Below are 144,179 nucleotides of genomic sequence, written 5' to 3'. Positions count from 1 at the left end.
ATCTTGGTAATTTGCTGTTTTGCAGTACGCCTAGGAATGGGATGAGGGGCTTAGCCACTCCTGTCTGGAATATGTACATAAATAAGCACAGAGCAGTCTGCAGTAGGAGAACAAAACAAAGCTGGAACCCTTGGCCGGGCAGTGGTGGCACACACCCTTTAATCCCAGCACTTGGGAGGCAGAGGCAGGTGGATCTTTGTGAGTTTGAGGCCAGCCTGGAAAAAAAAAAAAAAGGTGTAACCCCAGGAGAAGTCAGAGGAGACATTAGGCAGTGGGTGGAATTCCCTGTGAGGTAACTAAGCTTAGAATTCATTTTCTCTAGCTTGAGAGGATCTATTTTAAAGGTTGTAGGCCTAGCAATGTGTTCACATGATCATTTGGTTTTGTAAAATTATTAAAAGATTTTAATTATAATAGTTTGAACATTGTCTCATTCCACTGATTTCTTCTCTAACACACTTCTTACTTTCAGGGTGTGTTGAAGTGGCCATGGGTATTTTGGGCAACTAAGGACCAATAAAGTGGAGAATACATTTTATTGGTGTCTGGTGGACTATTTGCAGAGTCCACATAATAAGCTCTTTTCAGCCCTCCTAATGTAGGAATCCCATTAGGGCTATCCTTATGCCAACTGCCAACCTTGTCATGTATTCCAAAGATGTGGGTCTGGAGATCCTTCCACAATGCCTTGCAGTACTCACTGGAGGAAACTTGAAACAAGTTGGTTGGTTAAGCCAGAAGCTGTTGTGTGGCAAACTCTTCAAATCATCAATATGTAGAAACTACAAATCAGAGATTTGGCACTCTAGTCTAGAGTGGAAGAAATAAAGTTGTCCTTCTTATATTTTAAAACACAGCTCATGAGTCATAAGGATGACCTCAACTTCCAGAATGGCAGGGCAGGGCCTCTGCAAAATCCTCCCTCCATAATACCAACAAGAACATTGGAAAATTGCCAAATTACTCCCTCGAATGCTAGAAATTAACTAAGGCTTATATCCATCAGGGAGTATTTATTCAAGAAAAATGGTTTAAATCTCTGTAAGAACAATGAAATGTGATATTTAAACTTTGCCTGTTCCCAGATTGGAGGGAGCCTTAAAAACTAATGACCCAACAGATATGGTAGCAGTGCCACCACCAGTTGAGAAGCCGGGGCAGGTTAAGAGCCCTGCTCCCCAGGCTCCACCAAAGCTAGATTCTGAAGAACATTCAGGAGTAGACTTGCCTATTAGCTTGCCTAAAAATCTTCATTTTAGGGTTTGTCTTTAGTTGACCTGATTTAGAGCTTGTTTTATGCAAATAACCCTGTCATCAAGACATTTCATAAAAATAAGTGGCATTCTCTTTTGAACTGTTGGTCAGGTCTGTCTAGGAGACTCCCAGAACATACAGCCTATCGCTGTTCTCCTTGGCTAACCCCTTGTCCCAGAGGTGAAAGGTGAGTGGCTATTGCTGAAGACACCAGGCACTGCAGAAACAGGGCCCAGAGGCCCTTGAGCTGGGACTAACCTGAATGCCCCATCCCTGAGGACTAGCATTCATTTAACCAGAAGGCACTAGGCAAACTTCTAAAGGAGGCAGGAGAGCAACAGTCCTACCCAGCTATGACACCTCTGAAGCACATCAATGACCCACATGGCACAACAGTCCTATGGGTTCAGTAATGGCACACATACCTGGGTAGTAACCAACTGCTTTCTAATTGAACTTAGGACCTGCTCACAAGAAGGATGCCATGCCTAGTAATGGAAACCTAGCTAACTACTCCTCAGCACTAGTGAAACCATGGTTATTGGAGGAGAGTCTACAGCCACTACTTACTAAATCAGCATGATACCTAACAATCTATAAACATTTGTCCTTATCCATAGATAAGTGTAGTCTTAACTCTCATCATTGAAACTTCTCTTTGCAACAAATGGAGACCACTACAGAAAACCACAACCATTCAATATGCAGAGTTGGGGAGCCCAATCCCAACAGATACATCTACAAAACACTCCTGTACATAAGGCTCAGGGAACATTGTGGAAGAGGAGGTTGAAATATTGTAAAAGCTAGAGAATCAGGGACTTTTCTGTGAGATTGTGTCTCCTAGTAACATTAGAAGCTCTACCCATAAGATCTCAAAAACATGACTTCCCACATGTGAACTAAACAAGGATGACATTAGTGAACATGCCAAAGTGTGCCTCAGCCTACACAAAGAACTACAGGCCACCTAGAAAGCTGGGGGTGGGAGAGGTGGTCCTCCCCAAGGAAGGGCACACCGATTGTTTGTCCAGTGTCCAATGGTCAGCCCTGAAAACGTATATACAAGTAATATTATATGGACTCAACAGGTTATATTTAGAAATATATATGTATATACAAATACATATTTGTTTGCCATCAGAGAAAGAAAAAATAAAGCCATAGTAAGTCTTAGTTAGGGTTTCTATTGCTAAGATGAAACACCAAAAAGCAAGTTGGGGAGGAAAGAGTGTATTTGGCTTATACTTTAGCATTGCTGTTCATCACTGAAGGAAGTCAAGGACAGGAACTCAAACAGGGCAGGACCCCAGAGGCAGGAACTGATGCAGAGGTCACGAAGGGGAGCCACTTACTGGCATGACTGGCATGACTTGCTCAGTCTGCTTTCTTATAGAACCCAGGACCAGCAGCCCAGGGATGGCACCACCCACCATGGCCTGGGCCCTTGCCCATTGATCACTAAATGAGAAAATGCCTTACAGCTGGATCTCAAGGAGGCATTTCCTCAGCTAAGGCTCCTTTGTCTGATGACTCTAGCCTATGTCAAATTGGCACACAAAACCACCCAGTGGGGTAAGCCTCCATCAAACCTCTCAAATATTCCTGTGTTTGAAAGACTGACCACACCAGGTGTTGGTGACATTGTGGAAGAGCTCAGCTTGTATACTAGAGTGGGAATGTGAAACAAGTGCCTACCTTGGAAAACAGCTTGGCCGTTGCTTAACGTTGACTGTCGGCTTGCTATATGAACTGTCCATTCTTCTTCTAGATTTACCCTAGGGAAATGAAGACATAGTCCTAACAAAGACTGGTATGAAGATCATCAAACTTTTATTTAAAATAGCCCAAAGGGGCTGGAGAGATGGCTCACTTCTTAAGAGTGCTGACTGTTCTTCCAGAGGACATGGGTTCAACTCCCAGTCCCCATATGGCAGCTCACAACTGTCTATAACTCTAGTGTCAGGAGACCTGAAGCTTCCCATGGCAAAAAAAAAAATACACGTTAGGAAAAAAAAAGAAAAAAGAAAAAAAAATAGCCTAAAATTGAAAGCAATTCAATGTCCCCCAGGTAAAGGGGTTAAGAAAAATCATACATCCATACAATGGAAGGCAGGTTGAGCATCTTAACCTGGAAATCTAAAACTCAAGCTGCTGTAATATCCAGAACTCTTTGAACACTAACATGACACCAGAAGGTTTACATTAGGAGTGTCAAACTTTTTGGCTTCTTTGGACCACATTGGATAAAAAGAATTGTCTTGAGCTACACATAAAACACCTTGAAACCTTGTTTTTTTGGTTTTTTTTTTTTTTTTGTGTGTGTGTGTGTGTGTGTAAAGTTTTAAAATACTAAAATACTAAAATATTTAAAAGATGGTATAAAATTGTCTTCAAAGCTATGTGTACAAGGTATACAAAATGTAAGTTAACTTTGTTTTTTAAACTTGGGTCCTATATCTAACACACACACACACACACACACACACACACACACACACACACACGTTTATACACAGGTATTCAGAATCTGAACTGCTTCAAGTCCTAAGCATTTCAGACAAGGGATACTCAACTTATACCAGGAAGCAATAGGAAAGAACTAACTACTGGCACTTACGGCAAGTGAAAGAAGAAGATGGAAATCATGACAGGAACACAGACAAAAATGGCACCCATTCCACTTAAATAAGGTTCTAGACAGTGCAAACTCGCCTTCAGCATTGACAGAAAACAAATCAGTACAGTCTTGGGACACAGGTTGTAGACAAGGACCGGCAGGGAGGAAGGCTTACAACAGGAACACAAGGAAGGGTTTTGAGTGATGAGTACTGATAGTTTTGCCAATTTATAGTAAAACTAATCAAATAATAATTTCAAGTATATGTAGTTTATTGTCTACCCATTGTACATCAACTAAGTTGTTAAAAATGAGGCCACGGTGACTTTTGCATATAGGAGACTTTAACACTTCGTTACTTGGCCAACTTAGTGCTTGTTTAAAAACATCTGAAGATTTAACTAACACAGTAAGCTGTTGACGAGCTTGGGGACATTGTAGTTAACATTAAATTTGTTGGGTTTTTTCTTTCTTTTTTTGCTTGTTTTACTTATGTATTTATTTTACAACAGGGTTTATTATGTAGCCCAGGCTCCCCTCACATTTGAAATTCTCCTTCTTAACTTCTTAATTGATGGGCTCATATGTGATGCAATTAACATTTTAATAAAATTTTATTTTGTGTGTATGTGTGTTTTGCCTGCATGCATGTCTGTGTGCTACTTGTGTGCCCAGTGCCTACAAATGCCAGAAGAGGGTGTTGTATACCCTGGAACTAGAATTATAGAGGTTTGTGAGAGATACGTGTGAGTTCTGGGAATCAAACTCTGGTCCTCAAAAAAAGAGGCCAGTGCTCTTAACTACTGAGCCATCTCTCTGGCCCATGGTTAATTTTTCAAAAGGGTTTTATTGCTGTTTGTTTTTTAAATCTGTATTACCAGTGGAACAGTGGGCACAGGGAGACTATTAATACAAATAAGCAGAGAACGAGTTTTTGGAGTATTACTTTAAAATCATTAATGAAGTTGAACGTCTTTCCGTACTTTTTATTGGGTCCTTTATGTGGTGTCTGTTTGTCTTTGTCCATTTTCTTTTGGAACATCTTCTTTCTTGGTTTGTACATATTCTTTGTTGAGGTAGCTTTTAGCCAAATTGAGCGCAAGGTCATATGTATGTAAAACGTTCAGTAAATCACTGGAAATGCATGATTGGGTCTCCAATGACAAGAAACCAGATGAACAAAACCAAATTAGTGAATCCGTGTTAAAGAAATGAGCAGGATTGGTGGAGGCAAAGGAGGATTGAGTGACCTGGAAAAACATGTCCTCGTGTGACCCCAACCAGCTACACTTGCTTTTACTACCCAATTCAGTGTGTCAGACATGCCTGCAGGAAGTTAGGGCTCTTCCAGTAAACACAAGAATTCTCCGGTTACTGAAGCTTGTCCAAGGGTCTGTCCTACTCTAGTAGTTTTTTGCTCTTGGCAAACTCTGACTCAGTGTGCCCTCTTAAGGCTACAGGATTCCACAGAGCTGCCTCCACACTGGAAATCTGGAATGTGCTGCTGATGCAGTGGACCAAGATTCCTGGTACGCTGCCTTCTGAAACCCAAGCTGAAGACTGCCGAGATCAGTCTTGTCTAATGACTATCCATACAGTCACCACTACTGCTGAAGCTGAGCCTCAGGGCTGCTGTCAGCTAGAGCAAGACAAATCACTATGGCCTAAGTGGGGACGCCTGCCCTATTTCCTGTAACCGTAGATATTAAAGGATGCTAAACAAGGCTCTAGTTGTTCCTCATTGTCCTCATGCTGTGTTCACATTCTCATATTTTTAAAATGTGATCTGCAAAATAGGGTATTTTTAAACTTTTCTCTTACACAAGTTTGCCCCCCTCCCCCAATTCTATTAACTTAGCCTCCACAAAATCTGAACCCATCCCTGATTCTAGGTAAAATTTTATGAGAAGCATTTTGTTGGTGCTCTTGTTTTTCACTGTTATTTTAACTGTTACATGGCAGTGTGGCATCACAGAATCAAACTGGTCTGATTTCATGCCTGCTTCTACCTCTTAGTATCTGTGCAGTGTAAGACACGTGTGCTTGCTAGGTTTATGCCAACTTGACTCAATCTAGAGTCATTTGGAAAGAAGGACTCTCAATTGAGAAAATACATCCATAAGAATGGCCTATAGGCAAGTCTGGAATATTTTTTCTTAATTAGTGATTGATGTTGATGATCAAAATGCTGTGCCTTGTGGGTCTTATTGTCTTGTTAATTGTGAAGATATGTACCTTAGAGGCATTCCCCATTTCTCATGTTTCCTACATGCCTATTAACTCTCTCCTCCAACCTAGATCTAACCAAACAGAGCCTTGAACTTGAAGGAAGAGGAAGCCAGAGTGGGCTTGGCTCAGAACTTAATTGATTCATTCAACTATGCATGTTTTTTTTTGTTTTTTTCTTGTATATCTCAAATTTAAGGTTTTCTGAGGAAGAAGATTATTTTGCTTTTCCTATTTCTAAGGCTTCAGTGTAGACAAAACAAAACAAACAAACAAACAAAAAAAACTAGAACATGAACCTTCAGTCATACATTTCTCCCATGACATTGAAAGTGCAAGGGGTGAACATTCTTTCAAACAAGATAGTGAACCATTATATCGTTGTTCCTATAATCCCAGAACATAGAACATGGAGACAGGAAGACAGAAATTCAAGGTCATCCTTGGCTCCATAGTGAGTTTGAGGTCAATCGAGGCCACATGAGACCCTGTCTCAAAAACAAAACCCAAAAGTCAAAGCAGCAGTGTTTATACTATTCAGATACATCAGCTTATGTGGTCACATCCAGGAATGTAATAGTGTTTTCCCTCTAGCACACAAAAACATATTTACTCTTCTACCTTCATCTGATTCTTAAACTGAAAAAAAGAGTAATTTAGTTACAACCTCATCTTCATCTTAAAAGATATGAGTTTTGTGTATGTGTGTGTGTGTGTGTGTGTGTGTGTGTGAGAGAGAGAGAGAGAGAGAGAGAGAGAGAGAGAGAGAGAGAGAGAGAGAGAGAGAGAGAGAGAGAGAGAGAGAGAGAACGAGTTCTAGTGGAAAACAAAAAGACTCAGGAGTGAAAAGCAGTATCTCAAATATCCTCAAGAAATTGAAATCCAATGAAGTCGATACATTTCTTATAATTGCATATTTGGCCGATTGCCTGTGGGTTATTCGTCAATTCACTTCAATCATAACTTGTGAAATTGAAATGCTGTTTTAGTTTAAAAGGACAGCATGACAATGAATCATGCTACGAACTGATTTTAGTCCAAGGCATTTTGTTCTGCTTCACATTTGCTAAATGAAAGTAAATGTTGACTTTCTTCTCCTGAGTCCTTCAGATAGATAGACTATCTCATGGCCACCTTGATTTAAGCGTTTAAATATTTATGCAAAAACCTAGGTGGGACAGAATGAGAAACTGAAAATGTAATCTCTTCTCCTTATATAAATTATCAAATGATTCTGATTATTTTGCTTCATCATTCTATTAGCAACTTAGAGAAAAGAGCGAGTGTCTACTGCCATACACTACCTGGCACAGGGGCCCCTTGGAAGTGGATTACACAGATTAGCTCAGTTCCCCGGGAATCTGAGTGTACAAGATCTACTAGCTCTTGGATCCTTTCTGAAGTTGATACCAGAAGTCCAGCAGGGAGAGTGCTCCGAGATTCAACTGAAGGACATAGATTATTTCTGAGGAAGACTGGATAGGAAATATGACTAGTTTCATTTTTCAGGTAAAGAACAGGTTTTGAGAGGTTAAGCTCTTTGCCTTAGGACACAGAGAGTGGCAGACAAGGTTGGGGTCATATCTCCATTGGATCCAAGCCCCAGCACCATATAGACTGGATTTGAGAGTGCAAGAGAAACTCCATTTTACAGAAAGACCTCATTTCAAACAGCACTTGGTCAGAAGCTAAACCTAGTTCCAGTAAAAACCTCAAAACAGCTCCAAGAGAAATCATAAACAGTCAGGGCCCTGGTTGAGGCAACCCCACCAGGGTGGGCTGGCCAAGGAGTAATTTTGATAAACAACATCTGCTGTCCTTTGACAACATCTGCTGGTCCCAAAAGTCCTTCTGATAACTGTTGTTGTTGAAAATTCCTCTGAACCCCAACTGGTGAATTCAAAGATTACATACCCTCACCCAATCCTATGAAGCAAAAGCACGTACCACCTTGCTTGCAGTTTTTCTCCTTAAAAACCCTCCACTCTGAGAGATCAGGGCTGTCCTCCACCCACTGTGTCAGAGTGTTGGACAGGGACCAAGCCCAGGCTTGTTATCAATAAACCCCTGTGTATTTGCATTGGATGTTGGCTGGGGGGTGGGGGAGCTTGCGACGTGGGCACAACAGGTATAGTGGTGCATGCCTGTAATTCCAGAATTTGGGAGGTTAGTTATATACAGAGTCCGAGGTCAGCCTAGGTCAGAGACAGTCTCAGAGAGGCTTCGGTGGTGGTGGGGCATATTCATGTTCATTGTTGTTCTAATCATAATAGCTAGTAAATGGCTTCAGCCTAGATGTCCATCAGCTGATAAGTGGATAGTGAAAATGTGGTGCATATGCACAATGGGATTTTATTCAACTGTATAGGAAAACAAAATCATGAATGATGTAACTCAGTCCTCAAATATAAACACCACATATTCTCTGTCAGTTTTAGATTTGTTTGTTTAATTTGGAGTGTCTGTGGAGGTCAGCAAACTAGGAAGGGCCCATGAGAGGGGAAAGGAGCCTTAAGTGGGGAGAAGGGATAGTAGAACTCAGGTAACAGAAAAGCAGAAGGGGGATATTGGGAGTGGAAAGATTTAAATGATGATGTGGGAGAGGGAGGGTAAATCAAAATTAGGGATGTATGAGAAAGTCATATGGAAACAAACTTCTTTGTAAGCTAATTAAAAATTTTAAATAAGAAAGGAATTTGAATGGAAGTGTTCTGCATGGGTAGAGAGTACTGTTCCCAGAGGCCATAAATTATTAAATGAAAATCCCAGTGCCAGGCATAGGATGTTTCCCTATGAGACACCCAAACAGTACAGGCTAATGGCATTGCTCTTAGTTGTCCAAACACTGGATGCCCTATTGATGAAGACATTATACATTTGGCTGCAAGACCTAGTGAAATCAAGCCTGCACTGACCTAGAAATGTCCCTTCCGTTGACTAGCTTTCATGGTTCTGGGAGATGTTATTTAGGCCACCTGGGGAGGAAGGTTCAATGGTCTTACTCAGTGAGGAATCATGCATGCAACAACATGGACCTGCTAGACAAGATCTGCCCACTGATGCCATAGCAGCGCGACTGTTACCGGGCAGTGAAGGTAAGTAACAACTTTCTGGTTGGATTTGAAGTCTGCTATAAAGGAGGGAATTTGTGCCTGGTACTATACTATAAGCATGGTTGTAAGCCTGTATTTGGAGAGGCCATAGGTCCCACTGCTACTGTTGTATTGCTAAATGGACATGCTGTCAAAATGCTGTATATATATATGTTTATATCTATAGATTAGTGCTACTCAATGTTGATCAGAGAACCTTCTTTTTGCAACAGGAAGCACTCAATGGAGCAGTTCCCAATTTGTCAAAGTGCTAAGACTGTTGAGTACTCAGTACTAAAGGAGACATTTCTATTAACTCCTCCCCACAAAGGCTCAGGGACCATCACGGAAGAGGTAGAAACTAGAGGGTGTGGAGGAGGTGCTGTGAAACCTGCCTTCTGAGTGTGCTGTGATGGTGGCACTCGGAACTCAGAGCAGCCATAGTTGCCTGCACAAGACCTGGACAAGATTGGGCCTGTCAGTGTTGTAGCATGGATCAGAGAGGAACAGATGAAGCCCCACCCCACTGAGAAGCTATTGGAAGTTAATGGCTGCTGGGGGAGGGGTAATCATCTTTCTTCAGTGGTGTAGACACTGGTACGTGGTCTGCGCTTTAGCGTATAACTCCATCCCCTGCTCATGCCAGCAACCTGCATCAACATTAGATGAGAGAGCTACGTTAAAAGTGGGTGGGGGGTGGGGACTTGGGAAGAAGAAATCCAGAGAGAGTGGCAGGGGGCTGAGGGGGCAAAGATGGTCAAAATACATTAAATACATGGATATGTGGAATTGTCAAAGAGTAAATTAGAATTATTTTTTCCAAAAGAACTTGGAGTGGAAGCTAGGCAGAGGGAGCACGTCTCTAATCTTAGCACTCAGGAAGCTGAGACAAGGTTGTGAATTCAAGGCTGGCTGGGGTACATAATGAGATCCTAGCTTTAAAAAAAAAAAGTTGTTTTTACAGTCACAGGGGGGAAATATACAACATGCAATGTTTCAGTGGGGGGGGGGGGGTGAGCAGGCAAATTGAGCCCAGAAGCCCACATCCCTACCCTATTATACTGACCCTGAATACAGAAGTATGCTTTTCCTAGTAGTATCAAGTACCCATCTATGGTGTGAACCTGAGCAGGGCAGCTCAGAGCCAGCCACCCTTGCCTACCTTCTCAAGTATTGAAAGCTCAAGGCTTGCAGCTGCCCAGGCACTTCTTAGCTGCTGCAATGATGATTCCCCCACCCCAGTCCCCATATCAGAACTCGGAGGTCACTGAGTGCCAGAAAACCTGAAATTCCTTGATTTCTCCTCTCCATCCATGCCCACGTCCACTTACCCCTGCTTTTACAACTCTGACTATGGTTAAAATCTTTGAAGAACTTCACCAAATGCTTTCTTCACCAGGCTCATGCTAGGAAACTGATGAATCTGAGAAGCACTCAAAGAGGCCAATCTTCCTTGAGGAAAGCAAGACCCTGAGACAGTGATTCTGGAACAGCTCAGTGACATGGGAACTACATCTGAGTGACTTCACCGAGCCCTGTTACCTCTTACCTATTACCTGAATGATCATGTGAAATCCCTCAAGAATTGAGAACCATGTAGCAAACATGTCCCTGATCAGCCATGACAAAATATAAATCAGACAAGACACTCTGGGAGATGCCAATAAGGAGAGCTGAGTTACCATCTTCCCCACAGTCACAGAGTGGCTTCTCTGGACACAAAAGCAGTACACAGATGTAGGGTCACTCGTACCTTTTCTATAAACTGTAGTAATACATCTACTAAAGTTCTGTGACTCAGGCCAGTAGCCCCTCTCAATGGAAAGGCATGACAGTGTGTGTTGTTAGCCATATCCCCAGGTCAGTGTTTCCACTTTCCTGGCCTACAAGGCAGGGAAGAATGTGCAGATGGTTCTCCTACCTCTGCTGTGGCGGAGCTCTGACTTGACCCGTGCGATGGAGGGACTCAGCAAGTGTGTTGGACTTACAGCTTCTGTCCATAAGAGGTATCTGTTAGAGTGACTGTTGGTTCCCAGAGCACCCCTCTAACAGCCTGTGTTATTTTGTCATTGCTCTCACAAAACACTTGGCAAAGGCAACCTAAAGAAGGCTTTCTTTCGGGTCTCAGGTTGAGACTACAGTTTGTCATGGAGGGAAAGCATGCGGCAGAAGCGAGACTCAGCTGGTGAAAACTGCCCAGCTGTCAAGAAGCTGAGGGAGATGAATACTGGTACTCAGTCTGATTTCTTTTTTGTCTTCAGTCTATGACCCAAACCATGGGATAATGTCACCCATGTTTGGGGTGGGTCTTCCATCTTCAAAGCCTTTCTAAAATCACACCTAGTGATCTGTTTCCATGGTGATTTTAGATCCAGTCAACTTGGCAACCACACAGACTTTGTTCTTCTCACTTTTATTCACCTCGCCTTTCTACCTCCTCTTCTCTGCCCTGAGGAACTGCTGACTTTAAAAGGCTGAGAATCAAGTACCAGAAGACAGCTTCCGCCTCTCCATGCCCTGGCATCTTTTGCGACTGGCAACGAGAGTTGTCTGCCATACCAGCTCTTTCCCCCACATTCTAAGAGAATAAGATTAAGCTTCTCAGTTTGCTTCTCAGGCCATGGTTGGGGGGAGCTGTAAATCCAGCTTGCGGTCATCTGTCCTTCTGCTCGTCAATCAGCTTGAAATAGTAAATGAAGAAACTACATTCTTCTGCCATTTTATTAATCAACTTTCTGGTCTCTGGCTCTTGCCCTCCACAGTCCAGACAACTAAACCATCACCACCAGTCCCTGTAAACCATGAGTTGTGTTCAGCTTCTAGCAACTGTTCTACATGGCAATAAAACTGTAGCCTCTTGGGGGCGAATTTCTCCACAGACTGTTCAGCATCACCTTATCAAATGCTTGAGGGTGACCTCTAGCTTTATAGCTACAGCACCATTTTGGCCTTTATCAGTTGTGGACTGGTAGTCAAATATACTTTGGAAACCTAGCTGGGTAAAATCATGACTTTCAGGTTTCACCATGCCCCCCCCCCCCAACTCTCTTTCCAGAACTAATTTCTCCAAATTTCTCTTTGGAAAGAAGCTAGTATCTCACATACCCCAACTGCTAAAACTGTACACGAAGTTGGAGCAGGTGGGCCCGAGTCTGAGTTTTAGGACCTGGGATATGTAAAATCTGTTTTGAGTGCTCCACCATACTTTTGGCTTGCCAGCTAACTCTGCATGTTGTTTTGTTCAGGCAGAATGACCGTCCCCTCTTTAGAAGTCTGCGACCAGTCTGAGTCAGAACGGGGTTTGTTGATCCAGGATAAACAGCCGTCTTGGTGGCATGGTCCAGGGGACTCTGTGTGTGGTCCTACCTCAGCATCTGGTCCACAGTAGGTTTTCAGTTCATGAAATAAGCATCTGAACTTCGATAAATCATGAAATTCTGTCACTGCTGGAGCTTTTCTAGCCCTGTAATGTGGACTGTGGATACAAAATACAGTTCTCACTTTTAAAAGAAAACAAGATAGTTTATTCTGAGCCAAACATAACTGATCATGACCCAAGAAAATGAATTTAGGCTACTCTGTATAACATAATCCACTACAGATGTGGTTATATGACCTTTTTTTTTTTTTTGTCACAGAACAAAAGAGGTCATAACTCAAGGCATTTGCTCAATGCATTGTTGGGGAGTGCTAGGCAGGTTAAAGCCAAGCGTAGAAAATCCAGCTAGAGGTTTTAGATGTTGTTTGACGACATTTTAAACTTTTGGATTGGTGGAAGCTATTGGTTTGGTTTGTAGAGAACATATTTCTAAGATTTCACCTGAGAGTCAAAAGGATGTCAAGCCGGGCAGTGGTGGCGCATGCCTTTAATCCCAGCACTCTGTGAGTTCAAGGCCAGCCTGGTCTACCGAGCCAGATCCAGGAAAGGTACAAAACTACAAAGAGAAACCCTGTCTCGAAAAACAAAAACAAAAAAACAAACACACAAACAAAGGATGTCAAGTCAGACACTGGGTTGGGCAATGAATGGCCACCAAGGAAACTAAAACAATCTTAGGTAATTTGGATCTGGACTGTCAACATTCTCACACTTCACAGTCTACTCAGTGTTTTGAAGGAACACATTCTTTCTCTAAATTTTTCTTGTAAGGTGCCTCAAAAGAGATGGAGATTTAAATACATTCCTAAGGCTAGCCCATTTGTAGTTTTTGAAGGAACAATCATTCTCTTCAGAGATAGTATTAACTGACCAGAGCACATCACCGCTCTGTACTCACTTGACATTGATTGCTACACTTCAGACAGGTGCACAGGAAGTCATTATCAAGGCTGAAACAGAAAGTCCTTAGTGACGGGCACTTGAGTATTCCTGTAGCCAGTGGTGTCTGCCTGGACCGAGTGTTCCCAGGTGCTTTGTGTGTGTTCAAAGAATTGAAGACGCACACATAAATTGAGCAGCAAGGGATTTTATTCAAGACAAAGTGGAAGTTCAGAGCACATGGGTTGTAAAGCCTTCAGCTACCTGAGCTAGAGTGTTCAAGAACAACTGTTTGTTGCTAGGGGTTTCCCTTTGTGAATCCCGAGAAGTTGGAAGGGGAGCAAGGGTAGTTTTCTGTTTGATTGATAGGCTTGGGTATATAATCCTTTGTTCACTGGGGATATCCTTTGCCATGATGCATCTGATTTTAATCATATGCATACCCAAAATGCATAGGCATAAGATGGCAAATAGATGAATTTCTCTTGACATTCATCCAGAGGACACAGTTTACCTTACTGTGTATGCACCCCAAACTAGTCCAAGCTGGATTAGCACACTGTCCCTAGTTCCTAGATATGTTCCAGGATGCATTTAGCTACAAATGAAGGGTTACTAAAGGGTTTCTAGGGAGCTCTGGGTTGGAATGACCAGATTGCTTTGTTTGGAGAGGGATGTGCATGCGGCTCCAAGTAAGTGCAGCTCCCAGGTTGCTAAGTGCTTTGTTAGGAGGTGTGTATGTGTGTGTTATACCTATCTCATTCTCATAAAGTACACAAAGGTATTAAGTATATTTTTATTGATAATCTGTGACATTGTCTGATTATAAAATAATGATTATAACGTAACTATCCCCTCTCTCTCTCTGCTTCTCTGTCTCTGTCTCTCTCTGTCTCTCCGTGTGTGTGTGTGTGTGTGTGTGTGTGTGTGTGTGTGTGTGTGTGTGTTGATATCTTGAGTATTTGTGTCTGGTTGAGAAACAATCTAGATATTTTAGAGATTGTGTGACTTGGGTGCTCAGGCTAGTAACCACCCATGAGACGAAGCCCTCTTGAGCGCCCTCTGGCGGCCTTACAGGGAGGGGTACTGGGAGAATTCCTGAGCCCTCTAACTCACATGTCCCTGTGTTAACGCTAATCAGAACATGCAGATCCAAAGATCTGGCATTAGTCATTGTTTTGTTCCCTGGGGAGGGAAGGATGTAATTTTGTATCTACAAAAACTTCAGCTAAGGAGAGGAAGAAGGGAACTTTGGGTATCTGATTTCCACGGCGGGAAAAGCCCACAGTGGGGAAAACTGTCTCTGGCTGTAAAGAAAGCCCTGGGGACTGGAATGATGAGCCCATTGTCCTTCGAGGGCCATGGAAGTCTCTGTCACTGACAAATGACAGTTAAAAATTAATGTTTTACGTCTCACGTCAAACCAAAACTCTAGTGCAAAGCTGGAAGACTGAAGATTATTGGAGATGGAACTCGATTTTGCTTGCTTATGGCGCACACCTCGTTCCTATGCTATGTCTGAAGTGATTTTCCCTTGGACCCATCTGTTTTCTGACCTTCCTCTTTCTGCTTATACAAACACACACACAGGGTTAGAGCAAGAAAATGAATTAGAATTCAAACCCGAGTTGTGTTTAGATTCCCCCACAAAGAAGCTTTCTCTCTGAATCTGGGTCACCCCCTCCTCTGTTCACTAGGTTCAGTATCTTTTGTCTGGACAATAAACAAAAAGTCTTAGAGGTGAGTGAACCCCCATGATATGAAAGGTAGGGCGCAGCAATTCAATATGCTTGGGGAAACCAGCATGAATTCAAGCCTTTTAAGAGACATTCTCCAGCTCCATGATTTCTCAAGTGGCCCTGCAGCAAACTCATGCCCAGATCCATGCTGTGAAGCTTTTCTCCACTAGAAGGAGCTTATGCCTTAGATAACAGCGATTTTCAAGACTCAAGACAGGAAAAAAAATTTTTTTAACAGGTTAGGAAATAGCCTCTGACTTCTACTGCCATTAGTTCAATAATATTAGGACCTCCTGAAATGAGGAACCCATACCTTAACAACAGAAAATTATGCCTCAGGTATCTGTCCTCACCTTGCACTTTGTTTGAGAAGCATGTCATGTTGTTTGGTGCTCTGTGCGCCAGCCTCGCTGGTCCACAGGCTTCTGGGAATGCTCCTTTTCCACCTCCCATCTCACAGGAGAAGCCATTGGATTGCAGGTACACACTACTTTCAGTAGGTTCTGGCAATCAAACTCGGGCGCTCATGCTGCGTGAGGCAAACTCAACCCCAGAAAATGCGGAAGGATTCTTTGAATGTGTGTTAGGGTGAGTGAGTACTGAAAGGGCAATGGGACCGAATTAAAGGAGTTCCCACCAGCAGCATCTGGAAAGAGTGAAGTGACTGTGTTGTTTTTTAAGAGAAGGTTCCTGAAGAGTGAAGAATTAAGCATAAAATGTAAGACAAGAGAATGTAAAGGGCAATGGAGTTGTTGATCTTTTTTCACTTATGAATGTGAGCAGTTAGTAAATAAGACAGAAATTTCTTTCTAATTATATGTTTGGTTCAAGAATAAATTTAAGCTGGGCCTGATGCTACATGCCTATAATCCCAGCACTCAGGAGGCAGTGAGTTCAAGGCCAGTCTGGTTGAAGCAAGTTGCAGAACAGCCAGAGCTACACAGAGAAACCCTGCTTTGAAAAGACAAACAAACAAATGAATAATTTTTGAAAATATAACCATATGACCTTTTATGTAGGTATAGAGTCAAAGTGAAAGGTTTTATTTAACTAATTCCTTTGTAATATTATTAGCTCATTACAATTTAACCAAGTTGTAAAATATTTCATATAAAACCTAGAAAGGTGTTCCAGACAAGACTGCCAATAATCCTAAGAATTTTAATTTTTTTTCTATTTTCTTCTTCCTTCCTTCCTTCCTCTCTTTCTTGTGTGTGTGTGTGTGTGTGTGTGTGTGTGTGTGTGTGTGTGTGTGAGATGGCATGGCTCACATGAAGTCAGAGGACAGCTTTCAGGAGTAAATTCTCTTCTTCTACCATGTGGGTTCTGGGGATCAAACTCAGGTTGCCCGGCATGGTGGCAGGTGCCCTTATCTGCTGAGCTAACTTACTGGCCCAAGCTTTTCTTAAATTCATAATCCCTCTTTTAGTTAAAATCTGTTGGCAGAGCGGCACTGATGATGGATCAATTTTTCACCTGCATGTCTCTAGAGTTACCTAGTTGTTCTGGGTACATCCAAGCTTGTATTAGAATCCTGGAGTCCAGGCAGTGTTCAGCTAATGTGAGAAATCCACGGAGTCTACTTAAAGGGCAAAGGAATTTATAGGGGAGAAGACTCACTGTACAGAACAGGATTGTCACAGGTTCTGAGAGGCTGGGGCACAATCTCATGTGGTTCTGGCCATCTCAGTCAATCCCACATCCAAACCCACGAGGGAGAGAAGAGAGCTAAGTATGCGCATCTCAGGTCTTAAGGGTAGCTGAGAGGCCATGCCCAGGGACATGTACTTCAAGGTCATAGGCAGATAGAGCACCTGCTAGTCTCTAGGGTCATAGAACAGAAATCCACAACATTCAGTTGAGCAACAAGAGCTGGCCGCTAATGAGGGAAACCCAGATGCCTATTAGATTGAATCTTAGTCCCTGGGGTTAAATTGCTTCCAGGTCCTGGCTGTGTTACCAATGCTGGCTGTGGTTTCTTTGCTCTGCTGGGTGCAGGTAGCTCTTCAGTGCTGGCTGACCTGGGTCTTTGAGTGGCAAAGACTTGTGGGTTGGGATCCCAGACTGAGGCTTATAGCTCTCCCTCTCTCTCTCTCTCTCTCTCTCCCCCTCTCCCCCTCTCCCTGGACGTCACTATGGTATTGTGGAACCAAGTGCTTTAGTGCCTCGCTCCCCCCCTGACCCGCTGCTCTTCCCAGTCTCTTCCTCTCCCATGACTCGCGTGTCCTTTTGTCTACCCGCATCTTCCTCGTCATCTATTTATACCACTTCCCAGTCTCTTCCACACTTACACACATTTATATATAAGTGTGTGTGTGTGTGTGTGTGTGTGTGTGTGTGTGTGTGTGTGTGTATTTACAGTTTAGGATCTATGTATGAGATAGAGTATGTGTTTTTCGTCTTTCTAAATTTGGGTCATCTTGCTTAATATTTCCAGATCCAGCAAATTTCATTTTTCTTTGGAGCCAAATAAAATTTTCATTTTGTTTATGAATCACATTTTCATTGTCCATTCCTTGTTGATGGACATCTAGGCTGGTTCCATTTCCTCACTATTGTAAATAGAGCAGCAATGAACATGGACGAGCAAGTATCTCTACAGCAGACTATGGAAGCCTTTGTTATATGCTGAGGAGTGATATAGCTGAATCATACGGCAGTTCTATTTTGAACTTTCCTTTATATCTCCACATTGATTACCATAATGGCTGTACTAGTTAGCACTCCCACCAGCAGTGAATAAGGGTTCCAATAATCTTTTTTTCTGTGTTTTTCACATTTTCCCTTGACACTTTAATTATAAAATGTAGAAATAGCTTTATTTCTTTGTCTGTCTATAAGAAGAAAACACACATGGGGAAGAAACATCAGAAGTCACTACTGTTCCAGGAAAGTGAGAAATTGATTGTCACACAGGAACCATGAAGGAAAGAACAGAATTGGCCACCCAGAGAAAATATCCTTTCAGCTCTGCCATGCAGTTTGTGGTTCAACAGCCATATGGTCAACAGCATCTGCTTGTTAGACATGCAGATTCTTAGGCCCTGTTCCAGCTCAGCTAAACCAGCATCTAGATCTTGCTAAGATTCTCAGGTAATGTACCTTAACTTTCTTCAAAACCTTAATCTAGATGCTCTAGTCACTGTAAAGGGATTCCTTAGGAACTGGAAGTCTCTCATCAGACTAAAATATTCTGTCAAAGATGTCTGGTACTGCCAGATATGGAAAGCATGAAAGTATGATTCCTTTTGTTCAGAAAAAAACATGTATCAAAAATTCAAGACTAGGAGCCAGTGAGATTGCATAGTCATAAAAAGTCCCTTGCCACCAAGCCTGAGTTCAATTCCCAAGACCCACATTGTAGAAAAGCCATTTCTGAAAGTTGTCCTCTGACGTCTATATATGTGCTCACAAACATATACATAAAATTAAAAAGTAAATAAATGTTAAAGGTCAGGTCTATTTGAAAGGCATTTCATTAAAAGCAAAAGTAAGTTTTAATTACAATAGGGTTTCAATTTAATAACTAGTGGTTTAAAGTTAAATAATTTTGGTCAGTGTAATCAGATTTCAAGTTCAATTGAGATTCAATCCTCTAACAGCCTAAGTCTTGCAGAACTGATAATCAATATAGTATTGGTGTATGCATTATCTCTATTTAATCTAAAATATTTACAAGAATGTGATTTATTAAAGTTGTGATTTTTAAGTAGTTAAAGAATATAATTGTATCAGTTACTTTTTAAAAAATTAAACTTGCTTTTTATTTATTCTTTGTGTCTTTCATATCATGCATCTTGATCCCATTCATTTCCAGTCCCTTCGTATCACCCTCTGCCCTTGCCACCCCTCCCGAAAAATAAAATACAATAGAATTTAAGAGAAAAAAATCTTATCATGGGGCTGGGTGGTGGTGGTGGTGGAGGAGGTGGTGGTGGTGGAGGAGGAGGAGGAGGAGGAGGAGGAGGAGGAGGAGGAGGAGGAGGAGGAGGAGGAGGAGGCGGCACATGCCCTTAATCCCAGCACTCGGGAGGCAGAGGCAGGCGGATCTCTGTGAGTTCGAGGCCAGTCTGGTCTACAGGGCAAGATCCAGGACAGGCTCCAAAAGTACACAGAGAAACCCTGTCTCGAAAAACAAAAAATAAAACAAAACAAACAAAATCTTGTCATGGAAGCTGTAGTGTAACATAGTGAGTCACTAAGTAATCCCCTTTATCCATAAATCTTTACATGCAAGTGTTCGAGGCCTCTGATTTCTGCTACACTATAGATGCTGGGCCCTCAATGGGACTCCTCTGGATATCCTGTTGTTGCCCTGTGTTGTGGAGATCCTGCAGCTTTGGGTGTGCAGGACCAGCCCCTTCACGTGTTCCAGCAGATCACAGATGGGGTGGATATTGGAGTGAGCCAACTCATAACCCTGGTTCTGGGCCTGGGTAGTTGCAGGGTTGGTCAGTTTACCAGCTCTCCCTCATCTTCACCACCAGGGGGAGCTCTCCAGAATTTTGCCTTGGCTAGTTCACCCCTTGCAGTGATGAGCAAGGGGTGAGGCCAGTTCTCCCTCTTTCATGCCCTCAGGGTGGGCTCTCCCACACCTACGCCTTCAGGGCCAGCTCTGCGGTGTTGCCCAGGAGAGGTGCAGGGGCCACTCTCCCTAGTGCTGCAGCTAGTGAGGAGCAGGGACAGCTCTCCCACCTGCCACAGGTGCCAAGGGAAGGGCGGGGTGGGGGTGGGGGGAGAGCATCTTTCCATCTGCACCATATGGCAGATAGGGTGGGGGCCAGATCTCCCATGCTTACATTCTCGGGTGGTTCGCCTGCACCCCTGTCGATAGGATAGGCTCTACTGTGCTGTTCAGGCCTAGTGCAGGGCCCACTTTCCCGAGTGCTGCAGCTGGTAATGGGGAGGGTCAGCTCCCTCGCCCACTACAAGTGGCCGGGGCAGGGGGAAGGGCATCTTTTCCTCCCCCTCACCACCACATGGCAGACAAGGGGGTGTGGCCAGCTCTCCCATGCTCACCCCAGCTCACCCACGCCTCTGCCAACAGAGTCAGCTCTACTGTGCTGCACAGGTGAGGCTGGCAGGGTCTGCTCTCGCAAGCGCTGCAGCTGGTAAGGGACAGGGGCAGCTCTCCAACTCTGGTGACCTCAGAGCCGGCTCTCCCACTTGCCTCTGGCATAGAGGGGTGGAGCAGGAGGGCATCTCTTTCCCCATATGGCAGAAGAGGGTCAGGGCCAGATAGATCTGCCACACTCATGTTCTCAGGGCTGGGTTGACTGTATCGTATCAGTTACCCCATTGTATCAGTTACCTTTTGCTATGGCTGAAGGTGTGACAGAAACAAGGAAGGGAGGGAAGACTTACTTGGCTCATGGTTCCAGAGTTCACTTCACGGTTGCTTGGCTAGTGTGCTTAGCAGGACATGATGGGAGGTGGGAATGTGTAGCACAGGAGAAGAGACTTCATAATGGAGGAGAGTAGGGTTACCATGCTAACCTTAAAAGGCGCACCTCCTGAGATTTGCTTTTGCCAGCACCATCCTGGCCTCTTAAGTTTCCACAACGTCCTAGAACAGGGCCACCAGCTGGAGTCCAAATAGTCACTATGTGACTTTGAGGGGGCATTGCAAGTTCAAACTGCAACATTCCACTCCTAATCTGCAGACTCAAGGCCATCTCATATTACAAACGTATTTAAGTCAACCCCTAAGAACACCCAAATTCTTTTTAATTTTTTTTAGTGTCTTTTAACAATATTTATTTATTTAATTTATGTATGTGTGGATGAGTGTATATATGTGTACTGTGTGTATGCAGGAGCCCTTAGAGGTCAGAAGAGGTATCAGATACCTTAAAACTAGAGATGGTAGCCATCATGTGAGTGCCAGGTGTTCAGTTGGAACTTCCAGCTCACTCTTGCAGTTCTGCACAGTCTGAGAATTCCTGTCTCTCCAAACTGCATCCACTCAGAGAATCTCCAAACAAAGGGAAGGCACCAAAAAGCCCAGTTCCACATTCTTGGGGCTACAACAGCTCCTCCCCTGAACTTACCAGCAGCCCAAGTCCCTGCCTAAAGTGTTCATCTTTTGACCGTACTTGGTTGGGCACAAACCCAGCTTGTGGCAGACACGTTCATCACCCCTTGTCTACAAGATACATAATCTCCCTACTTTAGTTTAGGTGCTCAGCTTCTCTGGCCTTGATCTCTGGAACTGGAGAACCTGCCCGGGAGTTGCTTTACTCAAATAAACCTGTCATTATACTTTTTCAATTCGACTTGATCTGGCTTACTGCGTCATGCAAGAAATCTATTATCCAGGTACAGAAAACCTATTACTAGGAACTGAACCTGTGTCATCTGCAAGAGCACTATGTGCTCTTAACCATTGAACCATCTCTCTCCAGCTGCAAGAGTCTCCAGATTCTTATCGGTTCTAACATTATTCAAAAGTCAGTCCAGCCAGGGTAGTGGTAGCGCACGCCTTTAATCCCTGGAGGCAGAGGCACATGGATCTCTGAGTTTGAGACCAACCTGGTCTACAGAGAAAGTTCCAGTACTGTCAAGGTTACACAGAGAACCCTTGTCTCAAAAAACCAAAAACAAACAAACTAACAAAAAAAGTCAGTCCAAAGACTCTAGGCAATAGCTTAACTATAAGCCTCTGTAAAAATCAAAATGAAAGTTACATATTTCCAACATACCATGGCACAGAATAAATAATTCCATTCTAAGGGGAAAGAATTAGAGGATAGAAAGGAATGACTGGACTAAAATCAGACCAAAACCTGACAGGGAAAACATTAACTCCTCTAATTCCATGTGTAGCATCTGGAGTGTGTGGTGGTATGATATAAGTTCCAACAGCCTTGGACAGCCCTGCCTGCCCCTGCAGCCTTCCTGGCTACAGCCCACAGGCCTGTCTCTTGGACTGGTTTTGCTTGTCACCTGTGACTTTCCTTAGCAGATGCTCCATGTTACTGGCATGTCTGAGTGCCTAGCCCCAACATTGGAACTTAATTTTCACGCTCATGTCTTCACATGTTGGCCCTTCAGGGATTCCTTACAGAGGAGCTGACTGTCACACATGGCTTGCCCTCCCAGGCTTTCCCTTGATACGTAGTTCTGTAAAAGTTCTCATGACTATAACTCTTATATTCTGCATGATTACAAAACCAAGATGCCAAGGGCAGCTCAAGCAGTGGCCAGGCCTTTGCACCAAGGCTTCATTGACCTCTGAGTCCCTGGGGAGCTAGGCACAGACAAACTGATCATGAGGAGACAACTTATAGGAGGCTCTGGGTGAGCAGAGTGCTCTGGGGGGGCACTCAAGGGGAGGTTTCAAGTGAGTTTACATGCTCATTCCTTCAAGCCTATAATGGCTGGAGTCTGACTAATTCCTGAGGCATCCTCAAGACATCTTTCTCATGATCCCGGTGCAATTAATCTTTTCAGAAACTGTAACTTTGTTAGGCTCAACTTTACAAGTACTTCAAATTTTTCCCTGCTTTTTGCTCCTATTCTCACTATCAACCTGGCTAAAACCATGCAGCAATAATCAATGCCACAGCATTATGCTGGACTGCTTTAATATTTCCTCCATGATAAGGTCTCAGAACAGGAACATAGCATAGGCAAATTCTTTCCCACAATGCAGCATGCATAGTGTGTATTACAATTCCCATCTGAAGCCACTGAGCAGTGTTCAGGATCTGCATTTCTGTTGGTCTTCTCCTCTGAGCTTGTGCTGGAATGTCCCATTAAGTAAAGCTTGTAGACAGCATGCTAGAGTCTCTAGCCTGCACCCCATCTCTAGCCTGCACCCCTGAACTCTTCCAAATTCCTCCCCACAAAAATAATTCCACCCCCCCCAAAAAAAATCATAGCCAAGATCATGTTTCTAGAGTACCGATTTTCATTTTTTTTTGTTTTGTTTTTGAGACAGGGTTTCTCTATGTGACAGCCCTGGAACTCACTCTGTAGACCAGGCTGGCCTCAAACCCACAGAGATACGCTTGCCTCTGTCTCCCAAGTGCTGGGATTAAAGGTGTGCACCACCACCAGCCCAATTTTCTATCTGAATTGTTTTGTCATCACTGTGACCAAATACCTGACAGAAACAATTTGAAAGAGGGAAGTGTTTATTTTGGTTCATGGTTTTTAGAGGATTTATTTCATGGTTTCTTGGTTCCCTGAACTTGGGCTGAACATCATGGTGATGGGAGTATGGGATGAGAGGACAGCTGTTCACTTCTGGTGTGCAGGAAGCAGGAGAGGGAGACTTGAAACCTGTTTTAACCTTCAAAACATGGGCTTGGGACAGATTTCCTTCAGGCAGGTCCTATTTCCCACCACTTCAATAATCTCTACAAATAGTGCCAGGAGCTGGGCAGCCAAGTGTTCAAATGAGCCTGGGAGGCATGTTTCATATCAGAACCCTGATAATGACCAACTTTTCTCACTCAGGAGACCGAGACAGGAAGACCTCTGCCTTGAACACAGAGCTTTTTGTCCTGACTGCCTAGTTCCAAATAAATACACAGAGGCTTATATTTTAATTACAAAAATGCTCAGCCAATTGCTCAGGCTTATTACTAACTAGTTCTTACATTTAAATTAACCCATTTCTATTAATCTATGTATTACTACGTGGCTGTGGCTTTACTGGTTCTCTGGCATCTTATTTTTTGGGCAGCTGGCTCCCGACTCTAACCTCCTTCATCCTAGTCCTTAGTTTGATTATCCCGCCTAACTTCCTGCCTGGCTGCTGGCCAATCATCATTTTATTAGCAAATGAGAGTAATATATCTTCAGAGTGTACAGAAGGATCATCCCACAGCACTGACTGAAATTTGCTGGGATTAAAGGTCTGTTCTACCACCACACAGCCCCACTACTCCTAATCTGTTGTTTTTCCTAAACTCTAGTCACACCTTCATTATCACCTGAGTTAATATAGTCACTAAACTTTTCTGCATTCTGATTTCTAAACTTGCATATTACATAGTAGATAAGTTGTTATTATTGTAGTATCACAACCTATTTTTGTTGTTTGCTTTTCTTATGGAGAAAAATATTTTTACTTGGCAAAAAATCTTGCTAAATAAACAAAGTATATTAACTAGCTATTATTACATGCATAAAAAATCACCACAAACTTAGCAGCTGAAAGTAACATCCATGCATCATTATCTTACACTTCCTGGGGTCAGGAGTCAGGCACAGCTTAGCTGGGTCCTTTCCTCAGAGTCTCTCTTGATTGCAGAAGAACAGGGTAGCTTAATCTGAAGGTTTGACTGGGGAAGACATTTCCAAACTCTGAAGATTGTTGGCAGGATGCATTTCCTTGAAGTGATAAGACCCAGGTTTTCTGCTGCATGTAAACAACAAGCTACCTACCCTCAATTCCTGGTGATGAACCAGTTCCCAGCAGACACAACACATGCAGTTTCTTGGCATGTGGGACTCCCAGTGTGGCTGATTACTTCATCAGGCCAGCAAGGAGCATCTCTTGAGTGGGTCTGCTAGCAAGACAGAGTCATGTGTAATCCAATACAACTGTAGAAGGTCCTTTGCTGTGGTTTATTCATTAGAAGCAAGCCTCAGATTTTGTTCACATGCACAAGAAAAGGCACAAATACTGAGATGGAGCCTGTTAAAGAGTCATCTTATGGACTGTCACACATGGGAGAGGAATACAAGCTCTGTTGAGAGCTTGAGTGTTGGGTATGACCAAAGTCTGGGGCTGGAGTAGGGATAATGTGACATGCTTGAAAAAGGCAAAGAAATGAAAGAGAGAGAGAGAAAGAAAAGGAGAAGGGAACAAAGAAGATAAAACAAGGCCGGAGCAATTGAGATAGCTCAGTAGGTAAAGGCCCTTGCCAAACGTGTCTACCTGAGTTCAATCCCTGGGACCCACAAGATAGAAGAAACAGGTTCCTAAAAGCTGTCATGTGACCTCAACATGTGTGTGCGTGCGTGTGTATGCACGCGCACACACACACACATGTTATAAAATTTAAAATAAATGCAAAGCCAAACAGACAGAAGTTAAAACAAGACAGTAATTAAGCAAAGTTGGTGAAAAAGCCATGGCTCAGTCAGCAGGTCTTCTGTGAATGACAATGCCTGCCTACAAAGCATAAGTCTTCCTGTCCTGCCTGAGGTCTGAAGGAACATCTACTACAATCAGGAATGGTGGATGTGCAAGATCTTGCTTTTGATGCTGTGGGAACTCACTCGAAGGTCCTAAGATTGACATGAAAGAAAAGGTGTGGGGCAGAAGTAACTTCTGAGGACACAATTGCTGAGGGGACCTGGGGACCACCATTCACCAAAATCTTAAGCTCTTGACTTTCACTCACCCACAGAACTAGCCAGAGATTTGAGGGGCTGGGAACACCTCCAGTTGTGCTGGGGTGCATGTAAAGTAGGAGATTTAATCAAGATTATTTTTAAATTGGGGAGGAAAGAAGAGGGAGAGGGAGAGAGAGAGGGAGGAGGAAGAACAGAAGGAGGAGGAAGAGGAGGAGGAGGAGAAGGCAATAGGAAGGGGGTTTCATTTATCAAGCCCAAGGTAACCTTTGTTACCTGGGTCAATCTCAGTTATGTAATACAAGTAATATAGTCAGTTAACTAACATTTCCTGTGTGCCCTGGGTTTGCATAGCTGAAGAGAAATCAGGGAAGAGGATGTATTTTATGTGCATACTTGATCCCTGCCACAAACACTAATAAGTAATATTGCTTATCCCATTTGAAAAGTAGAAAATTGAGGCCCAGAGATCAAATCATTGGGATAAGGTCACATTGCTAGTTAAGAAGCAGATCCTGGAGTTGAGTTCAAATTTGCCTCAGCTTGAAGTTAATTTTCTTTTTGTTGCTGGCTCTGCAGCTGGGGTCTCGATGTCTCTTGGTGGGGGGGGGGCAGAGGGTGGGTAAATGAAGAGTCAATGACACAGACTCTGGGAGGTTTGCAATCAATCTCATTTACTAAACAAAAGGCTGAGGTATTTAAATGTGGGCTGTTTGGCAGGCTTTTGCTTCCAGCTGCTGTGGCATTTCTTGGTTGGCTCTGGGCTGCACATCATCATCTTTTGGCTTGGAGCTTATGGGTCAGGTTTCCTCTGGCCAGAGTGCTCTCTGTACATGTCACAGCTCATTGTTTGCTTAAGGCGTGGCCCAGTGCTTTGGCCTTACCTGCCTCATCTTTTTATTTAATGATGCTGGTATTGAACGTGGGGCCTCACACAGGCTAGACATATGCTCTGCCACAAGCTGCTTTCCTGTCCCCTTATGCCTTTTCTCCCTTGTGTATAAGTAAAGCTTGGCTATGTGATCACACCATGTAAATACAGCCAACTATGATTCATTCCTAGAGGCAGACTCTTCCTTCCCTGTGCAAATTGCTGCCTGCTCATTGCACAAATTTGGCATTGTAATGATACTGGGAAATGGTGATGGAACTGAGGCCACAGTGTCTACAGCAGGAGCCTGAGCCAAGGAGGCCTGCTGTGGGCCTGTGTGGGCCAGTCATGGTGCTGAGTCACTGTGCTTGAAGAGAAATTGCCTTAATAACCAATGTCCCTGTCATCCTGCCCTAAGGCTTCATGCACAGGATTAGGCTCAAAATAATTTTGTGATTTCACTTGTGAAAAATATGTGCCATTCTTTGGTTCATGGTATTTTAACACAAAATGTGCTATTGTTCCAAATTCCTACTATTCAGTTTCAAAAAATTTTAAAGGCAGAATAATAGAAATCTTCTTTCACAGGACTGAAATTGTATCTCCCTTTGAAAAAAGCATACAAATATGTCTTAGTTAGGGTTTCATTGCTGTGAAGAGATACCAGGACCAGTGCAACTCTTTTTCTGTTTTTGTTTTTCAAGACAGGATTTCTCTGTGCAACAGCCTGGCTGTCCTCGAACTCACTTTGTAGATCAGGCAGGCCTCAAACTCAAAGAGATACACCTGCCTCTGCCTCCCAAGTGCTAGCGTTAAAGGTGTGCACCACCACTGCCCAAGAACCACAGCAACTCTTATAAGGGAAAATATTTAATTGGAGCTAGCTTACAATTCAAAGGTTTAGTTCATTATCATCATGGAGGGAAACATGGTGTTACACAGGCAGACATGGTGCTGGAGAGGTAGCTGAGAGTTTACATCTGGATCAGCAGGCAGCAGGAAGAGAAAGAGAGAGACTGGGCCTGGCATAAGCATCTGAGACTTTAAAGCCCACCCCCAATGACACACTTCCTCCTGTAAGGCCACACCTCCTAATAGTACCACTACCTATGAGCCTGTGGGGACCATTTTTATCCAGACAACCACAAAATATAACCCCAATAGCAAGCACTCTTTTCATCATGACCCCATGTTTCTGGTGTGTCACAGTAATATAATAACAGCAATAATGGTAACAATAGTTACTAATATAGTGAATGCTGCTAGCTACTGGGCTAAGAACATTTACCATTTACAAACACTTATGGCTTTAAATCTTACAGTATGATGTGAATATTCCCATTTCACAGAGGAGGGAGCTGCAAGTTAGTGATGTCATAGGCCTGGCCAGATTCTATCCAGGTGGACGCTGGACTTTGCATCCTGTTCCTGATTCATCAAGGCTTGAATGACTGACTGGTGCTGTACTTATAAGACTCATGACCTCACTTGCTTCCGATTCTGAATGGGGGGTAGACAGGGAATAGAAATGGACAGATTTTCTAATTTTCTAATGAAACTGATTTCTATGGAAGAATAATTCCAAATTCACAACCATCTATAATGCAGTCTGGTACCCTCTTCTGGCATGCAGGCAGAACACTGTATACATAAAAATCAATTAATTAATTTAAAAAAATTCCAAATTCATTTCTAAAAAGGTAAATTCCAAGTTATATTTAAGAATTAAAATATTTTATGATTTTTATGTGTATGGGTTTTGCCTGTATGCATATCTGTACTCCACATGAGTGTCTGGTTCTAGGGGAGGCCAGAAGAAGGTAAGGGATCTACAGATGGTTGTAAGCTTCTATGTGGATGCTGAGAATTGAACTCTGGTCCTCTGGAATAATAGCTAGTGTTCTTAACTGCTTCTTGAGTTATAGTTTTAAATGTCTGGTTGGTTTTGTTTTGTTTGCCAAGCTTTCTTTTTAATAAAATAAAGTTAAATTTGTCATTTCACATCTGAAGTTCACATCTGTGTTCTCATGTCTCCCCAGGGCTTGTTCTTTATGGTATAAGAGCAATCAGATTTCTGAGTTGTGATTAAGATGTATGTGGTGGTTTGATTGAGAATGGCCCCATATGCTCATGTGCTTGAAGGTTTGGTTTCCAGTTGGTAGACTGTTTAGGAAGGATTAGGAGGTGTGGCCATGTTGGAGGAAGTGTGTCACTGGGAGTGGCCTTTGACATTTCAAAAGCTAAGGCCAGGCCCAGTTTCTCTCTCTCTCTCTCTCTCTCTCTTTCTCTCTCTCTCTCTCTCTCTCTGCTTCCTGCCTGCTATTTGGGATGTAAACTCTCAGCTACTGCTCCAGCACTGTATCTGCCTGCCTGTCACCATGTTTTCCTCCATAATAATCATGGACTAATCCTCTGAAATTGTAACCACTCCCCAGTTAAATCCCTTCTCTGTAAGGTGCCCTCGTCATGGTGTCTCTTCACAGCAATAGACATGTAAGGCAACATGTACTCTAGCCTGTTGTCCAAGGCTTATTCTCTTGTCTTCTCCCTCACCCACTTCTTAATAGACTTAAGATGCTCTCAGGTGGGTGAATTATTTAGTTCAAATAATTCTAAATGACACCAAGTAACCTCATCCTGTTAGCACACATTCTTACTGCCACATTATGATTTCTATTTCTTTTATAGAATGTATCATATTTTTATTAATTCTTTGAAAATTCATACATGCATACAATGTTTTTATTTCCCATGACTTCTCCTAATATTCCCAGATCCACCCTCCACTCCCCTACTCCCTTCCAATTTCAGCTTCATGACCTTTTAAAAAAATGACCCACCCAGTCCACCTTGTGCTGCCCACATACTCATGGATGTGGCGTGTGGTGGGTTTGAATTAAAATGGCCCCCATAGGCCCATAGGATGTGGCACTATTAGGATGTATGGCCTTGTTGAGTAGATATGACCTATTGGAGAAAGTGTGTCACTAGGAGTGGCCTCTGAGGGTTCAGATGCTCAAGCCACACCCAGCAGAGCATTCTTTTCCTGCTGCCTGCTGATCCAGATGTAGAACTCCAAGCTACCTTTCCAGCACCATGTCTGCCTATACATGGCCATGCTTTTTACCATGATGATAGTGGACTGAACCTCTAAAACTTTAAGCAAGCCCCAATTAAATATTTTCTTTATATGAGTTGCCATGGTCACGGTCTCTTTACAACAATAGAAACCCTAAGACATGGGGCTTATCCACTGGGCCATGGTCAACCTTACAAGGTCATACCTTCAAAGAAGACTGATTCTCCTTTCCACAGAAGCTGTCAGCTGCCAACAGCTCCTCAGCTAAGTGTGAAGGGTTGTGAGCTTTGTCTCCTTGCATTCTGGAATGTTGACTAATTTCTTCCTGTGCAGGCAGTCACAGCTACTGTGAGTTCATGAGTGCAGAGATCCTGTCATATCCTGTTTGTGTCTAGCCCTCCCAACCTATAGCTTTTGCAATCTTTTCTCTCCCTCTCCCATTGTGGCGCCTAAGCCCTCAGGATAGGGATATGACAGATGTCCCATTTGTGGATACGTGCTCACAGACAAGTATTCTCTGAAATATGACCATTTGTGAGTTTCTGAATTAACTGCCATCTACTGCACAAAGAAACTCTTCTGCTGAGGTTTGAGAACTGTACGAATCTATACATGTAAAGGTATGAAGTTAGAGGGCAGTTTGACCCTGTGTCCATTTAGAAAACAGAAGTGGATTCTTACCTAGGGCCTGTGGCATCCCCAGCCACTGGTTCTAGGGCACATTTACAGTTCCAGGTAGGTTTTATCTCTTGTGTGCTGGGCCTTCAATGCTAATAGAAAGTAGTTGGTTATTCTACAACACTTGTGACACCATTGCACCCATCAGCGTATCTTGCCCCGGGAGCCATTATTGTAACTCATGGGGTTCACATTGGTAAGACTGTTGATGACATTCCCCTTCAGCTGTCTGCACAGCATCTTCTGCTGCTGTGAAAACTAGCCAGACGGGAGGTCGCTTCCCAGTCAGGAGCAACTTGGTCTTTCCATGTCCTGTGACTAAAACGTGTGGTGTCTTTAGGGACTTACCATCAAGTTCTGATGGGTAACCAAGAGCAATGGCCATAGTCTATATTGTTTTGAGGGTCTCTGGAACACCCCTGACCAACAACTCAAGGGCAGAGATTCGACACTGACTTTTAATTTGGCAACCTATGGATTCCGGGTTAATTGGATATTTAAAGTATTTTCTTTTTTATTTGGTGTGTGTGTGTGTGTGTGTGTGTGTGTGTGTGTGTGTGTGTGTGTGTGTGTGCCTGCCTGTGTGGAAGTCAGAGACCAACTTGTGGAGTCAGTATTCTTCTGCTACCACAAGGTTCCCGACAGCAAATCCTTCTGTGGGCTAAACTGTCGTGCAAGCCCCCTGTGTGTTTGTTTTTGAGACGGGAACTCTGTGTTGCCCCAGCTAACCTTCTACTTCTGGGCTGAAATGATCCTCACATCTTAGACTCTCCTGTAGCTGGGAATATAAACATATGCTGCTGGGTTCCCTAGGGACCTCTTCCTAACCAGATGTCACAGAAGAGGAAATTGACAATGGATTCACTCCAAATTGCTAGTGATCTCTATAATTGCTATTCATAGCAAATATCTAAAAATATTTGAAACATTCAAAATAAGGTGAAGAAATGCATTTATTACAAGAATTTAGGCTTGTAGAGATTTTAGGCTGGGAGAGTCTCCTAAGGCCTTTCACAGCTCGTCCTTTTTGCTCTTTGGGTAGAGAGTTATCAGGAGCTCTGGTGGGAAGAAACTCAGCAAGGGCAGGGTAGGACTGCGGTGAGGCCACACCAAGATTCACTTCCTTTGGTTTTAGGTCTTCATCCAGGGCAGTCTTTTCCTTAGCCATATACTAAGCACTCTCACTGCATTAGAGCAAAATGAACATTTCACAGCCCCAAACATCCCTGTGTTTCACCTAAAAATATAAAAAATTGTGTTTATAATCTTATCTTACAATGATTTTTTTTTCTTGATAGCTAAGGTTAGACTTTCTCAGGAGTGCTCAGGAGTGAATGCACAAAGTTTCTATTTTGTGAAATTTTTATTAATGACAATAGCTCAGGCAGAATGATGGATTGCTACCCTGAGATGGCATAAGCCAGCACCCAAATGTCTACTTCCCTTTGAGCTTATTGTGGGCTAACAACATTTCAGCATTGGTAGGTACAGTGGTTTGGATAGGAATGGCCCACATAGGCTCATATATTTGAATGCTTATTTACCAGGGAGTGGAACTGTTTGAAAGGCTTACAAAGATTAGGAGGTGTGGTTTTGTTGGAGTAGGTGTGGCCTTGTTGGAGGAACTATGCCACTGAGGATGGGCTTTGAGGTTTCAAAAGCACATGCCAGGGCCTGTCTTTTTCAGTCTGCAGACCAGGATGAAGCTCTCAGCTATTGCTTCAGCGCCGCGCATGCTCCCATGCTCCTGGCCATGATGATAATGGGCTAACTCCCTGAAACTGTACTCAAGCCCCCAATTAAATGTTTCCTTTCATAAGAGTAACCTTGGTCATGGTGTCTCTTCACAATGATAGAGCAGTGACTGAGAGTGTTGGCACCAGGGGTTCCCATGAAGACTTCAGGGACCACGACTTGCCGAGCTGCCACTCAGTTCTATAGAATGAAATGGCAATCAATTTCAAGCCTGAAACTTTTTACAGCTGAAACAGTTTTTGGTTTTTCACCAGCATCTGGGGAGCAGAACTGCCCAGCACACCATTAAGCATTTCTTGGCAGAGGCTTGCTGGCCGCCCCCGACGGGTCTTGGCAGGAGCTGTAAGGGAATAGTCCTCCCTCCTCTATCACCCTAGCAGTCCACAGTTGATTTATAGCACTTCATGATAATGGCAGGTCCCAGTCCTCAGGGACACCGCAATAAAAAGCTATTGAAAACCAAATGAAGTGTTTAATTGTATCAACCTGAGAATTAAGTACAAAGTTTTTCCTCCTTGAGGCTCCTTCAGGCAAGTGGCCTCTATTCAAGGCTTGATTACACGCACTACCCAGATAAATTCCTGTGACAGATGCTGTGCCATTTGAATTGTTCCCGGGGAACATTTGACTATAAACCTGTTGAGTTGCTGGCAGGAGATTTTCAAGAAATGTAACAAATAGACTCTAAGATATATCCAATACAAACAAGTTAATTTCTTTTATTTTTAAGGTAGTAGACTAATTTAGAGCAGATTTTAGATACAGAAACTTTGAGAAGAAAGGGTGGCTTGCATAAATCCTCATTTCTCCCTCCTCCCCAGCTTTCCCCACTGCTAACATCTTCTGTTAGTGCAGTGCATCTGTTCCAGCTGATGAGCCGATATGGATATGTTATTAATAGTGCCACTTTTGGGCTCAGACTGTGTCACAGGTATTCTGAGTCTTGGGAAATGTGTGAAGACGTGCACCCACATTAGGGTATCACCCAGCTCCCCTTTGCTGCCTTATAAATCCCTTGTGCTCACCTAGCTATGCCCCTCTCCTCCAGCTCCTGGCAACTACTGACTTTCTTTTGTCTTCGTATGTTTTCTCTTTCAGAATGTGTGATCCTCATAATCACACACTGTGCACCTTTCCAGACCAGCTCTTCCACCTAGCAACATGCAGTTGAGGTTCATCCAACACTTCGTTTCTTTTCATTCTTTAGCAACATATTAGATGTGTATCCCACAGTTTTTGTTTTCATTTGCCCACTTGGAAGCATATTGATTGTTTCAAATATTGGTGATCATGAATAAAGCAGATATAAATATTTCTGTATATTTTTGTGTGAACAAATGCGTTCAGTAATAAATGCATTAGGGTAATGCCATGAGCACAATGGTCTGATCATTTGGTAAGATGTGCTTGATTTTGTGAGAAGTTAGCAGACTGTCTTCCCAAGTACCTGCACCGTCTTCCTTTCCAGGAGTTCGGTGTAAACGTTCTGGCTTCTCAGCTCCTGCCCCAGCATTTGGTACTGTTGGTGTTCTGGACGTTAGCATCCTGAAGTGCCTTCACTGGGTTCTTAGCTGTATTATTATTTAAGAGTGTCTTTAAAATATACTTCCTTCTCCTGGCTCTGCAGTTTCTAACTTTGTATTTGAGAGATGAGATTTAGAACCTCCATAAAATTGTAAGATTGCATGATGTTTTCTGGGAGATGGGAATTATTCTTATTATTAGAGCCTTGTTTTGACTTTTTTGAGACAGAACTTCATATAGCTCAGTGTTTTAGTTTGCTTTCTGTTGCTGTGATTAAACTAGTCTGACCAAAGCAACTTAGGGGAGGAAGGGATTTATTTGGCTTGCACTTCTATTTCACAATCCATCACTGAGGAAGTCAGGGCAGGATCTCAGAGCAGAACTTGGAGGCAGGAAACTTGGAGGGATGCTGTTTTAGCTTGCTTTCTGGCTTGCTCATGCTTAGCTAGCTTTCTTATACTGCTAATCTGCAGTATAAGGTGGTGCCCACTGTGGGCTGGACCCTCCTATATCAATTATAATCAAGATGACCTCCCACAGGCCAATCTGTTCTAGAAAATTCCTCAGTCAAGGACTTCCTTCTCAGAGGACCCTAGGATGTGTCATGTTGACAGTCAAGCTGGCTTCAAACTTGCTATGTAGCTGAGGCTAGCCTTGAACTTGTGATCTTCCTGCTTCCCCCTCCCAAGTGCCAGGATTACAGACCTACACCACTGCATCCAGCTTGTTATTGGAATTTAAAAGATGTTTGTCAGCTACAAAGACATCTATGTGTTAGAAGGTTTTAATAATATTTTTAAACATTCAGTAACTCTTAACCAAAGTCTTCTGATTTAGAGTCCATGCTTCTAAAGATATTAAATGAAAGATAATTCCATTTATAACCATCCAACAAGGTTTTGGAGCATCTGTAGTAGGACACGCAAAATATGAGGCCTTGTAGATGCACAGCTTAACAACACGTGGTCTCTGTTCTCAAGAAATTCAGCCCCCCAGCTTCCTGTAGCCAGTCTGCAGGTAAAAGGGTGGACTCCAATGCTGCTCTGTCATTTTGCAGGTTACCTCTGCATACTCAGTGCTGGTTATTCTGTTAATATTCTGATCTGCCTCTTGAAATTCCACCCCTTGGCTCCACCCTGCATCCTGACATAAAAGCCTCCTTCTAAGGAAGACTCCTCCCTTCCTCTCTCTGCTGCTTTTCCTCCCACAAGGTGTGCATCCTTGACCCACCCCCTCTTTCTCTTTCTCTCTTCTTCTCTCTTTCTCTCTGTCTCTTTCCTTTCTTTCTCTTCATCTCTCTATTATAATAAACTCTCCACATGAATGCAGCATGTGGACTGTGAATTACTGGCTGCTGCCATTGCTGCCATGCCTGCATGGCATGCATCTGCCCAGCATGTTTCCTTACACATTCAGGATACCCTTGGGGGTCCCCCCCCACACGCGCAATAATTCATAACATTGGCACCCAATGTCACCAGGCAGTCCCACTGCTTTCTCCTGCCCACCGGCAGTCTTATCAACTCTGGGATCCTGTACCACCCTCCATTTCTCAGGCTGGAGCACCACCAGGGACTCTTCACCCTACCAGATTGGTAACATTCCTCCCTTCCCTTCTGCCATTTTCCCACAAGTGAGGATTAACCTTATTTCACTTGCTAGTATCACGTCCCTATGCGACAGCATATGGGGACAGCCTGTGCCCACTCGATTCCACGGCCCATAGCCTTTGTTACAATGGTCCATTGTCTATCATGCACCATTCGTTAGTCCTCACTGATTCTCTGGGATGCTGGAGGTCAGATTCCAGATTTGTCTCATTTTGCTTGCTGGTACCATGTGTCTTTTGGGCTCATAGCCCTTTGGCCCTCATCCCAATGCGACAACATATGGAGACGGCCTGTGCCCTCTCAATTCCACAGCCCATAGCCTTTGTGATGACAGGTCATTGGCTGTCTTGCACTGTTATCATTGGCCCTCGCTGATCCTCTAGGATGCCAGAGGTCAGTCCCCTGGGCCTTATATGTCATTGTGGAAAAATTTGCCTAAACCCCCCCACCCCCACTGCTGCCAACACATGGCTTTGTTCGTTCCTGATATGGCTATCTATATTTCTTTCTGACAGACATTTAAATGCTTCAATTTAACTGTTCCTTAGGTGTTCAGTTTATTTAAAAAACAAACAACTACAACAAAAATACCACATGAACATGTGGTCAGGTGCCATATTTGAGGGGCAATCACGTGATCAGGCTGTGCCATCTTAAGTAAGGGTAACTGAAAGACCCCAGACCCCTGGGATACTTATGTCTGCGGGAGGGCACCCCAGAAACCAAGATTCCAAACCAGCAGATGCAACACGCAAGAGGAATGTATTCAGCACTGGCGCAAGTGGGCTTTCTGTCCTGGTCAGTCAGAGAGCCCTGAGCAGTGGTTACAAGCATTTTTAAAGGCAGAAACTACAAAATTAGCGTAAGAAAACAGGTGCCCCGGGTTTGGCCCATTTTAAAAATCATCATATATTTCAGCAATCATTTTGTTACGCGGGAAATTTTGTAACATTCATTGTAAACTGGTTGGCTCAGGGGAGGTCTAGGGGGAGCAGTTACTCTGGAGGGGAGTTGGCATAGTTACATGCTTGTGATTGGCTGACATTTGACCTAGTTTGCTGGACTCACCAGATGGTCCTTATCTTGGGTCCCATTTGGGAAATTTTTAAACAGAGACTTATTATTATTTTAATCTACAATTACAGACCTTGTCCCAAGGCCGATGGCTGGACTCTGAAACTTTTTACTTATTTCCAGGGAGGGGATGGGTCAGTGTCTAACGCAAGCAAGTTTACAGAAGCAAAGTCAGCAATTTGCAATTGTAAAATGTATCTCTAAATTTTTCTTTTCTCAGTAACCACCTGGTCAAGCTACCATCCGAAATAAAGGCAACCATGTGGTCTAGCCGCCATCTTGGCTAAGGTCAAAACAAGATGACTGCCATCTTTACTAAGGGCAGCATGGGTGGGGCACCCAGCACTTGGGCTGTTGTAGTCAGTATGGAGGGAGGTTAGGGAATTGCCTCTCCCTGCATATTGTTTAACCATTGTTTTTTAGGCTGAGGAAAAGTTCTCTGGCCTTGGCCTGGCGTACCCCAGCTGCCTTTCTCAGGCTCAAGCTGTCTGGGCAGGGTGGAGGTCCAGTCACAGCCTGCTGTTTGTTTCTCCTAGGCTGCTCATGTGGGTGGGGCCCAGAGAGGTATGCGCTTTCTTCAGGGCACCAGTGGAGCCACATGCAGGTGGTATCATTATATTAAGATTTTAAAATTTCAGATCTTAACATTAATACAATTCTGATACACTTTGGGTCGCAAGCTCAGGATTTTAAGTTTTCCTTGGTTACTCATTACCTGCTTTTTCACGATTTGGATTCCAGTACTGATTGATAATACTAATTTATCTAAAACTTCTATTTTTTCCCTCACTTGTCTATTCTTAAGGATGGTATTTCTTCTCTCTCCTGGTCTCAGGACTACTGCTCTTCCCAATTATTAAGACCATGGGCCAAACGGCACCAAATAAATTCACAAATTTTAACTCCCGTCTCTAATCTATATCTCAGCAGGCTGGCAGAAACATCGGAGCCGCAGTGTGGACACAGCCTGCAGCGCTTTCCCTGCTACGGATGTCAGCAGAGACTCTGGTCTATGTGGTGTGGTGTAGACCGGCCCAGCCAATCGTATTGTTCCCTGCCTCTACAGCCAGGTCAGATGACCACATGCCTGGGTTCCCCTCATCTTTAACTAGCCAGAGTCCTCCTGACCACCTGCACCCTGTTTCAGCTTGAAGCAGCTGTGGAGAATAAATATGTTGTCCTGTGCTCCCTGTCCCCAGGACAGGCTGGAGGACTAGGTTAGGGATGTAAACCCTGGCATAGAGTCCACCAAGAGGGTCCTTTTCCTTTTCTCAGAGTTGGGCTACACCCTGACTCACAAGGCCCTTTGCTCCTGTTCTCATCAGCCTTGGGATCTTCCCCTGTCAATCTTCTTTGCCTTCTCAGGAGACAGCTTAAGAAAGAATTATTTCTATATAAGTCATTCAGGGTTATAATCTGGCTGTACTCAAGGATCAGAACTACAGCTACAGGGCCTTAAAAATGGCAATAGATTCAGATCCCACTGTCAATGACTTAAAAAATGGCTCTCCTTACTCAAGGTCTATTCAGGCTTAATAATGTGAGCCTCCCTGTCCCTGCTAACTTCATTAAGCTGTAACTAACTGGGAAACATCCAACAGATTTTGTTCCCCCAGTCCTCAAACACCTGTAGAGATCTGAGAATGTGGTATTTAATATAAAAGCCTTTTTTATGATAAAGAGACATGTTAGCTCCTGGCAGCATCCTGTATCTCTTCCAAGAAGACAGATGGCTGCAGAAGAACCTCTACCCAGAAGCTCATGGCAAGGCTGGCCATGCAGCGGAAAGCTGATCCTGTCCAGACTGTGAATAAGTGGAACAATGGAGGACAGATTGCCCCATACTACAAAGTCAGGGTAGGTCAGTCTCCCCAAATTTCTACTCCACAGAAAAAAAAATCTGTCAGATCTTCTGGGCCTATCAGCTGAACAAATGCTGCCTTTGGGGCCTCTGTCCCCCAACGGCCATGGAGAGACTTGGGACTGCTGCCTAGGTAGCTGGAAAGCTGCCTCACTTCTTAAATTTATCCTTCTCAGATCTGACGATGTTTGATGACTAGGGTATCAGTTTAACAGCCCCAATCCTAAGATTGTATATACATGCTCTCCAATTACAGACAGGTAGGCCTCATTCACAGACTTCATGGTGCAGACTCCATAGACCAGTTTCAGATATAACTCCAGAGGTTCAAAGTTTTAATACTGATAAATGGAGCTTTGATAAACTGATAGAACACTGACTACAAATAGCTCTTAACAATCTTTAAATGGATTTTTAAACCTTTTACCATGGTGTAAATACACTCCAGCTGTCTTACAGATACCTACAGGCTCCTGGGAAACGTTCTGCTCCTGCATCAGGAAATCTGGTCGGATGAAAACTAGCAATCTCCAGAGCCCATTTCTGATCCCACCTATTTTTTGAGCATATTTTGCAGATTCATTGTTCCTGCCTGACCTTCAGGGAAACAGCAGATGCCATGTCTTCTATACCCATGATTTGGTGTGTCATCACACACACACACCCCCCAGCTCCTGGAACCCCACTGCTGCAACCTGTTTCCTCAGCTTCCTCAAGGAATGTTCCTGAGATATTCTGCTGTGCATGAATCCTGGTTCCCCCTTTCCACTTCACCCCTTGTCAGATTGAAGTAGTCTTGAGAATCCAGTGCCCTTGTTCCCCCACTTGCTCACATAACTCACCTCTTTTTATAATGATCAAAATGGAGGAATGTTACTATTCCGATCTGCCCCTTGAAATCCCACCCCTTGGTGCCACCCTGTGTCCTGACATAAAAACCTCATTCTAAGGAAGACTCCCCCCTTCCTCTCTCTCTGCTGCTTTTCCTCTCACTAGGTGCATGCCCTCAACCTCTCTCTCTCCCTCTTCTTTCTCTTTCTCTCTCTTTCCTATCTATCTCCTCATCTCTCTATTATAATAAACTCTCCATGTGGATGCAGCGTCGGGATTGTGAATTACTGACTGCCTCAGTTGCCATGCCTATATGGCATGCATCTGCCCAGCCTGCCACTGCATCTGCCCAGCATGTTTCCCTGCTGCACAGGATACCCTCGGGGTTCCACGACAAGTCATAACATAAGCCAGTAGACGTCATTGTGGTGGAAGACAGCTAACTGGCTGGGGTCACATGCTTGGTGGAATTTAGAACGTTCCCTTTGCCTTTCCTTCCTGGTGCTGCATGGTTTACTTATTAAAATGGGTTCCTGTGGAACTTTTTTCTTACTGACAGATTCACTACTGCTATGGACATAAAATTGTTCTTTTTTGAGAAGTTTAAGAAGCTTTTTGAAGACTAACTAAAATATGTCTGCAAAAGGAATAGGAATACCTCTCAATGTTTAATCTAATGCATGGTATAGCTGGCAGTGAGATGCTTCTATAGCATCTTAGATGTTGAGGTTTGCTGAGATTTCTAAAGCAGACATTGCTTATGTTTGATAGTATCCTACCCCTCCACCCCCCATTTTAAGACCTAACAATAAAGTGAAAACTTTTACTAACAGTGGAAAATTTAATTTTAACCTTTGTAACGCAGAGTATTTTAGAGAACATTTTATTCTGTCATAAGAAGAATTTTGGTGCAAGGAAAAATTGAACCAAAATTAAGAGCTTTGCTTTCACTTTAAAGGGCCCATGTATTCATTAAATAAAAATGGCTAATGCTCCAAAATTTCCATGATTTGTGCTAATATCCTATTCATTATGAGATCATATTTCAGTAGTAGTGAATTTTCTGAAACAAAACCGAGTAATGATTACACAGAAAGAATCAGACTCACTTGGATTTAATACATTTGTTTGATTTTTTTCTCTGTTCCAAAGACACCAATAAGCTTCTGAGCTACCCTTAGCTCTACCACACTGAGGCTGAGAAGGTTTTCCTTGGTCCTAAGGAACTATTGCTCGGAACCTAGCTCTGGATGTCTAGTTTACTGCTTGGCACCCACAGCTCACCTAGTCTTTACCAGTGCAGACCCCTTTTTATTCAGTCACTCTGGAGAGGTATTTGTTTGTAAATGTTCATCAAGTAACTGGGTAGAATTGGAAAGCTATGGTTTGCCCCGGGAAGGATGATGTGGGAAACTCACAGTATGTGTCAACTTTGTTTTGCTTTGTTTTGATGTGCAGAGGGAGATATTTTGGGGAGCTACCTAACACACCAGTTGTTTTTGTTTTGATTGAGGGTTTCAATGTGTAGCCCTGGCTGGACTAGAACTCACTATGTAGACCAAGCTAACCTTGAACTCATAGAACTCTGCTTGCTTCTGCCTCCCCAGTGCTTGGATTAAAAATGTGTGCCACCGCATCTGACCAGGAATTTAGAAAAAAATCTGGAGGCCCATATAAACATTTTTTAATGCCTAACACCTCAAATCTGTGAGGTCTTGGTGTATAGCTTGTGAATATCAGGAATCATCAGAGAAAACCAGCCCTTTAGTGTGGTAAGGACAAGGAGGCATGGGTAGAAAAGGGAAAACCATAAAGCATTTGCACTGGAGTCTTTCTTGCAGACAGGAGGGAGCTGTTGTGAGGGTATTTCATTTAGAGTAGATGTGATTAGACTCGCCTGCATTTCTAGCATGTTGGTTAAAGGAGGAGACTAATATAGAGGAAAACAGTCCTAGTCTTGCTATTGGAAATTGACGTGGTATGTTGAGGGCCTGCTGAAGGCAATCTTTATGAGAATATAGATTAAAAGGCACTTTCAAGAGATACCTGAGATGTGAAGCTGCTAGGTGGTGATCAGCTGAAAATGGATGGGCAGAACTGCACAGGGAATTCTGGTTTAGGATATTTGGATGGTGATGCCTTTGACCTATTCAGTTATGGAGAAAGAAAAGATTCAAACACAGCTCTCTAATAAGAATTCACTTTTCACACAAAAGACTGAAACCAGAACAAATGAAAACTAGAGAAACAGGTCAACAAAATCCCAAGTCTCTGCCTCCCATTGTCTCTCCCTTCCAAGGATGGGCTTCTTTCCTGTGTTTCATTCAAATCCTGAAACGAGGCGAGATCTGAGATATTGCAGACCATGGCTAATTCTTGTTAGAATGTCTCCCTAGTGCTACACTGGCTTCTTAGGAATGAGATAAATACAGAGCAGTTCCCTTTCATGTGCATAATTGTCTTGTTGCCTAGGCAGAATAATTCTAACCACAGGCTCTCTGTGAAAGGGTGCCACCTCCTCTTTTTCTAAGTTTATTTTTCTCCATTTTGAGATTTTCATTGCAATCTTAAACCAAGGTGTCCCAAAGTTATTTTAAAAGCCCACATCTGGGGCTGGCAAGTGGCTGAGAGGTTGAGAGCACTAATTGTTCCTCTGGAGCACCAGAGTTTGGTTCCCAGCACCCACATGGTGGCTTACAACAGACTCTAACTCCAGTTCCAGGGATCTGATGCCCTCTTCTGGCCTCCTTGGGCAGTGTATACACAGGTGACCACTCATATATGTGCAAGCAAAACACCCATACACATAAAATAAATGTAAATAAATCCAAAACAAAGTCTACATCTTCAATAACTTCTACAATTGTGACGGCAGTTACTGAGTGTCTGTGCTAGACTTGAAAATCATGAGGAGAAAGACCAAATCCATGATCATCTAATTAAAGCAAGCTTTATTTTAGAGTTGTTCCTGGGACTGGCCAGCTGGCTGTCTCACCTTGTCTGGATTTTAGAGAGGAGCCCTGGATATGAGGAAGACAAGGTCTTCACATAGCTCATGGGTAGGGGGTTTTCAAATAAGGGATTTGGCAGCCAAAATAGGTGGGGTTACAGAAACAGAACATAAGAATAACAAGTTAATCACAATGACCTCCTGAAACAAAGACACGATTGCCAATCTGGTACAGGCAATGCAGAACCAGTTATAGTTAAGGTTACAGGCGGGACATTGTCCAATCCTCGAGAAACAGAGTTTTAATCATAAATAGAGGAATAAACCTAGTTTGTCTTTATTATGAGATGGCTTTTAAGCCTAAGTTGGAGACAGGCTGGTTCTTCATCTGCTCTGCAGGAGGTGGTGTACCAAGGCTGAAGAGATGCAATTTCTTCTATTTCCATGATACCTATGGGGGATAAGTTAATATCATCACTTTAAATAATTTATATTTATTTTATGTGCATTGGTATTTTGCTTGCATCTATGTCTGTGTGAGGGTGGCCAGTGCCCTGGAACTGGAATTACAGACACAACATCATTTGGGTGTTGGGAATTGAACCTAGGTCCTCTGGAAGAGCAGTCAATGCTTTTAATCTCTGAGCCACCTCTCCAGCCCCCAGTTCATCACTTAAATGATGAAGCAGGAACTCTGTAAACTTCCGAATCTTTCCTCAGGTGAGATTTTATTAACTGATTAGTGAAAAGAATAAGTTTTTATAGTTGTTTTACCTGGCTCCAAACCCTTTGAAATTTCCATTCACCACACTGGTTAAAGACATACAAAGAAAAATAAGCCAAAAAAAAAAAATTAGTGGAAATTTTAAACATAAACAAAAGGGGAAGGAACATAACATAATGAAGCCCATCTCTCTCTCTCTTTTCTTCAGTTGCCAATTTATTCACCTTATTCCATCTTCACTGGCTGGCGATCTCTCCAGTCTCCACTCCTTCTAGTCACCTGTTTGCAGTAGGTCATACATATTATGTCATTTCACTTGAAAAAAAATTAACCTTGGCTGTGATAGCACACACCTTTAATTCCAGCACTCGGGAGGCAGAGGCAGGTGGATCTCTGAGTTCCAGGACAGCCAGGGAGACCTTGTCTTGAAAAATAAAAAATAAAAAATTATATGTAGTTTCAAATGATAACTATTCCAGACAAACCAAAAAAATATTTGCTATAGTTGGCATCCCAGTTTCATTCCTTTAGTTGTTATAAAATACCATGTTATTAAAAAAAAAAAAAAAACAAAAAAAAAAAACTAAAGATGAGCTTTTCTGTTTAGAGTACTTGTTTTTTCTAAAGGACTTGAGTTCAACTCCCAGGGCCCTCATGGTGGCTCACCACCATCCATAACTTCAGTTCCAGAGGTCCTAGCACCCTCTTCTGGCTTCCTAGGGCAGTAGGCATGCACATGGTGCATATGCATACACATAAGCAAAATACTCATAATATAAAATAAAATAGATCAATCTAAAAGATGAATTAAAAAAGGGAGAAAATATTGTTAGCTCATAATTCCAGGTTATACACTCTCATCATAGGGAAGCCAAGGAAGTTAGTCACATCATGTTCCTAGTCAAGAGCAAAGAGAAATCAGTGTGTACATGCTCATTTATGCACACCTCAGTTTCTTCACTCTGAAACGGTTTAGGATCCCTTGCCTAGGCTGGATTTTTCCATATCAATTACCTTAGTTCAGACAATCCCCACAGACACACCCACAGGCCAACCCAATGTAGACAACCCTCATTAAGACACTCTTTCCAAATGATTTCTAGGAATGTCAAATTGAAAATTAAAGCTAGCCATTACAGTTGGGTATAAAAGTGTTTCTCCAATGACTTGCATGTTGAAACCTTGGTTCCCATGATGCAGTATTCAGAAGTGTGCTTTGGGAAATGATTGGCTCAAGGAGGGTCTAACTTCATCAATGGACTCATGGACAGAGTCATAATTTGATGAGAAGTAATGGAAATTAGGTAGAACTTGGTTGGAGAAAGCAGGTCATTTAAAGATAAGACTTTGAAATGCATTTTCCCTGGTCCCTTTGAGTCTGTGTCCTTTCTGCTTTCTGGCCATCCTGGGGAGTTCATGTTCCTTTTGTCATGAGGTCTTGCCTCACCTCAGATCTAGAAACAGTGATGCCATGTGATTACAGACTGAAACCTCTAAAACTCTTACTAAAGTACATCTTTTCTCCCTTAAGTTATCAGGTTATCTTGTCACAGCATTTAAAAATTCTAACACACTAACTATAATACTATTACCACAACAAAGAACCAGGCAATATATTTCTTAACATTGAATATTCCATCAGTATTCGTATTTTATTTTCTCTATGTGTTTGAGTGTCATATATATACATATATATGTGTGTGTGTGTGTGTGTGTGTGTGTGTGTATGTGTGTGTGTGTGTTTGTGGGTGTGCCAGTGTGTTTGCATAGATATCAGAAGACATCAGGTGTCATTTCTCAGGTGCCATGCACATTGTCTTTCAGACAGGGTCTCTCATTGGTTTGAAACTCTGCAAGAAGGTCAGGCTGGCTGAACAGGGACCACTTGTCTCTGCCTCCCCAGCTCTGGGATTTCAAGCATATACCTCCATACTTGGCTTTGTTTTTTAATGTGGGTTCTGGGGTTTAAAGTGAGTTCCTTGTACTTGCAAGACAGATACTTTATGGATGGAGCTATCTCCTGGGTCCCTTGTCTAGTACATTATTTTCCTCAGTTAGGTGTTGGATAAGGATGATTGGAACTGATTTTCTTGATGTTTTACTTTTGTTTGTTGTTTAAATTACTTAAAAGTCTCACTTCATTTTGGTTTATCTGGGACTAAATAATCGGGGAATTAAACTTGAGGGATCCAAGAAAACTGCAGGTGTCTGTTGGTAACTGTGTCTCTGTATCCCCAGAATGCCCTTTGGCAGTTAAACTGTTACTTTTTTTTTTTTTTTTTTTTGAGAAAGGTTTCACTGTGTATGTAGTCCTGGCTGTCCTGGAACTCATTCTGTAGACCAGGCTGGCCTGGAATTTAGAGGTCCCCTCCTCTCTCTCCACAGTGCTGGGGTTAAAGACGTACACCACCATTACCTGGCACATTCTCTTTCCATTGTATTAGAAACTCAGGAATTGGCACACACATGCACTAGCAAAAGATCCAGGATTAATTATAACATAGTTTACATAATTACATTGAAGTTTTGACCTCCTCTCTTGTGGGCTTTCTAAGAAAATCATGGGAAGAAATACCCTAATAAGAGAGATCTGGTCCATTATAATGTGGGGAAGGAAAAGGGTCACCTTACCTCATAAATATTCTGTCCATCTCATGAATATTCACAACAACATCTTAAAATCCATCACACACAACTAGTAGGCCTCTGACTGCCCACTTTGGGGTACTCGCTCCAGTTTCTCTTTCCAGAGTGTCTTTGCATTGCTAAGTAAACTCCACTTAAAATGTCTGTGTTTCTTAGCAGAATTCTCTCCCTTGAGAAGACAAGAACAAGGGGAAATTTTCATTGGTAACGTCTATAATTACACTCACATCCGCAGGAGCTAGGAACACTTCTGTGACAAATTGTAAAGAAACTAAGGAACCAGTGTGTGACCTTGCATTTCTGTTTCTGAGACAGACCAGGACACCGTGGCAAGAGTCAATCTCAATGGCACAACCTTAAACAATAGCAGAGGTCACAGAACACCCACGGCAAATCAGATTTTCTGTTTCCTTTGCTCGCTGCTTAAAAAACAAGCTGAAGAATCAAATGACTACAGAATTTGAATATCGATCTGCATAATTAAAATGTCACAGATTAAGAAATTCAAGTGTTGTACATATTTAGTTTTCCTGTACCGCCAGGTCCATGCCTGAACATCAGATTCAAACATGATGGTGTTCAAAGCCGTGAGACCGGTGATGCTGCTGTCTCAGGCCCTTCCTTCCTAGCTCATTGGTGGATGGTGCCCTTGTTTCTGTGTGTCTTTCTAGAGACCCTTACTATTTATTTAGGCATGGTCTGATTCCCAACTTCATCTGTCCAAAACTGTTCGTGTTTTGTTCCATTCTCTGAACAAAAATCTTTTCCCATGAGTCAAGCTAATGTAGTAGAAGCTAATGGCTTCTGGAGTCAGAAGTCCTTATGGAGAATAATGGGTCAAGTATCAAGCCTATGCTGGGTGACCCTGGTCAAGTTGCTTAACTTCTCTGAGCATTAATATACCAACTTACAAATATTAAGTATGGAGCTGCTGTAAGTCATGAGTGCATTTCTGCACTCTACATTTCTAGCTAGCCCCTTCCTCCAACCTCGATTTTATATGATGAGCTACAGTGGGATTCCTTTTCTAGGTCCTTTAGGATGCTTTTGGAGACCTGATTTGGAGGCAGCAGGACAATACCTGAGAGAAAACGAAGCATGCCAGGCAGCTTGCTTCATTCTTTGACCCAACAGAAAAGCCTGTGCTTGCCAATAAGGCCAAATGTGTTGGCACACACCTGTAACCACAACACTTGGGAAGGCTGTGATAGGAAGATCTCATGTTCAGTGTCAATGTGGGATACATAGCAAGACCCTGTTTCAAAATGGAACAAAGCCGTCTAGGCCTGTGACTGATCTTAGTGGAAGGCACTTTCCCAGCACGAGCAAGACCCTGAGTTCAATTCCTAGCATCACAAAGAAAACAGAGCAATAAACAAAACAAATCAAACCCTACCCACACAACGACAGAGAGCCCTGTCAATACAGAAGCTAAACACATTTTTCTGGATTTCCAGTCATGGGTGGCTCCCTGGCTTCCTGGGTGGGGCTGATTATTAGCTGACCTCAGCAGACAGCTCTGGGCTTTCCTGCCGCAGATGGAATAAGCCTTCTTTTAGTAGCAGGGGAGGAATTGAAGCTCTTTAGTGTCTGAGAGTTGGATTTTTTTTTAAAGTGCTTTGGGAAGCCCTGGGTTCTGATGATGATGGAAAAGGAACAGGTTCTAGGCCAGGCTTGAGCCTCTACCTCACAGATTCAGCCATGATATCTCTTCTTTGCTCTGTGCCCTTAGGTTATGAAATTAGTTTTATGTAGAAAAAGAACAGAGCATTGCTACATACACACACATACACACATATGCATGCACAGGGCAAACATTGTTCAAGGGAAAGGTAAGGAAGGATCATGGACAGCCAGCAAGGCCCTTGAACTTGTCTGTAACTTGATACTCTGTTACTAGAAGTATTCCTGTCTTCCCAGTGAGGTTAAAAATATAGTATTCACTTGTGGTTGGTAATATCTGTGCACTGTAGTCATCTGGGGAATCTTGAAAAAACAGAACAAAATAAGCCACTGGTGTCCTTGGCCTTCAGCCAACAGAGTCTCAAGGTCCTGGGTATTAAGCTGGCTTTGGTTCTAGTAATCAGAAACATATTTATGCAATAGTATAAGAATAATAATATATTATAACTATATATGACAGCTCAATTACAAACTTGAATGATTAAAAATGACCACAAATAATGACATTCTGGGATGTTTTTCTTAATTTTATAATTTCCTTTGCTTGTGAAGAGCAATATAAATTGCCATGGGCATTCATGACATTGTGTTAGGGAGGGGATAAACCTCTCTGATGTTATTTTGTGTTTTCTCTATGAACCAGAGATATAATGATATACATTCAGTGTCACGATTGGTACAGCATCTCAATTACAATACAGAACATTGTATAGAGTTGTTCTCTAGATGGATATCAAATATTTGCTTCAAAAACTGACTGTAATGGCTACTGGTCATGGCCTTGTAAAACACAAAACCATAAACATCCACTGTGCTCCAATATAGTTTAAAAATGGAAGCATCAAATAACTTCAGAAACTATTTACTATAAACTTTCCCTAAGGTATCTGTTATTCTTCAAGATGATAACATTAAACAGTCTGCCACCAACTGTAACATTAAAACTCAAAGCAAACCAAGGATGTCTTCCTTTCCAAGGGTTTGAAGTGATGTTTCCTAATCCTATTATTTCTCACCATTAAAGGTGAAATGATGATAGAATCCGGAAAAAAAAAAAAAAAAAAAAAAGGCCTAAACAGTTCTTCAAAAGCCTGGAAGTGAGTCATGATGAGTACAGTTCACACCCTTCTGAGCTCAGAGGATAGAAGTCTTCCTCCTTGGGACAGCAGCTCAGAGGGAGCCGCGTCTGTGGAAACCGCAGCCTTTGTCATCGAGAGCCAAATACTCTTCTGGAGACTGGGTGCTGTTGCCACTCCATTGCATAGTGAACAGGGTGTGTGTGTGTGTGAGAGAGAGAGAGAGACAGAGACAGAGAGACAGAGAGACAGAGAGACAGAGAGACAGAGAGAGACAGAGAGAGAGTGTGTGTGTGTGTGTGTGTGTGTGAGAGAGAGAGAGAGAGAGAGAGCATGTGTGTGTGTGTGTGTGTGTGTGTGTGTGAGAGAGAGAGAGAGAGAGAGAGAGAGAGAGAGAGAGAGAGAGAGAGAAATAGCAGACCTTTCATCCCATCGAGACTGTGTTTTGTTCAGATCAACACCAAAGAGATACTTCAGAAGTTTGAAAATGGCATTCCAGATTTAAATGTGGACCTTTAAGCCCCTATATGAAGACTAAGGGGTGAAACAGTTTAGAGGAGTAGACACGGGGAGAAGGATGGAAGTTTCTGGTCCAGTGTTGTTCTTGTCTGGATAAGGTCTTCTGTCTGGGTGATCAGGTCTAGAAAAATGTCTACAGGTCACAAGCAACTTCTTTTTCTTCCTTTTCTATTCCTGATAGTACTTTACAAGGTCACTTACAAATGGAAATATTCATTTGGGGAAATAAATAAATGTTCCAAAATATTTTCCCTTCATCCAGCAGATAATATTCTCCATAGGACAGTAAACAGGGAGAAAATGAATAGTAACTGAGTATCAGTTAGAGTCAAGGCATTGTGGGAAACACTTTTATATTTATCATTTCCTTTAATCTTTTACATATTTTAACTCTTACAAATACCACGCAAGATGTTATGTCACAGATTAAAATTCAAATTTGCAGAGGAGCTAGTAAACTTGTCCAAAATCATACACCAGTGATTAATTCAAGATTCAAATTATAACCCAAATTCAAAGTCTGCATTCTTTGCATTATGACATACTGCCTCATGCCAAAAAGCATAGTAAGCTAAAACTATACGCACTGTAGAATTGTGAAGAGTCAGTTTGATAGGAGCTGAGGGACAGTGGGGCACAAAGCCCGGTGTCTGAGTGAAGGGATCTGTGGCACCTGAATCTCAGATCATTCACTGAGCTTGGGTGAGTTAAGTACTTCCTAGAGGCTAATCCAAGTATTGAATGGTATTGTGGGAAGTAAAATCTTGCTGACGCATGTGTACAATAAGTGCATGATGAATGCTGTCTACGTCTGTTTGTTTTTTAGAATTTAAGAACAAATTCTGTATAGGAGTAAACAATGAGAGTCCAGGTCAGCTCCCTAAATAAAAGATGGTAAGAAACAGACAGAATACTTCTGGAGTTGCCACTGGAACTGTGCTGAGTTAGAAGGTAAAGTTCTCAGGTCTCTCTGGCTCTAGCAAGCTCCAACTAGTCTCTTTGGTGTTTTCTTTTGCTTGGGAAAAAAATGCTCAGTGAATTTCACTACTTTTGAGCTACTTGAAAGTCAATTTCTAATTTTAAGAATAAGTTCCACAGGCTGGAAATGTGGTTGGGTTGGCAGAGTGCTTGCCAGGAACGAACTAGGAAATGGGTTTTCACTTAAAGATTTCCTTCTCTATGACCAGTGCCTTCTAAGTATTCTGAGAAGGGCACATTAACATCTACAGGGCAGAGCATAATTCAGTGGCTGCTCTCCACTGCTCAAAATAAAACAGCAAGCAGGCCAGGAACATGGCTCATTTGGTAGACTGCCTGCTTAGCATGTACAAAGCTCTAGGTTTGATCGCTAACAGGGCATAGATTACATTTTAAAAGATATCTCACTCTGGATATATGTAGTCCAGGGTTGGCTGGGAACTTACCATCAGGATGTCTATTTCTTGACAGGAGGGTCTGCTCTGTCCTGCTGTGGTTGAGTACTGCACAATGGAGTTCTAAAGTAGTGATTCTCAACCTGTGGGTCACGACCCCTTTGGGCCCACATATCAGATATTTACATCACGATTCATAATTCTAGTTATGAAGTAGCAACGAAACAATTGTATGGCTGGGGGTCCCCACAACATGAGGAACTGTATTAAAGGGTCCCAGCATTAGGAAGGTTATGAAACACTGTTCTAGAGTTTGCCGGTGGCCATCTTATGGTGTAAGGAAAGAGCCAACCTCCTCAAGAGACTGCTGCTATTGATGATAGAGCAGAGAAATGGATGGAGCCCACATCTTCCATGACAGCAGTAGCCCCTGATGAAGGCTTGATTATCTTGCTCAGCTCCCCATACACCAAACAGTGCAAGGATCCTTGCTATCTGACTTGTTTAAACAAGAATGTCAGTGATTTGGGCCAAATGTCACTACTTAAAGTAGATAGATTCCTAAGACTCAACTGAAGAAAGATATATGTATTCAAAACAAGTATTATTTTAATATAACACAGCCTTTCTCTCAAAATAACTGGCAGCTTCATCTTTCCCTAATGAGCTAATGCATATACGAGCCCACATCTATTTCTGGGCTGTAAATTACAAAAAGTGCTCAATAGGGGCATGGCCTATTCTTAATGCTTCCTTGATATGCTGTGGGCAGGAAAAACAATTCTCTTTCAAAAGATTCAGTGTGATTAGTTAGATGTCACTGAGAAACCTAGCCCAGTACATTACTAAATTAGGAAACACTTGAAATTCTCAGACAAGATCCATCCCTTCCAAGGAAGTCGATTTACACTGTGCTAACTATTGCCAGTTTATTAGCAAGACTCTTCTGTTTTGTAAGTCCTAGTAAGATCAGAAGTGAAAGAAAGAAACTTTTCATGTTTCTATACCATTAACTGTAAATACCTACATCTATGGCAAGGGTATTAAGAAGAACCAGGGCAGACACTTATACTGTGTTAGATCTGCCTTCTAGGCCAGGAACCAGCTCTAGGCTTATCAGGACATACTCACTTCTTTCTTGTAGAAAACTGCAGTTCATTGTTTATGGTTGTGAGCAAACATTTTTTCCCTGTGATTCTGGTATACTATCAGATACAGTTTCTCTGTGTGGCAGGTCACTTTGTTGAATTGTAAACATTTGAATCTCTCTGAAAACTCTAGATTAGCAAGCCTTTAAGTCATTTACAAGGAGCCCAATAAGTTTTAAGTTCTTCTGTTTCTTCTAAACTATAGCCCCTGACAAGTAGTAGGAATCATAACATTCATTGAGATAACTCCATTTTCAGGCACTGGGTTAAGGATTTCACAATGTTTTTTTTTTTTTTTTAGTTCAATCATTAATTCATCCAGTCCATTTACTAGTGTGGCACTTTGTGAAATCTGCTAGAACATTCACTAGATGGAAAGGGACATTGTCTGATTTGGGACTCCAGGACAAGAGTGATATTGCCAGAGAGATAGACAATGGGGAGGCTAGAAATCATGTGCCCCCAGGTTTCTGCTCCTGGTGTGATATGTATTTGAACCCTGTAGTGATAACAGGAGCTATCTGGAAAGTTTTCCTGTCCAGAAAATTTAAGAATGCAATAGTGCAACCATTAAAGAGGATTTTGGGGGGTAGCTAAGAGATGGTTCAGTGGCCCACTGCCGGGCCTGATGACCCGAGTCTGATTTCCAGGACTAACTTGTTGGAAAGACAGAAACCATTCCCTCATGTTGTCCTCTGACCTCCACATGGGTGCTGTGGCACAAGCCCCCATCTCACAGATAAACAGATAAATGAGGAGGAAAGAGACACATTTGTTTGTTTGTTTGTTTGTTTTAAAACAAAGCCTCAGACTAACGTTGAGCTCCCAATGTAACTGAGGCACTGGCCTTGAACTTCTGGTCATTTTTGCCTCCATCTCTCCAGTGCTGGCATTAAAAGTGTGTGCCATCACACCAGTGTAGAGAAGACTTTCTACTGGATTCCCAGTGCCTTTAACATACTTTAGGACTATCCAAGAGTCACATTTTATACTATTTCCCAACCTGACCATAACTTCTCTCCTCACCAGTACCCCATGGGGACCTCTAGACCATTGGGGTACCAAGACACAAACACCAGGGAAGTCTAATAAAGCTATTTTTCTTTAAAAAAATTTTGGGTATATGGGGTCGGGGTTGGGGGCAAAGTATGTTTGAGGTATGGTTTTATTTTAGTCTGTAGTCCAAGGTGGCCTGGAACTCTCTAGGTAGCCCAAACTGACGTCAGACTTGTGCTTATCCTCTTGCCTTAGCCTCTGAAGTCATGAAATTACAGACATGAATCTTGGTGTCTCGCTCTGACAGGTTTTCTCTTGCTGTTTCTCCTTTTCCTTTTGAGCTCTTTAACGCTCCGGGAGCTTCCAATTTTAGTCTTCCCAATTGCAAACTCTCCTCAAACCTCCTGCAACTTCAGCATTTCTAGTCTCAAATATCACAGGAGTTTCTGGTCAGGTCTGGGATGTATGTGATTGACACTGAGCTTCTCAGATCCCTCGGTTCCCGGATAAGAGCTTTCCATCTGTAGTGACTGGCTGGGGGGAGGAGGGGGCGCTAGAGAGAAGAAGAGTACATAATGAGGGAGGCTAGGACCAGAAATGGAAAATGTAAATTTCAGCAGAGAAATGAAAGCTTGGCACAGCCCTTCTGAAAAACTGCCAGCTCCTGACTGAACCCCAAATGTATTTAGATTAAAGTAATGGATCACATCTATCTTGAGATGCTAAGGGGAGGGAGAACTTGGAAACTGCTGGCTTAATCTGGTTTCGCTTTGTAATCACATCCAATAATTCTGCTTAGAGGAGGTGTGAGAAGGGAGAGAATGGCCTTTGGAAGCTGCACCCTCTAGTTTGGCCGTTCCTCTTAGTCAAACAACAGCCATTTCCTTGTCCAGATTTCTTTGTGTAAGCATGAAGCTAGGCCATCCTCAGTTGCTGCCCTGGGTATCCAAGGTGGGAAATAGTGTAAATAACAGAAAGAGGAGATTTTAATTCTGTACACTTTTCTCTCCTCCAAGTCATTACAATTCTCCAGATCTCCTCACTCTCTAGAAGCATCATCAGGTTTTGTGTGTGTGTCTGTCTGTGTGTGTGTGTGTCTGAGAACGCATGCACATGTGCGCATGCATACATTGCATACATGTAGTGGGTGGCTACGGAGCCTAGCAATTTGTAGTTTTCTTTTTGAAGGGGGACTTTTTGTGTCAATCAGAGTCCTGGTAGGAAACAAAGTTCCCCACTTGATTGCATTAATTGTAGGTGATAGCTAAATCAAGTAATCCGTCATTAAACACTTGTCATTTCTTTCCAGGTGAACACTCAACAGCTAATTATTTTGAAATAAACAGATATTATACCATAGTCACTCTGTTGTGTCACAGAACATCTGCACTTGTCGCTCCCACCTGACTGTAACATCGCACCCCCACGCCCACCAATGTTTTCACTTTCCCCTTGTTATTGTCTGGTAACCAGTAGCCAGCAGCTCAATTCCTCTCAAGGTCTGTGAAATTAAGTCTTCAGATTGTACGTACAAGGGAAACCACACAGTGTTTGTCTTCCTGTGTTGTACTGATGTCATGTACTACTGTCTGTTCATTTGTATTGTTGTGAATGACAGGGTTGTGTACTTCACAAAGGCTGAATTGCACCTCATGCGTTCACGCACCCTTTCTCTATTCTCTCACAGTTTTAACCCGTCCATCTGTGGAGAGACAAGTAAGTAGATTCCACTACCCGACTGCTTGTAGAGGGTAGGGCGTAGTTCAAGGGGAAAGCTACGAGGCTAAGATACCCAAGGACAAGCTAGGAGGCTGTGGTATCAAGGAAAGAAAAGATGTTACAAGATAGAAGTGGCCGCCGCATGGAAGCTGGCCTTGGAGCTGCAAGACACCAATACAGGAAGGAGGCAGAAGACAAATTACCATGATTCACTGTTCTCCTGTAATAAAACACTACAGATTGTGTGATTATAATGAACAGAAATTATGGGCTCATATTGGTGGAGGCATGAAAGTACAATGTCAAGGTCAGACAGATTAGTTATTTAGGTTCCAAGATAAAGCCTATACTGGCGTGGTTTCACACAGCAGGAGGGGGAAGGACAGACAGAGCAAGAGATCTCATGACTTAATTTCCTCCTAAGGCCTGCCTGCCTCATTCTTATCTTATTAGGAATTAGATTTGAACAAATACATTTAGAGGGGACATGAACATTCACACCAAAGTACCTGCTCTTCCTCCCTCTTCTGCTGGCTTGGGTTCTCCTGCAAGGGTCTATCACTGGCCAAACCAGATGGAGGAGAGAGCGAAGGAACCCAAGAGCCTTGCAGGGGCAGGAGCAGCTCTGCTCTAAGAAGCCAAGAGCTTCACTTGCTCCCCTCTGTGCCACACTTATAACCTCTTGGGGAAATTCTGAGCAGAACCCCTATGTGTCAGTTGAGGAACTTCTTCCCTTTTGGATTAGAGTCCAGTCCCCTCGTTGTATAGATGAGAAGGCTGAGATGTGCACAGCAGGAGTGGTGTGTCCAAGGTCTCACATGTCACTAGAGAAACATGATGTCTGGACCTTCGTTGATTCCACTCCCTGACTTTACCTTCAATCCTTCTAGGTCTCCTCATGTTCTTATTATGTGTCCTCAAAGTCCAGTCTCCCAGATCCCCCGTTTGCTTTAGAAGGGAAAAAAGAGATAAAGAATTTCTCTCCAAGCAGACATATGCCACCATCACTGGATGATTCATCTGAGTCGGGGGTAGCTTCCTCAGTTCCTACAAATACAACAGGACACAAGTTCTGCAGAAATCACAATGTACCTGCTCTAATTTGATATGATCTAGTTCCGCTCCTCTGAATGCTTATGTATTAACGCCTTGGTTTCTAGGGTGATCCTAGTAAAAAAGGACTGGGGCTGTTGATGTGGGGCTTAGCAAGGGGAGCTGAGGTCATCATGCCATGCCGTGGTTCTGGCAGTTGTCACCAGGCAATTTTAGAAAGGAGTGCAGCTGCAACTATGGTCCCCTGGCCTTTGCTCCTGGTCTGATGTAAGTGCTCGCTTCCACCTGTCCTTGTCATTACTATCTGTGCCATGAGGCGGTGCAGCCAGGGGTCAGCTGCAGCATGACGACTCCCACAATGCTATTTGTACCTCAAACTTCCACATCTGGGAGCAAATGAACCCTAACTTCTGAAGTAGCCCTTGTCAGATATTCAATTTGGTGCTACAGAGCTGACCAACACGAGCCTGGATGTTTGGTCCTGCCTGGGGGGAGCCTGAAGAACTGGCTCACCAAGAGCTGTCTTTTTGATTCATCTAAGTGCTCCTGGGTGTGCTGTGTGGCATTTGAGTGGGTGCTTAAGGAAGCCTAACTGTTGGCGTTATTAGGACCAGTCATGGCTCAGACAACCCGAGGAATAAAAGGATCTTTAGGTTACAAGGCTAGCTTTAGGGGAAACTGGGAAATGGGTGACTTCTGTGGGTGGCTTCCTGCTCATCTCATTCCATGTCCCCTTTTCTGTTTTTAGTGCACCCCTTCCTCAGCCCGGAACCACTCTCGCTCCTCCCTGCACAGGGTTCCACACTTTCGTCTGGCCTTGACCTTCTGCTCAGTCAAGGTCAGTCTGTCTTTGGGGTTTTCCTTTCAGTGAGATTTCAGCAGGGGGTCTGTTCAACAGAGGTGTAGCTAACTGTTGCCCCTTCACTTAGTGTCTTGTCTCAAATGTTCTCCTCTGTTCTCATTCCCAGCTACTCTTCCCGCACTGATCTCAGATAGCTCAGTCCCATCAGCTGTTCTTAGATGGATTATTCACACTCTCCGCTCAGCCTGTAATAGAAGCAGCAAACAGAGCACCAGTGTCAATTCTGTGCTGAGATGCCCTGGAAGGAAATTCAGAGCCTCTTCTGAAAATATCCCAACCCTCTCTCTCCTTGGCTTCCCCATCACCTCTATATGAAACTATCAGGTGGATTCGAGGTCAAGGAAACCCGTGTTTGGCTCTCAAAGTACATCTTGTTACCAGAGGTTTACCCACACTTTCAGAGAGCTTGTTCTCAAGGTCTTTCTGGGCCACTCGTATTCATAATACCACCCACACTGGCTTACCTTTCTTTTGCTTGTGAGAATTGATGTTATTGGTAACACTATTAATCACCATCCTATTTTCATGACTGATATTTGAAGTTTTGCAAACTGTCCTTCACTCTTTTAGAGCTGTAAAGTTTGAAAATCCATCTGTTTTTCACTTTCCACACTCCATCCCATACCTGCCCCTCTGCCTTCACCCCGGCTAGGGCACTCTCCACTCAGAATTGCTTTCTACACAATGTTCATTATAATATATCAGGGAGCTTAACCAGGACTGACAAGGAGTAACCACCCAATCCAGAAAAAAAGTACTTGGAGGCATTGAGTATGGCAGGCATCAAACACATGTAGACCGTGACTCACCATTGGGACTTAATAAATTATTGTTGCTTCTGAATCTAAATGTTGCTGAACAGTGATTTGCAATAAAGCAGACATACAGAGATACCTTAAAACAGCACAGCATGAAAAGATAGGAATTAGTCACCAAGGAAATGCAAATTAAATCCACAATGAGATAGTACTACACACCCACCCGGATAGCTAGAATTTAAAAGACTGATAATTCAAATATTGGCAAGAGTGTGGAGCAACTGGAATTCTCATATTCTGCTGTGGGTGTGTAAGAGGTACAAGTACTTTGGAAAGCGATTTGGCAGAATCATGAAAAGGAGAGAATGTGCTGATCCTACACCCAACATTTCCACTCTTGGCTGTGTACCATGGAAATTCGTGTACTCGTGTACCAGAGGCATACACAGGCACCCTCCCAAAGACATTCTCTGTCACAGTCCCCTCCCCAGTGATTAGAAACCACTCAGATGTCTCCCAAATGGTCCAAGAAGCCAAAGCATATTCATGTAGGAAAACATCATGCAACAATGAAAATGAGCAAACCGGAACTACAAAAAACATGAACTCCACAAACCCAAGATTGAGAGACAAAGCTAGATCTGAAAGTCTACTTCAGACTCTACTTCATAGGCGTGGATAAACTACAGTGACCCTTTGGGAAGGAAGGTGGGAATAATGGTTGGGAACAGGTTCAACTGAGGTTGGTCTGCAGTGTTTTTCTTAACCTGGTCACAGAGTGTCCCCTGTGACAATATTGAGTTAATTGTAATTTTGGCTTTTTATTTTTTTATTGTGTATGTTGTACAGTAGTTCCACCGCCTCATCCAAGGTTTTGTTTTCTAATTTTTCAGTTGCCTGTGGTCTATGATAGCCTGAAAATATTAAATGGAAAATTCTAGAAATAAGTAACTCTTACGTTTTAAATTTTGAGCCATTCTGAACAGCACAATGAAATCATATGCTGGTCTACTTGTTGCCACCCAGAACACGAAGCATCTCTTTGTCCAGCACCAAATATACTACCCGTCCATTTGCCCCTTAGTAGCTGTCATAGAATCTAGGCTTGTGTTCAACAACTCACAATGTAGTATTGCTGGTAATTTTATTACAGCATAATTGTTATAATCATTCTTTTACTAGATTATTGTTGTTCATCTCTTAATTTCCCTAATTTATAAATTAGACTTTATCATAAGTAAACATGTATTGAGAGAAAGAGACCCATAGCATGTATAGGGTTTGATACCATGCTCACATATCTGGGCATCCTCTTCAGGGGTGTCTTGGAAAACATCCTCTGTCAGGAAGCAAGGAATTACTGTGTTTTTTTTTTTTTTTTAAAGTGTATGGGTGTTTTACTTGCATGCACGTCTGTGGACCCCATGCATGTAGGGCTCATAGAGGGCGTAAGATCTCCCAGAACTTGAGTTATAGAAGGTTGTGAGAAGCCATGTGGATGCTGGGAATTTGGGAATTGAACCTGAGTCCTATGAGAGAGCAGTCAGTGCCATTGACCACTAAGCCATCTCTCGAGCCCCTGCATTTCAACTTTAAAATGTCACAAGAGTACTTGCTTTGGCAGCACATATACTAAAATTGGAATGATACAGAGAAGATTAGCAAATTCTTGAAGTGTTCCATATTTTTACTGTTTAGGGGGCCCCTTGGCAGTGGGGTCGGGATCCATCCTGGTGTATGAGCCGACCTTTTGGAGCCCAGTGCCTATGGTGGGACCCCTTGCACAGCCTTGGTGCAGGGGGAAGGGCTTGGACCTGCCTCAACTGAATGTACCAGGTTCTGCTGACTCACCATGGGAGGCCTTGCCTTGGATGAGGTGGGAATGGGGCAAGGTGGGGGGAATCGGGAGGAGGGAGGAGAGGGGGATCTGTGGTTGGTATGTAAAATGAATAGAAAATTTCTTAATAATAAAAAAAAAAGAAAAGCAAAAACAAAAAACCAAACAAACAAAAATCACAAGAGCAGAACTGGTGGACTGACCCAGCTCTGTATAGCCTGCCTCGCCTCGAGCCTTTGTCTCATCTAGTTTCCTTCAACAGTCACCCTGCTCATGTCAACCTCAGGTCATGTCTTCTTGTTCGTCTTCTTGTCCATGGTCTCTAGAGCTCTCTAGGACCACCCTAATCGCAGATCTCTACACTCCTCTCTCTATTCTCCCCATTTTCTTTCCAATATCCCTTTTCTTTCTCAAGGATAACCACTGAATCTTTGATAAGTTTTTGATAACCAGTCTTGCTGATAAATCCAACACTGAAAAAAAAAAAAACCAAAACAAATTAATAAAATCCTTAAGTGACTTTAAGGTCTAGCCTATAGAGATTCTGAGACTGACACCCTTCAGATGACACAGAGTAGCTGGCCAGACCACGTCTGTGCTGAGGTAAGAAAGTGAAGGATGATGTGCTCTGGCTTTGCCAGCACAGAGGGCGGAGAGAGGCTGTGTGGTGATGAACTGTGTCACTTTTACAAGGGGAAGAAGAAATGGCTCTGTTCTGTTTTGGACAATTATTTGGCATAAATATTAGGGTGTGGCAGCGGCGATGACTAAGCAGATGAGACCAAACTTAAAACATGGAAGTGTTATTCACATGGTGGACTCCCTGAGCCTTTAGAAACCGGGACAGCGGGCTGCCAGAGCGCTGGAGGGTGTGCCCCTTCTCTCTGTCCCGTTCATCCCTCTGCGCAGCTTGACTTGTGGCCTTGGAGGCGTCCACCCTTCCTCCAGTGGCTTTGGGAATTGCATAACATCTAGCAAGGCGACCAATGTGTGTGTGTCCCTTGCTGTTTCTGCTTCCTGACAGACGGATCAACACCTAGGAAACGATTTTGGGGAGCTATTTAGAGTGACACACAATGAGATATGAAACAGAAACAATTGCAATACATTGTTCTCATGAACAGAGTGAGCGGTGGGAGACAGGACACTTTTCGTGACCCAACACTTCCCGTGTGGGTGTGGAGATAAGTGCATACATCAGAAAAGAGCCGAGAAGCCATAAAGCAAACTGAGGCAGGGGAAGAAAACTGCCATCATTACATATACTCCTTTAGCTTGTGTTTCTGAACTTCCCCTGTGGCCAAGCATTTTACTACTGCGAGGGACTTAAAGATGACAAACCACAACTCAACTTCCTCTGGGGCGGTCATTGTTTATCACATTTACCGACATATTTTCTGTTCTCCGGGTTTCTTCTAGCAGTGCAAACTGATATACCATTTCATGGTCCTACACTAAACATTCTCTAGTGAGGTCTTTTGCTTGTCTGTACCAATGGGAGCTTCTCTGTATGATTTAGGACTACCTTTTAGAGAAGGAGAGTAATAAATAGATTGGCTAGGAGTAAAAGGAACAATGTTGAACGGAAGTTCTCTTAGGCAGAATTAACAGGCAGCATGCACGGTCTGATTTTGCCTCCTCTTAAAAAAAAAATGTACACTTCCTCTTATTTGATTATAAAGATTAACACCAAGGGCTGCAGAGATGGCTCAATGGTTAAGAAGACGTACTGCTCTTGCAGAGGACCTGAGTTCTATTTCATGTACCCATAGGTGGCTCAAAAAAAAAAAAAAAAAAAAAAACAAACCTGTAACTCCAGCTTCAGGGGTATCCAATGCCCCCCACGGGCACCTGCACACACACACATACATACCCCCCCACCCACACACACACATACATGAATACACATAACTAAAAATCAAACACATCTTAAAAAGACTGACTGTATGGGAGACAGTTAAGTGAAAGCACACAAAGATGACAACAAAGGTCATGATTTCTCCATGTGTCTGCAACGCTGCCTTGTCTTCTTGTGAAATGTCCTGTGCCATTTATATAGCTTCTTGTCTAACATGGTCATAAATTATTTTCAAAACTATCGTTTATGAAAGAGACACGATAACCCTCCCCGAACAATAGTTCTTTCAGAAGACATTGGCTAATATGATATCCTAGGAGACAACGTGGGTATTTTCAGTTTCAATTACTTGAGAGAAGCAGTTAGTCATTGAATTCTCTGCCTTGTCGTTATGGCTCGACAGTAAGTACAAGCCAGGTTAGCCCCATCACTAAACAATGAGAGAAAGCACCTTTCCTCTTCAAATCCCCATAATACCAGTTTAACTTACAAGTGCTCATGCTCTGGGTAGTTAACCTAGGGCTTTACATGTGCCAGACCAATGCTCCACCACTGAGCTGATGTTCTCTTTTTTCTGGGGATATTATTTCTAAAAAAACTGTATAATCAAACTTGAAGGGTAAATTCTCTGCGAAATGAGATCCATGTAGCATCTTTTGTAGCACCCGCGCTACTACCTGTTCGCCATGTCCCAGCGAGGAGCTGAGGATTAAAACAGAGACGAGACAGCGGGTCATTCATCTCAGTAGAATGCCCTTTATTGAAGGAGGGAGGAGGCCTTAAATACACGCTTACAGCACAGTGGAAGAACCTCGGAGGGCAAAAGTTCGCTACAGATGTTTTACATTCTAGCATTACACGATATGCAGGATACACAAACAAGGAACCTCTGGTAAGCTGTTTAGGAGGAAGGAAACCGTCAGGGAATTAACATAGGAAGGACATCTGGTCAAGGTCAGCAAGCAAGGAAACAGCTACCCAAGGAATAGTGGTCAGGGCCCAACAATCTTTCACTTTATCTGTCCGAGGACATAGCGAGAATCAACTCAGTTTCTCTTCCAACACACCCATGACACAGATCAGGTTGTGGAATATTTAAATATGTAAGGTGTGTTGCATCTGTTTATGCTGCATTTGTTTAATGATGTGAAGGTGTGTGCCTCTGCCTGCCTAAGGCACCTGATTGGTCTGTTAAAAAGCTGAATGGTCAATAGCTAGGCAGGAGAAGGGCTGGCAGGTAGAGAGAATAAGTAGTAGGAGGAGTCTAGGCTGGAGAAAGAAGGAGAGGAGAGAGAATGAGGGAGAAAGAGAGGGACAGCCAGGGAGCTGCCAGACAGACACACACAATGGAAGCAGTGAAAGTAGGACATAGAGAATGAAAAAAAAAAAAAAAAAAGGTAAACGGCCCTGAGGCAAAACACAGATGAGGAGAAACAGGCTAAGTTATAAGAGCTAGTGGGACAAGCATAAGATAAGGCCAAGCATTCATAACTAACAATAAGTCTCTGTGTCATGATTTGGGGGCTGGCAGTCTGAGAAAGCCTACTACAGGTCATTTCCATGATCCTCAAATGTGGGGGGTGGGGATTTCTCCCTACCAGCAAGCCAGCAAGCAGTTGTGCAGCAAACACCAGCTGAGCGTCTTCTTCTTCAGTGCTGACCGTTTTTCTGCATGGAGACAGTATTTGATCCCAAAGGATGAGGGACTCAGATACCAGTGGGGGAAAAAAAATTCAGGCCTCCAAAAATTTCTGATCATCAGACTTAAATTTGGAGCTCTCAGAACCTCTTCTTTAGGCTTGATTAACTAATTTGCTTAAAAAGCCTCACGGAACTCAGGGAACATTAATATTACTATGCCCACCAGCTCCCTAAGGATATTTAAAAGCATATAGATAAGCAGATAGACAAAGGGACGCATGAGTGAGGAATGGAAGAATCTTCAGGGCAGGAGCCTCTGCTCCTATGCAGTTGAGTGCATCATCCTTCTGCATGTGTGTGGATGCTTGCTGACTACTGCAAGCCTCTGCATGTTCAGCTGTCCAGACTTTCCTGAAGCCTGCCCGTTTTCATGAGAATCTGTTGCATAAGCATGACTGAAGCATGGACAGTCATGTAGAGGTGTGATTGGACAGAAAGTCACAACCTAATGCTAACAGACTAAGTGGGGAAACCCAGCAGAGCCTGTCTGTTCAGATTCTTCTTGGCTTCTCTGTGCAGCATTCTTTTCTTCTGGGTAGAGGACAGCACCCTGCTGAAAAGGGGGATTGGGGGTCGAAGGATCTGCTATCAGCTGGGGGATATGAGAGCATTTCCCTACGGCCAGCTCTAAGACTGAGACGGGAAGATAGCAGTCATTTTTTATTTGTATGGCCTGCTTTTGGGAGGAAAGGGAGCAGGCGAGAGAAAGCTAGAAAGAGGTCAGAAAGAAAGATTTTTGCTGAAGCCTGAATGAGTCCTAGAGTACCCCAACAGTATGACAAGAGATTGGCTTTCTCCTCCCCCCCCCCCCACTCCACCCCCTGACCCCCGCTCATGCCATTCCAAAGTTGTTTTAGAAACCAAAATCAAAAGGCCAAATACTTGATTATTATTATTTTTTGTCTCGGTTCACTTGGAGCAACACCAGGGTTATGAGAGTTATGAGCCAGGAATGAGGACAGAACTCCAAATGTGTCTCACATCACAGTTCACAATTCTGGAAGCCTGCTTAGTGGTTTCTACAGAGGTGAAAGACCGGATGAGTGGAATGCTGTAGATGGTGGAGACGGGAACCCTACTCGGCTGTGTGAACAGCTGCAGCTGGACCTCCCAGATGTGGCCTGCAGACATGGGGGTGGGGTGTGCGCAGGGTGAGCCAGTGCAGCTGTAGGAAACAGACTGCTTCATTGTCCCTGGATCAAGGTCTTAGGTGACCCCATCTTTACGACAGTGACTTGCTCTGTGCCTGGCTTCTACTCCCACTGCGGTGTATGTCTGTTCTCTCCCTCCCAGCATCACTTTGTTCATGAACTTGTCCCTCTGCTGGCTTCTGAAGCCTTTGCTCCCTGATGTTTTAGTTTCGGCCCCGACTGTGCCATTGATTTTTTTCTTCCAATGGTCAATTCAAGTTCTTAAGAGGTATAAGTAGCCATCACGGTTCCTGCTGTCCTGCAGTGTTCCTACAGTCACCTCTTAAGCTGCGCTGCCCCAGGTTATACAGTTCTACGAAGTGGCTTATAGGGGACTCGGGTCCAGCATCTGGTACTGCAAGACCTCTGAATGGCCCTTTAGGCACACTAAAATTTGAGACTGTAATATGTTTAACATACCACTGAAGCAAAACTTGGACATAATCTTACCGTTTCTTGTTTGTTTGGTGGTTTTAGACAGTATTTCACTGTGTGACCCCTGCTGACCTGGTGCTCACTATGTAGCTCACGGTGGCTTTGAATTGTGGCGGTTCTCCTGCCTCAGCCTCCTGGGTGCTGAGGTTATGGGTGTGTATGGCTTTCCCACTCTCTTTAAAGTAAAATTCTTTCTTTTCATTAAAAAGTCATGTTACTTTCTTGTTTCCAGGCAACCTCAATAGAAATACATTTTAGATACTCCTTTTCTTAGAGATCCTGGGGTTTAGTGCCATAGGGAAAATGTTTAACTGGCCTTCTCATAGACCCACTTTCAGGATGGTAAAACCATCTTAACAGTTTATGTGGAATTGTGCTCACACATAGCAGAGATTAGCAAAGATGGGCAGGAAGGGCCTGGACTATGATGGCTTTTATAAAGTAGGTTAAAAGCATTTCCCCTTTAAAACAGAATGTTTTTTTAGGCATCCCCCCACCCCCCTTGTTTTGCTACTAAAGTATAAATGGTTTTGTGTAGCAGTTAACTTATTATTAGACTTTTATTATTAGTTAACTTATTATTAGACTCTTATTATTAGAAATCAACGTGTACAACTTGTGATGGAAAGTAGTTGGCAAACAGAATTTTGTTCTTTGGTTTGATTTTGACTTAGGGGAAGACACAAAGACTTTATATTAGCTTAAGACTGTAGAACAGGAAGTAAAGCCTGGCAGTAAACTATTTCCTGTCTGCCTGAAGGAAGAAAACATATGTCTATAAAGTATACTTAGACTTCAATGTCTCTTCAGTCAATCCATCCACACAGTCCAAATTTAGCGTTGGAAAACTGTTCCTATGTCATACCCTTGAACTCATCTCTTCTCCCCAGTTTTCTGATTGATTGAGTAGGTGGAGTATTAGTAATGTTGGAAAGCATCCTAAGTGATTCCAGTGAGTAGACAGAGAACAGAGAAGGAATACAGTCTTCCTGCACACTGTGCTTGTACTCAGGGTGCTCTGTTCACAGCCAAGATGGCAGGCTGTGGCCAGTTGTATTTTTGCATCCAGTGGCCCCCGAACATTGCTTGTGCCGGCCCACTTCTGTTATTTCCCCAGGCATGCCGAGATTTTCCTCCCCAGACCTTTTTTCCTGATTCAAACTCCTCCCATTTTTTCAAGGCACAGCTCAGATGATACCTCCTCCACGAAGCTTCCTTCATCATGTTTGACTGGAAGGCTTGCTCCTCTGCTGGAACGATGCATTAATTGTGTACTGTCTTGTGCCATCTCATTTATGTTTGCATCAAAAGATTAACCATTAACTTCTCATGTTTGTTAGCCAGCTATCTGTGTGTAGGTTTCTAACATTTGATTGTGTATGTCACAAGTTAAGCGCCTGTACAATCCAGGAGCTGGTATTTCCTTCCACCTTCTGTCCCTGTCCATTGGTGTGGCTCAGGTCCTCAGCTTTTGGAATCTTGCCTTGGTTCTGTCCTTCCTGCCACTAGACACCCTGGCTTTAAATCAGGCCAACACATCAGTGGCCAGCATGGCCAATGGCCAGTAAAACTGATTGAGTGAGTGTATCTTCTTATGCATATCTTGTTGATCTATTTGATGACCTAGTTGAGTCTTTGGATTTCCTCCTCTCTCTGGACATTCACTCCCCTATTCCCCAGGGCTTGAAAGCATAATTTAACTTTTCAGACTTCCTGTCCCTGTGCCTTGGGGCTACACACTCCCATTCATCACATCCTATCCCAGAGGACAGAAATGAACATACCAGTTCTCTGCCAGAACCTGGGCTGATTCATTAAGATTCCTGGCTGTCTTAGGGTTTCTATTGCAGTGAAGAGACACCATGACCATGGCAACTCTTATGAAGGAAAACATTTAATTAGGGTGGTTTGCTTACAGTTCAGAAGTTCAGTCCATTATCATCACGGTGGGACATGGTGGCATGCAGGCAGACATGGTGCTGGAGAAGTAGCTGAGAGTACTACATCTTGTAGGCAACAGGAGGTGGTCTGAGACCCTGGGTGGTAACTTGAACATATATAAGACCTCAAAGCCCACCTCCACAGTGGCATACTTCCTCCAATGAGACCACACCTACTTCAACAAGGCCACACCTTCTAATAGTACCACCCCCTATGAGATTATGGGGGCCAATTACATTGAAACTACCATACCATCAAAGGGGATAGACTCACCCTATTTTTGAATTCTTACTCTCTAAATGAAGCAACATTATATTGGCCACATCATTTAAAAGTTCTGTTGAGCTGGACATGGGAGTGGATTCCTGGAAGCAGTGGCAGGAGGCCAGCTCAAGGCTACATGTTTCATAAAAACCCCAAACTAATACCCTCACCCCACACTTCTGCGGGCTACTCATTGCCCATAGACTAAACTATACACCTGAAGTGTTCAATAGGGGTGTTATTAAAATTATATTAATATTGGAGTTCATGGGCTGGTATGATGGCTTACTGGTTAAAGGCACTTGGCACACAAGCCTGACCACCTAAGTTTGATGTCTGGAACTCACATAAAGATGGAAGGAGAGAAGCAATTCTATAAAAAAATAATCTCCACACATGTGCTACAGCACATGCACACCTATATACATGCAACACACACACACACACACACACACACACACACACACACACAAATTAAAAAACAAACAAACAAACCCCAAGGTCCTCAAATATGCCATATTCCAAGTGCTCAATAGCCACATTTAGTGAGTTGCTGCCATTTTGGACAACACGACAGAGACTACTTCCAACCATGCAGACATCACTGTGAATGGTGCTGGTGTAAACATCTTATATCAGGCCTATAGGCTTTTCATAGCGGCATCTCAGCTTTCTGCTGTAGGCTAGTTGGTGACTTCTTGTCCTTCCACTCATCTTTCTGTGTTCCTTGACCACTCTGTGCCCTTCCACCGCTGTGTGACTTTGGACTTGCTGCTTTCTTTCTGAAATGATCCTGGCTTAAAACTTTCTTTGGTACTGATTTGAACTCGGGGCTAGCACATATCAGTAGGTGTTCTACTGTGGGACCATGCCCTCTGCCCTCATAAACCTTTACCTCCATGGGGTCTTACTAAGTGGCCCAGGCTGGCCTCAAACATGTGATCCTTCTGCCTCTCCTCCCGTAGCTGGGAGCACAGGCTTGTGCCGCCATCTCAGAGCTACTCATCTTTCTCTGCTCAGCTCTTTGGCTTTTCTTGTAGTGTGTTCTTTTTGCTCACTGAACATGGTTCTGTTGACTTTCACACTATGTTTTGTTATTATTTCTTGTATATTCAGCTATGCCTTTGGAGGGATGATCCTGTTTTAGCAATGTGCTTAATAAAACCTAAGATGGATTGATTGTTATTTCTTTGGCACATTTTAAAAAGTTGCTTATTGCTTTGGGAGAAATTTTTTATATCTAGCATTAAGCTAGAATGGCTTCCTGTCTCCAGGTTGGAGGTTGGCTTTTTTTTTTTTTTTTTACTTCTTCTAATTTAACCAGATGAGAGTTGAGAGGACCGTAATGGGGGAGTTTCCAAGGTCAAATGACGTGGTGGAACATGGGCAGTAGCTGGCTAACAGGGCGACGGTTTCCACTCCTTACACAACATTTGTTAAGAAGAAAAGGCAGGGAAGATGCAAAGCGGCTTGTGGAAAAAGTGGAGAAGTATATTTGAATTTCTTTTTCTTAAGAAAAATATTTATTTTTTAACGTGTATATGTGTAAGTCTGAGTGTATGTGTACCATATCTGTGCAGGTGCCTTCTGAGGCCAGAAGCATCATATCTCCTGGAACTGGAGTTACAGGCAGCTGTGAACCCTGATGTGGGTGTTGGGAGCTGAACCCCATTCATCTGGAAAGAGCAGCTCGGGCACTTAAACTCTGAGGCATTTCTCCCTTCCCCTTTTGCCTGTTGCGTGTGTGTGTGTGTGTGTGTGTGTGTGTGTGTGTGTGTGTGTGTGTGTTATGTGCACATGTGCACGGATGACTGTAGAAGCCAGACAAAGGCAGCTGATCCCCAGAAACTGGAGTTACAGGGTGTGAACACCCCCCCCCTCCACATGGATGCAAGAGCAGTAAGTACTTTTAACTCTTAACTCATCTCTTAAACCCATATTTGAAAATTTCAAGACTAAGGCCAAAAGCAAAGAACATAAGAAAAAGGAAGAATTTTCATTGCTATTTCTGAAAATGTACATTTCCCCCCCCCCCAGGATCTGATCAAATTTTGATACATTCTTGTGAAATGGTTTAGTTGAGTAATTAAATATCAGTTTGCTTTTCTTTTCTGATGACGTTTTACAGTATCTGGTAAGGCTTAATTTCTTCGGAGAAGCTCATAAGCTCTAAAGGGCTCAGAGAGTCTGAGACCTTCACTGGTGAACATTGCCTAGGGGCCACCACAAACCCTGCAGTCACTCATCTCCCCTGGGCGTTTCCCCGACCACGCCCATCGCTCAGACCACGCCCATCCAAGGTCCCCCCTCCCCTCCCCAGTTCCAACAACTGCAGATTCTCATTGGTGGAGAAGTTGTTCTGGTCCCACCCCGGGGGGCAGTGATAGGCTGCCCTAACGTGGAGCGGTGGTGGTTGGCTGCCTGGGGACGGGTCCCGGGTGGTGCCTGTCAGAGAGGCTGGCGGCAGTGGCGGCTGTCGGGGCTGGATTGTCAGTCAGAGAGAGGAGGGAAGATGGCTCGCCCGGACCGGTGCTGCTAGGAGGAGAGGGGCAGGTGGCGCGGCTGCGGGCGGAGCGCAGTCTCCCGGTTGCTGTGGTCGCCGTGGTCGCGAGGCGAGGCCGCGGTGGGTCCCGGAGCTGCTCTGGTGAGTCCGCCGCGAGCCGCACGCCGGGCCCCCCGGGGCGCCGGGAGACCGAGAACTTTCTTTGGTCTGGGAGGAGCGGGGCTGAGGCAGCGGCGGGCGGCGGGCAAGGACTTCGTCCTGGGGCGGCGGCCCGTTGCGGGTAACGGCTCCCGCGCGAGGCTGGGCGGTCGGTCGGGGTGGTCCGGGAAGCCGAAGTTGGGCGCTCCGGCTGCCGGCTGCCGATGAGGCTCGGTTCCCGGCTGGGGCGGTGAGCTCGGGGCGCCCCAGGGTCGGCCTAGCGCGGAGCCCACCGTGGTCTACGGCCGCTGCCCATTCGTCCCCACCGCCCAGCGTCCGGCCCCACGGCCCACGCGGGCTCCGCAGACCCGGTGCTCCTCAGAGTCGTGCTCCCCCGGGTCTCGGGTCCCGCGGGGCTGGGGGGTTCAGAGTGCCAGCTTGGTCTGTTCATCGCCTGGAGAGCTCCTCTTCCTCCCGCGCCGTCCTGGATCCCGGAGTTGTGCCTCCTCCGAGGCTGCCGTGATCGCTCTCGAGGATCGTCGGGGTTTCCGCTGAACGTGTCTCCCCCCCCCCCCCAGCCCCCCGAAAACACCCCGAGTTTGCACGCTTTGGCAAAACTGGATGTTTGCCCTGCAGCGTGCATGTGTGTGCTTTGTACCTTTAGAGTTCCTGAAGGATTTAAATTTGACCCTAAGTGTTTGTTTTTTTTTTGCACCGCACAGAATCGGTTCCAGGATAAAACGCTATAGCACGCGGCGGGTGTGTAGCTCAGGTAGGGGGAGTGCTGCTACCTCTTAGAGACTGCTACAGGCTGCAGGACTACACTGGCTTTGCAAAGTGGGTGTCCTTTGGGCAACACAGTAGATTTTGGAGATGTGCCAGCCCTGTGGTTCATGCAACACGTTGCAGTTTGAGGTTTTCAATTTTTAAACTTTTATCTACATAAAGCCATAAAGATTAGTGTAACCTTGAAGCAATGTGATAGTTCCAGGAGATGTGTTTTCCTAAGACTGCTCTGCTGCCAGCAGCCCCAGCCCTCTTATCATTTGTAAGAACCTTTTCCCTTTAGGTGAACATTTTAAGGTTTACAGGATGAATCTAAGTTTGAACCGTGTTTTGAAGCACAGGGAAGGAAAGAAAAAGGGGCTGCTTTTTCAGGAGTAGCATCAAAGATATTCAGATATTCAGAAGGAAGCCCTGATGTGTTTAGAAAACAGATTCTACAATTGACGTTTTATTTATTAATATTTGATTTATTAATTTGATTTATTAACATTATTGCCAGAAACAGATTAGAAATCCTGTTAGTAATCAGGACTAACATCCTCTGGATGTGAACACTGGGTGGGGAATGGGCTAGGCCAGTGCACAGTTCCTGCTGTCTTTCTTTTGAAAAATTAAAAAAGTGTGTGTGTGTGTGTGTGTGTGCGTGTGTGCGTGTGTGGAGCACACATGCGTGCACGCAGCTGCAATGGCACCAAGATCAGCTCATTCTCTACCTCCACCTGTCCTGTCTGGTCATCAGCAAGTGCCTTTAGCATTTGAGCCATAGTGGAGACTCTGTTCTTCCTTTTTCTAGTTTTTTCGTTTTGATTCTTCTATTTTATAAAGTCCTTTTATAATCCTTCTTTGCATTTTTACAGAATGGTGTAATTTGGACAGTAAGTTTGAATATATCTTCTAGCTCACTCTTGTTCAGAATCCCGTTGCCTGTTACTTGTTTTGTAGTCAAGCCCAGGAACTCTTCCTAGGTGACTTTTGGGAGCAGAGCTCACAAACCATCCATCAGATCACTGGCGGCAGTGAAGTAGAGATGTGTGAGTGAGACTTTTCAAGAAAACTGACGTAAAGAAAGGAGAAAACGCTGGCTATGCAATAGCACTTCTCTGCCTTGGCCACACATATGTAATTTTTTGCAGAACTTGAAATTTTTTTCTCTCAGAAGGAATCCCCACTCTTTTCCCAAATGAGGGCAGGGTCCTATGCATCAGCATTTATTTAAGCAACTTTCTAAAGTATGATTGGCATGTAATAAACTATAAATATTTCAGTTGCACCATTTAGTGCTTAATATGTTTGTATTTGTAAAACCATTACCACAATTAAAGTAATGAACCAGTACATTACTTCCTAAAGTTTGTTTGTGTCCTTTGTAATCTTTCCTTCTGATCCCCAGGGAACACTCACCTACTTTCTGTTGGTATAGGGTGCTTGCCTGTAAAAGCTTAAAACTTCAAAAATATTATTGGTTTCCTAGATGATTTCACTGTGTGAACATGGTTGAAATACCACTTTAGGGGCTAGAGAAATGGCTCAGATATTAAGAATACTTGTTGCTTTTGCAGAGGGCCCTGGTTTGGTTCCTAGTATCCACGTGGTTGTTCATAATCATCCATAACGCCAATTCCAGGAAATCTGATGTCCTCTTCTGACCTTCAAAGGCATCAGGCACTCATCAGTTCTCACACACACATATATGTATGTAGGCAAAATATATATGTAGGCAAAATAGGCATATGTATAAAATAAATAAATTCTTTATAAAAAGCCCACTACAGTAGAGCATAGGTTGAAAGAATTTAATATTTGTTTGCATGCATGCATAAAGAAAAAAAGGTAGACTCATGATAAGAAATTTGGGGGGAAAATGAGATAATTATTCAAACTTAGTCCTTGAGGAGCTGAAGAGAAGGTTGACAGTAAGAAGGAAGGACATTTCTGGAAGCAACTTCTTTAACAAGGAACAAGAAAATAAAGACAGCATATTTCTTTGTTATAATTGTCGATGTCAATAGTACTAAGATTGGTTTCCTCAAGTGCCTTTTAAAGGTCCTCAAAAAAGGTAAGAGAGTATCCTAATATTGCGAGAACAGATGTCCTTCAGAAGAACACCTTCCGTGGAGCCTAAGACCCTTAGTATCTCTATGGAATGAATTGTCAGTTTTGGGGGGTGTGGGGTAGGGTGGGGAATTAACAGTTTGTCTGTTGCTTACTATTTGAAAGCCAAGTGCTGCCAGGCAATCTTTTTGGTCCTCCAGAGGAAAGAGAGCATTTAACAGTTGAAAATCCTTCTTAAACTGACTATGGGATGCTGAGCTCCCATTAATACATCTACAACACAACCTCTACACCTATGACTCAGAAAACATGGAAGAGAGGGTGGAAAGATTGTTAAGAGTCAGAAGACAGAGCTGGGATGTCTGCTATGAGATAGTGTCTTTTGTATATGACAGGGAAATCTCATGTATATACCAGGAAATTGCAACAGTGTGGTTTCCTAAACCAAACCAAAAAATGACCACACTAATTGACATGTCAGTGTGGATGGGGGAATTCTCATGAGGCTTCTTCCTGAAAGAAGAGCTACACGCAATTAATGAGTGCTTGAGAGAGGGAGAATCAGTTTCCCCAGGGATAAGCCCTGTGGTAGGCTAGCCAATCCCAAGAAGTCACCCTAAATGCACAAGAATGCATTTAGAGTTTCATAGTCAGATACTCAAATTTTTCATTTATGAGCTGTTAAAAAAAAATCTTTTTCCCTTTTTCTTTCTTTGAGTTGAGATATTATATCTGGTCACATGCCCTCAGAATGTATGTTGAGATGACAATGTGTTGTTTGAACCTGTTGGTTGGAGAGTTGTATTAGACTTCTTAGTGGATTTCATCAAAGGGTGCTCTTCTGGGGATAAAGGAATCTTGATAGTAGCTTGTTTTGAAGTGCTTGAGAATTACCTCATAGTGTACCATTTTCCCTATTATGAACTCTGTAGTACTTTGCTTTCTGAATACAAAGGATCTGGGCAGAGAATAGGAAGGGGCTTTCTCTTTCTCTCCGCCCTAGCAATCTCTCCCTTGGCAGGTTTGAAATAGTTTAAACTGTAAAAATAAGTATGTCTTCCTTGCAGTTTGTTGAGATCTCAAATTGGGCTTAAATCCTTTCTATAATTTAAATAATTTAATTGCACAACTTTATGAAATAAGGATTATCATTCCTATTTTACAGTTTAAAACCTGAGACTCAGTTGTTAGGTCTCAGTTCGAGTTAAGTATAGTGAGTTGAAACCCAATTCTTGTCACCAAAGAATCACGGCTCCAGTTGTCTGTGCATGCCGGTTGTGTATGTTCCTGTAGGTTTGACGTCAACATAAGTTGGCTTCTTCAGTCATTCTCTGCTTTCTTTTTTGAGTCAGGGTCTCTTGCTGAACCTGCAGCTAGACAATTAGGCTAGCTAACTGTCCAGCAAAGGTCTAAGAGCCTCCTTCCTGTCTCCACTTCCCTGCACTGAGATATCGGGCATGCCAACCTTTACTTGGATGTGCTGGGGACAAACTCAGGCCTCATGCTTGTGTAGTGAGCACTTGAACAACTTAGCATCTCCCCAAGTCCCTGTGTTTACATCAACTCCCTCACATTTTCCTGATTTGACACTTTTTGCTTTTCTTATTTCTGAAAAATAAATATAATCACTTACTTGAAATCTTACTGTTTTTCTTCTTTGTATAATTATATTTTGGTGCCCTTATCATAATTATTACTGGTCTCTTCTGTGTTGATATTGTATTTTCTGTTACTTTAATAAGCATAGTAGATGACTCTGGAGTAGGGTGAGATGGGGAACTTAAAATTGATTTTTATAAAACGTACACAATATACTTAACAGTTTAAAACTTGTGCCCAGACTTAAATTAAAATTTAAGACCCAGGCCTGTAGGGTTTCCAAGATTGATTGTACTCCCAAGTCCTGTGTGTATGTTGTAAAGAATGTTACAGTAAAAGTACTGTATACAAGAGATCTATGAGTTGGAAAACCTAGTACTTTTCCATTGTAGTCCAAATGTCTGTTCTCTTTGAGCCTTGGTTCAGGGTAGCATTCAGTAGTAAATGGTAAGTTTCTTTGGCATTTTCGTGAACAATGAGTCTTTTGATTACTTGATAGACATTAGTTGTTTCTCATTCTAATGCTTCAGAATTCATTCAATCAGTTGTATTTTACTTAATAAACACAATGTGTATGAGTTCTTAAATTTATACTATGAGACCATGTTGGGTTTTAGCTCCTGGAAGATTTATATTTATTTTTGTTTATATCTGTGTAAGGGCCAGGCACTGTGGCAAATGTCTGTAGTCAGTCCAAGCTACTCTGGAGACTGAGGTGGCAGCTTGTACCTGAGCCTATGAGATCAGCCTGGGCAACAAACTGAGACCCTGTCTTGAAACAAAAAGAATAGAGTGATGCAATGTGTAGGCTAGGAAGTTTAAGAGAAGAATGTAAGCTTTACAAGTGCTTAAATTGGGCAAACAATTATGAGGTTTTTGAACTCCCCTCTTTGAAATAAAATTAAGAGTTTAGAGTGTTGATTCTAATCAGTATCCACAGACTGTCTATCCCCATTGGTTATAGAAAATTGCCACTCTGACATCTCTGAACGTGCTAGATGTATTATTTATTCTTTAGAACTCCTAAATTCTTTAGATGACCGAAATTTCAAAGTTCACAGTGACTTGTTAGTTGATGGATGTTACAGATAGAGCTGCAGGTAGAATGACAGCATAGTCCTCAAAGCAGGATGCAGTCAGTAGAAGAGGGAGACCATTTTGGGAGAGTCTGAAGCATGAAGTTGGTCTTGCTAAGGGAATGGGGAGGAAGGTGATGGTGGTGTAGAGATGAGTGGAGCGAGAAGCAGCACCAAAAGCATGCAAGTCACAGACTGGTGGGCGTGTCGGGAAACAGAACAGTCACATGAATGGTGAAACTGGAGTACTGTTGTCCGTGAGGTCAAGTCATAGACGCTCAGCGTGGAGGAAAGACTCCTGGTGCAAAGTTAAAGGATGAGCCTGGAGGAAGAGCTGGCTGGCTTGCCGTCTGTAAAGCTGTGGAGAGTTTATGATGAGAACTGAAGTTGACAGTGCATGGTTGGTTAAGGGAGCAGCAGATGAGAGGCAGCTGGAGGCAGTGGCAGTAGATGAGGCTGCTGCATCAGAAAGTCAGGACAGAGTGAACGAGGATGGAAGTAGCCGGAGGCACTGGAATCAGAAGAGCTGGTCTTCGGAAACTGTAATGCTGTAGTGCATTCTCACTTGTCCAGGTAGTAAATTCCTTGTTACTTAGCTCATAAACTCATCTTTTTTTGAGCATCTACAGTGTGCCAGTTTATTAGTATTGTTATTAATTTTAAGTATCTCTGTGTGTAGTGTATATGTATGTTCCCATAATAATGCTAGGTTGAGAAGATTTTTTTAAAAAAAGGACCAGCCAACAAGGACTGTTTTCACTATGAGAGCTACAAATATGTTCTGTAGTATTAGGTCACTCCTTAGAAAGGCCAACATTATCATGGAAATGTAACTGAGCTGGCCATAAGTCAGCCATCAGAGCAGAAACTCTTCCTGTCACCTTGTTATAAAGTTTCCAAGAGCTGATTACAATCTAATGTGATTTATTGAATTTGAATTCCACCAATAATGAATTAATTATTGGTAAAAGTCCAAGCAGGCTATTTTTTTTTAAATTAAAACAAAACAAAACAAAATAAAAACCACTTTCTTCAAAAACAACACAGTTGAAAAAGAAATGCTTAGAATACTTTAGAGGTTAACAATCATTATAGGACTTTCAAGTACCTTAGGTGGAGCCAAGATAAAGACTTGTGCTGTGCCAATTTTAGCTTCCTAATCTAGGGTACATTTTGTTGCATTCGTATATGGCTTAATGTCTGTGGGAACTTTTGTGGATTATTTTATACTTCAGCCTCTACTAACCAAATTGACTGCTCCACCAATTGGAGCAGTGGTCACACTAAACTGTGCGCTTTGACTACTATAACTCTTAAGAAGAACAGACATTGGTATTCATGAGATCCACCACCAAGTTCCTGATTGGGAAGATCTGATGTCTCCTGTCTTCTAAGGCTGCGATAGAGACTAAATCAAGGGACAGGGCCTCACACGTGCTTGGCAGGTAGGTGGTGGACCACTAAGCTACATTGTCAGCCTAGGTCTGTTGCATTTTAAAATTCAGTCTTGTTAGTAGGCATTCTTGCCATTAGCAGTGTTTCCTTGCATCTTCTCATTGTATCCGCTTATTGCTCACCATTTTCCATTAAACATCTGGGGCTCTGCTGGCTGTCTTCTATTATGGTTGAATCCCATTCCAGCTTGTAAAGGGCAGTGACTCACTCCAAAACATCTACTCACAAGTTAATTGGATTTGGTTCTCTTGACATTTCTATCTTGCTTTATCATTAGCAGTGAAAACTGCCACTTAAAATGCAAAAGGCTTTAAGAAATTAAAGTACAACTGTGCTTTGAAGAGTGTGTTTTTATATGCTGTTATGTTTGGGAAAGAGAAGAGGGGAGTGAGTGATACCAAAATGATTGAAACATATTGCTTTGTGTATTCATTTATATCTTTTTCGGGGGGTGGGGATGGTTTGAGACAGGGTTTCTCTGTGTAGTCTTGCCTGTCCTGGAACTCACCCTGTAGACTAGGCTGGCCTCGAACTCAGAGATCCATCCGCCTCTGCCTCCCTAGTGCTGGGATTACAGGTGTGCACCATCACCGCCAAGCTTCATTTATATTCTTTTGTTTGTTTGTTTGTTTGTTTGTTTGTTTGGTTGGTTTTTTTTTGAGACAGGGTTTCTCTGTGTAGTTTTGGAGCCTGTCCTGGATCTTGCTCTGTAGCCCAGGCTGGCCTCGAACTCACAGAGATCCGCCTGGCTCTGCCTCCCAAGTGCTGGGATTAAAGGCGTGCGCCACTACCGCCCGGCCATTTATATTCTTAAACTTATATAAATAGTGTTTGTTTTTATTGTTCTATTGCATTGCTTACACCCTAATTCATCTTGATTTATTTAAAAATGAACTAAGGTACACTCACTTCTGCTGTTTTAGGTCTGTGTGTCTCCACTAACAGACTATGAATCCCTTAAGTCAGCAACTATGTCATATTCATTTTTGTGGCCAGTAGGACATAGTAGACATTTAATAGATATGAATAAATGGATGGTATTTTGGCATTAGTACAAGAAAAGAAGAGCCAGGATGATTACTGGATCCTGGTCAATTGTGGCTGTAGTGCTGTTATAGGCTTAATCCCGTCCCCCTCCAAAATATATGTGGAAGTCCCAACTCCTAGCTCTTCCAGTGAAGCTAGTGATAGCGTGTTTTACAGAGGTAATTAAGTGAAAATGAGGCCATTAAGGTGGATACTAATCCAATATGACCAGGGTCCTTGAAAGATCTTAGAACTCTGGATATGACAGTTAAAGAGGGATGTGGATGTAAGATGGCAGCCATCCATCTACATGTCGAAGAGAAAAGCCCAAGGCAGAGATCTTTTCTGGAGCCTCTTATCAGGAGCCCACCTTGCTCTCAGACACTAGCCTGGAGAACCTTGAGAATGTAAGTTTCTGTGTTTAATTTACCCAGGCTGTGCTACTTTGTTACTACAGCCCTAAGAAATAACAGAGATGGGCTATATGCTTGTACGCAGCAGCATCTCAAATCCCTTCCTTTGCTTATTCCCAAGAAACAGATTTCCAAGCCTGATGCCTAAACCTCCAAACATTTTATGTTTCCTCTAGGCAAAATGTGGGAGAGAAATGGGATAGCTTAATGGAGAAAGAAATAGCTGTTTGTCTCCTCGGCCAACTCCCCACCCAGTACAGTACTCCGATGACAAGTGGCTAAATCTTTAGTTCAATTGAGTTTGTTTAGTTTGACCAAAAGAAAGTGTTTATGGGCTTTGATGTTCTTAAGGGCAAAGGAGCCACCTGGTTGGGGTTTCAAGGTAGAAAATGGAAGAGCAAAGACAGTGCTTTCGAATGTGATGTTAATTCCAGCTAATTGCATTACAGCTGCAGCTCAGTCTTATCTGCTTTATTCTGCCCTTGTTACACCCAGCAGAGGTAGCACAGTGTCTTTTGGCTCCCCAGCTGGACTGGTCACCAGCCATACCGCGTTGCCACAGACTTGTCAGCATTTTTCAGTACATGCTTCGGCTACATGCTATGTAAGTCTGTGTGAAATTTTTAGCCACTTATTTCTTTTTGTTTTGAAACTAAGTCATATTCAAATAGTGCTGTGTTTAGTCAGATTTTACAGTGGTTTTGAGATTCTTCACTGAAACCTAGTTTTGAATATGTACAAAGGAGTTCTTTCATCTTTTGGAGGCAGTTTACTAGAATGCTGAAAGTAAATGTGATTAACAACAGAATAGACTAAAAGCCCCAGACCTTAAGGGGAGCAACAAACTTGTGTTTGTCATCCAGCAAAGAAAAAACAACGACTTTGACTTGTGATAAAGTAAGACATCTCACTTGATTTTGGCATAAAACTTGGGTCATAATTTGTGCATTTTTGGAGCATCCTTATTACAGATATGTGAGCACCCTGGTAAATACTAGTGAAGTATTTTATTATTTATATTTTGATGCTAAGTTTTGAACCTACAACCGCATATCTACTAAGCTCATACAAGCACATAGGCTACCAAAGAACTATACCCTAACTCTGTAATGATGCAGATTCTTGAGATCTTTTCTTTTCTTTTGTTGAAGAAAATACTGAAACTAAGACTTGCCCCCAAATCATGCAGATAGATATGTGGCAGATCTGAGTCTTTTTATTTGTTTGTTTTTAGAGACAGGATTTCTCTGTGTAACAGTCCTGGCTGTCTTGGAACTCTCTGTAGACCAGGCTGGCCTTGAGCTCAGAGATCCACCTGCCTCTTTCTCTGGAGTGCTGGGATTAAGGACTTGTGCCACCACTGCCCAGCTAGATCTAAGTCTTAGCTGAAGACCTTCCCTCCAGTACCCCACCACGTCCTTTCTGTGGCCCTCATATTTTCAACTTGGCTGCCATTAACAGATCTCTTCACCTTCTCTTTCTTCTTCCCCACTTCCCTCAGTGGGAACAAATTAATCATGTTTAGTATGCCTGTAATGCCAGCACATTAGGAAGCTGGGGCAGGAGAATGTGAATTTCAGTTTAGCCTGGCCTATGTAGAGACTCTGACTAAAGGATAATTAAATAAAATAAAGCTGGGTGTGGTTGCTTATGCCTGTAAATCTCAGCACTCAGAAGGCTGAGTGAGGCAAGGGTTTGGGGTAAGTCTGAGGTCAGCTTGAACTTCATAGAGAGTTGGAGGCCAGCTGGGCTACACAGCAGTCAGAAGTGTTTTTGGAGGATCCCACTATCTTCTGTTAAGCCAAGACATTAAAGAAGTCTGCAAAAATATGAAACAGTGCCACTCATCATCTCAATAGTGTTTTTCTTTTATATTGACATGGAATAATAGGCTTAACATTTTTTATTTTTAAATGGACACATAAAATATATTGTTAAAATTCTAAATATCATAAAAATTAATATAAAAGTAAGTATAACTACTCCGGGGTTTTCAATAAACTTTTTAAAAAGGCATTGGTGAAGGCCAATGGGTTTTGTGTTTTAGATAAGGTCCTCTTGCCAAGAGATGGGATTATAGGTGTGACCCTATAATTTTTTTAAATCATTTTTAATAGTAAAGTTTTTGTTTCTGTGTAAAGACAAGTATAACAATTCAAAATAATCTCCATTTAAGAAAAGTAATAGTGAAGAGGGTAGATGTTCAACTAAAATGTTCACAGTAGTGTGTGTGTGTGTGTGTGTGTGTGTGTGTTTAAATTTTCCTTTTTCAGTAGGCATTGTGTTACTATCTTGGGTGGTATAATCAGCAGAAACCTTGTTTTAAACTACTGACTTTACTAAGATCATAATTTGATCATAATTTAGCACTTGTAATTAGCCCGCCACAAAATGACTGGCACTTCATCGGTTGACTTTCCCCCTCACTTACACCCTCTCTTTCTTGGCCAGCTGCGTTGTATGCTCCTTAAGGACAGAAGGCAGGCCTTTCTGTCTTTTTGCCAATAATGCAAAGTAACAGGAAAACCTTGCATTCTACTCAGTAAGCAATCAAGGGCTTGTTGAAATATTAATGTTACAATTTGAATACATAGTAATATTGATTTTTCAAACACAAAAATGTTGAATGCATTAACCCTTAGCATGAGCTCCTCATTTGTCTGTTTTTGCATAATCACAGCCTTTGTTCCCACTCTGATGCTGCAAGCCTATGGTCTGCATTGATTGTATGAGCTTGACAGGGATTGAGTAAACTGTCAACCTGAGGTCCTGGTCTAGAGAATATATGAAAAGCATTCGTAATCACTGTGCTACTTACTATGCATTTATATTACAGTCATGTCAATGAATACTCTTCAGATAATCTGTAGTTCAAAATTTTTACAGCAACCTCTTAAAATCTGTCAGAAGACTTTAAGACTTTTGTGTCTTAGTCATCAGAGCTAAATGAAGTTTGATTGGCCAAGACAATACTTCAATCACCTACTGTACTACAGTTATATTTTGTGAAAGATGATACAAGTATTTTGGAAAAAAAAAAACTTAGTTCATCCAATAATTGTTCTTGCAGATTTCTACCTAATAGTATATTTGAAAATTTCATTTTATGGTGTTCTTTTATTACGTGAAATACATAATTTTTATTTCTAATAAGAGATTTTCTAAGTGGTTACATATATTAATCAGTCTCTATGTCATTGGGCTTTGGTGGCTCACAGATACAGTGCATGGTTCTCCCTGAACCTTTTCCCTTGGCAAATCCACACCTCATCAGCATGAACCCAGAGTTCTGTCTGGGCAGACTGTCAAAGCCTGACAAGCAAAAGGAGGACAGAAGGGAGAGAAGAAGTCACACACAGGCTGGAGTGGCTTGGCGTGTTTTAGACAGGTTGAGGGGAGTTGAGATAAGTGAACTCTGCCCGTTGTGTTGGGTGAGTTTGATGGGGAGCCCTGAGATATGATGGCTGCATGTATTCAGAGAAAGCATGATGTTTCAGGAAGATCAGTATGGCAGTAATGTGCACGGTGCATTGTAGAAGGGAGGAGTCCAGGAGCAGGAAGGCTGCATGAGCAAGTGTGCAGACAATGAAGCCCAGGCTCTCGGAGTTGCTGTGGAGATAGGGAGCAGATGGCAAATTTGACAAGCACTGTGCTGGGTGAAATTTACTTCTTTATTCAACCAACCGTTATTAGATACTGTATGCATCTATGCTAATAATATCTGAGCTTAATTTTGCCTATAATTACTAACACAATTTTAAGCTCTAAAAACTATCACATAATTTTATTTTTTTATTTAAATTTTTATTTTATTGTGGTGCTGGAGACAGAACTCTGGGCCTTGTGCGTGTTAAACAAGCGGTCTCCTAACTGAGCTGCATCTCAAGCCTAAGATGGTTATATAATTTGATGGTTGTATTTGAAAAAATATTACATTAGCTGGATGTAGTGGCACATGCTTTTGATCCTTATATTCAGAATGTAGGGGCAGGTAAATTTCTGTGAGTTTGATGTCAGCCTGGCCTACCATAGCAAGTTCCAGGTCATCCAGGGCTACATAGTGAGACCCTGTCTGAAGCAAGCAAGCAAGTAAGCAAGCAAGAAACAGCAACCAGACATAAACTATTACTTAAAAAATAAAATAAAATTATGAACCCAGTGTGTAATCCTGCAATACCAGCACTTGAAAGACTGGGGCAACATAATTAATTACCATGAGCTCCAGGCCAGCCTGGGCTACATGAGACCCTGTCTCAAAGAGCTGAAAGTAAATAAATAATAAATAAAGTAAAATGACAAATAATGCATACTGGCAGTAGAGGTCTCAATATTTTTTTTCTGGAGGTTTGTGCTTTTAGATGACTGCTTTAGGTCCTTCAAAAATGATAAACAAGCATTGGAGAGATACTCAGAAATTGAGAATGCTTGCTGCTCTTCCAGAGGACCTTAGTTTGGTAGCCAGCACCCACATTGGGTTTCTCACAGCCACCTAGAACTCCAGCTCAAGGTGATCTGATGTTCTCTTCTCGTTCTGAGAGCACCCACTCCTTCTCCCCAACATATACAGAAGTAAACATTTTAAAAGGAAAGAAACATTTTTCTCCAAGTATTTTATAGTTTACTTGATTGGCAAATGGGGTAGCAGCTACTTAATCACACAGATAAGAAGTCTGCTGGCAAGAGCAAAAAACAAAAGAAAAAGGAAGTAAGTTCCTGACTAGAGAGCTTGATTTTCCATCCCAACATTCCAGCCCAGACTCAGAGCCTTGTGGGTTTAGATAAGGGCTGTACTGCTGAGCTACATCCCCAGCCACCAGGGAGACTTTTTTGTTGTTGTTGTTGTTGTTAGGACCACATAAAAAGTTGTTCTGTGAGCCTGGCTTGGTGGTGCATGTCTTTAATCTCAGCACTTGGGAGGCAGAGGCAGGTGAATTTCTGAGTTCCAGGCTAACCTGGTCCACAGAGTTCCAGGACAGCCAGAACTACAAAAAGAAACCCTACCTTGAAAAACAAAAAAACAAACAAAACAAAACAAAACAAAACAAAAAAAGAAAGTTCTAGTTTTGCAATTCCACCTATCACTTTGTGTAACAGATTTTTTTTTTTTTTAACCTCAAGCAGTACTTAAAGCAAGCTGTTGGATAGTTTAAAAGAAACTGAAAAGTCCTTTTAAGTTCAAAGTCGTTTTCTCTGCTTAGAGCCAATAACGTAAAATATGTATGAATCCACTTAATGACATTAGCCATTCTTATAAAAGAATGTTTTCCATAAGTAAATGTTGATTAATATATAATTATTGGCATGCTGGGATATAAACATAAGGGCAGAATGAGACCAAGGAGTCACAAATCATCATGTTAGGAATCATTTATATGTTAGTTTATTGTTGAAAAAGTTAAACATGAACATTTCACAATGGATGTCTGTGTTTACAGTAGGCAAAAAGAGTACATTCTTCTTACCTTCTATGCTGGTGTGAATGAGAATGGTCCCCACAGGCTCATATGTTTGAATGCTTTGTCCCTAGTTGATGAAACTGTTTGGGAACAATTAGGAGGTGTGGCCTGGTTGGAGGAGTTGTGTCACTGGGGTCTGGCTATTGAGTTTCAAAAGACTGCGGCTGTTCCCAGTGTGTACACTCTGTGCTTCCTGTTTGTGGATCAAGATGTGAGTGGCGCACGCCTTTAATCCCAGCACTCGGGAGGCAGAGGCAGGCAGATCTCTGTGAGTACGGGGCCAGCCTGGGCTACAAAGTGAGTTTCAGGACAGGCTCCAAGCTACACAGAGAAACCCTGCCTCGAAGAAGAAGAAGAACAACAACGAAGATGTGAGTGCCCAGCTATTGCTCCAGTGCCACGACTTCCTACTTGTTGCCATGTTCCCTGCCATGATAGTGATGGACTCTTGTCTCTCTGGAACTTTAAAATCCCAATTAAACCTTCCTTCTGTAAGTTGCCTTGGCATGGTGTTTTATCACAGCAATAGAAAAGCAGCTAATAAACCTTTATAACTATAAATGTATTGCCAACATATTTGCTTTAAATTTTCCCTCCATTAGAGCTCAGTGAAAATCTGGCTTCTATTGATTTCATCCCATTGTCATTGTTTTGTTTCATGCTCTTGGGCCATCAGATTTTCTTTTGATCCTTATAATTTATGCTTTACCTCTTGACATTTCTCCTGTTTTTTCATTCAGAGATTTCTATTTTTTTTGGGGGGGGGGTCTCTCATCAGCATAGAATCCTATTCCTTTCCTATACTAACTGTATGAAGATATGGATTTTTAACATGAATATTTACTTAGTTGGATACTCCTAAACTCATACTACATCCAGTTTGGGTGAAATCATAACAGTTATTGTTGGATGACTTCACATATCTCTGGTTCTGATCCTTACATGTTCTTTAGGATAAAATTTCTGTGCTGGTAATATGGCTCAGTAAGGTAAAAAACACTTGTCATTAAGCCTAATGACTTGAATTCGATCCCCTGAACCCATATGGTGGAAAGAGAGAACTGACTCTAGCAAGTTGTCCTCTGACCATCACATACTTACATTGCAGGCATGTGTACACACACAAACACACACATACACACACACACACACACACACACACACACATTTTCTTCCTTTTAGGATGTCTCTTATTACATGTTATGGTGTCACCTACCTTGGGATGGTTAGTTAACGATGTAAATGTACTATTAAAAAGTGAAAATGGGATTGAGAATATAGTTCATTTGGAAGAATGCTTGCCTAGCATGCATGAAACCTGGACTTGATCTTTAGCACAGCATAAACCAGATGTGGTTGCATAAGCCTGTAATTCCTCTACTTGGGAGGTAGAGGCAGGAAGACCAGAAGTTGATTCTGGGAATCAACTCAGACAACAGAATCCATGGTCCAAACTAGCAAAAATGTATGCTTGTTCATGTATTCGTCCATGAAACAAGTATGTATGTATCTGTTATGTGTGAGGATGAAGCAAGGCTATATTGTAACTTAAATGTTAAAAATAAGAGTGATCTGTTTGGCAGCTGTTGTGTTTTGCTCTCTAAAGACCTCAAGGATTTAATGATTTCAATCTTGATGTCTTAGTTAGGGTTTCTATTGCTGTGAAGAGACACCATGACCAAGGCAACTCTTATAAAGGAAAATACTTAGTTGGGGCTGGCTTACAGTTTCAGAGGTTTAGTCCATTGTCATCATGGTGGGACATGGCAGTGTTCAGGCAGACATGGTGCTGAAGAAGGAGCTGAGAGGCAGCAGGAGACTGTGTACCACACTGGGTATAGCTTGAGCATATGAGACCTCAAAGCCCGTCTCCACAGTGACACACTTCCTCCAAGAAGGCCACACCTACTCCAAAAAGGCCACACCTCCTAATAGTGCCACTTCCTATGGGCCAAACATTCAAACACAAGAGTCTGTGGGGACCGTTGTTATTAAAACCACCACACCTAATATGAACTCTTTCTGAGGAACCTTGTTGCTAAGGAAAATTATAAAATTTTAGGTTTCCTTGATAAAAGTGTTATATCCTGTTAGATTTCTAATGTATAAGGGAATTAGGACCCAACCAGAGATTAATGAGTGTAGAATTAGGAAATTGAGACACATGGGTCTGACATGGAATGCTCGTGGGTGTGGAGCAGAAATGTGATAGTAGAATAACCATTATGGGCTACACCACCTTAGTTAGGAAGCCAGTGAACAAATAACACAGCACATGAAGTGACAGTTGATGGTGGATGGTTTGGACACAGAAATCTATGTTCTGGTCTCTAACTTTTATGTCCAGTTTTCTCAAGAGGGTTATACTAGAGTTGTGTTCTTTGGATATTTTCAAGATCCTTTGCAGATATTCTCTGTGAGTGAGCATTCACGCAGCCTTTCTGGAACTACCTTCAATTTCTTGATCAGTTTCTTTTGGTCAGAGCCACACAGATGAAATGGCACTTCTTATTGATATGAGAACATAGGCCTCAGGCGGTTAGCGTTTGTTTGAAAAAGCATTCTAGGGCTAGGAGCATAGCTCTGATGCTGAAGAACCTGCACAACATGTTCTGAGGCTGACCCCGCACTGCACGAAATGTGGCATGGTGATACACATCTGTAACCTTCTCACTTGGGAGGTGGAGACGGGAGCTTCATTCTCAGCTACAGAGGAGTTTGAGGACCTCTTGGGCTGCATGGAACCCTGTCTCAGCAATAAAAACCCAAGCATCTGTGGTTTCTTGGTGGTGGGAAACTATATTTTTTGGTAGTTTTATTATATAGTTTCCAATTTTGTTATGATTATCTCTTCTTTCCACTTTTTAGAAATTTAGAGTTTTATTTTAAAGGTATTATGTGTAAAATTGTGCTTTGGGTTTTGTCATCAAAATAAAAGAAATTATCCCTTGGGAAAATATTAACATTTCAAAACTATCTGTGTATTCGTCTTTTAAGACATTATGGGTTGAGTGTATGGGTTATGGTCCTTCACATGTATCTTTTCCTGAAATGTTAAGGTGTTAAAATTATCTGAGAATGTCTAACAAAGTAATGAATTTTTGCATTGCATATTTTATGCAACTCATTTAAATGATTTACATAAGAATATGAAGATACTAAGAACCTTCTACTTTATTTCCTATTTTTATGAGTTATACTTAGTCAGTCCTAGGCAGATGACAAATCTATCACTGAATTATTAAAGAACTTTGCAAATATTACTATTTCTCTTGTGTGTGTGTGTATGTGTGTGTGTGTGTGTGTGTGTGTGTGTGTGTGTGTGTGTGTGTGTATGGGTGAACTGTGGAAGACAGAAGAGGGTATTTGCTGCCTTCGGAGGTGGAGTTACAGGCAGTTATGAGCTGTCTCACATGGGTGGTGGGAACTGAACTTGGGTGCTCTGGAAGGCAAGTGCTCTTAACTGCTGAGCCATCTCTAGCCCCTCAATGCCCATTTTATACTGACATTCCAAGTAATAATGACTGTTTATTATTCCATCAACTCTGAATTCCTTATTGTATTGACCTTTTAAAAATCTGTTATGAGGGTTGGGATTTAGCTCAGTGGTAGAGTGCTTGCCTAGCAACCACAAGGCCCTGGATTTGATCCTCAGCTCCAAAAAGAAAAAAAAATCTATTATGATACCTTGTACAGAGATGGTATGTTCTAAATGTTGAAGATAGTGTTTTGGCTGACATGGTGGCATACACCTGTGATCTCAGCATTTGGGAGGCAGGGACAGAAGAATTGCCAATTTGAGGCCAGCCTGAGCTGCATAGCAAGACACAGAGGGGAAAGAAGAGAGAAGAGAGGGGTGAGGATTGGGGAGGTGGGGTAGTGGCAAAGAGAGAGAGAAAGGGAGACAGAGAGACAGAGACAGAGAGAGGGGTTAATGTTTTGTGTATCTCTTGCTCCCTGTCAAACCATTATCAAATTAAGTGGCTTAGCCCAGCAGAACTCCTTCTTGTAGGCTTCACTTGACGAGGACATAGAAGAACATTGGCTGAGTCTCATGACCGGTAGCTCTGCAGAGGCCCTTTTCTTTCCCACACAGCCTTCCTGGTGGTTTAGGCTTCCTTAGCCCTGCCAGCTGAGTTGTGGGAGGAGGAGGGCCTTGAGAGTAAGGAGTGAAGCAGTCGAGGTCTTCAAGCCTGGCCTTTGGGCTCCTGGTGTTGTGTTTGCTGTGTGGGTTTGCTCAAAGCAGCCGTGGGAGTAGTTCAGATATCACCATTGTTGTTGAAAATACTCCTTTCTAACTTCTCTTTTGTGTCAGATGTCCTCTTCCTGGACAAGGCATTTTTCTGAAGTTCTGGAGGATTTGAAAAGAATAGGTGATGAAAATGAGAGGCGTGATTGCCATCTCTGCTTCTATTGTCCTGGCTTTCCCAACAGGTACCCTCAGGGCTGGTTACCATAGCATGCTGACATTCCAGCATGTTCTTATTTGTCCCTGGACTAGGCAAATGATAGTGTGTTCAAAAAAAAAATATTTCCTTGAGTTAAAAAAAAAAAAAGCTCAATTTTCAGTAACCAGATAGGTGATTTGTGATTTATAGGGAAAAAAGGCTTACATGGTGGGCATTAAAAAAGATTCCCACACTTCTCCCCTTTTTTCCTTTAGGTGTTGAGCAGTAGTTTCATGGGGCAGCCAGCAGCATCCCATCCTCTGCTTCTTCATATGACATTTCAGTTCTTAATCAGACTCTTAAAGTAAAATCCAGAGATGGAATCAATTTTGTTCTGTGACATAATTTGAACAGTTACCTCTACTCTGTTTCCTGGATTTCACCTTGTAACTGTGAGAACAGTCTGACAGCACTTAATTAGCTGTCACAATGGGCTCTTCACATAGGGGAGAAGTTTAAAATTTAATGATGTGGGACTGGTAAGTTGGCTCAATAGGTAAAGGTGCTTGCTTCCAAGCCTGACTACTTGAGTTTAATTCCTGGAAGCCACAAGGTTGATGGAGAGAACTGACTCCTGCAGGTTGTCCACTGACCTTCATATGTATACCCCAAATAAATAAGTAAATGCAAAAAAAATCATGATACATCACTATACATGTATAGAAACACAATTTTCAAAATAATAAGAAAAATATATAAACATTTTGTTGTACTTTATAATGAATACCTCACAATAAAGGAGATTATAAGAAATTATACTAGGAATGAGGAAAATACTAGCTTTATGGTTCAAGTTTTTTATATTCTTCAGTTGGCTGATGATAAAACTGATGAACTAGCCTGCCTCTATCTTAGGCTTGAAAGCCATCTTACAGTAAAAATAAACTAGTTTCATTCCTGTTTATTATTAAACCTCTGTTTCTCAAGGATTAGGCCATGCTCCACCTGTAATCTTAACTACAAATGGTTCTGTACTTAACTACCAACTGCCTGAACCAGAAAATGGCAACCATGTCTTTGTTTCAAAACGTTGTTATGACTACCTTGTTATGCTGCTCATGTAACCCTGCTAAATCCCCCGTTTGGGAATCCCCTATTCCTGAACTATAAAAAAACGTTATCTTGCCCATGTCCAATGCTGACCCTCTTGAACCCTGCCTTAAGGGGAGGCAGCCTGTGTACACAAATAAAAAAGCTTGCTTTAATTAATTGTTTTAATTAATTTGGGCATGATGATTTGGGTCAGGGGTCTTTCTTTTTGGATCTTTGGGATTAACAAAAACAATTATAATGCTGTATGTCCCTGATGACAACACTTTTTAGTGATGAATTTTGATCATTATTAGGGTTAAGACAAGAATATAGTGTGGAAATGAATACAATGATAGACTTGGGAATGTTTCATTGTGTGAGAAATATAACAATTCATTTCATAGACTATACTTGTTAAATGATACTTAGAATCTTACTGAACTGTCTAATATAATTTTAACTACTGTGCTTCAGAACATATTTGAGAAAAATAGGAAGTTAGTTACTCAGTGGAAACTGGTATTTTAATTTTGTTCTTTCACCTTGGGAAAGAATAAAGCATTTTAAAAAGTAAGAGTATATTTTGAATACTGCTTTATGTATCCAGCTTTGTGGAGAGCCGACTGTTACATAAGCAAGGCTTTTGCTGTGGTGTTAATAGGTTCCATATTCAGTAGGCAATGCAGGGGTGGAGTAGCAACTGTGTAGTCTCTTGCTGCTTGCTGGTAGACAGAAAGTCTCTAAGTCGTTGTTTTATTCTGTGATCACTTTCCATTTTGCCCTACCTGGTCTTTAGTGGTGCCATTAATTGTAGCTGTGGCTCATCTTGGAGCCTGGGCCTAATGGGAAGAATTGTTAAAAAACGATGACATGATGTTATGAATGTGGGGTAAGGTAAAGAAAAGCTTCAGCCAGCCAGCCAACACTGGTGCTTTGTCATCTTCTGTTTCATTAAACTATGTATCCTGTTCTTTATAGAATTACATTCATATCTTTCCTATAAAATGCATTAATTATTCAGGACTATTTTTAGTATTAATATTCTCTTCTTGTTATAATGAATTTTTTTTATTGTTTTGTTTTTTGAGTCAAGGTTTCTCTATGTAGCGTTGGCTATCCTGGAACTCGATCTGTAGACCAGGCTGGCCTTGAACTCAGAGATTGTCTGCCTCTGCCTCCTGAGTGCTGGGGTAAAGGTGTGTGCCACCATTATGATGAAATATTTAAAAAGATCACTTTGATACAAATAGGAGAGGAAGAAGTCATACTATCTTTATTTGCAGATATGATTTTATACATAAAAAACTTTTTAAAAATCCACCAGGAAAATTCTACAACTAATAAGCACTTTCAGCAAAGTAGCAGAATACAAATTAACACACAAAAGTCACTAGCCTTCTTATATGCTAATGGCGAACAGACTGAGGGGTATATGGGAGGTTTGGAGGGAAGAAAGTAAAAGAAGAAATGTTGTAATTATAATCTCAAAATTTTTCAAAAAGTTAAAAAAAAATGGCCTTCAAAGAATTTTTTTTTTTTTTTACCATGTATTGATTTGTTTTCTTCAAAGCTTTACTAAGCTGTAATTGACAAATAAAAATTGTATATGCTGCATTCAGGAGGTAGAGGCAGCAGGATTATGAGTCTAAGGCCAGTCTGGGCCAGACCCTGTCTCAAAAAAAGATGTATCTGTTTATTATGTATACCGTGTTTCTGATTCTTGTTTTTGTTTTTTCTTACTTTTGAGAAAAGGTCTTGCTATGTAGCTCAGGCTTGCTTTGAACTCACTGTGCAACTAGAAGAACACCTCTATACATCGTATTTAGAATGAAATAAAATTAATTCAGATCTTTCACACTTTCCTATGTTCGTTTTCAGGTTGAAGGTTCAGAACAGATGTGGAAAGATGTTCACCTCGGAGATAGGGGTTGTGGAAGAATGGCTGTCAGAATTTAAGGTAATAGCAACTCTTCTAATACAGTAATTTTATCCAAAACAAAGTTTGTCTAGGTTTAAATTTTAGTGTTTTTTTATATTTTATGTGACTAACATGCTTTAGCATTTATGGAAAAAGAATGTTGTACTGTATCATAGTAGGGAGCTATTTATGCTATTTATGCACAGTGATCTTTTGTGGAAAATTAATTCCTTTCCCCCAAGTGGCTCAAAGAGCTTATTATCTGTGTATTCTCTTCCTTCCATGTGACATTACCATGGTCATGAATGTTGATGTCACCCCCCAGTGATCATCAGTGATCCATTGTCAGAAATGGGGTGGGAAATAATGGAACTGGGCATGATTGACAGAAAGCAGAGGGCAGCAAGATATTTACTTCATCTACACCAAGGGATCTGTCTCCAAATGGAGACCTAGGAGCTATGTTAGGAAAGTGTAATCCTTGACTCCCTGGTGAAGAAAATATTATAAGGCTTTGCTGTCTCCTGAGCTCTTCTGTATGGTGGCTAACACTGTGTTCCTTAAATCAGCCAGTTCCTTTCTCCTGTCCTTGTGGGACACTTTGTGATCCTAAACCACAGACATGAAGAGACTGGGCAGCAAATGTCATTTTGACTTTGTCTGGGCTGATTGGGGACGAATTTACAATGTAATAGTGCCGGGCTTCTTGGCTTGCTGCAGGGACAGAGACTGCACAGGAGGTTCAACAGTGACGTCAGCACACAGAGGAAGCATTTGGAAGAAGGGTATTCTAGGAAGAATGAGATGAAGCCATGTTTGGAGAGGCTCAGAACAATGTAGGGCTGTGTGTAATGGGGTTAATGTCTAGTCTGGACTTGAAAGTGGACTCAGGATCCTGCCACCTTGAAAACTATAATGTTAGCATAGATTTGTAACGTGTTCAAACTTCTTGGTCTGAAGGTCTTTATCTGTAATGAAAACCAGGGCTGCTCCTTGGTGTCAATGAGTTAGAATCTCCAGGCAAGAGGTGCATGGGTCATTCTTACTGATATGTATTCAAATGACAAAGTTTGGAAGATCTGTGATTTTAGACAGGGCCTTTCAGTGAGCAAGAATGCATTTAGTCACTCAAAAAGGAGGTGTTACTACATTCCAGTTGCTAAGTGACCTGTTAACCTTCTGCTGCCTCTATCTGCTTCTGTTTTCTAATCTTCCTGAATGCTGGATAGACTGTTACTTTCTTAGGTCCCCCCCACTCCCAGGGTTTCTCTGTGTAGTGTTGACTGTCCTGGAACTTGCTCTATAGACCAAGCTGACCTTGAACTCAGAGATCTGCCTGCTTTTGCCTCCTGGGTGCTGGGATTAAAGGTGTGCGCCACCGCTGCACATCTACTTTCTTAGTTTTTATTGTCACAAATTGAGTATCCTTCTTTGGATTTCATAATTCACCATGTAGAATGCTATAAAAACATACTTATATAATACTTTTTGCAAATTTTAATATTTGAATTAAATTTCCTATGTGCTTCCCTCATGTTAGCTTTGTAAACGATCAGTCAAGGAGTTTTTAAGCTTTTCTTCTGCTTCAAAAGTACTTATAATGTTTTTATACTACATATTGTTATAATTTTGGAGTGAGGGCCAGTTGATGGAACTTTTCTGATTTAACTATTGAGTACCATTTTCTTGTAGATCATTCTTATGTCGAATGTGAAAAAGCCAACATAGCCAGTTACTGACTCCTTTAGATGGAGCTTTACACTGAAGACACGTTAAATAGTGGTCATGGGGGAGGGGTCAATGATTATGGCAAGTGCTTGAAAATCATGATGCCTGAGCTGGCTAGATTTATGTCACCTTGACACAAACTATAGTTATTTGAGAGGAGGAAACCTCAATTGAGAAAATGCCTCCATAAGTTCAAGCTACAGGCATGCCTGTAGAGTATTTTCTTAATTAGTGATTGATGGGAGAGGGACCAGCCCATTGTGGGTGCTGGGTTCTATAAGAAAGGAGCAAGCCAGTAAGCAGCATCCCTCCATGGTCTCTGCATCAGCTCTTGCCTTCAGGTTCCTTCTCTGTTTGAGTTCCTGTCCTGACTTCCTTTGATGATATACAGTGCTGCAGAAGTGTAAGCCAAATAAACCCTTCCCCCTAACTTGCTTTTGGTCATGGTGTTTTATCGCAGCACTAGAAACCCTAAGACAATGCCTATCTGTAAATTCTTTCCCATTCTTGCCATGGTGTTCAGATACCAAGGAAATGCAGTAGGAAAGACAGAGGAGGCAGGGCAGCAGTACTGCAATGGTGTCTTGGTGTCTGAGGGAACAGAGTACTTCTCCGATTAGGAAGAGGGGTTGCAAAGGTGACTTATACAGGAGCTAACTGGAGAGGCTGCATTGCTAGATTAGTGCCATTGAGTCAGTAAGCACATACATTAAGAATATGGGAATTGGACTTGGCTCTGTCTGAGAAAGGCATTGCAAACCTGGAATGGGGTTTGTTAATAGGAAATCAAGGAACAGAGTTAGACCAGAATGGAAGGCATATGTCCTTGTAAAAGGCATCTGATACCTTGGAAATGGTTGTGAGCCACCCAATGTGGGTTCTGGAAGTCCTCTGGAAGACTAACTAGCAAGTGCTCTTAACATCTGAGCTATCTCTCCAGCCCCCTGTTTTTGTTTTTTGTTTGTTCATTTTAAAGAAAATCCTTATTTTTGAGTAGCACAAGGATGACAACATTACTGTAGTTGACTGAGTAAGCTGAGAGTCAGCAACCTGTTGATTGGATCCTAGTTCTAATAGGCGGTTTTCTTGAGTAAATCATTACAGCTCAGTCAGTAGCATCAGAACAGTTACAGTAAGTGGTCTGTAGAGGTGGCTTGGGCTCGATGATGGGCTCTCACAGTTTGAACTTCTGTTTCCACAGTCTGACTCAGCAGCCTCTGAAACCCACAGAGACAGATTGTCCCCATGAAGTTTTATCTAAAAATCTCCACACAAAATAAGCACATGTCAGAAGTCTTGTAGTGGGCTGGAGAGAGTTCAGGGGAGAGTGAGGGTGGGAGAGAGGAATTTGCCACTGAGTCTGAGGAGCTGCATTATTGCAACCCACAGAGAGGACCAACTTCCACAAATTGTCCTCTGACCTACGAATACACACACACTAAATAAATAAAAATAAGTAAGTGTGAAAGTTTTAAAAATTAAAACAATCTTTTGCTTGTAGAAATGTGTTAAATGTCTGCACTAGCTACTAATTAATTAAACTAGGATTTTATAAAATATTTTATACTACAAATATTTTATATTACAAATAATGACTTATTTGTAAAAAGACATTTCAGATTGCTTTGTGTGTGTGTTGTTTTTTTTTAATGCTGTATGTAGACTCCTAATTTTCTGACAGTCATTGAATCTCAGAATGTAGCTTAGTCCGTTTTCATGTGTGATGTTGTTGACCAGGGTTGTTCTGTTTATTGATTCTTCACCCATCTGCCCATCTTCATTAAATCCATATCACTTCCTTACATTTTAAAGCCATCTGTCAAACAGTATTTTAGTATGAAGCATCTATTTTCTTTAAAAAAAAAAAAAATCCAAGAATAATTTCAACGTAATTTTTTTGTTTTCATCTCCATTTCTGCCTTCTGTAACACAAGAAACCTCAGTTGGGAATAGAGAAGGCCAAGAGTTCTTAAGTTCATCAGGTCCTTTAAGATCCATTTTCCCAAGCACCATTTGTTTTGTTTGAATTGTTTTTAAAGATTTTTTATTTATTATGTACACCAAAGAGGCACCAGATCTCATTACAGATGGTTGTGAGCCACCATGTGGGTGCTAGGAATTGAACTCAGGACCTCTGGAAGAGCAGTGAGTACTCTTAACCTCTGAGCCATCTCTCCGGCCCTTGTTTGAATTTTTGTTCTCTCTCTCTCTCTCTCTCTCTCTCTCTCTCTCTCTCTCTTGCCAGAGCTGGGGATCGAACACAGGGCCTTGTGCTTGCTAGGCAAGCGCTCTACCACTGAGCTAAATCCCCAACCCCAATTTTTATGTTTTTTATATGCATATGGGTGTCTTGTCTATGTGCATGTCTGTGTATCATGTGTGTGTCTGGAGCCTGCAGAGACCAAAAGAGGAAGTGGGATCCCCTGGGACTGGAGTTACAGACAACTGTGAGCCACTATATAGGTGGCTCATCCCAGGTCCTCTGGAAGACCAGCCAGTGTTCCTAATGTTGAGCCATGTCTCCTGTCTCCCACTCAGAACATCATGAGCACACTACTTATACCCTTCCTTCAATAGAGAACCTTCCTCACATCCACACCATGACATAGTGATGGAGTTTTGAGCTGAGTATGATAACTACCTCACTAATTTTAAAGGCATTCTTTTCTCATTATCAGCAGCAGCCCAGGACACTGTACTTTATAGAGTTTGACTTTTCATGACTTTTCAGAAAAGAAATGTTCTTTTGTCTCTGGCTATTTTTTTTTCTCTTTTAAAAATATTTTATTTAATGTCCATATATGTGTATGTGTTTTGATCAAATCCTCCCCCTTTCTCTTCCCTCTATTCCTTCCCTATCCTCCCCTCACTCTTCCATCATAATTTTATATGTTTTTTTTAATTTAATACCCACTGGGTCCATTTGGTACTGCCTGTATGTGTATGAATGTGGGACCATCCACTGGAGCATGAGTAGCCTCTCAGGGGCTGTGTTCCTGAAAAAAACTGACGTTCCCATATCCTAGCAGCCGTCAGTTGCTAATAGCTCTCAGGTAAGGGTGGGACTTCATGAACTCCGCCCCACCTCTGCTGACTCAGGCTGCTTGATCTTGGGCAAACCTTTTGCAGTCCTTGCTGCTCTGAGTTCATGTGTGCAACTGAGCTGTCATGTCTGACACACAGTTTCACTGCAGACATCCACTCCCTCTGGCTTTCAGTGTTCACAAGTAAGACTGTTGATGACTTTCCCCACGTAGGATGCATAGAGCAGTGCAGCACCATGAAAGTTAGGACATAAAGAAGAAGCTTCCAGGGTGATACAGCTTGGTTTCTCATGTTCTGTTATCCAGATGTGTGCTATCTTTAGCAGGAGGGTTTTACCCCAAGTTCTGGAGGGTAACTGCCCTCGTTAGAGTTCCTATTTCTGTGAAGAGACACCATGACCACAACAACTCTTATAAAGGAAAACATTTAGTTGGGGCTGGCTTACAGTTCAGAGGTTTAGTCCATTATCATCATGGCAGGAAGCATGGTGACAAGCAGGCAGACATGGTGCTAGAGAAGGAGCTTGAGAGTTCTACATCTTGATCCAAAAGTAAATGCCACACTAGGCCTAGCTTGAGCTTCTAAGACCTCAAAGCCCACCCCCATGGTGGTATACTTCCTCTGATAAGGCCACACCTCCTAATAGTGCCACTCCCTATGAGCCTATGGGGGCCATTTTTATTCAAATCACCACAGTAACTAAGAGCACTGGCAAAACAAACAAATAACCAAACAACACATTTTAGAAGCTTCTATGGTAGTAGGTTTCCATAAGACATTTCAAAAGTCTTTAGTGTTAGGATTAAATGGGGTTGGCGGATGGGAGGGCAGTATGGGGAAGGATAAGTAACACGAAAACCTCTGGCTGTTTCGCAGAAAATAGGTGTTCATATAGACTATGTAGTATGCTTTACTCATATCTTCAGGCTTCTTTTATTTACGAGATTAGAAATCTGATGCTTATTTGATTATCACTCCCTTTTATATAAATTTTTTCACTACTGAGTTACTCTTGATTAAATGACAGGAATGGAATGTTGCCTAGAGGCCTTTTGTTGCTTGCTTTTGAAATATTGAAGAATGCCCTAATCTCTGCCTTATGTAAGCAGTGCAGTGACATGGTGTTTGTTGTGGTGGTAGCTGCTATTGTTCTGGAGAATGTGGAACGTTCCCAATTGGTTCAATCTTATGTGCCATGCTGGTAAACAAAACTCTTATTAAATTAGAAACGCCTATTCACTTATATGCCTTCAGGACGAATATGACCTGTTTTTAAAGAATCTGTCAAATGCAGATGATGATAGTTTCATTTCTTATTCTGTTTCTGTGTTCTCTCAGCAGAGGTCTGAGTGTGAGGCTTTGTGCTGAGTGGTAGGACAGCTCTTTCCCTTAAGGGGACCCCAGGAAAGTAGGAATGAATCAAATAACTCTGCTATAGAAAATGGTGCAGCTTATTTTTCTGTGTGTATTTTTGCACAATAAAGCTATGTATTCTAGCCACAGCCTGCATTAAATCATGAAATACTTGGTTATGGGTTCTGTGAGAAATAGTGCATGTCTTAGATGACTGTTGGAAATATCTTTAGATGTTATGTCTGCTGTGGGATTAGCACCAACTGGTTGACTGAGTGAGTGAGTGAGTGAATAAGTGAGTGAAGGAAGGAAAGAATTTGGGTGGGAGCAATGATTGGGAGACAAATACTCCTAATGAGATGCTCTAAAAGATAAGTTTTTATTATTGTTACAATAGATTTTTTTTTCAGTTTTATTTGCTGTTTTTCACCCATGGTTATTTGAGTTTCTGCTGAGAATGTTTCTCTTTCCAGTCCTCTGTCTGGTCTGTAGGCTCCATGTCTGGAGAGGTGGTGCTAGTGGGCTGTGATTGCTTGTATTTAAATTGCATTAAGAAAACTAATTTATGGTAGTACAGTTCTCTGAGTTCTCCAGTTCTGAGGAGTCTAGTTCTTCTGCCCAACCCATAGTGTAACCTCACCACAGGCAGTAGCATGAAACTCAGGAGTATTTGAATCAGGTGACCTGTGATTTACAGGTTAGAAACATCAGATCCTCCTGTAACAAGAAGCAAGATCAGTAGGCCCTAAGGAGTTCCATTACTCCTGATGCTTCGAAGACAGAGCTTTAGTTCTACATGTGGTTCAATATTGTTTCTAATCTAAAACTATAATTAAAGTGGGTTTTTTTTTTGTTTGCATGTTTTTAAGTGTATGGGCTGCATGCATGTGTTTATAGGTTTTTGCATGTATGTGGGTGCACTTGCACGTGTTTGAGTGCATGTGTAGGTCCACAGTTGACATTGAATATTCTCCTTGATTACTCTGCACTTAACTTATTGATGCGGGGTCTCTCGGATGAACACAGAGCCAGCTTCCCCTGGTGATGCCCTGTCTCTGCCTCCAGAGTACTAGGATTACTATGCCTGCCTGGCTTTTAAGTGGGCGCTGGGGATCCTAATTCTAGTCTTCACATTGTGCTCTATGCACTGAGGCCTCACCCTAGTCCCAATGGTGGAGTTCTGATGGTGATTCATCATGTTGGTAATAAGAGAATAAAAAATACTTTTTTGTAATTTGTTGTTGTTGTTGAGTTATAATTCACATCATATAAAATTTACTATCTTAAGTGAGAATTCAGGGTTGGTTTTATTTTATTTATTTTTTGTTCTTGTTCTTTTGATATATTTATAAGGTTACACCAAGAACCAGCATGGAATTTCAGAAACTTTGCATGTTAGATACTCTTTCTTAGTCTCCCTCTCCCTTCCCCAGTCTGTGTTAATGACCAATGGACAATATTTTCTTTTTTAATAAATTTGTCTGCTTTAGAATTTCATAAAAATAAAATCTGTTTTTTTTTTTAATTTGTTTAGACACTCCCAGAAACATCTTTGCCAAATTATGCCACAAATTTGAAAGACAAGAGTTCTTTAGTTTCATCTCTCTACAAAGTTATCCAGGAGCCACAAAGTGAAGTAAGTACTTTACAGTTTGTATTAATAGTATTCAGTTGATTATATAATTATGAAATATAGCATACATATGTAAAGTAAGAAAAATGTGTATGTTTGCTAAACAAGAATAAAATACCAAAAACTAGAATCCTTACTATAGCCCCAGATCTGTCTTTCTTAGCACTCACTTCTCTCTGGTGTCTCTGACTCTCCATAGCCTTGAAAAGTCTAAGTCACTGCATTAATTTTTCTATTCAGCAAGTATTAATGTATCTACTGTGAGCCATTACTATGGTAACACTAGGGACTCAAAGATCAGTGATAGGAGATCTTTATCCTGAGAGAGAACAGTAGCAGAGACTAAGCAACCATGCTTAATTGACTCTCTCAATACTGTGGTTTATATGTTTGTTCCTTCTAAAACTCATGTGAAAACTTACCATTGTAACAGATATTTCAAAACGAGCCTGGGATATGATTCAATGGTAGAGCTCTGGCCTAGCATACACTAGGTTCTGGGTTCAGTTCCCATTGTAAAAAGTGGAAGGAAAAACTGGAACGATTTTGGTATTGGTGCTGTTCTCAAGGTGGGTTGGGCCTCCTTAGCTTTCTTGTCCTTTTCTGTCTTCTGTTGTGAGGTGATACGGAAAGAAGTCTCTTGGTCTTGGACTGCCCTGTCTGCAGAGCTGTGAAGGAATACATTCTTTATAAATTACCAGGTATCATAGCAACAACGACAACAAAAGAAAACAAAAAATAGACCATGGACAAATACAGGTTTTCTGTGTGGCAAATAAAACAAACACTCCTAGTAGCAGCAAAGTATAGGGAGACTGGGGAGGTAAAAGGCATTTGTTGGACAGTAGTTAGGTCTGGCTAGTGCCTTCCCTATTGTGGGACTAGAGAGAGTCAGAGCACTGGGGTAAATGAATGGAGATGAGTTGCATGATACCTTTTGTTTTTGAGCTTATGAAAGGATGTAATAGATTGAAAGTCAATCTTAGTGTCTCTGTCTCTCTCGTCCTTCTGTGTCCTTCTGCCTCCCCCCCCCCCTCTCGTAGGGTCTCACTTTGTAGCCCTGGCCATCCTGGAACTCACTATGTAGACCAAGCTGGCCTCAAACTCATGGAGATCCATCTGCTTCCGCCTCCAGAGCATTGGCATTGCTGGCCTACCACTAATCTCTTTGTAACTCATCAATGGTCCCTTCAAGGGACAAAGAAAAAATTAAAACAAGCCCAACTACTAGTAAAAAACAATTACAGTTAGGACATAAAGTACTAAGCCAATACTGTTTGAATTTCCAGAGGCATTTGTCATTTCTTGTATGCAGGATGTTCTCTTCTCTAAAACATTAATTGTCTAATTCACATTTAAATGAATATCTAATTTTCGTAATAAATGAACTAAAAACAAAATTCATGATTTTAAATTTATTATTGGGCATGCTCTTGTCTGTTTACCATGACTGAGAATTTGGCTCTGCTCTTTAAGTTGCTTTCTGGAAATGCTTGGTTAAAGTCTATAAAAATGTAACACCTGAAACAGAGCAGGTTGTTAGCTTATCAAATAATATGGTTACTAAGGAAGAAGCTTACACTGATTTTCTACAAATATTAACCTCAGCAGTGCTGAAGAACAGTGGCTGATCCTGATGTTAGGAAGATTTTGGTTGAGTCTTTGGCTTTTGAAAATACTAATACAGAATGTCAAAAAGCCATAAAGTTAAAAAAAACTTAGGGAGCTCCTCTAGAGGAATGGATGTTATGGAAAGCCTTGCAGATACCAAAGCTTCATTTAATCCTATGAATCATTTTGATAAGTTTCTTATTCTAGTGATTGCTGTACTTGTTTTTGCTATAATAATTTTCCTGGCTTTCAAATACATTCTGACTTACAGATATAAGACTATGAGACAGCACAAAAGAGAAAGGGCTGTTTTCACTGTGTGGCTGCATAACCTTCAACATAATTAATATAGGTTAGAAAAAAGGGGAATATTGTAGGAATTCAGCAGAGTCACTGTGTCTGGGGTACACATTAGAATGAATAGCTGTTTTCTCGAAGTACTTTGACCTTGAAGAATCCTTGTAGAAAGCAGTGACTGTTTTCTGTGATCTGTAGAATTATTTTACTGAAGGGGCATTGAAGCCATCCCATGACTGTGGTCACAAGGCACCTCAGGCACCTGAGGCTCTTGTATTTTGTGTATTGCAAACGGTACATAATAACGGACTAGAGTCATGGAGGCATGTCTCTTTTAACACACAGATTTTCTTATTATGGATGTCATAAAAGTCTCATTGTAACTCAGTTGTTTTAGAACTCAGTATTCTTTTTCACTATTTCCAAAGTGAAGAGTTTCTTGATGACATTTCCACATATGTATATAGTATGCTTATCATAGCTGCCCTTTCTATGACTTTTCTGAATCTCTCTTCCCGTCTCTTTTCTTCATCTATCTCCCCAAAGCCCCTCCTGCTTTATGAGACAATGATCTATAGTGCACCTGTTTATCTGCTTAATTTTGTTCTTTGTGGCTGAATAAAGCTCCATTTTCTATATCCACCACACTTCTTTAGCCTTTTATCTATTGGTGCTGTAGCATGTAGACTGAGTCCACAGTTGTGAACAGTGCCGTGGTGGTAAACATGAGTCTGCAGGTGTCTTTATCAGGACAGACGCGGGTTCCTTTGGCATATACCCAGAAGTTATATAACTGGGTCATATCATAGTTCTACTTTTAATATTTGGAAAAGTTGAGGGTTTTGTTTGTTTGTTTGTTTGTTTGTTTTTGTTTTTGTTTTTTTCTTTTCTTCAGTGCTGGAGACTGAACCCAGGGCCTTGTTCATGCTAGGCAAGTACATTACCACTATGATATACAATCGTAGGCAGAACTCAAGGTGTATTTTAAGACAGATAGGGATATGTGATGATTAAGTTCTCATTAGACTCACACAAGGTCATTTAGGAGGCTGAGGAGGTAGTTTGTGAGGTGCTTCCCATGCAAGCATGAGGCCCTGAGCTTGGTCCCTAGAACCTGTGAAAAACCTTGAAACGGTGGTACATGCTTGTAATCCCAGTGCTGGGGGGGTAGAGACAGGTGGAGCCTGGGCCTTGGCCACCTAGCCCCAGCCTAATTTGGAAACTGCAGGTTAGTAAAAAGACCCTGTCTCAAAAACCAAGGTTGATACCACCTAAAGAACAAGAGTTGAGGTTGGCCTTTGCCCTCCATGCGCGTGCGTACGGGCACGCTCGCACACACACACACAGAAGTTTAATACATGTATTTGAAGTACAAGCTTATCTTAACAGTTCTTTAGTAACCTAATGACCATATGTGACAGTGTTTCCATAGGGAAATATATTCCAAAATGTACCTGAGCCATTAGCAACCCAACATGTTCAGTTGCATGCCTAAAATATATTCAAGTTAGGTATGCCTATATTTCTCACATTGTATGTTATTATTTTCTGACATTTGTAAGAGTCAGAAGATCTGGCTCCTTTCTGGCTCTTGTGAGTGTGTGCTGTCTGTCATGGTAGACAGCCTTTCTGCCTCCATTTCCTTATAGGAGCAGTGTGGCTAATCATGTTCGACTTACAGTGTAATGGGAATTGATGTTTCTGTGTGAATAGTACTTTGCAAGCTGTAGAACATCGAACAGATGTTGGTATTTATCTGTATTGGCTTCAAATGCATAATTTTATTTAATCTTTTTACAGCATGATTTTTTCTTCTCTTTAAATCCGTCTTCATTTAATTCTGCTTTCATTAAGCAAAAATCTTTTTAATTTGGGATTTGAAACTGGTTTAAAGATGTTGAGTGTGTTTTGATTAAAATTGATTATGTGTTCTTACAGAGTGTCTTGAATGATTTTCTTGCAAGGTTCATAATTGCAAATACTTGTTAAACTTAACCAAGCTTCCTGAATTGATTCAATTAAAGCTTGCTTGGGAATTTGGAAATATGAGTGCTGGGCCACAGTGCAGAGTCACTTAGAGTTTTTGTTTTGTTTGAGACAGTCTTACTATTTGCTTTCTAACCACCATTGTGATATGGGGAAAAAAATCTCTTGTGGAAGAGTAGCTGTCAGAAGGATGTATTTGACTTAATACTTAGTTTACTTATATAGTCTATTTGAAATAAAAATTTATACTATTCATTGATTTCTCTTTGTTGTAATTATTAGTAATAGAAATCTGCTTGATAGCTTGATTTAATTTGTTTGCTAATGAAATATATATTTTGTCCAAATTTCCTTGAAAAACAGTACCTGTGAATCTCCTGACACATTTGATCATGCTTTGTGTTTGATCACAGTGTGTGACTTAAAGTAACACTTGAGAGAAATGAGTTGCTTTTTTGTTTTTTAAGAGTCTTTAATAAAGGTGTAGTTAGCTTTCCTAACATAATGTAATTGGGAGTGCTGTGGGAAAGAAAAAGGCTGTCGATGATTATAACTTACGTATAAACCCAGGGGCAGTAACCATGGCGTCAACAGGAACTTGGGTGTCCTGGCTCTAACTACTGTACACACCAGCTGTGGCACACATGGGAGCAAGCAGTGGGCAGGATTCCTGTCTTCATTTCTCCTGCCCTGTAGACCGTCCCTTATGTGTTGACTTCTCATTTACTAAGAAGAAAGGCCAAGGAAGAGACACCCCATGCTTAGCTGAGAGGTAAAACGACATGACCAGAGTAAGAGTCCTTGATGAGAGCTGTAGAGCATCTTGCTGATGTGTTGTACTGCCCTCCACTCGAATATAAAGCTTTCTGAAATAGCTGGGTGGGGGCTAGTTTGGCTTCAGGAAAATTAAAATGTCCGTATACTTCAGAGTTGACCATTCTGAGAAGCCCCTTATATTTCATAGAGTGGTGTCCTTCACATCCAGTCCAGGTCATGTTTACTGTGTCATCTTCTTCCAGTTGCTAGAGCCTGTGTGTCACCAGCTCTTTGAGTTCTACCGCAGTGGGGAGGAGCAGCTCCTGCGGTTTACCCTGCAGTTCCTCCCGGAGCTGATCTGGTGCTACCTCGCCGTGTCAGCCAGCAGAAACGTGCACAGCAGTGGCTGCATCGAGGCCCTTCTTCTAGGGGTTTACAACCTGGTTTGTATTTGATGAATTAACAAAGTGCTTCTGGAAAACTGCTTCTCATTTTAGTAAACCACTATTCATTAAAAGAAAGAATAGCCAAGCATGGTTTTAGTCCCAGCATTTGGGAGGCAGAGGCAGATAGATCTACTTGAGTTCGAGGTCAGCCTAGTCTACAAAGCAAGTTTCAGGACAGCCCTCCCATCCCAAAAAAAAAACCAGGAAGAAAAGAAAAAAACCTAATGGTATTGGGGCATCCATATAATCAACTAAACAAACTTGCGTGGGTTAAATGAAAGCTGAAACGCAGAGCATTTGAGTTCTCTTATAGAGATAGCAACAACAACAACAATACCACTAGTGGCGCTTTATTTCATTTGGTTTTGAGGCAGGGTCTCAAAATGTATCCCTGGCTGGCATGGAACTTGCTACCTAAAACAAGCTGGCCTCAAACTCACAAAGATCTGCCTGTGGTGATACTTTGTTGTACCCTAGACCAGCAAGCTCAGCCAGTTTTAGAGCATGAGATTCTTTTTGGTTTTTTGAGACAGGGTTTCTCTGTGTAGCTTTGCGCCTTTCCTGGAACTCACTTGGTAGTCCAGGCTGGCCTCGAACTCACAGAGATCTGCCTGGCTCTGCCTCCCAGTGCTGGGATTAAAGGCGTGCGCCACCACCGCCCAGTTTAGCATGAGATTCCTAATCTCAGGATCATGGGTTCATGACTCATGTTGGGTGCCAAATGTACGAAATCTAATAGGTCTTTTAATAAAACAAACAAACAAACAAAAAACCCCATAAACAAACAAACAAAAACCCTGAGCCAGATATTGGGCTAAGTGCTGGGAGGTCAGAGAGACAAAGGAACGAGCCACAGCTACTTCTCACTTCACCAACTCCACTAATTCTCTGACTGAATGTCTCTGAGTCCTCAGCTAAAGAGGGGCCTCTAGCCAAAAAGGCTTCCTCAGCCAAAAAGGGCTTTAGTTCCTGTCTCCTCATGCCTTATATACCTTTCTCTGCCCAGCTATATTACTTCCTTCCTGGTGCTGGGATTAAAGGTGCGTATGCTTCCCAAATACTGGTAGCAGAGGCATGAGATCTCAGGTGCTGGGATTAAAGGCATGTGCTACCACTGCTTGGCTCTGTTTCTCTCCTAGACTGAATCAATTTCATGTAATCCAGGGTGGCTTTGAACTCACAGAGATCCAGATGTATCTCTGCCTCTTGAGTGCTAGGATTAAAGGTGTATGCCACCACTGCCTGGCTTCTGTATTTAATCTAATGGCTTGTTCTGTCCTCTGATCTTCAGGCAAATTTTATTAGGGTACACAATATATCACCACATCTGCCTGTCTCTGACTTTCAAGTGCTGGGATTAAAGGCCTGTGCTGCCATGCCTAACTGCTGCTACTACTAGCTACTACTACTACTACTAGTACTAGTAGTAGTAGTAGTAGTAGTTTAATTTTTTTTACTTATTATGCATTTAAGTTTATCTATAAGTGGTCTGTTTCTTACCTTTACAAAATAAGTGAGTAGAAAGATCTAATCTGAGACTCACTGGTCACACTTTATAAGTCTCCACTGTCTCCTGAGCATGTGCATTCTATTTAACAGTGTGCATCAGTAATAGCTTGAACATCAGTTATGAGATGCCATTCTGGGTACTTATAGTTTGTGTTCTTTAACATGGAAAAGAAAGGTGAGGTCCTTTTGTAGACACACCTCATGTTTAATTGACTTAGAGACTAGAACTTGTTAGGAAGATCAATCACTATGTTAGTTGGGTTTTTCTGTGCTGAACTTCAACACTCTGCTCTGCTTCTGTTTGTAAAATGCAGCAGTGTACATGATAACTACTGGTGCCAGTGGGTAATTAATAGTGGATCACCAATGTTAAAGATTTAACTAACTTTAAAATTCCTTTTATTCTGCTCTTTTAAAAATTGTCTTAGAGGAAAGAAAGGCAAGGGAGAAATGTAATTAATGTTGTAATCTCAAAAAAATTAAACCTGGAACAGTTGTCCTAATAACTTATTTTTAAAATGTTATGTGTTAAAAGTGACTGTTTTAAGATATTTTCTTTTACTTTTGTAGGAAATCGTTGACAAGCAGGGACATAGTAAAGTATTGAGTTTTACAATTCCATCTCTATCCAAACCATCTGTATATCATGAAGTAAGTAGCTTTTTATCAAAGTAAATTTATTGGGTCCTAAGCTCTGATAGTCCCATAAATTAGGATATAGTTACCTGTGCATAAAGGTGAATTCTTAGTACCCCAAAAGGTACTAATTAGCACCACACAGAGTGCTTATCCAAAAATGAGATAAGTCAAAATCACTAAGCAGTGAACTAAAATCTGATCATGAGAGCCTTATTGAAAGTATCTTTTTAATCTTCGTGTAATGGGTAAGACATCTTAATTTGTGTGTGTGGGTGGTGGTGGTGGTGGACAATTGTATACTCTCTGATAGAAGTTGAAATTAAACTTTTTGATTTTCATAGTGAAAATGTTTTTAATTTTAATTAATGAAAATGTGAAAGTGTTTTTAAATGTTTATTAAATCTTGGAGTGGAAATTTGATAGGCAGTCTGAATATTTGTAAACTATGTGGTGCCCCAAGTAGGCACTCTCCATTCTTTGTGTACTCTTCATGTCACCTTTAACAGAACAGCTTCTTCTTTTCTTCAGCCTTCCAGCATTGGGTCTATGGCTCTAACTGAGAGTGCGCTATCCCAGCATGGCTTATCCAAAGTCGTGTACAGTGGGCCCCATCCTCAAAGGGAGATGCTTACAGCACAGAACAGGTACACTGTGAAGAACCAGTTCTTCTACCACACCAAGTTGTATAAAATGATTTCAGTCAATTTGGTATTTAATTAGAGTTATATGTAACAATTACATGGATATTGAATCATTTTATAAGAGAATCTAACATATCTAGATTTGTCCTTGTACTTTGCTTCAGATTATCCGGAGCACTGGATTTTTGTGATGTATTTACAAAGAGTTGGTTTTCCTCTGAGTTTTGCTTACTCTGTGTGTGATGTGTAGGTCTGGTTCTGTTGCATAGTATCTGTTAACCTTCCTTTGGTTCGTCTTCAGGTTTGAAGTGCTGACATTCCTTTTGTTATGCTACAATGCTGCCTTAACCTACATGCCCAGTGTTTCTCTTCAGTCACTGTGTCAGATTTGTTCGAGGTAACTTTAAATCCTATTTCTCTAATACTGGGCGATATGAATGTAGGCAGGACTGCTAGTTTATTGCAACCTAAGTTAGTTTTGTTTCGTGTAGTTGTTTGTTCAAAACATTATATAACTCAATACCCAGCATCTAGAAGGTGGCTTAGAAATAGTAGCTACCAAAAAACCAGTGATGAATATCTAACTGAGTAGTGTTTGGATAGAATATTAAATTAGAGGGATTATATTACTTACACTACATTTAAAATGATGGCAAGGTCATAACCTTGTAATTTGTGGAATGTGATTAGGTATTCCTTTTTATCTTGTTTTTGTTGTTGTTTATATTGACTGCCCTCTAGTTTGCTGCTAAAAAATAAGAGAAACATGGCGTTACATTTTCTTCCTTAAAAAATTAGAGCTATAGCCTTGATACAATGGAGAGGGGCTAGGCTCTCCTTCAACTTGGTATGCCAGACTTTGTTGACTACCATGGGAGGCCTTACCCACTCTGAGGAGTGGATGGGGATAGAGTGGGAGGGAGGTGAGGAGGTGGGAGAAGGGGAGGGAGGGGAAACAGGTTGGTATGTAAAATGAAAAAAATTTTAATAAATAAATATATTTTTAAAAAATTAGAGCTAAATGTTTTGTTGAATAAGTTATAAAATTTGGGGCATATTATGCAAACATTAAAATCTTAAGAGTTTTTTAGCATTTGAACATTTTATAGCACATGTGGTATGTTTGTTACAGCTCTTATATTTGCTAAATATGATCAGAATAATAATACTTCACTTTATTGGGAGCAATTTAAAGTAATTTTATTTTCCTTTCTGATAGTCTACAATTCTCTAGTTTTCTATGATTAACATTTTTAAAACAATAAACAAAACATAAAAAACTGAGATTTTTACCTTTTACAAGTAAGGTAAATAAGGGAGATTCTGGAGTTAAGGAAGGTGGGTGAAGAGCCATGTTTGAGTCATTTATTTAGTAAGAAAATTAGCCAGAAGAAGGGCATATCAGTTAGCTTTTCTCGTTGGTGTGACAAGAGAAAGAAGAGTTTGTTCCTGCTGGCACCCTGGGAGTACAGTCCATCCTGACAGAAGGCACAGAGAGACTGGAGCTGTGGGCGGGCTGAGGAAGCAGAGAGATGAAGGCTGCTGCTCGTGCATTCCTCACTGCAGAACCCTGCCCATGGGATAGTACTGCCCACCTTCGGCCCGTGTTCCCGCCCATACTTAAACCCTCTGAAAGCACCCTCTCCAGAGTGCCCAGACCCCGGTTCCTAGGTGACTCTAATCCTCAGGCACAGTGTAAAGTAAATCTGTGTCTGAAAAGCCCTCTGACCTCACACTGCTTCCACCTTGGGCGAGGGAGTCAGTTGGTTTCATTGACTTCTTAATTTAGTAACAGGTATCAGAAGATTAAAGACAGCGCTGGGAATCAACTCCCTCTGAGGCCAGGCTCAAGCTTCCCAGAGTCTCTTTTCTCCCTACCCCATTTTGTGCACTTGTGAGAAGTGAGAGAGCAGAGATAGGACATGATGGACAGCACTCAAAAGAGTCCGCAGACACTGGTGGGTTATATTTTGGACCTGTGGCAGGGTGGGCTGCTGCCAGTTAAGGACCCTAGTTAAGGCCAGAGATTCGGTGGCATCCTGGTCTGGCCTCAAGCCTTTCCTTTCTTTCTGGGCTTTGGCCTTTGTGGTGCAGGCTGCTCACACAGATGGCCCTCCCCGGCCCTGAGCACTGTGCCGGCGGCCTTCCTTAGTGTGCCCCTGCAGGCTGTCGGCTGTGCTCCTGAACTTGAGTTTGCAGTTGGCTCCAGTCCCTCTTCCAGTCTCTGCGCACCCTGCATCACATGTGCTGGGTCTAGGCTTCACGGGTGCCATGCACCACGCTGCAATTCCTGCAGCCTGAGGGTACAGGGCTCCAGGTCCACTCCATGCACCTAGTCTTGGGGGAGCTGAGTGTCCAGAAGCTGAGAAAGGCTAGAAGGCGCCCTCCATGCGACAGCTCACTCGGTGCCTAAATTGCCTCTCATCACGAGTTTTTGTTTGTTTTAGTTTTATTTAAGTTATTTTCCTTGAAAAAAAATAGCAAAATCTGCTGATTTCTTTTTAGAATTCTCTCTCAGGAGGTGTCTTGTTTACACAGGGTATAAACAGTATGTAGCTCTAGCTACTCTGGAACTCACCATGTAGACCAGGCTGGTCTTGAACTCACAGAGATCCACCTGCCTCTGCCTCCCAAGTGCTGGATTAAAGGTGTGCGTCACTATGTCTAGCAGGAGCATTACATTTTTTTAATCTGTCTGAAATTTATTATAGATATTTCATGAAACTTGAGTCTGAATTACAGTAATTTTTCTGACCCTGAAGTTTCTACTAAGAACTTAGTCAGGAATTAAATATTATTCTAAAGATCTGTTAATGACAAGATCCCATGTAATGTCCCCAGAATTATTGATAGCTGAATTGATCGAAATTAGTAAACTAACCAAAGTGTGTCTGATTCATCTGCTTCATACATCACCTGCCTTTGTCTTTACAATCTTTTTCCAGTCTAACATATTCAGGGAAATATTGTAGGCAAATGTTATGTTTGGGAGATTGTTTTATAGATATTAGACTTGTTATTTTTATTGTTGGCTCATAAATATTAGAAAATCATCTGTACTTAGCAAATGTGTTTATTTGGTCTTTCCAGAATCTGTGTCTGTGGGTATCCTCGACAGCATGTAAGAAAATACAAAGGTGTAAGTAGCAGGATACCAATTTCATCCGGATTCATGGTGCAGATGCTAACAGGAGTCTATTTTGCCTTGTAAGTCTGTCTCATACACAAAGCACATTGGTGGTTCTTTGGCATGCTATAGCTTGCCAGTCTGTTTCTACAACAGTGTAATCTCAATAGATAAACAATCACTTTTTTTTTTTTTTTTAAGAGACCGGGTTTCTTTGTGTAACAGTCCTTGTCCTGGAACTCACTTTTGTAGTCCAGGCTATACTCGAGCTCACAGAGATAGATCCATCTGCCTCTGCCTCTTAAGTGCTGGGATTAAAGAAAGGCGTGTGCCACCACTGCCCAGCCAGACATATTTTTATGAAAGAATAGGAGTCAAGTTCTTAATAGTTTTATCATTTAAAACATGTATTTTAAAGTTGTGCACAATTTCAAACTGACTAAAACACTTCATTTTTTAGAAGTCAGGGTCAGGATGAAAATGAATAAAATGTGAATATGCTCAATTTCTATACATGACTTTTTTGGCTATGATTTTCAAATTGGATTTTTAAAATCCCAATTTTTTTGATTCTAGAAATTTTAGCTCTTCAAAAGCACTATAGAGAATCTTCAATCGAAATAACTTATTAATTTCTAACGTCAGTGCTTAATCTTGGGTAATAACTTAGATACCAGTGTGTATCTGAATCCTGTCTTGTACTTTGTAATTCTCATGTTACGTGCATGGTAAGACACTTTACATTATATTCTCTTGATACTTTAATTTACTCTGGTAGAATAAGCTCCTTGACTCAGGGAAGAATTTATGACTTAGAGGCCAACTGTGGCCTGCACTGTGAAGTTTACTGAGGCATAGCTGTATTCCTGTGTTTGCCCTCTGGCTGTGGTTGTCTTCCCATAGCAGTGACAGAGTTGAGTAGTTCTGATAGAGAGGGCATGTCCACAATTTAAAACACTGATTTTGGGGGTTTGGTTGTTGTTGTTAGAGATAGCATGGCCCTGAACTCCTGATGTATGACTTCCTCCCAAGTCTTGGGTTTAGAGATGTGTGTCACCATGCCTAGCTCTGAAATACTTGTTGCTGGCCCTTCAAAGAGGTTTTCTAAGCTTTGTGTTAGATCATCAGTGTTGCCTCACAGGGTGTGGACACTGCATTTTTCTGCTCGTTTCATTTTGAGTATCTTCTGTGATCTGTCTCCATGTTTAACTTTCCCTGACTCAGTAGACTTGACCTGTAGTCGCCTCCAAGGCCATTGAAGGGTTGTCATTTCACACTGTGTTTTGCTTCTGTTCTCTTGGTTCTGTGCTTCCTTACAGAGCACTTCTCTTCTGCAATCTCTGTTGTGAGTGTTGCAGTCTTTTCCACCAGAGCACTTAAAATATTGACCATAGCCATTTAAGTTACCCTGATAGTCTCAATATTTGGGTCACCTCTGGATTGAGTTCATTTATTTACTTGTGTATTTAGTGGTGCTTGGGATTGAACCTAGTATCTTATAGAAGTTCTCTACTGCTTACCTGTATCTTTGGCCCTGAATTTAATCCAGTTAATGACTTCATTATTGACAGGCTTCTTTCCTCTTGCTTATAATATGCCTTGTAATTTTTTGTTGTTCATGATTTCAATCAGTAGTAGAGCAGTAGAAACTAATGTAAATGTGATTTTTGCCTGAAAAATAGGTATGATTCTTTTTCAAGGGTACTATTGAAATTTTGTAGGTAGGGCTGTGAAGTTGTTAGAGTCAGAGCCCAGGGCCCTGGCAGCCTTAACAAGAAATAGTGAAAAGCAGAAAAAGGACTTCTAGTCAATGTAGCCATATTGGGAGAGGAGCAAATTATAGAGGACAAGAGGGATAGGTAGCTGCAGTCCACCCATTGTGGATCCATCACTGTCTGCTCCAGTCTCTTGCAAGGTGTGGTGACAAGATGTCAGGCTGTTGACCTGTATTCCTGGGAGACAAGCTCCCTCCTTGGCAGGCAATATAGCCCTAGTCCTTTTCTTCTCCCAGCATGAGACTCTTGGGGAAACACCAGTTTCTTGGGGTTCCCAGTTTCAATAGCCAAAGGGAGGGGCACAGTGTCTCTCTTTGCTCTCGCCAGGATGGTTTCTGCGGAGTTGCGTTACTGTTGCCATGGTTACGGTCATACTATAAATCCCCCTATTCTTGCCTCGTATTTCGGTGGGAGCTGGATTGCTGAAATTTCCCTCCTTCAGCTCTCTCTATATGCCTGCCCCTAGAGGGGGTCTCTTCCTCCATTTTCTAGCCCCCTTCAGCAATAGAATGTTATTCCTTATTTCTCAGTGTACACTAGCCTGGCATGGATGGGGATGGAATGTCATCAGCCAGTGTTCTCGGAAGACTTCTTGTACCTGAATGATGTGTATGCAGGGGTGGAAGGTGGGGGGTAGTCCTCAGTCTTCCTGCCTCTCTTCAGAAGTAGAGAACCCCTAGTTATCTCAGAACAGAATGAGGTTTATATCCCCCCTTTTTTTATATCAGTGCTGCAGTTCCTCATCAATTATGCTCTGAGGGTTATAGGGTAATAGGATTGACTAGCTTCTCCGCAAAAGCTGTAGAACTTTTGTTCACATGAAAAAAAAAAAATGTCTGGCAAGGTCCTTGTGCTTTTCCCATGACAGTGACCACATTGCTCTTTCAAACCTGCACCACCAAGGGCCTCCTTCTCTGATCCCCGTCCTGCTTCTCATGTTTCCTGTGCACACCTACAGGAGGCTTGTGGGAAGCCTGTGTGGTGGTGTGAATGTCCATGTATATGCTCCAGAGTTTTTGTATGCGCTGTTAGAAAGCTTAGGTGAATTCTCCCTATGTGATGCCTTATAGCCCTTCCTCCTGTGGGTTCAGACTATTTGGTTACCCTGTGCCCTCAGCTCCTGGTTGGATTCATTAGAAGTATGAAGATAACTGGGTTTATCTTGGCCTTTCCCTATCAGGCCTCATGTGCTCTTGATGTGCTTCACATTGCTTCATTCTGTTAACAGATGACCAAACCATCACCTCTGTCGACTTTCACCACTCGGTTGACTTCTAGGAAGGGTTTGCTCTATCATTGAAAGTTAAACATATATAATACACACATACTGATTTTCTTTACTTCTCTCTCATGTTTGCAACATGCATTCTGGTCCCTTCTAAATGACCATCAGAATGCAAAAGAACAGCTACTTGGGTAGTGTTGGGTTCTCCTTAAAACCGTGGAAAGTACAGAGTAATTTGACCGTAAATTGTTCAGAACATTATTCTAAAGTATATAATTTATTATGTTCTGAGTTACTTTGGCAGTATAAGATGCTTTGAAATTGCCTTAGCTCTTTGATTTCTGTTCTATAAATAGTCATGTTCCTTAGAGGAAAAAAATGTACATGTATAAAATATTCTTTGCTATTAATAGGCTTTCAGATAATAGGAACTCCATGATTTAAAACACATTCTTAAGGAGAATAGGATGGTAAGTGGTGTACTTATGTGGTCTGTTGCTTTCTTTAGTAAAAATAAATAGTTCCTCATTATGTTTTGTTCTGTTATATAAGATAAATTAAAAATAATACTTTCTTTAACTCCTATGATTTTGTAGATACAATGGAGAATGGGATCTCGCTCAGAAAGCATTGGATGATATTATATACAGAGCCCAGCTAGAATTATATCCAGAGCCACTGCTGGTAGGTTCTTTGTGTAATTATGCAAATTTTTAACTTGTAATTTTTCAGTTTAGAACTACGCACTAAGAAGTAGTTCATAGCATGATGCAATGCCGTTGTTACTCAGTGTTTCACCCAGTGTTGTGCTGGCAAATGTTACCTTTCAGAGCACTTACATCGAAAAGTTGGAGATTGAATTAGATTGACTTAATAGGATATTTAACTGACAGTATTCTCTTCTGCTTATAAGAATTTCAACATCTAGATACATTTGTCAATTAGCATTCAATATTGAGAAAGAAACCTAGTTTAAAATCTGACAAGCACAAGCCTCATCCCATCCATGCTGTTTTAAAGTATAAGCATCCCTCTGACCCTCTTACTCCTTATTGGTGGGTATGTGGATCATCATATAAAATACCTCAAGGAAAATATTCTTTTTATAAATTTATTAACACTTAATCTTGTATTTTATCTAAAAGTAAATACTAACATCTGTTTATTGGCCTTAAACTTTATTTTTTCCTTTTAGGTTGCTAATGCAATAAAGGCTTCATTGCCTCATGGTGCCATGAAATCTAGTAAGGAAGGTACAAGGTGTATTCAAGTTGAAATCACACCAACCTCCTCTAGAATATCAAGAAATGCAGTTACCAGCATGTCAATAAGAGGTCACAGGTGGAAAAGACATGGTAAGAACTCTTCAGATTTGAGCACTGGTGGTCTTTCCCATGTCTCTGCAATTGTCGAGCTAGAACTTGTAACTTTAGGAAATAGCACCATTGTTATCTGGAAAAGGATGCTATCTCATCACCTTTGACTCCTAACTTCTCATCTAGGGCAACAGACGATGAGGGGGATGGACGTTCTTATGTTAGGTACATGAATGAGGAATTATGTAAAATTGTACTTACTGCAGTAGATTTGGAGAGTAAGAAAACTGCATTTTCACTACTCATATACTTTAAGCTGCTGTCCTTGAGTAGTTGCACATAACCTTTAATGAATGTTCCTACTCCTAGTCAGGCATGTAGCATCAAGTTTTTTCACATTGGATAAATCTTACATTCTGTCAGGACTCCCTGGCAAAGAATGCCATGCTGTTGATACAACACTAGGCATTTCTATTTTACAAACTCATTTTCATTCAAGATTGTGTCGGTATCCCTTCTTATCAGCTTCATTTTATTATTTTAAAATGTTGCTGGGCCGGGCGATGGTGGCGCATGCCTTTAATCTCAGCATTCGGGAGGCAGAGGCAGGCAGATCTCTGTGAGTTCGAGACCACCCTGGGCTACAGAGTGAATTCCAGGAAAGGTTCAAAGCTACACAGAGAAACCCTGTCTGGGGGGGGGGGGGTGAGGGGGGGGGGGAGGGATAATAGGCTTTTGGGTTTAGCTCAGTGGTAGAGCCTAGTAAGGGCAAGGCCCTGGGTTCAGTCCTCAGCTCTGAAAAAAAAAATGTTGCTGCAAGTTAATTTCATTCACCTTGTCATCTCCATGCTTTCCCATTTCCCTCTCTTCTCTTTTAATTGACTCCTTGTTTAATCCCTTCTTCCTTTTATTACTTCTCTCCTATCTAGCAGTTATAGTAGGAAGAAGCAGAGGATTAATATCCTCACCTCAGAAGGGACCTTTGCATAGGAGGCAGAAAGCTGCTTCTTTGCCCCAAGTGTGTATGGTTAATGTGTTAAGGGGGAAAGCCTACTCTGCCTTCTTCCCCCTCTGCACTGAAATGAAAATAGCAGCTCAGCTTAGTAGATTGTAACTCACATCAGTGTTCCCTGGGGAGAGAGTAGGGAAAAGAAGTATCATAACAGATCATAACTCAGAAAGCTGATCCTGACTGAGAAGGCTTGCCATTCCCCCTCAGACACGCAGAGAGAGAATATGCCAAAAAAGAACAAGAGCCAAGTTAGACAGTTGAACCAGTGATCATTTTTAAAGTTAGTGTAGCAAGTCCTGAAGACCCAACAGGGACATAAAAGAGGGGGTGATGTTTGCCATCAGGTGAGTAGACAGACAAAAATCCATTTAAACTTGCCAACCCCAACATCTTTAGTCTCTTTGGTGGAGTTCTGCTGTTCAGTGAGAATACATTACAGAAAGTAGAGGTCTAATGGATATGTGGTATGCTAAAGATCAGTGGTTCTGGCCAGCTTCATCGTATGAAAGTAGGTGCAGATACAACAACCTACACCATACTCCCAAACTGCTGCTTCAGAAAAGCATAAGAATGAATTCTGATTTCTTTTCTACTTTCCCTTCTTGCTGTTTAGATGGATGTATTGGGAAGTGGAGGTGGGGAGGTTGTATAGTTCAAACATGAGAGAAATATTGATGCTCCCGTGTGTGTGTGTGTGTGTGTGTGTGTGTGTGTGTGTGTGTACGCACACACACGTGTGTGAACATGCCTAGGTATGGATTTAAGAGAAAGAGATATTCTGCAACAAGGTGGAAGTTATTTTTCAGAAACATCTTGTAGGGAAAAAGTGGTCAAAACAAGATAAAAGACTACGTGCATGTATTGTGTCTGTTATGCTCTTATGGATCTGTGTTCCATGTTGACTGCTATCTCTGTCTCAGGCTACAACCTCATCAAAGTAGCCTTTTTATTGCCTGTTCCTTCGTGTTTATTATCCTTTACATCACTGAGCACTTCCTGTTTATGAGAGCAAAAATGCCATGGATGAGGAAATAGAAGAAAATGATCTATAGAAGGAAAAAAAAAGACACACCATGAGCAGATATATGGGATATATATATAAAACCATAACAGAATATGGGCTAACCTTATTTGCCACCCTCTGTGGTAGGAATTTCTCTTATCTACTGGGCTGTAGTAAAACGGTACTTGTTTAGTCTGATTTGTCTCTATGGATAGGCTGTATCGATAGGCTTTTTAAGGGTAGTCTTGGTTCTCCTTCTTCGTGAGTTTCTATTGTTAGAGCAAAATACTCTGAACACCTCCCACTAGGTGCCACTTCTGAAAGACTCCACTGCCTCTCACACCCTCACACTGGGAGCCTAGTATCTAGCACTAAACCATATAGATACCATACCTTCCTAGGGAAGCACTGTTCATGAAGTTACTACGTGCTTGGTTCAACCCTTTCCTGTGTCCTTTTGTTATGTCTGTGATTTTTGCCTGGACATGTTATTGTTCTGGCTCACTAATCAGCACTGGATTCTTGTGGAGAAGATGGTTATCATTGTACACTTCCTAAATATATAGACAGTTTTCAAATTAAAAATAGATTTTAAATTTTCTTTATATGATTATATGTACTTATGTAAAAATTGCAACAAAGTGTAAGTAAACCATTTCTTTAGAAATAGTATGAAGGGGAAAAAGAAGTAGTATGAAGGGACTTGTAGATTCCAGGCCCACAGTTAGCTTCTTACATGCTCATGTTTCTGAAGCCTGGTACTGTGGAGGTCACTTCAGGTTGTGATTGTGAAGACCTTGAGAGTCCTGTGTTTGATGGAACCCTAGATATGCCTTCTGTTCAGCTCCTCTCCCCTCTTCCCTGAGCCATCCTCATGGGAGGGTGTGGTCTTTCTAAACCTTTCACCATGTGACATAGTAGAGCTAGGACTTTGTAAGCCTGCAGTAGTGCTGATGGAGCCTGGGAAAGAAGGCGGGGAAAAGCAACATCAATTTTAAGGCATATTCTATTGTTTTCTTCTTGACTCCTTCGTTTTTTCACTTGTGAGAAAGACTACAGCAATTCTTTTCTGTTGAACTTTATCTTAGTTACTTTTGTATTGCTGTGAAGAGACACCATGATCACGGCAACTTATAGAAGAAAGAATTTACTGGGGGCTTACCATTTCAGTAGGTTAGAGGCCATGACCATCATGGGGAACATGGCAGCCTGTAGCAGGCATGGGTAGGCAGGCATGGTGCAGGAGCTGAGAGCTCACACCTGCTTCACAGCAGGAGAGAGGGAGGAAAGGAGAGAGAGACTAGAGAGAGAGAGCTCTCACTGGGAATGGGTTTTTAAAACCTCAAAGCCCACCTCCAGAGACTCGTCTCCTCTAACAAAGCCACACCTCCTAATCCCAAACTAGGGATCAAACATTCAAATATATGAACCTATTGGGGCCATTCTTATTCAGAATACCACAGTTGCTGAAAAGGATTAGTTTTGGCTCACAGTTTGAGAGTGCAGACCACCATGGTGGGTAGTCAAGGCCACAGGAGTGTGAGGCAGCTGCTCACACTATTCCCCAGTTAGAAAGAAGACAGGTGAAGCAAACTTGCTTGTTTTCTCCCTTTTATATAGTCTAGAATCCCAGTCCAGGGAATGGTGCTACCCAGAGAATGGGCTTCCTCACCTCTGTTAGCCTAATGAAGACCATCCCTGTAAAGAAGTCAGAGCCAGCGTCCCAGGAGATTCTAGAGCTCAGCAGATTGATAGTTGAGACTTACCACCACAAACCTTTTCCATTTTCTCTTGTATTTATTTGTTCTTCCTGCCTTTTGTCTTTCCTCCATTCTTTCCTTTATACCTGATTAGAAGGAGTGGGTGAGTGAGCTTCTCTCAGGGAAGAGGCAGGTGGAACTTTCTTTCTGTAACTTTTCTTTCCGTGTTTATCATTCAGGGATATAAAAAAGTAAGCTATGTAGCATAGTGGTTTGTGTGTATATCTGAGTCATCAAAGATTGTAACATAGCAAACAAATGGATTCAGTTTTAGCAATTCACCACATTGATTCTTTTCTACTGTTAGTATAAATTATTCTCCTAGTCCAGACTCATGTTGTTTTTTATTATTAATTTTGGAACCATTTTAATTACTTGTAACAAAGTATTTTTGAGCCGTTTTAGAATGTTTCAGGATTCTCCAAAACATCATGGATGTGGCATTCCTTCCTTTAAAAATTGCCTGCCCACAGCTGTAGCTGGAGTTTGTCTGGTCCTGCCTGGCCCACGGTCAGGACCAATCTCTCTCCCCGCCAGTCCCACAGCCGCTCAGACCCAACCAAGTAAACACACAGGGACTTATATTAGTTACAAACTGTATGGCCACTTGTTGTCTAGTTCTTCTATCTTAAATTAACCCATATCTATTAGTCTATAAGTTGCCACGTGGCTCGTGGCTTACCAGTACCTTGCATCTTACTTGTCATGGCGGCGCCGGCAGTGTCTCCTCACCTCAGCCTTCCACCTCCTAGAATTCTTCTCCTCCTTGTCCTGCCTACCCTATCCTTCCTGCCTGGCTACTGACCAATCAGAGTTTTATTTATTCACAACATACAGGACATCCCACAGCACACAGCTTATATTGCAATGGAAAGTATTCACGAAGGTGAAAGCTACTTTAGTCTTAACATTTGCTCACATTCAGAACCCATGTCCCTTCCTCTGGCTGGTTGTATTGTGACCAGTTTTGTCATTTGCTTGGCCCTATGTTTTACTTTTTAATTAACAGACTGGTTTTTTTCAGGGAAAATTAGATTCACAACAGATTGAGTGGGAAGGATGTGAATTTTCATGTCTACTGTCACCACTGTCCTGCTGTCAATCAACAGGACCATGGTGTGCTTGCAGGCCCTGGACTCATGTTTTAATCATAAACCATCCTATTTCACTCGTTAGAGTAATAACAGAAGGCTAATTTCCATAGATAGGTATTATTTTAGAGAAACCTGTTAGTTAACTGCATGTTGACCTGATGTCCACATTTTTTTCCTGATTGTTTCATTGTTAGAGGGAAGTACCTTCATTCAGTGTTGTGCCTTTGCAATTCCTCCAGGCTTGTATTGAAGTCTGAGAAAGTTTTAATGATTCACTCTATGTCTGTGCTTAACTTTGGAAAAAGAAGTTATAGTGCACAGTTGCTGCTTTGAGTTTTCATAATTTCATGATTAGTGTCCTTATTGTATGGTGATAATTTAATTTTCAACCCTCTTGTGTTTCCTTTATCCTGTGGTGGTGAATAATTCAAGGCAAAGGCACATTTTTCAAGTATAGACTTTTAAGTTGCTTGTATGTTGAGGCTGTATAGAAAGTAAAAGGCAAGTAAAGGAAGAAAAATAAGATCACACTTTCAGAAGTTAAAGTAAGGATAAGTAGGTTGTGATGATAAAGCGTTAGAAATGAAAATTGAGCTAAATTTTGATAAAGCAATAGCATTATTTTTAAAACCAAAAAAAGGCATTTTACTTAAATACTTTCTGTAAGAAGTAAAGGTAGAAGCAAGGAAAAGCAAGCCTTTCTTTATGCTTTATGCTGTGGTCTTGAGGGCTTCTGTGAAGCCAGCAGCGGCTGCCTCTGCCTTTGCGGCTGGGGACCTGTCCTCCCAGAGTTCCCGCACAGCAGTTCACCCCACTCCCTGTGCTTGACCATCCCAGACTTCCCTTCTTACCTCTCTCTCCCCCAGAGCAAATCTAACTGCTACTTTTTGTTTGTTTCCCACAACTACCACTATTATGACTCATTCTTCCTCCACTTTAAGCAAAATTACCTACATGGGAACAAGAGAAGCTATTTTCCCTTTTCTCAAAACCATTACTGAAATAGCTGCCATTTTATAAAAGTCCCCTCAGTAAGTTAGGGGACTGACATATGGTTGCAAATAATGAGCGTGGGCAGCTTTGCGGACTAATATCTAACAATCCCCTGAACTGCCGGGTCTTCATCTCTGGGTCCTTTCCTGTGTGCTTGTCCAGAGGCGGGAGCAAGTGCAGAGCACTCTGTGTACTTTGCAATGCCCCACATCAAGGCTGGTTGAACCAGCCAAAGGCTGGCTAGTTCTTTTAGGAGTTGCTTTGTCAGCTATCCAGAATTGTATTCTTGATAAGTTTATACTAGCTAATTTGTCATTCAAATGATACCGGCTCCTAAAATGTGAATTCTGAGTTTTCTTATTTTGAAATAAAGGTGCTTAGTTTGAGAGTACTATCAAGAACAAAGCATGCATGTGTTATATAACGCCAGCAGTATCTAATGCTTTTGTTGTTGTTCCTGTGGAAGTGCCCTCTAATCCCTGACATGTCATTATTAATTAATACCTAATATCTGACTTGATCTTGTTAATGTCAAAACAGGAAATAGATGGCACGTGGATTTCTCACTTACATACAGTTAACAACTATTTGTAATAGGAAAGTGTCAGTCAAAGAGTAATGAAAATAGTATCTGTAACTAGAGCCTTTGAACTTGGCCCGACTTTGGGTCCTAGATATGCTAAATGCTTAATTTAAAAACATTTTTGGGCTGGGCAGTGGTGGCGCACGCCTTTAATCCCAGCACTTGAGAGGCAGAGGCTGGCAGATCTCTGTGAGTTCGAGGCCAGCCTGGTCTACAAAGCGAGATCCAGGAAAGGCGAAAGCTACACAGAAAAACCCTGTCTCAAAAAACCAGGGGAGGGGAACATTTTTGGTTTTCTTTTTAGTGGTGGTAGGGATTGAATCCAGGGCTCCCCTGTGCTACAGCCCTAACTTTTTAAGTTTGTGAGGTAAGATCTCTGTATGTAACCCAGGCTAGCCTTAAACTCAGAAGCCCCCTTCTTCAGCCTCTCAGGTAACTTTTAATTAGTGGATATTTTAATTAGTGCTACTTTTTAGGTATTTTTGAATTAGAATTTCCAAGAATACAAACTTTTAAGTGGTGAAAAATAATTGTAAGTAAGAGGTAATATGTGTTTTCTAACATAGAGACCAAGCACGTTGAGAATTTTAGACTATTTTACGATATGGAAGAATCAGATTAATACAATTTAGATACAGTGAACCCAAAGAAAGACCAGTTGAAAGTTACTATGTCAAGCAGTTTGGTTACAATTTTGGTTTATAAAATTGTTTCTATTTAATGGATACCATGGTACTTAAAGCTTAGTGAGATAACATAGTTCAAAGAGACTTGTAATTAGGTTATAAAAATACCAGAAAAAGTGGTCTTTGTCATAATTTGCTCAGTGATTAAATGTTTTCTTATTAGATGAGTAAAAAAGAACTGATAAAAAGGTTCAGAGGCTGGGATGCAGCTCAGTAGGTAAAATGCTTGCCAGGCAAGCACCAGGACCCGAGTTCAGATCCCAGCACACCAGTGGGAGCTGGGTGTGATGGTGCAGGTCTGTAACTCCAGTGCTGGGAGGTGGGCGTTGAAGATAGTAGGATCCTGGGGGCTCACCAGTTAGCCAGCCTACTGAGTAGTCAGTGAGATGCAGGCTCAGCGAGAGACCCTATCTCAAAACCAGGTGAAGAAGCAACTGAAGGAGATATGTGACTGAACTCTGGCTTCCACACACATGTACGTGTGCACACGCATGAAACACACAGACACACAAGTGCAAAAGATACAACTTGTATATAAAATAATTTGTTTTAAACGGGCCAGTGCTGTAGAGGGTGTTAATAAGTTTCTGTTGTGTATACCATTGATGAAGCAAGAAAGTAGTTACTTTCTAACTGTTGAAGAGATGTAAAGTCATAAATGTATTTCTAAGAAAATATCTTTAAATAATTATTTATAAGCATCTCAGACTACTTACCTTTCTAGATACTGGAGAAGATTAAACTCATAAATTTTGAGATGGAATATGTATTTTGTGAGTCTGATTTTATGACTTAATGAAAAAAAAAGGCTTAAATTGAGGGAAATAAAAGTTGGTAAGAGTTTTTAAAACATTTTGAGAAATAGTGATAATTTTAAACTCAAAAGTAGAGAACTTAGGGAATTAGTTATGAGCATCCCTTCTACATCTCCAATTAGAAAGTCACAGTTCTAAGCCAGGCTGGTGGCTTCCCCCGTAATCTAGGCCCCAGGAGCTGAGATGGAGCATCATGGTGGTTGGGGTCAGCCTGATCTGCACAGTATATTCCATGAGCCCCCTTGCCCGCACAGTCTGCCTCTGACTTCAGGCGCAGGTTTCTGCTCTTGCTCCATCTTCAATCTTTCCTTGTTCAGGGGGCAGCCCTTTAACTCCCAGTCCTTGTTTGCTACTCCTGTGATTTCTTCTTAAGATTACTGGCCCAGACTGAGCCTTCCCACGGTCAGTCCTCTTTCTAACTTGGGGTATACTTTGTGTTCAGTGTTTTGTGTTCAACAGTGTAACTTCTGTTGCATTAAAATGCTGATAAAGTATGCAGGTGATTGACCCATGTGCCTGTTGGCAGCCGCCTTTGCAGTCTGAAATGCGAGTTACCTACTGCGTACACCTCACTTTAGAGCATTCCACTCTGACTTCTTGGAGTCTGTCCTTCCAGCCCGCAAACATTCTGAGTCATTTCTGCTCTAGGACCTTTGACTAGTTCTTTGGGATGTTTGGCTGACATTTGAATAGCAAGAAGGCACCCATGTGCACCCTTCCTTCTTCCAGATTGTTCTGTAGCCGGCACCTTTTCATCATTCAGATCTCAAATAATCCTAAAAGAAGCCTCCCGAAGTGCCCTGCAGTAGCCTTGCCCTTGGTTACCCTGCTTACTTGCTCCACTGTTTTTCTTTGCTTTTTCACGGAGCAGGAAGGACTGGTATCTGTGATGTTTGCCATTGACTTCTCAGTGCCTGAAATGATGACTTACACATTGTAGGTGCTAGATACATTGTAGTTATATTCATGGACCAATGAATGGATGATTTGAAAAGGGTTAGGGTGAGCAATTTGTCCCTTCTTTTCTAATTGTTTTATTGATGTATGAAAGCTGATGTGTAAGGTGATGTTTTTTCATCTATAATTCCAGTCAGTTGTTAGAGTTTTCCTTTTATTCTTTCATATGTGCATATAGTTTTCATAATTGTACCTTAAAATGTTTGGTGCTTTGGTTTTAATTAACACTTCAAAAGTTTTCCAAATTCTCCTGGTAACTCAATTATAGTTATTTTAATGGCTACATAATATATATTCCACATTGAGTTGGTAATTTTTATTTACTTACCTTTGTCCATATATTGAATAAATTTGCTTCTAATTTTTTCTGTTATAAATAATACTTTAAGATACAACCTAGTAAATACTAAAGAATGTTTTCCCATTGGATAGAATAAAATATAATCATTAAAAGATGGTGTGAAGGCTGGAGAGATGGCTCAGAGGTTAAGAGCACTGACTGCTCTTCCACAGGTCCTGAGTTCAATTCTCAGCACCTACATGGTGGCTCACAGCCATGTGTAATGAGATCTGGTACCCTCTTCTGTATACATAATAAATAAATAAATAAATAAATAAATAAATAAATAAATAAATAAATAAATAAATAAATGAAATAAGAAAGATGGTGTTAAAGAATAAGAATTGCTCAGGCACCTTCTACCATTTCTGTATACATATGCAGAAAGATCATAAGTTGTAGAGGATGTATATGACTGTCTTGGATTTTAAAGCACTTTTCACGATTACTGTCAAAGCTGTGTGATGCAGATCTTTGGTTGTTTTAAGCTGTAGCTCATTATTTCACAGAGAATTTTCAAGAGCCTCATATCACACCGTACTTTAACTCATAAGGTAGTTTGAGTACAAAAAAAATGTGTCAATTCTATTAATAGTTAAATTGCTTTTGTTAAAACTGTTACCTTTAGTAAACAAAAACCAGAAGGAAAGTAAGAACAGAACCTAAGATTATTTCATGAGTGCAGATAGAATAGAATAGATATTAGGTTTATGAAACTATGTTTGTAAGAAATCAGCTTTAGTAATGTTTGTAATCACCTTTTTTCCCCTCAAAAATCAGAAGAAATGTGAAATTATTTGAGTTGCCTTTGAGAAGACAATTGGAGTTGTCTATATTAAAAATATTCGTGGCCAGGCATGGTCTGTCGCTCTAGCTGCTCAAGAGTCAAGGGAGAATCAGAAGTTCAAGGACAGCCTGGGCCATACAGCAAGTCTGTGTTAAAATAGACACACCACCAAAGCACAACATAGATATTCTTACATTTTAAATGTTTATAAAGTGTGTGTGTACTTGTGTGCGTGTGCGTGTGTGTGCGTGTGTGTGTGTGTGTGTGTGTGTGTGCGCGCGCGTGCGCGCGCGCGCGCGCGTGGAGGGAAGGGGGACTTGCATGTCATAGTGCACATGTCGGAATCAGAGAACAACTTTGTGGAGTTAGCTCTCCCTTCTACGCTCACCTGGCTTCTGGGTTTCACACTCAGGTTGTCAGGCTTTCATGGAGTGCCTTTACCCTCTGCATCTCGAAACCCTGAGGAAGTACTCTTTAACTTCCTTCATTTCCATGTGGGAAGAGTGCTTATGTGCATAGAAGTTATAAAATAAAATAGTCTCAGAGAAGTTTCTTTTTTTTCCTTGGTTTTTTGAGACAGGGTTTCTCTGTGTAGCTTTGCGCCTTTCCTGGAACTCACTCTGTAGCCCAGGCTGGCCTCGAACTCACAGAGATCCGACTGCCTCTGCCTCCTGAGTGCTGGGATTAAAGGCGTGAACCACTACTGCCCGGCTAGAATTTTCTTTTTGATTATTTCAATTTTTAAAAATTATTTGAATTCAAATGTAAATATTTCTTTGTTTTGGTATAAACTAATCATAATTCCTTTTGCATACATTTTTAAGTTCCAAGGAAAAGCAACTCTTTTGTTATATAATTAATATACCTTTAAACATCTAGTAACTGTCTTACAGAAAGGATTAATTACCTTTCTTTAGTTAGATATGTAATTTTTAGATAACAATAGAAGTGAACTAGCTTACAAACGATTTTTTTAAGCATTATAATAATGTACATTTTAGATATTCCTACTTCATTTTTCTCAAACAAAGGACTTTCGGTCTTTTTTTTTTTTTTTTTTTTTTGGGAGGTAGAGGCTGGCAGGTCTCTGTGAGTTTGAGGCCAGCCTGGTCTACAGAGCGAGTTCCAGGAAAGGCTCAAAGCTACGCAGAGAAACCCTGAGGGGTGGGGGGAATTATATTACCTTAAGCTGTGTATCATTTGACTGAATAAAAGGAAAAAATAACATTTTCCAAACTTACCTTTTACATATCTTCTTCATTATATTTATTTCAATAAAATTTTATCTTGTAATAGAGATTCATTAAGTTCATTACAAATACATTTTGTGTCGGGCAGTGGTGGCGCACGCCTTTAATCCCAGCACTTGGGAGACAGAGGCAGGCGGATCTCTGAGTTCGAGGCCAATCTGGGCTACCAAGTGAGTTCCAGGAAAGGTGCAAAGCTACACAGGGAAACCCTGTCTTGAAAAACAAACAAACCAACAAAAAATACATTTTGGGGGGCTCAGGAGATGGATCAGTGGTTGGGAGCACTGGCTGCTCTTCCAGAGGACCCAGGTTCAATTCCCAGCACCCACAAGGATGCTAACAACCATTTCTAATTCCATTCCAGTGGATTGGAAGCCCTCTTCTGGCCCACATGGCACTAGGCAGAAAAAGTAGTGCACGTACACACATGCAAACTGTAGTTAGAGTATTCCTGCCTGGCCCACAGTCAGGACAAATCTCTCTTACCCGCCAGTCCCACAGTCGCTCAGACCCAACCAAGAAAGCACACAGAAACTTATATTGCTTATAAACTGTATAGCCATGGCAGGCTGCTTGTTATCTACTTCTTCTATCTTAAATTAACCCATTTCTGTTAATCTATACTTTGCCACATGGCGTGTGGCTTACCAGTGTCTTTACATGTTGCTTCTCATGGCGGCGGCTGGCGGTGTCTCTCCCCCAGCCTTCTACTTCCCAGAATTCTCTTCTCTCTTGTCCCGCCTATACTTCCTGCCTGGCCACTGGCCAATCAGAACTTTATTTACACAGAGCGATATCCACAGCAGCAAACCTTTTTTAAATTTAAAGAAAAAGATTTATTATCTACTATATACAAGTTACTTTCTCAGTATTAGGCATTTAACAGTGGCCAGAGAAAAATCAGTGTCTCTGTGGAATATACAACTGAGGAGACAAGGTAATTGTAACTTGTTAAAAGCAGTTTTCTAAGAGAACCAGAATAGGGGAGAGGGAATATGGACTATCAGGTGTTGAGACTTGTGATGGGATGACAGGGAAGTCTGCATAGCAGAGTCTTCTGAAGAGGTAAGATGTGCCTTTCAGACTGGGGAAACCCAGGGCCAGTCCAACAGTTCTGGGGAGCAAGCGACTTGGTCACAAGAGTTATACAATGGGAAATGCTAAAGACGTTAAGGAAAGGATTGTGTAGTAAATGCTTGGGCTTTTCTTTCTAATTTCCCTAGGAATAATCTTGGCTTTCTTGCTCTGTCCAGAATAACATGCTCTTCTTTTTATGAATTTAATGGGTAGTTAAGACATCCTGGTTACCTTTAGAGCAACCACATGTATGGTTAACCGGCTTGTTGTTACAGGAGAGCATCCAGTCCTCTTCTCAGTGCCATTTAATTTCATGAGTTTACATCTGCACAGCCCCGACCGCTGTCCTGATAGTGACTAACGGTTCCATGCCTGTGCTGCTTTATAAATATCCTTCTCTCCGTTTCTCAGTTCCCCTGCAAATTGCCACCAGTGAAACGCCTTTTTTAAACCATTAACTTCCATCAGCATATTTTCACAAATAAAACCAATGAAAAGGCTGGGCAGTGGTGGTGCATGCCTTTAATCCCAGCATTTGGGAGGCAGATCTCTGTGAGTTCGAGGCCAGCCTGGGCTACAGAGTGAGTTCCAGGAAAGGCGCAAAGCTACACAGAGAAACCCTGCCTTGAAAAAACAAAACAAAACAAAAAAATTAAAAATAAAAATAAACTGATCTTGAGTTTATTAATTCCTTGTGTATTCTTCTAGAGTGTATTTGCTGTGGCTCCTTGTTCAGCCAAAGTAAATTATTTATTTGCCTTCTTTGAAGTGACCAAGAATCCAAATAAATCAAACATTGTTGGGAGATGGCAGAGAACATTCAATCAAGTCGATTCTAACAAATTGACTTAGCATTCACTGTATGTGTGAACGGACGTTTGAAACCAGAAGTCCCTTTCTTAGCCCCTGCCTTTAAACAGTTGTATACTTTTCCGAACTTCAGTTTCCTCTTATGCAAATGGGGATTAAACAGTCTCCTGCAGAGTCTCACTATCAGAATGTTTTGAGAATATATTAGAGTAATATCTGAGAATGTGCTAAAAAGAAGAAGAAGAAGAAGAAGAAGAAGAAGAAGAAGAAGAAGAAGAAGAAGAAGAAGAAGAAGAAGAAGAAGAAGAGGAGGAGTGCCACTGGGTGTCCCTTATTCTATTAGAATGCCTATGTGTAGCTTTTAAATTTTTATAAAACTAAATATTACTTTTTTTTATGCCTGGGTAACTGCCAACATTTTTTATTTGCCTTTTGGACTGGAAGTCCCTGTAATGTTTCTTTTTGAAGCGGCTTCTGCAAATGTAAATGAACAAGTCTTGGCTGCCACCCACAGTGCCATGGTGATTTTACTCAGTGTTGCCATGACCTCTGGCATGTACCTCAGTAGGAATTTATTTGCCCTTACTTTTGATTATAGCTGTTAGCAACTGTGAATAGACTTGGTTGGGAAATTTATACACAGGAGCAGAGGGCACTAGGGCCTCACGTCCTTTAGCCTGCCTGAGAATGGGAAACTTGGTGTGGGGAACCTGTGGCCACAGGTGTGTGAAACACCAGTTAAGAAGTAATTGTGTCTGCTCGAGATCGTGGCCACAGGACAACAGGAGCTTTGAGGAGATGTGCAGGAGTGTTCCCTGTGGTAGATGTGGCAGCCAAAACCATTTTCAAAATACAAAGGAATCAAAGCATTGATTTGCAAGCTCGGCTGCACGTTCGTCAGCTGGGAGCTCAAGACTTGTAGTGCCCATCCTACCTTCTCCAACCTGTGAATCAGGTTGCTTGGGGTGAAAACGGGCACCCACCGCTCAGAGACACCCAGTGTTCTTATGCAGCAAAGCTAGGCTCCCTTAGATCTGTGCAGCTGTGGCCTCTGTTCCTTCACTGTACACAGCTTCCGACTTTACACAGTCAGTAGGGTTGATGAGCTGTCTCTGAAAACACAGAGTTAGTTTTCTCAAATAGGTTTGTGTGCTACATTTTTAAAGAGTATATACTGTTTCTGGTTTTGGTTTTGGTTGTGTTGTCTTATGTTGTTATGGAGTTTAAATTTCACCACTGGTCCAATTTTTTACATATTTATATTATTTGTATCACTTATTACAGATAATTTTTTTGAGGGCCTTAAAACCTTTTAGATTTAAGGCACAAAATAAAGTCATCTTTATAGATATTCACTAGCTATGAGTTTTGTCCATTTGTTTGGATTACAGGGGCTGTTTTCAGAATAAGCTACTCAGAACCAGTTTGTTTTTCTGTATCTATTTTCATTTTTCTCCATTGTAGTAATGGACTGTTACAAACTGATCAAAATGTGTGGACTCCATATGAACCTGAAGAAATAGACTGTTTTAATTCTACCTCCCCCACATCAGTGTTTACTGATGTGTGAGATACTGAGTGTGAGAGGAATCTTTTATACTGCAGGATTTCCTAACCAGGATGACATGACCAAATATACATTTCCCTGAACATCATGGGCTAGGCAGGCTTTATGTAGTCTAATAAAAAATAAGATGTGACATGTACAAAGAGGACTTCTCTACGTGCTTTGGTTACCATTGTTGGCAAGAACCAGAATATTTATCTGTATAATTTGGGGCATCTACCTAAAGTTTGCATACATTCAATTGGTCACAGTGGTTTTTTTTAAGAATTGTATTTTTGTTTGTTGAAAAATGTGTTTCATATTCCATGTGAAATATGTGTGAAAAATACAGCCCCTGAACTGATGCTCTGCAGACTTTTAAAGAGCCTGATCTTGTTGTCTCCTGCACTGTCCCAGGATTGTAAATCATGGAATCACGGTGTCATAACATTCAATCATCCAGTTTTGTGGGTTTGGTTTTGTTTTGCATTTTCTTTTGTTCTGTCTTCAGCCATCATTTTGTCTTATCATCTTCAATTCTAGAGCAACCTGACAGCAATAATGATGCTACTGAAGTGGGCATCCTTGTCATTCCTGAGATTAGTGTCACAAATGTGTCCGGAGAGAGAACCGGGAATGGGGAAAAAGGCAGAGCACTAGGAGACATTGATGCCCAGCATATGCAGGGCATGCAGGAGACAGCCACAGACCCTAGAAGTGAGAGCAAAGGCTTGCCTGAGCTCAGGAGGCAGAAATCTGTAAGAAAAATGATGGAGGATGGAATGGCCACAGCTGGCAGAGTGCAGTTTTAGCAGAGCACTTTATAGCCACACCCCAAGGTATCTTGAGGCAAGGGCACTGGTGCATGCTAGGCAACAGTTGCACAGTCACAGACGATTTGCATGTCATCTAATAAAGTGCATGAATTATGCATCGTAATTTCTCAATGACTTTTAATGCTCTTTGGAATGATCACCCCTATGTGGTCTTTGAGGAATTTGTTAGTGAAACTGAGGCAGAAAATTGCTTCTGAAGTAATTTTCTGCTTAAGTTTTGGAACTAAAGTGATTTTTCCCATCTTTTATATGAATGTATATGTAATGTATATAGAATTTTAACAAGTTTTGAGCTTGTGATTTTACAGTATGTGTGTACACATACACACACATTTTTTTTTAAATTCTTTGAATATCTGGAATGGAGAATACAACCTTCTTTTTTTAAAAAAAAAAAACTCTTTAAATATTCTTCTATTTTAACTGAAGTTCCTTGATAGGAGCTATGATAGAGAGGTCACCCCTAGTTTATAACATCTGATGGTTTTTCTAATTGCTTCTGCTCTTTGCATGCATAATAGGAGAATTCTTTCTAAAAACATAGTGGGGGATAGCTTATAGCATGCTTTTGGATTAATATTCTTTAAATCACTGTCATTTAATTCCAATGAACTGCTTTTTTTGACATTTATAAAATGTTTCAGTTTATCCTTTGATTTTGTCTATAATCTATTGCTTTAAGAAATTCTGCTAAGGTATTGATTTAAATGTAATTGATTTGGTATTACTCTTAAAAGTTGCTTAAGATACTTAATGTTAATTCCTCTTTGTCATTTCTTTGTTTAGGAGATACAGACTTAACAGGTCAAGAAGAACTGATGGACATAACTGAAGTTGACGAGGGATTTTATTCCAGGGCTGCGTCTAGCACCAGCCAGTCGGGTCTCTCAAACAGTAGTCACAATTGTAGTAACAAGACAAGTGTAGGGAAGAACCAGAGACGGTCAGGAGGCAGCAAAGCTGGAGCCAAAGAGAGAGAAACTGCAGGGGAATCTTGCAGAGACCACTTGGCTCGCAAACAAACCCAGAGAGCCCAGAGCGAGAACCTTGAGCTTCTCTCTCTGAAGAGACTGACCTTGACCTCCAGCCAGTCCCTGCCCAAGCCCAGCAGCCAAGGCTTGGCCAAGACTGCGGCCACTGTGTTTAGTAAATCCTTTGAACAGGTCAGTGGTGTCCCAGTCCCACGCAGCCCCTCTCCTGCCGTGGGCTGTGTTGCTGGGGCAGATGCCCATAGATTTTCTGCTTGTAGTCTCCAAGAAGAAAAGCTTACTTACGTGTCAGAGAGGACCGAGCTTGCAATGAAGTACCAGGCAGGTCCACAGGGACCTCCCAGCATTAGGATCACTCTGTCTGCAGATTAACCTGTAACTTATTTCTCTCCTATAAGCAGTGAAGCTGGAAAGACGGCTTTGCTCCTTTATGAAAGTCCCGAGGCCTTCATGCCTGCTCCTGGCGGGAGGCCTGTGTCTTGACTTCTGAAGGCTCCTAGGACTATGAAGGGAACAATGTCTTGTCTGCAGTAAGCTGAGATATGAGCTTGTCATTTCTTGGGTACCCTTTGCTCCTTGACTTCCCTATTCTTTTCTTCCTCCTTCCTGTTACTTGTTACTGTTGCTCTAAGACTGTCAGTGTGACAATCCATTTTTGCAGCTGTCTGAGTTGGTTCCATCCTCGGTGAGGTCGTTTTTAATACCTCATATTTTAGTGTCTGAGTATTTGCCCTGAGAAGTCAAAGAGAGTCTCTGTGTGAGAGGATGCGGCTGTAGAGCCTGGACAGAGGAGCGAGTCCAGGAAGCCACGGTGACGAACAGGCGTGTGAGAGGACAGACCAGTGGAGCACTGAGGATGCCAAGTGCCACATGAGCTCTGTGAGCACGGCTCCCTTAAGGTGAGGACAGCTGCCTCACACACTGCCAGGAGCTGGCAGGACAGTTGCGAAGGGAAGGTGGGAGGATTGCTGATGGTGTCCTTAGAACGTTAAACAGCAAAACTGAGATTGCTGGTAGGTGACGATGTCAAGTGTTTGATCTGGATTCCACCGGTGAAAGGTGCTTCCGGTTTCTAAATGTAACCAGCCATAAAGCTGATTGACTCTGCTGCTCGACTTTGGAAATCCTGGTTAGTTTGTATGTTGGAGTTCAGAGCTCGAATCACAGAAGACTTCCTGGAAACCAGTGTAAATCCTCCAACACAGCTCCCAAGACCCCAGTGTCAAGTGTTTAATAGTGAATTGTCTACAAATGAAGGAAATTAGATCATTTTTATCTACAGAATGTGATAAAAGAAAATGAAGATAGTGGATATGGACAAAGGACACTTGTGCATTTTTAACTTAGGATTGCTTGTGTTTGTCTTGTTAAATTTAACATAAGAAAAGAAGAATGTGCTTCTTGTGTGTGAGCTTTAAGTGTTCTTGTGACGATGTAGAAAGAATAATTCAGTTACACACCCACCCTGCCAATCAAACACCTGCACTAAGGAAGGCGATAAGACAGAAGCTAACTGAACAAATGTAGCCCTCGAGAACTCTGTGGCCTCTGTGAGTTCTGTGCACTCCAAAGCTTGGTGCCTGTGGTGTCTGCTTGGTTGGCTGAAGCGTCTAGGAGGCTGATGTGTTCGAGTATGGAGAGGAAGCAAGGTCAGTGGGAAAGACCTAGGAGGCCGACCACTTCTTGGTTTCATTGACTCTTGGTCCATCAAGGTCTCCTTATTTGTGGTCCCTAGCTGGGATCACAAGAACATGCTTGTGTTTCCCTTTTGAACCTGCATGGGTCCAGCTCATAAAGAAGACAAAACCGCACATGTTGTAGAGTGGGAAACATTTACAATTGAGACACAGTTTTACATGCTTCCCTACCGGTTTAAGCCTAATTATCCAAGACCTGTGCTTTTTAACGTAAATGAGTGTAACATTTTAGTTTCAGTAATAGAATGAACTGTTGGCTTAAATTGTCCTCAAGTGTTATAAGTAGACAGTAAAATTAATATTGGAATGATTTAGTAGTAATCTTGTGTAGAGTTGAAAATGTTTGTAAAATGTCACTGTGAATTTCCTGTTGTCTTTTTGTAATTCTTTAACAAAGAATTTTTCTTACACCTGTTACTAGCAGTATTGATAATATCGAGAAGAAATTGAAAAGATTGTCATTAGGCACGTTGAGGTGCTTGCCTCAGCGTAGAATAAGTTTAAGGAAACATTATCTGGCATAAATGAGAGATCAGGATAATGTTCAGCTCCCATAATGAAACCTCATTTTGATATTGTTGAAGACATTTGCTACTCATGTGGTTCAAAAACCATTAGTTTTACCTGGTATTTTAATAGAACTTCACAATTTTAGGGCAGACCTAGTAAGTGAAAACTGGCACTTTAGCAAGGCCCTAGTGATGCATTCATCCTTGTGAAGACAGTTTGAGAGTGCTAACTACTTGTCTAATGTGTAGGAGTCTCAGTGGTCTCCCAGCCCTCAAGCACACATAGTAGACACTAGATTGTCATCATCATCATTGGTTTTTGACGGCTAATTAACTTTTTAATAACATCAGCACGTGACTTGTTATACCCTCTCATTCTTAAGTTCCTGGTCCTCACTTACTCTAATAAAACTGTAGCATCTTCTGTTTCTCTTGTTGATTGTGAATGAAACCAGAGCCTCAGCTGCTGCAGGTTTTACGTAGGACAGGCCCTGCCCTTGTTCTTGAACTGTTACATGATGCACAGTGTATTTGCATGTGTTCATTCCTTTTACAAAATCTGTAACAGCTTACACCATGGAGTAAGTCAGAATTTTTGCTCCAACAATTTACACCGATTGATTCTCTGGAGTGTGGAGTTATGTTAACAATAAATTCTTTTATACTACTTTTGATACTATTTCAAATAAGGATTGTGTACATTGAAAGCTTTTTGTAACAGTTGTAAAAGTCAGATGGTATTAACTATGGCAACAATTGTTATTATACTCACAACTCTTTCTCTACTCATCTTTCAAATGTGAAAGGTTGGGTGGATTCGTGGGTCATTTTCCTATTAAGATGTTAAGTGTGGACATCTTGTGGATCCAGAGTAACAGCTTTTACCATGAGGATTCCACACAAAACTGGGGTCCGGCACCCCATAGTTCATATCTAAAACTGGGTTCTTGAATTAACCTGACCCTTGCATTCTTAAAGCCATGCTGCCTGCACACTCCTGTGAAGCTGTGCCCAGCATTAGCCTCTGAAATCCAAGAGAAGCAAAGTAGACTTTTCCAAGGGTCCCGCTGCCCAGGGGCCTTCCTTCCTCCAGGAGCCTCAGGAGAGCACCTTGGGGTCACTGGGACGCTGCCTGAACTGTCCATCTCTGTGGCATCAAGAGCAGGAATTCCCTAATAACTTGTTTGTTTTGAAAAGGCAGTGTTTCATTACCCTTCCAATTGTAAAGCAACCACTCTGCAAATAATACTCAGTTGTTAAAAGTTGAATTGAAGGGAAATACATCTTTAAATCAAAATAGTTGAAAAGGATCCCAGTTTAAAGGGATTTTTTTCCTATTTTGGAAAATCACAATTAAAATGTTGAATGGTAAATTATGAAGTATTTACTCTGAAACATGATTTTGAGCAAAGAATTGAAATAAGGCAGCTTAATGTTTAGGTCTCCAGAGACATTACACGTCCATAAAGGAAAGCACATTAAGGAAGCAAATGTTAAGTATTGTAAGAGAACTGTAGTTAGAAAAACACCGTGTTGGGTTCTAAGGCATTGTAGATAGAAATTCATGTACAATAGTGTCTTCCCAGCCCCCGAGTGAAGGCTGAAACCCTCTAATCCTTTGTGAGCACAAGTTTACACTTGTAGGTTTGCTGCTGAGTGCTGCCACATTGCGGAATTGATATGTGTGCTCAACACTGTTGAAGGCTTACCAGAGCTCGTGTGCCTGTGTGCCAGCTTCTGTACGCTGGGACCTGCACATTTCCAAAAAGACTAAGAGTGAACAATTTGAAACTGGTTTTGTGTTGTACGGTGGAGGGCTAGTGGACATGGGTATCAATTCTAAGTTGTTGTTGTTTTCTTGTCTCCCATACTGTCTCTTTTGTTGGAGCTGACTGTGTGCCTCTGACCTTTACTTCTGATCATGTGGTAATGCTAAACTTTTCTTACAGATATACTTGTTTGTCATTGTATTCCTAGAGTTTACATTCCTAAAAATAAACATGACTTTGCATATTTTTATGTGCTTTCCATGTTTTTAAGGTATGAAATAAACTGGAGTTGAGTTTTTGAAGTTTTGTACGTTTGTATAAATGTTCTCCATATGCAGTACTTTATACATTGTGTTTCCCCTTGTTTTATCTCAATAAAAACTAAAAAATATTTTTCTAGGTCATTTTATTCATTAAAAACTGCTATAAAAGTCTGTGAGCTTCACAGTAGGAGGGGCAAAAGTCGGCCTTGGGTGAGCCGAGCCACTGGGAGCTCTCGGGGTTAGCTGCCTGATGACTCTCCCTCCGGGCTTTATGCCTCAGGCCGAGGAACTGGGGAACTCATTGGTGTCCATCCAGAGATGAGCTGCGGGGGAGGGGGCCTTGAAGCAGTGGCTGATTCCTTAGCCAGAGGCATGGGCAAAGTGCATAGGATTGCCTGTAACTTTAGTGAGTTTCTCTCTGGGTGCAGAGGATCTCCTCTAGACCTGAGCACAGGCCTTCAGGTGTGGAGGGCAGAGCAGAGTTGGGTTGCTTCTAGCTTCCGAACAGTAGGATACATCACAGTATTTCATTTCTTGGCTGCAGGAGATCATGGTGACATTCCTTGTTCTGCATTGTGTAATCTGAAACAAACCCCATTCAAAAGGAACCGTTCTAGTGGGCAGTTGATTAGATATGTGAGTAATTCCAGCTGACCTAAGGAATAGGTCAGGAAATACTTCCCTAGCTACTCTGAGAAGATGACTTGTGGAACCAGCACCTGCCAGTTTAAGGACTGATGGCTGTACCTTGTGAGATGTGCACTCTTCTGGTGATGGCAGAGGCCCAGACAAGTAGCTTTGTTAATATCTGCATACCTGTTTTGTAATCATTAATAAGGACTGTAAATAGCTAGTCATTCCATAATTTCTCTTGAATTATTGTGGTCATAACTGACTCGTCACTTAAGTACTCAAAACAATCTTTAAAAGTGAGAAGCACCCCATTTTACAAAAGAGGAAACTGAAACTTTCACGGAGCCGGTTCTTTGCCCAAGGTCACCGAGTGCTAGGTGGCCACGCCAACTTTGAACATAGGCAGCTCTTTGTTATTGATTACTCAAAGGATCCCACATCCTGTCAAATGACAAGTATTTAAGTTCCTTTAGTCCATCTTAAAGCAAAATAAAATTTTCAGGAAACTAAATGATGCTATATTTTGTAGAATGTGAGATAATTGTGTTCCATTGGTAATCAGAATGCTCATTATTGCTATATTTTTTTAAAAAGCTAATTCAAATTAAAATAAATGGTTCATTAGCTGTTCAGATTGATAAAGATTGGAACTGGTATTTTTATTTATCTGGAGACAGTTGGTGGGAATGTAAATTGCTACAAATGGATTCAGCAGTCTTTACCCATGCCCTTTGGCATAGTAATCCTACCCTATGTCTATTCAACTGCAGTTTGCATTAAAGTTGACACAAATGTATAAATGCAAGGTATTCATTGTAGCATTGTTTATAATAGGAAAAAAGTCAGGATTTTGAATGTCTCAATTAGTACCTATAATGGAATATGATGTAGTCATTAAAAATGTGGGCCTGTATATGTTGTATACAGCATGAGCCCATTTCATTATATTTATTTTGAGTGGTTAATGTGTGTATATTACATATATTACATATCATGTATGTTATATATAATATATACATAAACACAGCATGATATGTGTTTGTTGATACCAAGGAAGCACATTATTTCTCAAAATGTGGTCTAAAGACAGGCTTGGGGCTCAAGTAATGAATCAGCAGTTAAGAGTGCTTACTGGTCTCCCAGAGGACCTGAGTTCAATTCCCAGCACCTACATCTGGTGGCTCAACTAACTCCAGTTCCAAGGGATCCAATGCCTTCTTCTGGCCTCTGTGGACACCCAAACACATATAGCATATACTCATACAGATAAACACACACACACCATACCACACACCACACACCATACACCACATACATATAAATAAGTTCTTAATGACAATCTACATTGTGAAAAACTGATGCTTTAAAAAATGGAGATTCTTGGGATTTGTGCTAGTTTCTAAGAACCATAATCACTGTGTGTGAAAGCTGGAAACCTGTATTTCTAGTAAGTTCCTCAATTTAACACAAAGTTTGGCCCAGTAACTACCATCAGTGGATTAAGTATTTGGTGGTGCATTGTTATTAGAAAAGACTTCTCAGGAAGATCTGGTATTTTCAGTAGGGCTTCCCTATGATTGGTTGTCAGTGATGTCACTGACAGAGACCTGTAGTGAAAGATAAACTGTTCTGACATTTAAAAAAAAAAAAATTTCCTGTATGAGAGTACATGCCCATTAAGTCAACAGTCTCTTTTAAAGCGTCTTTGCTACTGTTTAACTTCAGATGACTTGTCAACAAAGCAAAACTAACTAGAACTTACTACATGGAAGGTCACCTCAGCATCTCTGGCTGCATGTGCAGCACAGAGTAAGGGACTTGCAGAACTTGGGATCTGTGTGCAAATGAGCATGTGCAAATGAGCATCTCATGAGGGAGGGCTTGGGTTTGGGAGAGTTAAGAGTTAGGGTTCATGGTGACAGCGGGGTCAGGGGTCATAAAGAGCCTTGCTGAGTCAACCACTGAGAAGCAGCTGCTAGGATTGTAGATTATTATTTCCAATCTGTTGAGTGCAAAGAAAGAGAAACAGAGGTGGTATTACATTTACTTCATTTGTTTACATCTACTCTTTCCTGGACAGATTCCCTGGAATCAATAACTAAGCCAGCTTGATATGGGCATTCCCATACTGCCCACTGTAGCTAGAGTTCATGGGCTTAAATTATTGCTCTTTTACAAGGGTGATAAGTCAGTGTGTGGGCAGAGTGTATCCATGTGTCTTTACTGACTTCTCAGGGTTACCCTGAAGATCTCCACAGTCTCTTCTGAAGCGCCTTGACCCTAACAGCCCTTGGTTCTAACTGGTTGCTCTGGTACGGTCACTGCATTGTGCTGTGGTTCTCTTTCCCCTAGTGAGGCTTTAGTACATACTGCATGATAGAGTAAGATGCGCTTTCCTAGATGGACTCCGACTCTAGTCCAGGAAGGCAGCAGGAACACATTGCTTCTCATGCCTTCAAGGGAGTCAGAAAAGCAGTTCTCTCCCATTCATCTGCACGGAGAAGATTGTAAAATGTGATTACTGAGATTCTTAGGCACGTATCTGCATAAATACGTTGCGAATCCTGGCATCATGTTTATTTTTCCTCAGTCCTAGTGGACTGGCATGATTTGTCTGCGCTGGTGTTTGGCATTAACTCTCTGGTCTGTTTTCTACACGTTGTCCTGTGTATCTGGTGCACTTGAGTGGTAACAAGATGACAAAATAGGCAAGACCTGTCTTCCACACCGCCACTCTCCTCCCTCGCAGTGGCTGTAGTGGGCTCCACTGCTGAGTGATGCCCGGAGCCGCCAGGGTGCCAATCTGCCCTCGTCCTCACTATCTAACCGGCATCTTTCTACTCCTGACCCTCCCACGGAGTCACACGGTTGTCCATTACAGTTTCTTCTCTCTTTCCAGTGAAAAGTGAAGCCCACCCCCAGCCCCCGTCATGTATGCCACCAATCTCCTTTTATTGTAATCCCACACTAGTTTGGAATCCTGTTTCAATAATTACTTCTTTCCCTGCATCTTTTAATTCTACATCCGTCAAGCTGAAATTCGTAAGACCTTTGAAAGGAGAAAACCAGCCAGAAAGTGAGCTGTGAGCTGCGCCTGCAGGGGAATAACGCGCTTTGAGTTCCCAAAGAGGGCAAAGTGTACAAGCAGTGCTGCACATCGTGTTGGAATGGGCTGGACACAACTGTGGTACAAATCCCCTTCAGAGGTGGTGCTGGAGGCCAGCAGGGCGAGCGAGCGAGCGAGCGAGGAATGCAGGCCATGCTCCTGTCTGTCAGGGGGCCATCCTGAGGTGCAGATCTGCACCCTCTACGCCCATCCAGGTGCTCGGGGACATGGAAGTAACAGGAAGTTTTGGAGCTAGAGGTATGATTGAACTTCTTAAAATGGGCTCATCTTATAAGAATATCTGTTTGCCACATAAATGCTAGGCACAGGCCCCTTTGTGAAGGAGGCCCTTAATGAACACATAATCAAGCTGAGGGTGGGCGGGGTGTCCGCAGTGCTCTTTGGTATCCCTGTTCAGTCAGCAGATAGCCATAAGGGAGGACCAGTGGCTACACTGGTTCGAGGCTGTGCACAGGTGTCAGCAAGATGGGACTCCTTCTGTCAATGCCACCCTCTCAAGGAGAGGCGGCCGGCTGTCTTCCCAGAATATGTCGTCACTCTGAGACTGGAGTTAGTGTGCCATGTACCCCAAGTACCATGGCTTCTATGTGCAATACTAGATGCCCTGTTTACCATCTTGATTCTCCCCAAAGGCTCCTGAAGAACCTCACCTTAAAATGTCCGGAGGGAGTTGGAGTTCCATTTCTGGGAACAGCACAACAGGCGATTATACTTCTCACTGGTGTGACAGAACACCCAGCAAAGACGACTCGAGGAACGAATGGCTTATGCGGACTCCAGTGTGTGCAGCAGGCATGGGGGGTCACATGGCATCTACAGCCAGGAAGGAGAAGATGAATGCTGGGGTTCATCTCACTTCTTTCTTTTGTTCAGTCTGACACCCGAGCCAAAGAAATGGTGCCACACACATGCAGGGTGAGCCCTCCTTCATCAGTTCAGTCCTTATAGAACACCTTCACAGACACACTCCATGTCTGTGTTTCCATGGTGATTCTTAATCCCATTAAGTTGACAATGGAAATCAGAGTAATTAACATCAAATTTCCCCTTAGATAATAAATAAGAACTTCGGGAAAGACTTTCTACAATTATTTATTAATTTAGTGTGTATGTGAGTGTGTGTGCACACATGCATGCACATGCACACCCATGGGTGTCACACACTCTTGTGGAGGTCAGAGGACACTGTACAGGAGTTGATTCTCTTCTACCATGTGAGTCCTGAGGACCAAATTCAGCTCCGACTTGGAAGCTGATGCCTTGACCCACTCGTTTCTCACTGGCCCCAACAAAAAGTTCTAAAACCAGTTTATTTCCTGGGGTGCTGGCTGACACTAGAAGAAACACTTAAGGTGTGGACCTACTTTCTGCTCATCTTTCTGCTTTAGGAAGCTAAAAACTCGGTGGCAATGACTGCCAAGTCACGAGAGAAGGCTGAGAAAATGCTTGTGCCTTGGGTTAGGAAATAAAAATCTCCACCATAGGAGTGAAAGAACAGCTCTCCCACAGACACGTGAGCAGAGAACTCAGCACTCAGAGGTTGAGGCAGGAGAACGATGAGCTCAGAATCAGTCATATCTGCATAGCAGGACTATCTCAACCCCCTCCCCAGATCATCTCAGTCTTGAAACCATGATCAAGTACTCCTCTAGCTGCCTGACAATAAACATCTGCCTCAGAGGAGCAAGCAGCCCATCACCTTGAACTTACAGCTTGACAACTTCTCCAAGTCAATGAGGAGACAACCCGAGGTTTTATAGCAATGCAACACTTAGAAAAAGAAACAGCACTGGATAAAATTGCTTGCCACCGGAGTGTGAAGCTATTGAAGAACTTGAAGCTGGGCTTTGGCTCTGGTCTGGGAACTTAGCTTTCTTTCTAAAACGCTCCACCTCCCCTTCTCTGTGCAGACTGCTTATGCTCAGCAATGCGGTTTATGCTAAATGCCCTCCTCTTCAGGGGCACAGAATTGTGGTGTGTGCACCAGCCATCACCCAGACTTTGGACAGTAAGTGTCTAATGAGCTGGGTACAACTCAGTGTGGCCGACTCAAGCGCACCGGATTGCCCGCTAGGGGAAGGAAGCTCAGTCCTTGTTTCCTCTAGATCTCACCCTGCACATTTTCTTCCCTTTGTGGACCTTGCTTCCCAGGGCCTTGCTGTAATTAATACATTGTAGCCATGAACACAATTGTAAGCTGAGCCCTTGGAATCCTTTTGGGAGTCACTGACTGCAGAGCCGGGGTGAGAGGCGGGATCTCCCTGTACAGAAGATAGTCCGAGAAAGGGGCTAATATTCCACAGCTGTTCCTTCCTTTCGGAATTGGCCAATTGTTGACACAAATTAGGGCAAAAGGCTCCTGAAAAGAGTTACTGCTAAGGATCAGAGAAGCAAACATACTGTGGCAACAATACGCACAACTAGACACAAATGAAAGGCCGCCAAAGCAGCCAGCACTTGAGAGAGCAAAGATTTCAGTAAGCGGAGACACAGGGAAGCGAGTCTGGCCCTGATGGCTGTCGCCTCAAGGGGATGTGTGATGTATTCATCAACAGCTCAGGGGAGGAAGACTGATGAGAGAGAGAGAGAGAGAGAGAGAGAGAGAGAGAGAGAGAGAGAGAGAGAGAGGCTGAAAACCAGAGCCAAGTGTTTGGTTATTGGACAGGCAAAAATGAAGAGTATTATTTAAGAGGAAGATGCAGGTGTACATCTCAGAAGCTCGCTTATGATTGGACCTGAGGATACAACATGATGATAAGGCATAGGTTCAGCATGTGTAAAGCCCTGGGTTCAATGGCCAGTACCAAAAGCACACAACAATACAAAAGAAAAGCCTACAGAACACCAAAAGAGCTTTACCCTAGAAACAGGTGGGTCAGAGACAATTAAGCCTTATGAAGTTGCAACCTGAATTAAGTCAACTGAATTATTGATTAGATTTATGTGATCTATATATCCCCACTCTCTCCTCCCAATAGGAAATACCATGATCCCTCATTGCAGGAAATCAGGTATAAAATGTGTCATACACAATTCTAGAATTATGTGAGAGTTAAAAATCCTGAGAATCGTTGAAGGGAAAAAATGGAATTAAAACAGATTCACATAGCCATGGTAATGCATGCCTGTATTCCCAGGATTTGGGAAGTTGAAGCAGGAGAATCAAGAGTTCTAGACCAGCCTGGACTACATGCCATGCTCCACGCCATGCCGGGTTATACATCCAGACCCTGACTCAAAACAACCAAAAAGCAGCTGATCCACAGATGACCCAGCTGTTTGTGTCATAAGATTTGAGTGAGGTCACATAGAGAATTTCAGGAAAATATGATTTTTTTGTTTCATTTTCCGAATGTCTTTAAAAAACTATTTATTTTTACTTATTTGTTTTGTCTGCATGCATGTCTGTGTGAGGGTGTCAGATCTTGGAGTTACAGACAGTTGTGAGCTGCCATGTGGGTGCTGGGAATTGAACCGGTGTCCTCTGGAAGAGCAGCCAGTGCTCTTAACCACTGAGCCATCTCTCCAGCCCCCTGAATATTTTTTTAAAAGTCACTGGGGGCAAAAGAGATGGCTTAGTGGTTAAGAGCACTTGTTGCTCTTGCAGAGGACTGGAGTTCAGTTTCCAACACCTACATTAGGAGGCTCACAACCACCTGTAACTTCAGCTGGGGGTGGGGTGGTGCCCTATTTCCTCTTCTGGCCTCTGTGGACACACACACACACACACACACACACACACACACACACACACACACACATACACACACACACACACACACACACCCTACATACACATACACATGTACACACACCTTAAGAAAATAAGTCCCTTGGGGCCAGGTATGTTGGCGCACAACTGTAAACCCAACACTCGGGAGGATATAGAGCTGAGGCTGATCTGGGCTACAAAGTGAATTCCATGTCAGCCTGGATTATATGTTGAGACCCTGTCACAAAATCAAAACAAAACTGGACAACACCATGGAAATCAGTTCCCCAAAACGCTAAAACGGCCATGGGAGCCAGCTCAACCACTCCTGGGCATATTTCTATAGCCCTACTTCAGAGATACCTGCATATACATATTCACTGTGGCTCTGTTCACAATCTGGGAAATGGTACCAGCCTAGTTGCCCATCAACTGATAATGAAATACGTACTATGGAATTTTTTTTCAATAAACAAGCATAGAATTATGAGATTGGAAAGAAAATAGATGGGTCTGGAAAACATTCTACCAAGTGTAGTAACCCAGTTCCAGACAGACAAATACTGCTTCTTCTCCTTCATAGGCAGATCCTAGCTACAGGGTTTAGAGTGGTGTGCTCAACACTGAATGAGGCCAGAAGGGGCCATTAGAGTGGAGGAGGGCTATCGTAGACCACATGAGACGTGAGATGGTGGTGGAACACTTCGGGCAGAGGGTCTAAACGGAAGGGGTGGGAGGACAGGAAGGAGAGAGAGGTGACTGAAACTAAGACTATGTGGAAAGGCTGAGCAGCACTTGGGAGGCAGAGGCAGTTGGATCTCTGAGAGTTCAAGGCCAGCCTGGTCTACAGAGTGAGATCCAGGACAGCCAGGGCTACACAGAGAAACCCTGTCTTGGAGGGAAAAAAAGAATATGTGGAAAAGCCATACAGAAACATACTATTTTATACATTTATTGAAAATCTAAAGACAGAAAATTGGGTCCACAGATAAGCTAATTATTAGTGTTATCAGAGATGGACTTAAAACTAGGTTTGGGGCTGGAGAGATGGCTCACAGGTTAAGAGCACTGGCTGCTCTTCCAGAGGTCCTGAGTTCAATTCCCAACACCCACATGGTGGCTCACAACCATCTGTAATGAGATCTGATGCCCTCTTCTGTATACATAGTAAATAAATAAATCTTTAAAAAAAAAAACAACTAGGTTTGATTAATGAATTGTGAGAACCAAAATCATGCATGCGTGCACGTGTGTGTGTGTGTGTGTGTGTGTGTGTGTGTGTGTGTATTATGCATGTATGCATATTTACGTATATGCGCGTGTGGTCTTTGGAGGCCAGAGGTTGACATCTGGTGTCTCAGGTGTTTTTTATTGCTGTCCAACTTATATTTTGAAGCACGGTCTCTCACTGAATCTAGAGCTCACCAACTGGCTAGACTAACTGGCCAGCAAGCTCCAGTTCCCCTTTATTTTACCACCCCTACCCCAAACTGTATCTGCCAGGAGATATACTATGCAAATAGAAACCATAAAGGAGTCAGTGTGCCATACTGATGTTTTCCCATTGTACTTCAAAGCGAATAAGAATGTCTCTATAGGGCCAGTGAGCGGCACAGCAGGTGAAGGCTCCTGCTGCCAGCCAATCCTGATGAGTCTGCTCCCTGAGACCCACCTGAGAGGAGAGAACCAACGGCAGGCTGCCCTCTGCTCTCCCCGCATACACCACGGTGTGTGCATAGACACAGGTACACACAATCAATAAATAACTGCAATATGAAATGTTATCACAGATGGAGATATTTTATAATGAGAGAGATCAACGTCAATCTGTTATGAAGAGAGGGCAATTATAAAACAAGTGACCTATCAGGAAAGTCTCAAAGTAGATGCGGTAGGAACTGACAGAGGCGAAGGGAGAAAGCAACAAGTCTGAAAATGATAACAGACTTCAATAGCTCACTCTCAGGGATGGCCACAGTGAGTTCGCAGGAGCCGAATTCACTCGAGAACATTCAGAAGGTGAGCCTTTAGTTCCCTGGAATACATGTAACAAGTCCCACAAACTCTTTGGCTTAGAACAACACAGCGTGTGTTCTCACAGCTCTTACAGCCTGAAATCTAAGGCTCTAACTCTTTCTCGAGTCTTGATATCTAGTGGCGTTGGCGTGCTGCTCTCCTGGCGTTGGCGTGCTGCTCTCCTGGCGGCTGTGTGCGGCTGTCCCTGGGCTCCTTTGTTTGGAAGGCTGTTTTGTCTGCCTCAGTGGAGCACTGGGGTCCCCACCCTTGCTGTCTATGTGACATTTCTTTTCCTACGCTTTTGCTTTCAACTTGGTATTTTTGTCTTTCCATCTGAAATGCTGAATGTGTCAAGATCATGCAGTTGGATGCTGTGTTTCTAGTCTGCCAGTCTCTGCCCCTGAGTGAATTAATAATTCATATTTAATATTACTAACACAGTTGGACTTAGCATTGCTAGTCTCATGTCTTTTTCTTTCATTTGTCCCTCACTACTTCTGTGTTCAAAAGAATGGTGTCTGGGGCTGGAGCGATGGCTCTGAGGTTAGAGAGCACTGGCTGCTCTTCCAGAGGACCTGATGTCTGCATCTCTAGTTCCAGGGAATCCAATGCTCTCTTCTAGCCTCTGTGGGCACTATAAGCACATGGCACATGCCAGCAAAACACCCATACATATAACAACAACAAAAAAAAAATTAGTAAATCTTTTTTAAAAAGGGCATTGCCTATTATCATGTTTCAGTTATTTACTGACTGTCTCCGCTGTGGGCTTCTGTCTGTGTTTCAGCAGTTGCCTTGGAGTTCACCATACACATTTTAGCCTATCAGAGTCACTATCAAGTGTGTACTAGCCTGACCCCATGGGAAGGGGAAACTGCTCCCATATTCTCGGGCTTCTCTTCTCCGTGCTGTCGTGGTTATACATACTTTGCTTTTCATGCTCTACGAAGCCAAGAGAACATTGTCGGAATTGTTAGTCGTGTAACTGTGTATGTGTTACTGACTTAAAAACCATGTCTGGGGCTGGAGCGATGGCTCTGAGGTTAGAGAGCACTGGCTGCTCTTCCAGAGGACCTGAGTTCAATTCCCAGCAACCACATGGTGGCTCATGACCTTCTATAATGAGATCTGGCGCCCTCTTCTGTATACATAATAAATAAATAAATCTTTTAAAAAACATGTCTGTAAGGTGTGTATTTATACCCAGCGCTTCTTATATTTGGCTCTCTGGTTTGCCATCTTGTGCCTTTGGCTTGTTCTCGTGGATTGGGGTTTCTGTCTGTGTCATTTCTTTATGGCCTTGCCCTAACCCAAGCTGTCCCTCTGTGCTGTGACTGCCGCCACATTGCATCGCTCAAGGTTACAGGCTCAGAAACACGCACACATGTATGCTGTGGATATTGCTCTGTA

At 42.0% G+C, this 144,179-nt stretch overlaps 1 protein-coding gene and 1 pseudogene across 3 annotated transcripts; both read left to right on the top strand.

The window, feature by feature from the left end:
- Positions 1-57,898: 57,898 nt before the first annotated feature.
- LOC118580951 lies at positions 57,899-57,979 on the top strand (annotated as a pseudogene).
- Positions 57,980-67,953: 9,974 nt separating this feature from the next.
- Fam126a (family with sequence similarity 126 member A) lies at positions 67,954-133,409 on the top strand. 3 transcript variants are annotated; one of them, XM_036181087.1, is made up of 11 exons: positions 67,954-68,160; positions 89,379-89,457; positions 97,079-97,180; positions 102,091-102,270; positions 104,353-104,433; positions 104,950-105,065; positions 105,364-105,459; positions 108,153-108,269; positions 111,786-111,873; positions 112,385-112,544; positions 128,841-133,409. In XM_036181087.1, the coding sequence occupies exons 2-11, from the start codon at positions 89,407-89,409 to the stop codon at positions 129,413-129,415; spliced, it is 1,566 nt and encodes a 521-aa protein (XP_036036980.1). In that variant the 5' UTR covers positions 67,954-68,160; positions 89,379-89,406; the 3' UTR covers positions 129,416-133,409. The 3 variants fall into 3 exon arrangements, with proteins under 3 accessions (XP_036036980.1, XP_036036982.1, XP_036036981.1); XM_036181089.1 differs by lacking the exon at positions 128,841-133,409 and adding an exon at positions 127,762-128,834; XM_036181088.1 differs by lacking the exon at positions 67,954-68,160 and adding an exon at positions 74,211-74,243.
- Positions 133,410-144,179: the final 10,770 nt, after the last annotated feature.

This window comes from Onychomys torridus, chromosome 3, assembly GCF_903995425.1.
Source record: "Onychomys torridus chromosome 3, mOncTor1.1, whole genome shotgun sequence".
In the NCBI taxonomy this organism is placed as follows: domain Eukaryota; kingdom Metazoa; phylum Chordata; class Mammalia; order Rodentia; family Cricetidae; genus Onychomys; species Onychomys torridus.
This window is presented reverse-complemented; position numbering and strand designations above follow the sequence as displayed.

Bases quoted from the DNA above. Each gene is read 5' to 3' on its own strand.
- Fam126a (XM_036181087.1), top strand. From the start codon at position 89,407: ATGTTCACCTCGGAGATAGGGGTTGTGGAAGAATGGCTGTCAGAATTT. The intron at 108,270-111,785 runs GTAAGTCTGTCT...ATGATTTTGTAG, and splicing joins ACAGGAGTCTATTTTGCCTT to ATACAATGGAGAATGGGATC. The intron at 111,874-112,384 runs GTAGGTTCTTTG...TTTTCCTTTTAG, and splicing joins TATATCCAGAGCCACTGCTG to GTTGCTAATGCAATAAAGGC.